We start from the raw sequence: 143,506 nt of genomic DNA on the forward strand, positions 1-143,506 counted from the left end.
GACGGCCTACCAAAAGGCAAAAGGCCTCCTGCGGGGATGGGGTCTGGGATTAAAATAAATAAATAAACTTAAAACATAGGACAAAACACACATCACGACAAGTGAGACAACACAACACTTTAACCTCTTTCAGCTAGGGGGCACTATTTTTATGTTTGGAAAAAAGAACGTTCCCAAAGTAAACGGCCTATTTCTCAGGCCCATATGCTAGAATATGCATATAATTGACAGATTAGGATAGAAAACACTCTAAAGTTTCCAAAACTGTCAAAATATTGTCTGTGAGTATAACAGAACTGATATTGCAAGCGAAAACCTGAGGAAAATAAAACCAGGAAGAGGCCTCTATTTGAAAGCTATATGTTCCATAGCCTGCCTTCGCTCCATTTAAAGGGATATCAACCAGATTCCCTTTCCTATCGCTTCCTCAAGGTGTCAACAGTCTTTAGACATAGTTTCAGGCTTTTATTTTGAAAAATGAGCGAGCAAGATAACATTGCGTAGTGGATAGCTGGGTGTTCGCATGAGTTTTGCTTGCGCAACAGAGTGGTGCAGCCATTGACTCTCCCTCTCCTACTGAAAAAGAGACAGTGCCGGTTGATATATTATCGATTATATACTTTAAAATCAACCTGAGGATTGATTATAAAAAACGTTTGACATGTTTCTGTGGACATTACGGATACTATTTGGAATTTGTCTGCGTTGTTGTGACCGCTCGAGCCTGTGGATTTCTGAACACAACGCGCCAAACAAACTGAGGTATTTTGGATATAAAAATAATCTTTATGGAACAAAAGGAACATTTATTGTGTAACTGGGAGTCTCGTGAGTGAAAACATCCGAAGATCAAAGGTAAGCAATTAATTTTATTGCTTTTCTCATTTTCGTGACCAAGCTACTTTTGATGCTAGGTGTCCATAATGTTTTGTCTAGTGATCGATAAACTTACACAACGCTTGGATTGCTTTCGCTGTAAAGCATATTTTCAAAATCTGACACAACAGACGGATTAACAAAAAGCTAAGCTGTGTTTTGCTATATTGTGATTTCATGAATATAAATATTTATAGTAATATTATTTGAATGTGGCGCTCTGCAATTCAGCGGTTGTTGATGAAAATTATCCTAACGTTAACGGAATGGGTAGCGTCAATTAGTTTTTAACAAGGTAGGCCAGTTGAGAACAAGTTCTCACTTACAACTGCAACCTGACCAAGATAAAACAAATCAGTGCGACAAAAACAACACAGCACATGGGTTAAACAAACGTACAGTTAATAGCATAATAGTAAAAATCTATGTTCAGAGTGTGCAAACGTATAATATTAATGAGGTAAGGCAAAAAAATAGGTCATAGAGGCGAAATAACTACAAATTATCATTAATACTGGAGTGATAGATGTGCAGAGTATCATGTGCAAGTAGAGATACTGGGGTACAAAAGAGAAAAATAAATAAATAACCGATTTATGATTTTTCAGCACCAATACCGATACCAATTATTGGAGGACCAAAAAGCCGATTCCGATTAATCGGCCAATTTTTTATTTATTTTTTGAAATAATGACAATTACAACAATACTGAATGAACACTTATTTAACTTAATATAATACATCAATAAAATCAATTTAGCCTCAAGTAAATAATGAAACATGTTCAATTTGGTGTAAATAATGCAAAAAACAAAGTGTTGGCGAAGAAAGTAAAAGTGCAATATGTGCTATGTAAGAAAGCTAAAGTTTCAGTTCCTTGCTCAGAACATATGAAAGCTGGTGGGTTCCTTTTAACACGAGTCTTCAATATTCCCAGGTAAGACGTTTTAGGATGTAGTTATTATAGGAATTATAGACTATTTCCCTCTATACCATTTGTATTTCATTAACCTTTGACTATTGGATTACATGATTCCACATGTGTTATTTCATAGTGTGATGTCTTCCCTATTCTGCCCTCCCAAGCAAAAAGGCAGTAACTGCTCATTTGGTCAAAAATTAGTTCATGTCATTTTTGTTAGATTAAATGCATGCTTAATCATGTGGACAAGTATCCTGCCTCTATTGTATTGTGTTTTGGAGAAAATGGGGTTTACCTTTGTATCATATCATTTTATTCTGTGATGCAATCGAACCTGTATGACACTGACTGACACCTACACACACATACCTTGCTAATCTAGGGATACAACTCCATGGAACAGCATTCCCGGGGGTTAAATGATGGTTGAACTTGCTCTGAAACGCCGACATCCAGACAGACACTGGTAAGAACTAGCCAGCTAAGTAGATCTGACATCAAAATGAATTAGCTAGCTAGCAAGCTAAGCTAGCTAGCGAGCATAGACTAACAATGCTACCTGCTCTCATAAGATATCTGCAATTGGTACTAACGCAATCTATTAGCCATATAATTAATGAATTATATTCTGAAATTTCATCTGATGGTTTCTTTGAATCAGTACACCATACACACGATTTCTAGCCAGTGACAGCCACCTAGCTAAAACTGACGCGCCCCTACCAAAACGTCAAAACCGACGTAGCTAGCATTAGCATGAAGCAATAGATTTGTGCTACATTTTCCCATAAGAGACAATCAGCAGTTTATACTAGCTTTAATCTATTTGACCTAGAATTAATATAATCCCTATAGTTGTATTCTGACATTCAATGTGTTATTTGAACCCATAACGTTACACCACACACGATCTCTAGCCAGCTGACTAGAGACGTCAGTTGGACGTGCACCCCCATACTGAGCTGTCAAAAGCCACCCACACTCGTTTTCCGGATGAGCGCACACACACAGCATTGCTAGCTCATTAATAATATATATACTCACATGTTCAGGGTTTTCTGGTTTTCTTTTATATTCCAGTATTGCGTGGACTGTCCTGGTCAGGAAAGTTAAAATCTCAAATTGTATCCATCACCTTGTTGGTGGAATATGTAATTAGTACAACAAGCTTTGACATACCAAACGTGTGCTCAATGTGTCTGCTTCAGTGCCATCATTACATGAATGCGGAAAAAACTGTTTTGCATGACTTCCACCAATTCCCGTGGTCTACATGATTAGTATCTATGCGGAACAAAGTTGCCATGTGAGGGTGTATTAGGACAGTCCAACCACGTCAACACTAGATCTTATTCCTGTCAATGTCCAACCATGCAATTTTTTTGTATTTGTAAGGAAAAATGAAAATGTAAGAGCCTTTTTGGGAGCAGGTATGAAATTAATAGATGAACTGAGTTATGACAGTGAAAATGATTATGATAATGTTTGCACAAGATAAAATCAACATTGATTATATCCTATATTATAGAATAACTGAAAAGGATTATGATCATATGTTTGAAAATGTCAGTATTAATTATTATCATCCATGACAGAATAGAATCATTAGGATGCAGGTCCCTGATTATTTGCTCTGTTTATTTCAGTTGAGTTTGAGGCCACATTCCAACAAAGATTCCTGATCTACCCCCTTTAACTGAAGTCACAGTGTCAACACTACTTGAAGAAATAGAGAACCAGTGGGTGGTCTCTGACAGGTAATCATTTAATGTAATTCAAACAATTTCAGTGCTGCATTTCACATTTATTCCTATAACAGACATAGGCTATTTGTCAAACAGTATGTAATGTCTCTATGTAAATGCAACTGGTATCTTAGTGGAAGACACACAAAGGATGCAGTTTCAACTTTGTTACACTGTCAGTAATTACACTGCTCTTGAGTCTGATTGGTTAGATCAACTGGAAAGACATGGATAAGAAACATTTCAAACAAGTTTTTAAACAATGGGACCTGTTGGCAGGTCTAAAACTACTGTTCTATAGTCAGCTGATATTGATTTCCTTAATAATAAATTGAACTACAATGCAAGAATTCAGGGACACCTACTCTTCAATCAAATGTTTCAGGCCTAGATAATTACACACCCAGCACATCTTATTTCTCTACCAGCATGCGAACCGTGAAGATCCCTCAACTGCAACAGCTCTAGTTGTTTTAACCGATCAATGGATCAGGTCACTTGACCAAAATAAGCTGCTTCTTGATTTTAGTGCAACATTTGACCTTGTTGATCATATGGCTAATAGCTGAGGCCATTGAGGAGAGATGTTTTCTTAAACACTCACTGAGGTGTCACAGTCTACAGAATACCTGTTTTACTGTATGTAGTAAGGTAGCCTAAATATTTTATTAATGATGAAGATTTTGATGAGCAACACTGACATTAGCGGAAGGCTAAGGTCAAACAAATAACCTAAGTAAACCTGGATGCTAGTTGTGAAATCTAAAACATATTCAATTTGAAATAGGCAAAACACCTGTACTATGAATGGTCAACAATTTAATAAGAGGTAGAGCATTTTATTTTAATAAAACATTTGGTTACATGGATTCAATGTAAATATTACATATGACTGTGCTCAACAGGTTAAAAAAAAGGGAATTGTTCTAGCATTTGATTACACATGAGAGCTTCTGTGGGTAGTCATAGCAATGGGGCCTTCATTGTGACATCACAAGATTCTGATTCTGGAGGTTAGCTGTTGCACAGACAAACAGAACAGTGCAAAGAGACTGATTCAACTAACCACTGACAGATTATTCATGTCCTATTTCATTAGCAAGAGAACACGCTGCTTACTTGAGAGGTAGGTTGTAATATAACTTACTGTTTAACTATGTTTCTGAAGAATAACTACTTTTTAAATGACTTGTGTACTAACATGACCCTTTAAGTAGGCCTGACATGCAATCATGGTGACAAGTGAAACTATTGACGAGAGACAGTTTGCTTGAATCAGTTTTTTTTGTGAGAAAATTGTTCATCCTGACAACTGAGATGGCATGTTACAGTTGTTGTAGTCAGCCAGCCTAAAGGCAAATACATTCTATTGATGAAAGAAAACCGCATCTCTGTGTTAATCCCCAACATACATGTAATCAATTATCTCTATAAATATGTAACACAAGGGTAGGTTGTGTAAAAAACAAGTAGGCGAACTTGGCTAACTTGTAGTTGCTAATTTAAAAAAATATTCAGATTTTCTTGACTAAATGGTCATCCATTTCAAATGGTTGAATTGATAGACCTCATTAAATTGAGTTGCACTCAGAGGCACTCAAAGAGAAGACTGGAGTGATTCAAATAGATGAAACTGTACAACAAGTTTGGTCCATGATGGAAATAGTCACTTTCTTCCCCCAAAACCTTTTTGAATGATATTATATAAGTGATTAGTGTGGTTTGTGAGAACCAGGGCCAATATGGAGTGGCGTTACATGAGGGGGTTGAATAAGGCTCAATAGTAAGGTACAGAGAGAGCCTGAAGTTTGATTGTTAAAGTCTATGTTGTGCTTTCTCATCTCCAATGGCAACGCCTTGCATCACAATGAAGATGTCATGAAGGATATTGTGCACATAATGATAGGAACAGCCAAATTGATTCATTTGAACTTGGTCGCTTTTCCAGTAGCCAACTTTTTACTAATAATTCAGATAGGCCTATTGCGTAATCATCTCTGGAATGGGATTGTCACTTGCTTAATTGTAAGTAAAGGGGAAGAAATGTGAGCACATCGTAAAGAGATGTATTATTCTTTGGTTAGCAACACACCACTTACTACAACGTTATGTATTTTCCAGACTTATTGTTAGCTAGGAGGAAGACATGGAGGGTCAACGCTGACACAGAGGAGGGCTGAGTGTCAGTTGAAGGATAGGGAGATCCAGACAGACTACATGATGGAGCTGGGAGCCAGGTTGGTTCTGGTGAGACAGATCCAGAGGGAGCAGGAGAAGGAGATGAAGAGGATTTGGTTTGAGACGAGGAAAATGCCAAGCCTGATTGAGGAGGTAACAAGACCAACTTTGACAAAGTCGACTAGAGTTCTGTTGAACAAAATTGATTAAATCAAATATTTGTCAATATACTGGCAAAATGTGCGATATGCCATTGAACGTAAGCTAACAGTATTTTGTCTGATAACTTTTCTTGTGTTGTATTGTGTATGTCTCTGAGTATTGTTATGTACATAGTCCTCAGTTCTTATGGTTGCCTTGTCTTTAAAAAAAATTAAATAACAAGACCAAGCGATCTCTCATAGACCTTCAAATCAGGATAATGTAGTTGTCTGACCTAGCTACCTTAAGTTGAATGCACTAACGGTAAATTGTTCTGGACAAAAGCGTCTGCTAAATGTCTAAAATGTCAAATGTTGTGCTGGGTGTAGTGCATGTATTTTTACACTTAGTTGACCCGTTAGCTAGAAGACCCAGGGTTGGTACAGACTGGTGCAGAGCATCTGAGAGGACACTAGATATATACAGGGTCTTAGGAAAGTATTCAGACACCTTTACTTATTCCACTGTTGTTACTTTACATCCTCATTCTAAAATGGATTCAATAAAATAAAGATTCTCAGCAATCTACACATAATACCCCACAATTACAATGCGAAAAACTGTGTTACATTTGTATTGAAAATGTATTACATTTAAAAACAGAAATACTTTATTTACATAAGTATACAGACCCTTTGCTATGAGTCTCGAAATTGAGCTCAGGTGCATCCTGTTTCCATTGATCGTCCTTTCGATGTTTCTACAACTTGATTGGACTTGTTGTAAATGAAATTGATATGACATGATTTGGAAAGGCACACACCTGTCTATATAAGGTCCCACAGTGGACAGTGCATGCCAGATCAAATACCAAACCACGAGGTAGAAGGGATTGTCCGTAAAGCTCCGAGACAGGATTGTGTCGAGAAACAGATGTCCGCAGCATTGAAGGTCCCCAAGAACACAGTGACCTCCATCATTCTTAAATAGAAGAAGTTTGGAACCACCAAGACTCTTCCTAGAGCTGGACGCCCGGCAAGCTGAGCATTCGGAGGAGAAGGGTCTTAGTCGGGGAGGTGACCAAGAACCCGATAGTGACTGACAGAGCACAAGAGTTCCTCTGTGGAGATAGGAGAACCTTCCAGAAGGACAACCATCTCTGCAGCACTTCACCAATCAGGCCTTTACGGTAGATTTGCCAGATGGAAGCCACTCCTCAGTAAAAGGCACATGACAGCCCACTTGGAGTTTCCCAAAAGGCACCCATTGACTCTCAGACCATGAGAAACAAGATGCTCTGGTCTGATGAAACAAGATTGAAATCTTTGGCCTGATTGCAAGCGTCACGTCTGGAGGAAATCTGGCACCTACGGCACAGTCAAGCACGGTGGTGGCAGCATCATGCTGTGGGGATGTTTTTCAGCGGCGTGGACTAAGAGACTAGTCAGGATCGAGGCAAAGATGAACGGAGCACAGAGAGATCCTTGAAGAAAACCTGCTCCAGAGCGCTCAGGACCTCAGACTGGGGGCGATGGGTCACCTTACAACAGAACAACGACCCTAAGCACAAGCCAAGACAACGCAGGAGTGACTTTGGGACACGTCTCTGAATGTCCTTGAGTGGCCCAGCCAGAGCCCGGACTTGAACCGGATCGAACATCTATGGACAGACCTGAAAATAGCTGTGCCGCAACTCTCCCCATCCAACCTAACAGAGCTTGAGAGGATCTGCAGAGAAGAATGGGAGAAAGTCCCCAAACACAAGTATGCCGAGTGTGTAGCGTAATACCCAAGAAGATTCTATGCTGTAATCGCTGCCAACGGTGCTTCAACAAAGTACTGAATACGAAAGCATATTCCCATTATTTTATTTTAAATTAATTTGGAACGATTCTGTTCTTGCTTTGTCAATATGGGGTATTTTGTGTAGATTGATGACTGAAAAAATTATTTAATCAATTTTAGAATAAGGCTGAGGTAACAAAATGTGGAAGAAGTGAAAGGGTCTGAATACTTTCCGAAGGCACTGTATATGTGATGTAAAAGTAAATAGAGTTCACTCATAAAGAATGTATGTACTGAATGTGATCACTTTCATCATGTCTGTTTCTTTTCTCCTGCAGAATGTGAGAGATGTGACCAAACGTCCACTCACTGAGTTCATGGCTCCCTGTATTGACTCCCTCCCACCACTGGCTTTCACCAATCGGAGGCCAATACCAACCATGTTGCATCCCCCCTCTCCATTGGTCATACGCACTCAGGATGCACAGCGATTCATTGTATTTTCCTACTTTGTCCCTGCTGAGTGCCCAGTTTCCACAGAGGCCACAGCAGATGTATCTGCTGGTAGAAGAGAGGACTTGTCGACAGATACACATCTTTCCTCAATGCTGCATCGATACCTGCCACACTTCTTTAACAATGACTCCATTCCACCACAGCAGACAGTAGAGGGAACCACTGAGGACTCAGATTCTCCAGTGGCAATATCTAATATCAAGGAAGAGGACAGATTCTATCCTTTCTCCCTCCCACCACTGGCTCAGCGGTTCATTGGCAATTCATTCAAAGTCCCGGAAACCTCCCAGCCTGCTGTTTCAGCCACGGAGTGCCGAGTTGCCACAGTGGACACTGCAGATACAGCCACTGTCAAGAGAGAGAACCGATGGGCAGCTACAATTCTTCCTTCAGTGCTGCCTCCATGCCTGCCACCAGTCGTTGACGATGACTTAATGCCTCCAGAGCACACAGTAGAGGAATCCTATGTGGTCTCATTTGCTACAGAGGCCACTTCAGGCACAGCTACTGTTGATGGAATGGACAGATCAGCAGCTAAATGCCCTGTCCCAATGCTGCCTCCAAGTCTGCCACGTGTCTTTGACGACAAACTGCCAGGGGCGGCAGTAGAGGGAACCAACAAGTGTCCAGTTGCCAGTGAAACAACCAATGATGTGTCCACTCACCTCAAAGAGGACATGGGAGCTGATCAAAGCCCTCCTGACCCTGCAGCACTGCCTCCAAGCTCGCCATGTATCTGTGACTCTGACCACAAACTGACCAAGGAGGAAAAAGAGGATGTACCCGAGTCCTCCCTTGCCACAGAGATCGCTGTAGGCACATCCATTGTCCAGGGAGAGGACCTGGATAAAAGCCCTGCTCCAAGGCTGCCTCCAAGCTTGTCACACGTTTTGGACAATGACCATAAGCAGCCAGAGGAGACGATAGAGGAAGCCACTGAGTGCTCAGTCGCCGCAGAGGCATCAGTTGCTAATAGAGAGGATCCATCAGCAGCCACAGGTCTTCCCTTAGTGCTGCCTTCAAGCCTGCAACTTGTCTTTGACAATGACTACAAACTACCAGAGGAGGCAGTAGAGGGCACCAGCAAGTGTCCAGTTGCCCGTGAAGCAGTCGCTTCCGTGTCCACTGTCCTCCAAGAGGAGTTTTTGGCTGAAAAAAGTCCTCCTGCACCCACAGCACTGTCTCTAAGGCTGCCCTGCACCCACAACATTGACCACAAACAGCCAGAGGAGACCGTTGAGAACACCACAGAGTGCTCAGTTGACATAGAGGAAAGTGCAGTTGCATCCACTGTCAAGAGAGAGGAAATGATGGGTGATAAAAGCCCTGTCCATGCACTTCCTCCAAGCCTGGCATGCATCCATGACAAGGACCACAAGCAGCCAGATCAGAAAGGAAGGGGCACTACTGTGGAGGTGGATATCTGCCCTCACGCTCAACAGCTGGTCTCAGATGCTAACTTAACTCTGGCAACCCGCAATGATGAGCTGCCCAACCCTCTGATCTGCGTAGTCACTAAGATGCCTGTTAGAGTTGGAGCATCCATATGCAGGTCAGAGGATGAGGAACCCAGGCCCTGGACCCTGGAAGAGGCAAAGGTAGGTGTCGAATTTCACCTTACTACTTTACAGGGATGGTGGTCATTTCCATTTCAATTCAATGCGTTGAAGAGAATTGGAATCTTAGAGTCTTTTGATTGGAATTGAAATGGAATTGACCCCAACCCTGCTGCTCTTTGCTCATAGTATAAAACATCACCCCTCACTAGGGTTAGCATTTGTATTACTTTTAGTATGGACCCAGGAACATCTATAGATATTGTAAAATCTAATGGGGTGCCCCATGAGGCCATCATTGTATGTTGATCACTCAGTTGTGTATTGAATGTGCTACATTGGAACAATATTACATCTAGAGTCAATGTCTTCCTGTTAGGATCATTGGATAGGCATTGAAATTGAGAGTGAAGAGAGGAGCGTCACTGAGGAGGTGAGCCCGAGGGAGGGATTGAAGAGTGAGGCGGATTGTGCCCATTCCAAGTGCTCTATTGGGAAGGTTTCAACAGAGAGAGCAGAAACCATCCTGGGAAGAGTGGGCTTTCTGCTCATGAACCAAATGCAGAAAATCCCATTTTGAAGATGGAGGAAAAAGAGAAAAATAAGAAACTGAATAAGAAGTTGAAAGATGAAGAGAAAGAGAGAAAGGAGATAAAACACAAGGAGGAGGAGCAAAAAGAGGGAGAAGAAAGAGATGAAGAGAGAGAGAGAAAGAGCAGAAGAAAGTCATGAAGGCTGAGAAGAAGAGGGAGAAGTTAGAACAGAAAAAGAGAGAGAAGGAAAGAAAAGAGAAGGAAAAGGCAGAGAAAAAGAGGTTAGAGGGGCTGATGAAGATACATAATGACATGATGAAAGACAGAATTAAGAAAGAGAAGAAGTGTTCTGAGGAGCTGAAAAAGAGAGAGAAAGCTCAAGCTGCATTCTTGGAGATGGAGAGAAAGATTCAAGAAAAGGAGGAGAAGAAGAGAGAAAAGATGAGGAGAGAGGAGAGGAAGAGACTGGAGGAGAAGAAAAAGAGGGAACCAGCTGGAGGTGGAACTGAGACGGTGATAGAAGAGCAGGGAAGGGATGAAAGCTTGAAGATGGATGAGTAGACTGGGTAATAGAGAGTAGGGAGGGAGGGATATGGTATTTTGCATGCAATGAAAGAATGAAGCATTTAAAAATAAAATAAAAAATGTTTACTCTGTTTGATTTTTGTTAAGGCATACTGTACAACACTGTATAAACACAAAATGTTGACTTTTCACACATCTGGGGAGTGTTTAATGATGAGGAGTTGAGGAAGAACAGGGGGGGAGTTGGAGGGTGGAGAGGAATATGATACAGAGGAATTTGATAGAAGGAATATGATATTTTATTTTATTTCACTATTTCACTATTCACTCAGTTCAGAACAAATTCTTATTTACAATGACGGCCTACCAAAAGGCCTCCTGCGGGGATGGGGTCTGGGATTAAAAATAAATAAATAAACTTAAAACATAGGACAAAACACACATCACGACAAGTGAGACAACACAACACTTTAACCTCTTTCAGCTAGGGGCACTATTTTTATGTTTGGAAAAGAACGTTCCCAAAGTAAACGGCCTATTTCTCAGGCCCATATGCTAGAATATGTATATAATTGACAGATTAGGATAGAAAACACTCTAAAGTTTCCAAACTGTCAAAATATTGTCTGTGAGTATAACAGAACTGATATTGCAAGCGAAAACCTGAGGAAAATAAAACCAGGAAGAGGCCTCTATTTTGAAAGCTATATGTCCATAGCCTGCCTTCGCTCCATTAAAGGGATATCAACCAGATTCCCTTTCCTATCGCTTCCTCAAGGTGTCAACAGTCTTTAGACATAGTTTCAGGCTTTTATTTTGAAAAATGAGCGAGCAAGATAACATCGCGTAGTGGATAGCTGGGTGTTCGCATGAGTTTTGCTTGCGCAACAGAGTGGTGCAGCCATTGACTCTCCCTCTCCTACTGAAAAAGAGACGGTTGATATATTATCGATTATATACTTTAAAATCAACCTGAGGATTGATTATAAAAACGTTTGACATGTTTCTGTGGACATTACGGATACTATTTGGAATTTGTCTGCGTTGTTGTGACCGCTCGAGCCTGTGGATTTCTGAACACAACGCGCCAAACAAACTGAGGTATTTTGGATATAAAAATAATCTTTATGGAACAAAAGGAACATTTATTGTGTAACTGGGAGTCTCGTGAGTGAAAACATCCGAAGATCAAAGGTAAGCAATTAATTTTATTGCTTTTCTCATTTTCGTGACCAAGCTACTTTGATGCTAGGTGTCCATAATGTTTTGTCTAGTGATCGATAAACTTACACAAACGCTTGGATTGCTTTCGCTGTAAAGCATATTTTCAAAATCTGACACAACAGACGGATTAACAAAAAGCTAAGCTGTGTTTTGCTATATTAAGATTTCATGAATATAAATATTTATAGTAATATTATTTGAATGTGGCGCTCTGCAATTCAGCGGTTGTTGATGAAAATATCCTAACGTTAACGGAATGGGTAGCGTCAATTAGTTTTTAACAAGGTAGGCCAGTTGAGAACCAGTTCTCACTTACAACTGCAACCTGACCAAGATAAAACAAATCAGTGCGACAAAAACAACACAGAGTTGCACATGGGTTAAACAAACGTACAGTTAATAGCATAATAGTAAAAATCTATGTTCAGAGTGTGCAAACGTAATAATATTAATGAGGTAAGGCAAAAAAAATAGGCCATAGAGGCGAAATAACTACAAATTATCATTAATACTGGAGTGATAGATGTGCAGAGTATCATGTGCAAGTAGAGATACTGGGGTACAAAAGAGAAAAATAAATAAATAACCGATTATGATTTTTCAACACCAATACCGATACCAATTATTGGAGACAACAAAAAAGCCGATACCGATTAATCAGCCATTTTTTATTTATTTTTTGAAATAATGACAATTACAACATACTGAATGAACACTTATTTAACTTAATATAATACATCAATAAAATCTATTTAGCCTCAAGTAAATAATGAAACATGTTCAATTTGGTGTAAATAATGCAAAAACAAAGTGTTGGCGAAGAAAGTAAAGTGCAATATGTGCTATGTAAGAAAGCTAAAGTTTCAGTTCCTTGCTCAGAACATATGAAAGCTGGTGGGTTCCTTTTAACATGAGTCTTCAATATTCCCAGGTAAGACGTTTTAGGATGTAGTTATTATAGGAATTATAGGACTATTTCCCTCTATACCATTTGTATTTCATTAACCTTTGACTATTGGATGTTCTTATAGGCACTTTAGTATTGCCAGTGTAACAGTATAGCTTCCATCCCTCTCCTCGCTCCTCCCAGCAAACACGACAACAGCCACCATCAAAGCAGCGTTACCCATGCAGAGCAAGAGGAACAACTACTAGAAGGCTCAGAGCGAGTGACGTTTGAAACGCTATTACCGCGCGCTAACTAGCTAGCCATTTCACTTCGGTTACACCAGCCTCATCTCGGGAGTTGATAGGCTTGAAGTCATAAACAGCGCATGCTTGACGCACAACGAAGAGCTGCTGGCAAAACGCAAAGAAAGCCTGTTTGAATTAATGTTTACGCGCCTGCTTCTGCCTACCACCGCTCAGTCAGATACTTAGATACGTGTATGCTTGTATGCTCAGTCAGATTATATGCAACGCAGGAAACGCTAGATAATATTTAGTAATATCATCAACCATGTGTAGTTAACTAGTGATTATGATTGATTGTCTTTTATAAGATAAGTTTAATGCTAGCTAGCAACTTACCTTGGCTTACTGCATTCGCGTAACAGGCAGTCTCCTTGTGGAGTGCAACGAGAGAGAGGCAGGTCGTTATTGGGTTAACTGTAAGGTTGCAAGATTGAATCCCCCGAGCTGACAAGGTGAAAATCTGGAGTTCTGCCCCTGAACGAGGCAGTTAACCCACCGTTCCTAGCCGTCATTGAAAATAAGAATGTGTTCTTAACTGACTTGCCTAGTTAAATAAAGGTAAATATATATATATATATATTATTTTATAATCGGCGCCCAAAAATACTGATATACTATGATAAAAAAATTACAGACCTCTACATGCTTTGTAAGTAGGAAAACCTGCAAAATAGGCAGCTTATCAAATACTTGTTCTCCCACCTGTATATGAAATATGTACAAATAAACGAGGAAAGCAAATATTTTCACCGGACAAGACAAGAAAACACACCTCCGACTGCTACGCGATCTTGGGACAGTCTCTGCCCAACGAGAGAACTAAGACGACAACATAGCATGGCAGCAACACATGACAACACAGCATGGTAGCAACACAATATGACAATAACATGGTAGCAACACAACATGGCAGCAGCACAACATGGTAGCAGCACAAAAAGGGTACAAACATTGTTGGGCAGGGACAACAGCACAAAGGGCAAGAAGGAAGAGACAACAATACATCACGCAAAGCAGCCATAGAGGAAATATGATAGAAGAATATAATACACAGAATACGATAGAGGGGAATATGATATAGATTATTATAATACAGGGGAATATGATAGAGAGGGAAATGATGGAGAGGAAAAAGATAGCGGGGATATAATACACAGAATATGATAGAGAGGAATATGATGGAGGGGAATATGATAGCGGAGAAAATGATTGAGGGGAATATGATGGAGGGGAATATGATGGAATATGATGGAGCCTACATAAAGCTGTCCCAACAGCAGAGTCCCAACACTTACCACTGCTACACCTGGCTATCAGCTAGAGCCTTGTCTGGCAGCGAAATAGTTCCTTCATCCAGTGAGGAACATGGGCTACTAGCAGCTTACTACACAACATACACTAGTGTTCATTTCTTAGCTACAGTATACATTTCTCCCTGCCTAATTAAATCAATTATGAATCATACAAGACATTTTTGGACTCAACTTGTTGTGCTGTGCTCACTTGAAAGGAAGGTGGTGCAGCGGTCCTTCGTGGGCAAATTTTGTCATCAAACTTTGTAATCAAGGTCTGGCATTCTCTGGATTCATGGTACTTTTAAGACAACTGGGAACTCAACAAAAAAAGCTTGAATCATGATTATGTCAGTGATCTTCAGGTCGTAGCTCTTTAAAGAGCTCTTTTCCTAGCCACCGTGCTTCTACACCTGCATTGCTTGCTGTTTGGGGTTTTAGGCTGGTTTTCTGTACAGCACTTTGAGATATCAGCTGATGTACGAAGGGCTATATAAATACATTTGATTTGATTTGATTTAAAGAGGCCCGAGTTCCAAATTTACAATTCCGAGCTGGATGAAAAATGAAACGTATTTTCCAAGTCGTAGCTCCTTTTTCCCGAGTTACCAGTTGTCTTGAACTTACTAAACTTACTTGATGTCAGCTTTGCACACACTTGGCATTCTCTCAACCATCTTCACCTGGAATGCCTTTTCAACAGTCTTGAAGGAGTTCGCTCATATGCTGAGCACTTGTTGGGCTCTTTCCAAGCAATCTCACTTGGGATGAGGTCGGGTGATTGTGGAGGCTGGATCATCTGATGCAGAACTCCATCACTCTCCTTCTTGTTCAAATATCCCTTACACAGCCTGGAGGTGTGTTGGGTCATTGTCCTGTTGAAAACAAATGATTAGTTCCACTAAGCGCAAACCAGATGGGATGGCGGATCGCTGCAGAATGCTGTGTAGCCATGCTGGTTAAGTGTGCTTGAATTCTAAATAGATCACAGACAGTGTCACCAACAAAGCAACCCCACACCATCACACCTCATCCTCCATGATTCACGCTGTGAACTACATATGCGGAGATCATCCGTTCACCTACTCCGCGTCTCACAAAGATACGGAGGTTGGAACCAAAATCTCAAATTTGGACTGATCTGACCAAAGGACAGATTTCCACCAGTCTAATGTCTATTGCTTGTGTTTCTTGGCCCAAGCAAGTCTCTTTTTATTATTGGTGTCCTTTAGTAGTGATCTCTTTGCAGAATTTTGACCATGAAGGTCTGATTCACGCAGTCTCCTTTGAAAAGTTGATGTTGAGATGTGTCTGTTACTTGAACTTTGTGAAGCATTTATTTGGTCTGCAATTTATGAGGCTGGTAACTCTAATGAACTTTCCTGATTGACTGATCTTCATGTCTTAAGGTAATGATGGACTGTTGTTTCTCTTTGCTTATTGACCTGTTCTTGCCATAATATGGACTTGTTAATTTTCTCCAAATAGGGCAATCTTCTGTAAACAACCCCTACCTTGTCACAACACAATTGATTGATTCAAACGCATTAAGGAAAGAAATTCCACAAATTAACTTTAAACATGGCACACGTGTTAATTAAAATGCATTCCAGATGACTAGCTCATGAAGCTGGTTAAGAGAATGCCAAGAGTGTGCAAAGCTGTCATCCAGGCAAAGGTGGCTACTTTAAAGAATCTCAAATATAAAATGTATTTTGTAGCACTTCTTTGCTTACTACATGATTCCACATGTGTTATTTCATAGTGTTGATGTCTTCCCTATTCTGCCCTCCCAAGCAAAAAGGCAGTAACTGCTCATTTGGTCAAAAATTAGGTAATGTCTTTTTGTTAGATTAAATGCATGCTTAATCATGTGGACAAGTATCCTGCCTCTATTGTATTGTGTTTTGGAGAAAATGGGGTTTACCTTTGTATCATATCATTTTATTCTGTGATGCAATCGAACCTGTATGACACTGACTGACACCTACACACACATACCTTGCTAATCTAGGGATACAACTCCATGGAACAGCATTCCCGGGGGTTAAATGATGGTTGAACTTGCTCTGAAACGCGACATCCAGACAGACACTGGTAAGAACTAGCCAGCTAAGTAGATCTGACATCAAAATGAATTAGCTAGCTAGCAAGCTAAGCTAGCTAGCGAGCATAGACTAACAATGCTACCTGCTCTCATAAGATATCTGCAATTGGTACTAACGTCAATCTATTAGCCATAATGAATTATATTCTGAAAATTTCATCTGATGGTTTCTTTGAATCAGTACACCATACACACGATGTCTGCCAGTGACAGCCACCTAGCTAAAACTGACGCGCCCCTACCAAAACGTCAAAACCGACGTAGCTAGCATTAGCATGAAGCAATAGATTTGTGCTACATTTTCCCATAAGAGACAATCAGCAGTTTATACTAGCTTAATCTATTTGACCTAGAATTAATATAATCCCGATAGTTGTATTCTGACATTCAATGTGTTATTTGAACCCATAACGTTACACCACACACAATCTCTAGCCAGCTGACGGTCAGTTGGACGTGCACCCATACTGAGCTGTCAAAAGCCACCCACACTCGTTTCGGATGAGCGCACACACACAGCATTGCTAGCTCATTAATAATATATATACTCACATGTTCAGGGTTTCTGGTTTCTTTTATATTCCAGTATTGGCGTGACTGTCCTGGTCAGGAAAGTTAAAATCTCAAATTGTATCCATCACCCTTTGTTGGTGGAATATGTAATTAGTACAACAAGCTTTGACATACCAAACGTGTGCTCAATGTGTCTGCTTCAGTGCCATCATTCATGAATGTGCGAAAAAAACTGTTTGCATGATTACACAATTCCCGTGGTCTACATGATTAGTATCTATGCGGAACAAAGTTGCCATGTGAGGGTGTATTAGGACAGTCCAACCACGTCAACACTAGATCTTATTCCTGTCAATGTCCAACCATGCAATTTTTTTGTATTTGTAAGGAAAAATGAAAATGTAAGAGCCTTTTTGGGAGCAGGTATGAAATTAATAGATGAACTGAGTTATGACAGTGAAAATGATTATGATAATGTTTGCACAAGATAAAATCAACATTGATTATATCCTATATTATAGAATAACTGAAAGGATTATGATCATATGTTTGAAAATGTCAGTATTAATTATTATCATCCATGACAGAATAGAATCATTAGGATGCAGGTCCCTGATTATTTGCTCTGTTTATTTCAGTTGAGTTTGAGGGCCACATTCCAACAAAGATTCCTGATCTACCCCCTTTAACTGAAGTCACAGTGTCAACACTACTTGAAGAAATAGAGAACCAGTGGGTGGTCTCTGACAGGTAATCATTTAATGTAATTCAAACAATTTCAGTGCTGCATTTCACATTTATTCCTATAACAAGACATAGGCTATTTGTCAAACAGTATGTAATGTCTCTATGTAAATGCAACTGGTATCTTAGTGGAAGACACACAAAGGATGCAGTTTCAACTTTGTTACACTGTCAGTAATTACACTGCTCTTGAGTCTGATTGGTTAGATCAACTGGAAAGACATGGATAAGAAACATTTCAAACAAGTTTTTAAACAATGGGACCTGTTGGCAGGTCTAAAACTACTGTTCTATAGTCAGCTGATTTTGATTTCCTTAATAATAAATTGAACTACAATGCAAGAATTCAGGGACACCTACTCTTCAATCAAATGTTTCAGGCCTAGATAATTACACACCCAGCACATCTTATTTCTCTGCCAGCATGCGAACCGTGAAGATCCCTCACTGCAACAGCTCTAGTTGTTTTAACCGATCAATGGATCAGGTCACTTGACCAAAATAAGCTGCTTCTTGATTTTAGTGCAACATTTGACCTTGTTGATCATATGGCTAATAGCTGAGGCCATTGAGGAGAGATGTTTTCTTAAACACTCACTGAGGTGTCACAGTCTACAGAATACCTGTTTTACTGTATGTAGTAAGGTAGCCTAAATATTTTATTAATGATGAAGATTTTGATGAGCAACACTGACATTAGCGGAAGGCTAAGGTCAAACAAATAACCTAAGTAAACCTGGATGCTAGTTGTGAAATCTAAAACATATTCAATTTGAAATAGGCAAAACACCTGTACTATGAATGGTCAACAATTTAATAAGAGGTAGAGCATTTTATTTTAATAAAACATTTGGTTACATGGATTCAATGTAAATATTACATATGACTGTGCTCAACAGGTTAAAAAAAAGGGAATTGTTCTAGCATTTGATTACACATGAGAGCTTCTGTGGGTAGTCATAGCAATGGGGCCTTCATTGTGACATCACAAGATTCTGATTCTGGGAGGTTAGCTGTTGCACAGACAAACAGAACAGTGCAAAGAGACTGATTCAACTAACAACTGACAGATTATTCATGTCCTATTTCATTAGCAAGAGAACACGTTGCTTACTTGAGAGGTAGGTTGTAATATAACTTACTGTTTAACTATGTTTCTGAAGAATAACTACTTTTTAAATGACTTGTGTACTAACATGACCCTTTAAGTAGGCCTGACATGCAATCATGGTGACAAGTGAAACTATTGACGAGAGACAGTTTGCTTGAGTCATCCATTTCAAATGGTTGAATTGATAGACCTCATTAAATTGAGTTGCACTCAGAGGCACTCAAAGAGAAGACTGGAGTGATTCAAATAGATGAAACTGTACAACAAGTTTGGTCCATGATGGAAATAGTCACTTTCTTCCCCCAAAACCTTTTTGAATGATATTATATAAGTGATTAGTGTGGTTTGTGAGAACCAGGGCCAATATGGAGTGGCGTTACATGAGGGGTTGAATAAGGCTCAATAGTAAGGTACAGAGAGAGCCTGAAGTTTGATTGTTAAAGTCTATGTTGTGCTTTCTCATCTCCAATGGCAACGCCTTGCATCACAATGAAGATGTCATGAAGGATATTGTGCACATAATGATAGGAACAGCCAAAATTGATTCATTTGTAACTTGGTCGCTTTTCCAGTAGCCAACTTTTTACTAATAATTCAGATAGGCCTATTGCGTAATCATCTCTGGAATGGGATTGTCACTTGCTTAATTGTAAGTAAAGGGGAAGAAATGTGAGCACATCGTAAAGAGATGTATTATTCTTTGGTTAGCAACACACCACTTACTACAACGTTATGTATTTTCCAGACTTATTGTTAGCTAGGAGGAAGACATGGAGGATTCAACGCTGACACAGAGGAGGGCTGAGTGTCAGTTGAAGGATAGGGAGATCCAGACAGACTACATGATGGAGCTGGGAGCCAGGTTGGTTCTGGTGAGACAGATCCAGAGGGAGCAGGAGAAGGAGATGAAGAGGATTTGGTTTGAGACGAGGAAAATGCCAAGCCTGATTGAGGAGGTAACAAGACCAACTTTGACAAAGTCGACTAGAGTTCTGTTGAACAAAATTGATTAAATCAAATATTTGTCAATATACTGGCAAAATGTGCGATATGCCATTGAACGTAAGCTAACAGTATTTTGTCTGATAACTTTTCTTGTGTTGTATTGTGTATGTCTCTGAGTATTGTTATGTACAAAGTCCTCACGTTCTTATGGTTGCCTTGTCTTTAAAAAAAATTAAATAACAAGACCAAGCGATCTCTCATAGACCTTCAAATCAGGATAATGTAGTTGTCTGACCTAGCTACCTTAAGTTGAATGCACTAACGGTAAATTGTTCTGGACAAAAGCTTCTGCTAAATGTCTAAAATGTCAAATGTTGTGCTGGGTGTAGTGCATGTATTTTTACACTTAGTTGACCCGTTAGCTAGAAGACCCAGGGTTGGTACAGACTGGTGCAGAGCATCTGAGAGGACACTAGATATATACAGTGTCTTAGGAAAGTATTCAGACACCTTTACTTATTCCACCTGTTGTTACTTTACATCCTCATTCTAAAATGGATTAAATAAAATAAAGATTCTCAGCAATCTACACATAATACCCCACAATTACAATGCGAAAAAACTGTGTTACATTTGTATTGAAAATGTATTACATTTAAAAACAGAAATACTTTATTTACATAAGTATACAGACCCTTTGCTATGAGTCTCGAAATTGAGCTCAGGTGCATCCTGTTTCCATTGATCGTCCTTTCGATGTTTCTACAACTTGATTGGACTTGTTGTAAATGAAATTGATATGACATAATTTGGAAAGGCACACACCTGTCTATATAAGGTCCCACAGTGGACAGTGCATGCCAGATCAAATACCAAACCACGAGGTAGAAGGGATTGTCCGTAAAGCTCCGAGACAGGATTGTGTCGAGAAACAGATGTCCGCAGCATTGAAGGTCCCCAAGAACACAGTGACCTCCATCATTCTTAAATAGAAGAAGTTTGGAACCACCAAGACTCTTCCTAGAGCTGGACGCCCGGCAAGCTGAGCATTCGGAGGAGAAGGGTCTTAGTCGGGGAGGTGACCAAGAACCCGATAGTGACTGACAGAGCACAAGAGTTCCTCTGTGGAGATAGGAGAACCTTCCAGAAGGACAACCATCTCTGCAGCACTTCACCAATCAGGCCTTTACGGTAGATTTGCCAGATGGAAGCCACTCCTCAGTAAAAGGCACATGACAGCCCACTTGGAGTTTCCCAAAAGGCACCCATTGACTCTCAGACCATGAGAAACAAGATGCTCTGGTCTGATGAAACCAAGATTGAAATCTTTGGCCTGATTGCCAAGCGTCACGTCTGGAGGAAATCTGGCACCTACGGCACAGTCAAGCACGGTGGTGACAGCATCATGCTGTGGGGATGTTTTTCAGCGGCGTGGACTAAGAGGACTAGTCAGGATCGAGGCAAAGATGAACGGAGCACAGAGAGATCCTTGAAGAAAACCTGCTCCAGAGCGCTCAGGACCTCAGACTGGGGGCGATGGGTCACCTTACAACAGAACAACGACCCTAAGCACAAGCCAAGACAACGCAGGAGTGACTTTGGGACACGTCTCTGAATGTCCTTGAGTGGCCCAGCCAGAGCCCGGACTTGAACCGGATCGAACATCTATGGACAGACCTGAAAATAGCTGTGCCGCAACTCTCCCCATCCAACCTAACAGAGCTTGAGAGGATCTGCAGAGAAGAATGGGAGAAAGTCCCCAAACACAAGTATGCCGAGTGTGTAGCGTAATACCCAAGAAGATTCTATGCTGTAATCGCTGCCAACGGTGCTTCAACAAAGTACTGAATACGAAAGCATATTCCCATTATTTTTATTTTAGATTAATTTGGAACGATTCTGTTCTTGCTTTGTCAATATGGGGTATTTTGTGTAGATTGATGACTGAAAAAAATTATTTAATCAATTTTAGAATAAGGCTGAGGTAACAAAATGTGGAAGAAGTGAAAGGGTCTGAATACTTTCCGAAGGCACTGTATATGTGATGTAAAAGTAAATAGAGTTCACTCATAAAGAATGTATGTACTGAATGTGATCACTTTCATCATGTCTGTTTCTTTTCTCCTGCAGAATGTGAGAGATGTGACCAAACGTCCACTCACTGAGTTCATGGCTCCCTGTATTGACTCCCTCCCACCACTGGCTTTCACCAATCGGAGGCCAATACCAACCATGTTGCATCCCCCCTCTCCATTGGTCATACGCACTCAGGATGCACAGCGATTCATTGTATTTTCCTACTTTGTCCCTGCTGAGTGCCCAGTTTCCACAGAGGCCACAGCAGATGTATCTGCTGGTAGAAGAGAGGACTTGTCGACAGATACACATCTTTCCTCAATGCTGCATCGATACCTGCCACACTTCTTTAACAATGACTCCATTCCACCACAGCAGACAGTAGAGGGAACCACTGAGGACTCAGATTCTCCAGTGGCAATATCTAATATCAAGGAAGAGGACAGATTCTATCCTTTCTCCCTCCCACCACTGGCTCAGCGGTTCATTGGCAATTCATTCAAAGTCCCGGAAACCTCCCAGCCTGCTGTTTCAGCCACGGAGTGCCGAGTTGCCACAGTGGACACTGCAGATACAGCCACTGTCAAGAGAGAGAACCGATGGGCAGCTACAATTCTTCCTTCAGTGCTGCCTCCATGCCTGCCACCAGTCGTTGACGATGACTTCATGCCTCCAGAGCACACAGTAGAGGAATCCTATGTGGTCTCATTTGCTACAGAGGCCACTTCAGGCACAGCTACTGTTGATGGAGTGGACAGATCAGCAGCTAAATGCCCTGTCCCAATGCTGCCTCCAAGTCTGCCACGTGTCTTTGACGACAAACTGCCAGGGGCGGCAGTAGAGGGAACCAACAAGTGTCCAGTTGCCAGTGAAACAACCAATGATGTGTCCACTCACCTCAAAGAGGACATGGGAGCTGATCAAAGCCCTCCTGACCCTGCAGCACTGCCTCCAAGCTCGCCATGCATCTGTGACTCTGACCACAAACTGACCAAGGAGGAAAAAGAGGATGTACCCGAGTCCTCCCTTGCCACAGAGATCGCTGTAGGCACATCCATTGTCCAGGGAGAGGACCTGGATAAAAGCCCTGCTCCAAGGCTGCCTCCAAGCTTGTCACACGTTTTGGACAATGACCATAAGCAGCCAGAGGAGACGATAGAGGAAGCCACTGAGTGCTCAGTCGCCGCAGAGGCATCAGTTGCTAATAGAGAGGATCCATCAGCAGCCACAGGTCTTCCCTTAGTGCTGCCTTCAAGCCTGCAACTTGTCTTTGACAATGACTACAAACTACCAGAGGAGGCAGTAGAGGGCACCAGCAAGTGTCCAGTTGCCCGTGAAGCAGTCGCTTCCGTGTCCACTGTCCTCCAAGAGGAGTTTTTGGCTGAAAAAAGTCCTCCTGCACCCACAGCACTGTCTCTAAGGCTGCCCTGCACCCACAACATTGATCACAAACAGCCAGAGGAGACCGTTGAGAACACCACAGAGTGCTCAGTTGACATAGAGGAAAGTGCAGTTGCATCCACTGTCAAGAGAGAGGAAATGATGGGTGATAAAAGCCCTGTCCATGCACTTCCTCCAAGCCTGGCATGCATCCATGACAAGGACCCCAAGCAGCCAGATCAGAAAGGAAGGGGCACTACTGTGGAGGTGGATATCTGCCCTCACGCTCAACAGCTGGTCTCAGATGCTAACTTAACTCTGGCAACCCGCAATGATGAGCTGCCCAACCCTCTGATCTGCGTAGTCACTAAGATGCCTGTTAAAGTCGGAGCATCCATATGCAGGTCAGAGGATAAGGAACCCAGGCCCTGGACCCTGGAAGAGGCAAAGGTAGGTGTCGAATTTCACCTTACTACTTTACAGGGATGGTGGTCATTTCCATTTCAATTCAATGTGTTGAAGAGAATTGGAATCTTAGAGTCTTTTGATCGGAATTGAAATGGAATTGACCCCAACCCTGCTGCTCTTTGCTCATAGTATAAAACATCACCCCTCACTAGGGTTAGCATTTGTATTACTTTTAGTATGGACCCAGGAACATCTATAGGTATTGTAAAATCTAATGGGGTGCCCCATGAGGCCATCATTGTATGTTGATCACTCAGTTGTGTATTGAATGTTCTACATTGGAACAATATTACATCTAGAGTCAATGTCTTCCTGTTAGGATCATTGGATAGGCATTGAAATTGAGAGTGAAGAGAGGAGCGTCACTGAGGAGGTGAGCCCGAGGGAGGGATTGAAGAGTGAGGCGGATTGTGCCCATTCCAAGTGCTCTATTGGGAAGGTTTCAACAGAGAGAGCAGAAACCATCCTGGGAAGAGTGGGCTTTCTGCTCATGAACCAAATGCAGAAAATCCCATTTTTGAAGATGGAGGAAAAAGAGAAAAATAAGAAACTGAATAAGAAGTTGAAAGATGAAGAGAAAGAGAGAAAGGAGATAAAACACAAGGAGGAGGAGCAAAAAAAGAGGGAGAAGAAAGAGATGAAGGAGAGAGAGAAAGAGCAGAAGAAAGTCATGAAGGCTGAGAAGAAGAGGGAGAAGTTAGAACAGAAAAAGAGAGAGAAGGAAAGAAAAGAGAAGGAAAAGGCAGAGAAAAAGAGGTTAGAGGGGCTGATGAAGATACATAATGACATGATGAAAGACAGAATTAAGAAAGAGAAGAAGTGTTCTGAGGAGCTGAAAAAGAGAGAGAAAGCTCAAGCTGCATTCTTGGAGATGGAGAGAAAGATTCAAGAAAAGGAGGAGAAGAAGAGAGAAAAGATGAGGAGAGAGGAGAGGAAGAGACTGGAGGAGAAGAAAAAGAGGGAACCAGCTGGAGGTGGAACTGAGAGGGTGATAGAAGAGCAGGGAAGGGATGAAAGCTTGAAGATGGATGAGTAGACTGGGTAATAGAGAGTAGGGAGGGAGGGATATGGTATTTTTGCATGCGATGAAAGAACGAAGCATTTAAAAATAAAATAAAAAATGTTTACTCTGTTTGATTTTTGTTAAGGCATACTGTACAACACTGTATAAACACAAAATGTTGACTTTTCACACATCTGGGGAGTGTTTAATGATGAGGAGTTGAGGAAGAACAGGGGGGGAGTTGGAGGGTGGAGAGGAATATGATACAGAGGAATTTGATAGAAGGAATATGATATTTTATTTTATTTCACTCGGCATGTCAGTTCAGAACAAATTCTTATTTACAATGACGGCCTACCAAAAGGCAAAAGGCCTCCTGCGGGGATGGGGTCTGGGATTAAAAATAAATAAATAAACTTAAAACATAGGACAAAACACACATCACGACAAGTGAGACAACACAACACTTTAACCTCTTTCAGCTAGGGGGCACTATTTTTATGTTTGGAAAAAGAACGTTCCCAAAGTAAACGGCCTATTTCTCAGGCCCATATGCTAGAATATGCATATAATTGACAGATTAGGATAGAAAACACTCTAAAGTTTCCAAAACTGTCAAAATATGGTCTGTGAGTATAACAGAACTGATATTGCAAGCGAAAACCTGAGGAAAATAAAACCAGGAAGAGGCCTCTATTTTGAAAGCTATATGTTCCATAGCCTGCCTTCGCTCCATTTAAAGGGATATCAACCAGATTCCCTTTCCTATCGCTTCCTCAAGGTGTCAACAGTCTTTAGACATAGTTTCAGGCTTTTATTTTGAAAAATGAGCGAGCAAGATAACATCGCGTAGTGGATAGCTGGGTGTTCGCATGAGTTTTGCTTGCACAACAGAGTGGTGCAGCCATTGACTCTCCCTCTCCTACTGAAAAAGAGACAGTGCCGGTTGATATATTATCGATTATATACTTTAAAATCAACCTGAGGAATGATTATAAAAAACTTTTGACATGTTTCTGTGGACATTACGGATACTATTTGGAATTTGTCTGCGTTGTTGTGACTGCTCGAGCCTGTGGATTTCTGAACACAACGCGCCAAACAAACTGAGGTATTTTGGATATAAAAATAATCTTTATGGAACAAAAGGAACATTTATTGTGTAACTGGGAGTCTCGTGAGTGAAAACATCCGAAGATCAAAGGTAAGCAATTAATTGTATTGCTTTTCTCATTTTCGTGACCAAGCTACTTTGATGCTAGGTGTCCATAATGTTTTGTCTAGTGATCGATAAACTTACACAAACGCTTGGATTGCTTTCGCTGTAAAGCATATTTTCAAAATCTGACACAACAGACGGATTAACAAAAAGCTAAGCTGTGTTTTGCTATATTGTGATTTCATGAATATAAATATTTATAGTAATATTATTTGAATGTGGCGCTCTGCAATTCAGCGGTTGTTGATGAAAATTATCCTAACGTTAACGGAATGGGTAGCGTCAATTAGTTTTTAACAAGGTAGGCCAGTTGAGAACATGTTCTCACTTACAACTGCAACCTGACCAAGATAAAACAAATCAGTGCGACAAAAACAACACAGAGTTGCACATGGGTTAAACAAACGTACAGTTAATAGCATAATAGTAAAAATCTATGTTCAGAGTGTGCAAACGTAATAATATTAATGAGGTAAGGCAAAAAAATAGGCCATAGAGGCGAAATAACTACAAATTATCATTAATACTGGAGTGATAGATGTGCAGAGTATCATGTGCAAGTAGAGATACTGGGGTACAAAAGAGAAAAATAAATAAATAACCGATTATGATTTTTCAACACCAATACCGATACCAATTATTGGAGGACCAAAAAAGCCGATACCGATTAATCGGCCAATTTTTTATTTATTTTTTGAAATAATGACAATTACAACAATACTGAATGAACACTTATTTTAACTTAATATAATACATCAATAAAATCAATTTAGCCTCAAGTAAATAATGAAACATGTTCAATTTGGTGTAAATAATGCAAAAACAAAGTGTTGGCGAAGAAAGTAAAAGTGCAATATGTGCTATGTAAGAAAGCTAAAGTTTCAGTTCCTTGCTCAGAACATATGAAAGCTGGTGGGTTCCTTTTAACATGAGTCTTCAATATTCCCAGGTAAGACGTTTTAGGATGTAGTTATTATAGGAATTATAGGACTATTTCCCTCTATACCATTTGTATTTCATTAACCTTTGACTATTGGATGTTCTTATAGGCACTTTAGTGTTGCCAGTGTAACAGTATAGCTTCCATCCCTCTCCTCGCTCCTCCCAGCAACACAACGACAACAGCCACCATCAAAGCAGCGTTACCCATGCAGAGCAAGAGGAACAACTACTAGAAGGCTCAGAGCGAGTGACGTTTGAAACGCTATTACCGCGCGCTAACTAGCTAGCCATTTCACTTCGGTTACACCAGCCTCATCTCGGGAGTTGATAGGCTTGAAGTCATAAACAGCGCAATGCTTGACGCACAACGAAGAGCTGCTGGCAAAATGCAAAGAAAGCCTGTTTGAATTCATGTTTACGCGCCTGCTTCTGCCTACCACCGCTCAGTCAGATACTTAGATACGTGTATGCTTGTATGCTCAGTCAGATTATATGCAACGCAGGAAACGCTAGATAATATCTAGTAATATCATCAACCATGTGTAGTTAACTAGTGATTATGATTGATTGTCTTTTATAAGATAAGTTTAATGCTAGCTAGCAACTTACCTTGGCTTACTGCATTCGCGTAACAGGCAGTCTCCTTGTGGAGTGCAACGAGAGAGAGGCAGGTCGTTATTGGGTTAACTGTAAGGTTGCAAGATTGAATCCCCCGAGCTGACAAGGTGAAAATCTGGAGTTCTGCCCCTGAACAAGGCTGTTAACCCACCGTTCCTAGGCCGTCATTGAAAATAAGAATGTGTTCTTAACTGACTTGCCTAGTTAAATAAAGGTAAAAAAATATATATATATATTTATTTTTATAATCAGCGCCCAAAAATACTGATATACTATGATAAAAAAATGACAGACCTCTACATGCTTTGTAAGTAGGAAAACCTGCAAAACAGGCAGCTTATCAAATACTTGTTCTCCCCACTGTATATGAAATATGTACAAATAAACGAGGAAAGCGAATATTTTCACCGGACAAGACAAGAAAACACACCTCCGACTGCTACGCGATCTTGGGACAGTCTCTGCCCAACGAGAGAACTAAGACGACAACATAGCATGGCAGCAACACATGACAACACAGCATGGTAGCAACACAATATGACAATAACATGGTAGCAACACAACATGGCAGCAGCACAACATGGTAGCAGCACAAAACAGGGTACAAACATTGTTGGGCAGGGACAACAGCACAAAGGGCAAGAAGGAAGAGACAACAATACATCACGCAAAGCAGCCATAGAGGAAATATGATAGAGGAATATAATACACAGAATATGATAGAGGGGAATATGATATAGATTATTATAATACAGGGGAATATGATAGAGAGGGAAATGATGGAGAGGAAAAAGATAGCGGGGAATATAATACACAGAATATGATAGAGAGGAATATGATGGAGGGGAATATGATAGCGGAGAAAATGATTGAGGGGAATATGATGGAGGGGAATATGATAGCGGAGAAAATGATTGAGGGGAATATGATGGAGGGGAATGTGATATAGGGGAAGATAATACACAGAATATGATAGAGAGGAATATGATGGAGGGGAATATGATAGTGGAGAAAATGATTGAGGGGAATATGATGGAGGGGAATGTGATATAGGGGAATATAATACACAGAATATGATAGAGAGGAATATGATGGAGGGGAATATGATAGCTTAGAAAATGATTGAGGGGAATATGATGGAGGGGAATGTGATATAGGGGAATATAATACACAGAATATGATAGAGAGGAATATGATATATATTATTATAATACAGGGTAATATGTTAGAGAGAATATAATAGAGAGGAATATGATAGCGGAAATATTATAGAGGGAATATGATCAGTGGCGATTTGAGCTTGTAAATCTTGGCGGGGAAATAAAAAATTGTGTGGGATGAATGCCAACAAAGCCACTATACTACACAACAAAAGCATTTCGCTACACTCGCATTAACATCTGCTAACCATGTGTATGTGACAAATAAAATGTGTTTTGATTTGATAAACAATATATTAATTGCCCTATAACGTGACAAACAGTGCCCACAAACTGTTATAGCCTACATAAAGCTGTCCCAACAGCAGAGTCCCAACACCTTACCACTGCTACACCTGGCTATCAGCTAGAGCCTTGTCTGGCAGCGAAATAGTTCCTTCATCCAGTGAGGAACATGGGCTACTAGCAGCTTACTACACAACATACACTTAGTGTTCATTTCTTAGCTACAGTATACATTTCTCCCTGCCTAATTAAATCAATTATGAATCATACAAGACATTTTTGGACTCAACTTGTTGTGCTGTGCTCACTTGAACAGGAAGGTGGTGCAGCAGTCCTTCGTGGGAAAATTTTGTCATCAAACTTTGTAATCAAGGTCTGGCATTCTCTGGATTCATGGTACTTTTAAGACAACTGGGAACTCAACAACAAAAGCTTGAATGATGATTATGTCAGTGATCTTCAGGTCGTAGCTCTTTAAAGAGCTCTTTTTCCTAGCCACCGTGCTTCTACAACTGCATTGCTTGCTGTTTGGGGTTTTAGGCTGGGTTTCTGTACAGCACTTTGAGATATCAGCTGATGTACGAAGGGCTATATAAATACATTTGATTTGATTTGATTTAAAGAGGCCCGAGTTCCAAATTTACAATTCCGAGCTGGATGAAAAATGAAAACGTATTTTCCAAGTCGTAGCTCCTTTTTCCCGAGTTACCAGTTGTCTTGAACTTACTAAACTTACTTGATGTCAGCTTTGCACACACTTGGCATTCTCTCAACCATCTTCACCTGGAATGCCTTTTCAACAGTCTCAGGAGTTCGCTCATATGCTGAGCACTTGTTGGCTGCTTTTCCCAAGCAATCTCACTTGGGATGAGGTCGGGTGATCGTGGAGGCTGGATCATCTGATGCAGAACTCCATCACTCTCCTTCTTGTTCAAATATCCCTTACACAGCCTGGAGGTGTGTTGGGTCATTGTCCTGTTGAAAACAAATGATTAGTTCCACTAAGCGCAAACCAGATGGGATGGCGGATCGCTGCAGAATGCTGTGGTAGCCATGCTGGTTAAGTGTGCTTGAATTCTAAATAGATCACAGACAGTGTCACCAACAAAGCAACCCCACACCATCACACCTCATCCTCCATGATTCACGCTGTGAACTACATATGCGGAGATCATCCGTTCACCTACTCCGCGTCTCACAAAGTCACGGAGGTTGGAACCAAAATCTCAAATTTGGACTGATCTGACCAAAGGACAGATTTCCACCAGTCTAATGTCTATTGCTTGTGTTTCTTGGCCCAAGCAAGTCTCTTTTTATTATTGGTGTCCTTTAGTAGTGATCTCTTTGCAGAATTTTGACCATGAAGGTCTGATTCACGCAGTCTCCTTTGAAAAGTTGATGTTGAGATGTGTCTGTTACTTGAACTTTGTGAAGCATTTATTTGGTCTGCAATTTATGAGGCTGGTAACTCTAATGAACTTATCCTCTGCAGCAGAGGTAACTCTGGGTCTTTCTTTCCTGTGGTGGTCCTCATGAGAGCCAGTTTCATCATTTCGCTTTATGGTTCTTGCGACTGCACTTGAAGAAACTTTCAAAGTTCTTGAAACTTTCCTGATTGACTGATCTTCATGTCTTAAGGTAATGATGGACTGTTGTTTCTCTTTGCTTATTTGACCTATTTGACCTAATTCCACAAATTAACTTTTAACATGGCACACGTGTTAATTAAAATGCATTCCAGATGACTAGCTCATGAAGCTGGTTAAGAGAATGCCAAGAGTGTGCAAAGCTGTCATCCAGGCAAAGGGTGGCTACTTTAAAGAATCTCAAATATAAAATGTATTTTGTAGCACTTCTTTGCTTACTACATGATTCCACATGTGTTATTTCATAGTGTTGATGTCTTCCCTATTCTGCCCTCCCAAGCAAAAAGGCAGTAACTGCTCATTTGGTCAAAAATTAGTTCATGTCATTTTTGTTAGATTAAATGCATGCTTAATCATGTGGACAAGTATCCTGCCTCTATTGTATTGTGTTTTGGAGAAAATGGGGTTTACCTTTGTATCATATCATTTTATTCTGTGATGCAATCGAACCTGTATGACACTGACCTACACACACATACCTTGCTAATCTAGGGATACAACTCCATGGAACAGCATTCCCGGGGGTTAAATGATGGTTGAACTTGCTCTGAAACGCCGACATCCAGACAGACACTGGTAAGAACTAGCCAGCTAAGTAGATCTGACATCAAAATGAATTAGCTAGCTAGCAAGCTAAGCTAGCTAGCGAGCATAGACTAACAATGCTACCTGCTCTCATAAGATATCTGCAATTGGTACTAACGTCAATCTATTAGCCATATAATTAATGAATTATATTCTGAAATTTCATCTGATGGTTTCTTTGAATCAGTACACCATACACACGATGTCTAGCCAGTGACAGCCACCTAGCTAAAACTGACGCGCCCCTACCAAAACGTCAAAACCGACGTAGCTAGCATTAGCATGAAGCAATAGATTTGTGCTACATTTTCCCATAAGAGACAATCAGCAGTTTATACTAGCTTTAATCTATTTGACCTAGAATTAATATAATCCCTATAGTTGTATTCTGACATTCACTGTGTTATTTGAACCCATAACGTTACACCACACACGATCTCTAGCCAGCTGACGGTCAGTTGGACGTGCACCCCATACTGAGCTGTCAAAAGCCACCCACACTCGTTTTCCGGATGAGCGCACACACACAGCATTGCTAGCTCATTAATAATATATATACTCACATGTTCAGGGTTTCTGGTTTTCTTTTATATTCCAGTATTGCGTGACTGTCCTGGTCAGGAAAGTTAAAATCTCAAATTGTATCCATCACCTTTGTTGGTGGAATATGTAATTAGTACAACAAGCTTTGACATACCAAACGTGTGCTCAATGTGTCTGCTTCAGTGCCATCATTACATGAATGCGGAAAAAACTGTTTTGCATGACTTCCACCAATTCCCGTGGTCTACATGATTAGTATCTATGCGGAACAAAGTTGCCATGTGAGGGTGTATTAGGACAGTCCAACCACGTCAACACTAGATCTTATTCCTGTCAATGTCCAACCATGCAATTTTTTTGTATTTGTAAGGAAAAATGAAAATGTAAGAGCCTTTTTGGGAGCAGGTATGAAATTAATAGATTAACTGAGTTATGACAGTGAAAATGATTATGATAATGTTTGCACAAGATAAAATCAACATTGATTATATCCTATATTATAGAATAACTGAAAAGGATTATGATCATATGTTTGAAAATGTCAGTATTAATTATTATCATCCATGACAGAATAGAATCATTAGGATGCAGGTCCCTGATTATTTGCTCTGTTTATTTCAGTTGAGTTTGAGGGCCACATTCCAACAAAGATTCCTGATCTACCCCCTTTAACTGAAGTCACAGTGTCAACACTACTTGAAGAAATAGAGAACCAGTGGGTGGTCTCTGACAGGTAATCATTTAATGTAATTCAAACAATTTCAGTGCTGCATTTCACATTTATTCCTATAACAAGACATAGGCTATTTGTCAAACAGTATGTAATGTCTCTATGTAAATGCAACTGGTATCTTAGTGGAAGACACACAAAGGATGCAGTTTCAACTTTGTTACACTGTCAGTAATTACACTGCTCTTGAGTCTGATTGGTTAGATCAACTGGAAAGACATGGATAAGAAACATTTCAAACAAGTTTTTAAACAATGGGACCTGTTGGCAGGTCTAAAACTACTGTTCTATAGTCAGCTGATATTGATTTCCTTAATAATACATTGAACTACAATGCAAGAATTCAGGGACACCTACTCTTCAATCAAATGTTTCAGGCCTAGATAATTACACACCCAGCACATCTTATTTCTCTACCAGCATGCGAACCGTGAAGATCCCTCAACTGCAACAGCTCTAGTTGTTTTAACCGATCAATGGATCAGGTCACTTGACCAAAATAAGCTGCTTCTTGATTTTAGTGCAACATTTGACCTTGTTGATCATATGGCTAATAGCTGAGGCCATTGAGGAGAGATGTTTTCTTAAACACTCACTGAGGTGTCACAGTCTACAGAATACCTGTTTTACTGTATGTAGTAAGGTAGCCTAAATATTTTATTAATGATGAAGATTTTGATGAGCAACACTGACATTAGCGGAAGGCTAAGGTCAAACAAATAACCTAAGTAAACCTGGATGCTAGTTGTGAAATCTAAAACATATTCAATTTGAAATAGGCAAAACACCTGTACTATGAATGGTCAACAATTTAATAAGAGCTAGAGCATTTTATTTTAATAAAACATTTGGTTACATGGATTCAATGTAAATATTACATATGACTGTGCTCAACAGGTTAAAAAAAAGGGAATTGTTCTAGCATTTGATTACACATGAGAGCTTCTGTGGGTAGTCATAGCAATGGGGCCTTCATTGTGACATCACAAGATTCTGATTCTGGGAGGTTAGCTGTTGCACAGACAAACAGAACAGTGCAAAGAGACTGATTCAACTAACCACTGACAGATTATTCATGTCCTATTTCATTAGCAAGAGAACACGCTGCTTACTTGAGAGGTAGGTTGTAATATAACTTACTGTTTAACTATGTTTCTGAAGAATAACTACTTTTTAAATGACTTGTGTACTAACATGACCCTTTAAGTAGGCCTGACATGCAATCATGGTGACAAGTGAAACTATTGACGAGAGACAGTTTGCTTGAATCAGTTTTTTTGTGAGAAAATTGTTCATCCTGACAACTGAGATGGCATGTTACAGTTGTTGTAGTCAGCCAGCCTAATGGCAAATACATTCTATTGATGAAAGAAAACCGCATCTCTGTGTTAATCCCCAACATACATTGTAATCAATTATCTCTATAAATATGTAACACAAGGGTAGGTTGTGTAAAAAACAAGTAGGCGAACTTGGCTAACTTGTAGTTGCTAATTTAAAAAAATATTCAGATTTTCTTGACTAAATGGTCATCCATTTCAAATGGTTGAATTGATAGACCTCATTAAATTGAGTTGCACTCAGAGGCACTCAAAGAGAAGACTGGAGTGATTCAAATAGATGAAACTGTACAACAAGTTTGGTCCATGATGGAAATAGTCACTTTCTTCCCCCAAAACCTTTTTGAATGATATTATATAAGTGATTAGTGTGGTTTGTGAGAACCAGGGCCAATATGGAGTGGCGTTACATGAGGGGGTTGAATAAGGCTCAATAGTAAGGTACAGAGAGAGCCTGAAGTTTGATTGTTAAAGTCTATGTTGTGCTTTCTCATCTCCAATGGCAACGCCTTGCATCACAATGAAGATGTCATGAAGGATATTGTGCACATAATGATAGGAACAGCCAAAATTGATTCATTTGAACTTGGTCGCTTTTCCAGTAGCCAACTTTTTACTAATAATTCAGATAGGCCTATTGCGTAATCATCTCTGGATTGGGATTGTCACTTTCTTAATTGTAAGTAAAGGGGAAGAAATGTGAGCACATCGTAAAGAGATGTATTATTCTTTGGTTAGCAACACACCACTTACTACAACGTTATGTATTTTCCAGACTTATTGTTAGCTAGGAGGAAGACATGGAGGGTTCAACGCTGACACAGAGGAGGGCTGAGTGTCAGTTGAAGGATAGGGAGATCCAGACAGACTACATGATGGAGCTGGGAGCCAGGTTGGTTCTGGTGAGACAGATCCAGAGGGAGCAGGAGAAGGAGATGAAGAGGATTTGGTTTGAGACGAGGAAAATGCCAAGCCTGATTGAGGAGGTAACAAGACCAACTTTGACAAAGTCGACTAGAGTTCTGTTGAACAATATTGATTAAATCAAATATATGTCAATATACTGGCAAAATGTGCCATATGCCATTGAACGTAAGCTAACAGTATTTTGTCTGATAACTTTTCTTGTGTTGTATTGTGTATGTCTCTGAGTATTGTTATGTACATAGTCCTCAGTTCTTATGGTTGCCTTGTCTTTAAAAAAAATTAAATAACAAGACCAAGCGATCTCTCATAGACCTTCAAATCAGGATAATGTAGTTAGTTGTCTGACCTAGCTACCTTAAGTTGAATGCACTAACGGTAAATTGTTCTGGACAAAAGCGTCTGCTAAATGTCTAAAATGTCAAATGTTGTGCTGGGTGTAGTGCATGTATTTTTACACTTAGTTGACCCGTTAGCTAGAAGACCCAGGGTTGGTACAGACTGGTGCAGAGCATCTGAGAGGACACTAGATATATACAGTGTCTTAGGAAAGTATTCAGACACCTTTACTTATTCCACCTGTTGTTACTTTACATCCTCATTCTAAAATGGATTCAATAAAATAAAGATTCTCAGCAATCTACACATAATACCCCACAATTACAATGCGAAAAAACTGTGTTACATTTGTATTGAAAATGTATTACATTTAAAAACAGAAATACTTTATTTACATAAGTATACAGACCCTTTGCTATGAGTCTCGAAATTGAGCTCAGGTGCATCCTGTTTCCATTGATCGTCCTTTCGATGTTTCTACAACTTGATTGGACTTGTTGTAAATGAAATTGATATGACATGATTTGGAAAGGCACACACCTGTCTATATAAGGTCCCACAGTGGACAGTGCATGCCAGATCAAATACCAAACCATGAGGTAGAAGGGATTGTCCGTAGAGCTCCGAGACAGGATTGTGTCGAGAAACAGATGTCCGCAGCATTGAAGGTCCCCAAGAACACAGTGACCTCCATCATTCTTAAATAGAAGAAGTTTGGAACCACCAAGACTCTTCCTAGAGCTGGACGCCCGGCAAGCTGAGCATTCGGAGGAGAAGGGTCTTAGTCGGGGAGGTGACCAAGAACCCGATAGTGACTGACAGAGCACAAGAGTTCCTCTGTGGAGATAGGAGAACCTTCCAGAAGGACAACCATCTCTGCAGCACTTCACCAATCAGGCCTTTACGGTAGATTTGCCAGATGGAAGCCACTCCTCAGTAAAAGGCACATGACAGCCCACTTGGAGTTTCCCAAAAGGCACCCATTGACTCTCAGACCATGAGAAACAAGATGCTCTGGTCTGATGAAACCAAGATTGAAATCTTTGGCCTGATTGCCAAGCGTCACGTCTGGAGGAAATCTGGCACCTACGGCACAGTCAAGCACGGTGGTGGCAGCATCATGCTGTGGGGATGTTTTTCAGCGGCGTGGACTAAGAGACTAGTCAGGATCGAGGCAAAGATGAACGGAGCACAGAGAGATCCTTGAAGAAAACCTGCTCCAGAGCGCTCAGGACCTCAGACTGGGGGCGATGGGTCACCTTACAACAGAACAACGACCCTAAGCACAAGCCAAGACAACGCAGGAGTGACTTTGGGACACGTCTCTGAATGTCCTTGAGTGGCCCAGCCAGAGCCCGGACTTGAACCGGATCGAACATCTATGGACAGACCTGAAAATAGCTGTGCCGCAACTCTCCCCATCCAACCTAACAGAGCTTGAGAGGATCTGCAGAGAAGAATGGGAGAAAGTCCCCAAACACAAGTATGCCGAGTGTGTAGCGTAATACCCAAGAAGATTCTATGCTGTAATCGCTGCCAACGGTGCTTCAACAAAGTACTGAATACGAAAGCATATTCCCATTATTTTTATTTTAAATTAATTTGGAACGATTCTGTTCTTGCTTAGTCAATATGGGGTATTTTGTGTAGATTGATGACTGAAAAAAATTATTTAATCAATTTTAGAATAAGGCTGAGGTAACAAAATGTGGAAGAAGTGAAAGGGTCTGAATGCTTTCTGAAGGCACTGTATATGTGATGTAAAAGTAAATAGAGTTCACTCATAAAGAATGTATGTACTGAATGGGATCACTTTCATCATGTCTGTTTCTTTTCTCCTGCAGAATGTGAGAGATGTGACCAAACGTCCACTCACTGAGTTCATGGCTCCCTGTATTGACTCCCTCCCACCACTGGCTTTCACCAATCGGAGGCCAATACCAACCATGTTGCATCCCCCCTCTCCATTGGTCATACGCACTCAGGATGCACAGCGATTCATTGTATTTTCCTACTTTGTCCCTGCTGAGTGCCCAGTTTCCACAGAGGCCACAGCAGATGTATCTGCTGGTAGAAGAGAGGACTTGTCGACAGATACACATCTTTCCTCAATGCTGCATCGATACCTGCCACACTTCTTTAACGATGACTCCATTCCACCACAGCAGACAGTAGAGGGAACCACTGAGGACTCAGATTCTCCAGTGGCAATATCTAATATCAAGGAAGAGGACAGATTCTATCCTTTCTCCCTCCCACCACTGGCTCAGCGGTTCATTGGCAATTCATTCAAAGTCCCGGAAACCTCCCAGCCTGCTGTTTCAGCCACGGAGTGCCGAGTTGCCACAGTGGACACTGCAGATACAGCCACTGTCAAGAGAGAGAACCGATGGGCAGCTACAATTCTTCCTTCAGTGCTGCCTCCATGCCTGCCACCAGTCGTTGACGATGACTTCATGCCTCCAGAGCACACAGTAGAGGAATCCTATGTGGTCTCATTTGCTACAGAGGCCACTTCAGGCACAGCTACTGTTGATGGAGTGGACAGATCAGCAGCTAAATGCCCTGTCCCAATGCTGCCTCCAAGTCTGCCACGTGTCTTTGACGACAAACTGCCAGGGGCGGCAGTAGAGGGAACCAACAAGTGTCCAGTTGCCAGTGAAACAACCAATGATGTGTCCACTCACCTCAAAGAGGACATGGGAGCTGATCAAAGCCCTCCTGACCCTGCAGCACTGCCTCCAAGCTCGCCATGCATCTGTGACTCTGACCACAAACTGACCAAGGAGGAAAAAGAGGATGTACCCGAGTCCTCCCTTGCCACAGAGATCGCTGTAGGCACATCCATTGTCCAGGGAGAGGACCTGGATAAAAGCCCTGCTCCAAGGCTGCCTCCAAGCTTGTCACACGTTTTGGACAATGACCATAAGCAGCCAGAGGAGACGATAGAGGAAGCCACTGAGTGCTCAGTCGCCGCAGAGGCATCAGTTGCTAATAGAGAGGATCCATCAGCAGCCACAGGTCTTCCCTTAGTGCTGCCTTCAAGCCTGCAACTTGTCTTTGACAATGACTACAAACTACCAGAGGAGGCAGTAGAGGGCACCAGCAAGTGTCCAGTTGCCCGTGAAGCAGTCGCTTCCGTGTCCACTGTCCTCCAAGAGGAGTTTTTGGCTGAAAAAAGTCCTCCTGCACCCACAGCACTGTCTCTAAGGCTGCCCTGCACCCACAACATTGACCACAAACAGCCAGAGGAGACCGTTGAGAACACCACAGAGTGCTCAGTTGACATAGAGGAAAGTGCAGTTGCATCCACTGTCAAGAGAGAGGAAATGATGGGTGATAAAAGCCCTGTCCATGCACATCCTCCAAGCCTGGCATGCATCCATGACAAGGACCCCAAGCAGCCAGATCAGAAAGGAAGGGGCACTACTGTGGAGGTGGATATCTGCCCTCACGCTCAACAGCTGGTCTCAGATGCTAACTTAACTCTGGCAACCCGCAATGATGAGCTGCCCAACCCTCTGATCTGCGTAGTCACTAAGATGCCTGTTAGAGTTGGAGCATCCATATGCAGGACAGAGGATGAGGAACCCAGGCCCTGGACCCTGGAAGAGGTAAAGGTAGGTGTCGAATTTCACCTTACTACTTTACAGGGATGGTGGTCATTTCCATTTCAATTCAATGCTTTGAAGAGAATTGGAATCTTAGAGTCTTTTGATCGGAATTGAAATGGAATTGACCCCAACCCTGCTGCTCTTTGCTCATAGTATAAAACATCACCCCTCACTAGGGTTAGCATTTGTATTACTTTTAGTATGGACCCAGGAACATCTATAGGTATTGTAAAATCTAATGGGGTGCCCCATGAGGCCATCATTGTATGTTGATCACTCAGTTATGTATTGAATGTGCTACATTGGAACAATATTACATCTAGAGTCAATGTCTTCCTGTTAGGATCATTGGATAGGCATTGAAATTGAGAGTGAAGAGAGGAGCGTCACTGAGGAGGTGAGCCCGAGGGAGGGATTGAAGAGTGAGGCGGATTGTGCCCATTCCAAGTGCTCTATTGGGAAGGTTTCAACAGAGAGAGCAGAAACCATCCTGGGAAGAGTGGGCTTTCTGCTCATGAACCAAATGCAGAAAATCCCATTTTTGAAGATGGAGGAAAAAGAGAAAAATAAGAAACTGAATAAGAAGTTGAAAGATGAAGAGAAAGAGAGAAAGGAGATAAAACACAAGGAGGAGGAGCAAAAAAAGAGGGAGAAGAAAGAGATGAAGGAGAGAGAGAAAGAGCAGAAGAAAGTCATGAAGGCTGAGAAGAAGAGGGAGAAGTTAGAACAGAAAAAGAGAGAGAAGGAAAGAAAAGAGAAGGAAAAGGCAGAGAAAAAGAGGTTAGAGGGGCTGATGAAGATACATAATGACATGATGAAAGACAGAATTAAGAAAGAGAAGAAGTGTTCTGAGGAGCTGAAAAAGAGAGAGAAAGCTCAAGCTGCATTCTTGGAGATGGAGAGAAAGATTCAAGAAAAGGAGGAGAAGAAGAGAGAAAAGATGAGGAGAGAGGAGAGGAAGAGACTGGAGGAGAAGAAAAAGAGGGAGCCAGCTGGAGGTGGAACTGAGACGGTGATAGAAGAGCAGGGAAGGGATGAAAGCTTGAAGATGGATGAGTAGACTGGGTAATAGAGAGTAGGGAGGGAGGGATATGGTATTTTTGCATGCAATGAAAGAACTAAGCATTTAAAAATAAAATAAAAAATGTTTACTCTGTTTGATTTTTGTTAAGCCATACTGTACAACACTGTATAAACACAAAATGTTGACTTTTCACACATCTGGGGAGTGTTTAATGATGAGGAGTTGAGGAAGAACAGGGGGGGAGTTGGAGGGTGGAGAGGAATATGATACAGAGGAATTTGATAGAAGGAATATGATATTTTATTTTATTATAATTATAATTATATAATTGACAGATTAGGATAGAAAACACTCTAAAGTTTCCAAAACTGTCAAAATATTATCTGTGAGTATAACAGAACTGATATTGCAAGCGAAAACCTGAGGAAAATAAAACCAGGAAGAGGCCTCTATTTTGAAAGCTATATGTTCCATAGCCTGCCTTCGCTCCATTTAAAGGGATATCAACCAGATTCCCTTTCCTATCGCTTCCTCAAGGTGTCAACAGTCTTTAGACATAGTTTCAGGCTTTTATTTTGAAAAATGAGCGAGCAAGATAACATCGCGTAGTGGATAGCTGGGTGTTCGCATGAGTTTTGCTTGCGCAACAGAGTGGTGCAGCCATTGACTCTCCCTCTCCTACTGAAAAAGAGACAGTGCCGGTTGATATATTATCGATTATATACTTTAAAATCAACCTGAGGATTGATTATAAAAAACGTTTGACATGTTTCTGTGGACATTACGGATACTATTTGGAATTTGTCTGCGTTGTTGTGACCGCTCGAGCCTGTGGATTTCTGAACACAACGCGCCAAACAAACTGAGGTATTTTGGATATAAAAATAATCTTTATGGAACAAAAGGAACATTTATTGTGTAACTGGGAGTCTCGTGAGTGAAAACATCCGAAGATCAAAGGTAAGCAATTTACGTGACCAAGCTACTTTGATGCTAGGTGTCCATAATGTTTTGTCTAGTGATCGATAAACTTACACAAACGCTTGGATTGCTTTCGCTGTAAAGCATATTTTCAAAATCTGACACAACAGACGGATTAACAAAAAGCTAAGCTGTGTTTTGCTATATTGTGATTTCATGAATATAAATATTTATAGTAATATTATTTGAATGTGGCGCTCTGCAATTCAGCGGTTGTTGATGAAAATTATCCTAACGTTAACGGAATGGGTAGCGTCAATTAGTTTTTAACAAGGTAGGCCAGTTGAGAACAAGTTCTCACTTACAACTGCAACCTGACCAAGATAAAACAAATCAGTGCGACAAAAACAACACAGAGTTGCACATGGGTTAAACAAACGTACAGTTAATAGCATAATAGTAAAAATCTACGTTCAGAGTGTGCAAACGTAATAATATTAATGAGGTAAGGCAAAAAAAATAGGCCATAGAGGCGAAATAACTACAAATTATCATTAATACTGGAGTGATAGATGTGCAGAGTATCATGTGCAAGTAGAGATACTGGGGTACAAAAGAGAAAAATAAATAAATAACCGATTATGATTTTTCAACACCAATACCGATACCAATTATTGGAGGACCAAAAAAGCCGATACCGATTAATCGGCCAATTTTTTATTTATTTTTTGAAATAATGACAATTACAACAATACTGAATGAACACTTATTTTAACTTAATATAATACATCAATAAAATCAATTTAGCCTCAAGTAAATAATGAAACATGTTCAATTTGGTGTAAATAATGCAAAAACAAAGTGTTGGCGAAGAAAGTAAAAGTGCAATATGTGCTATGTAAGAAAGCTAAAGTTTCAGTTCCTTGCTCAGAACATATGAAAGCTGGTGGGTTCCTTTTAACATGAGTCTTCAATATTCCCAGGTAAGACGTTTTAGGATGTAGTTATTATAGGAATTATAGGACTATTTCCCTCTATACCATTTGTATTTCATTAACCTTTGACTATTGGATGTTCTTATAGGCACTTTAGTGTTGCCAGTGTAACAGTATAGCTTCCATCCCTCTCCTCGCTCCTCCCTGGGCTCGAACCAGCAACACAACGACAACAGCCACCATCAAAGCAGCGTTACCCATGCAGAGCAAGAGGAACAACTACTAGAAGGCTCAGAGCGAGTGACGTTTGAAACGCTATTACCGCGCGCTAACTAGCTAGCCATTTCACTTCGGTTACACCAGCCTCATCTCGGGAGTTGATAGGCTTGAAGTCATAAACAGCGCAATGCTTGACGCACAACGAAGAGATGCTGGCAAAACGCAAAGAAAGCCTGTTTGAATTAATGTTTACGCGCCTGCTTCTGCCTACCACCGCTCAGTCAGATACTTAGATACGTGTATGCTTGTATGCTCAGTCAGATTATATGCAACGCAGGAAACGCTAGATAATATCTAGTAATATCATCAACCATGTGTAGTTAACTAGTGATTATGATTGATTGTCTTTTATAAGATAAGTTTAATGCTAGCTAGCAACTTACCTTGGCTTACTGCATTCGCGTAACAGGCAGTCTCCTTGTGGAGTGCAACGAGAGAGAGGCAGGTCGTTATTGGGTTAACTGTAAGGTTGCAAGATTGAATCCCCCGAGCTGACAAGGTGAAAATCTGGAGTTCTGCCCCTGAACGAGGCAGTTAACCCACCGTTCCTAGGCCGTCATTGAAAATAAGAATGTGTACTTAACTGACTTGCCTAGTTAAATAAAGGTAAAAATATATATATATATATATTTATTTTTATAATCGGCGCCCAAAAATACTGATATACTATGATAAAAAAATTACAGACCTCTACATGCTTTGTAAGTAGGAAAACCTGCAAAATAGGCAGCTTATCATATACTTGTTCTCCCCACTGTATATGAAATATGTACAAATAAACGAGGAAAGCGAATATTTTCACCGGACAAGACAAGAAAACACACCTCCGACTGCTACGCGATCTTGGGACAGTCTCTGCCCAACGAGAGAACTAAGACGACAACATAGCATGGCAGCAACACATGACAACACAGCATGGTAGCAACACAATATGACAATAACATGGTAGCAACACAACATGGCAGCAGCACAACATGGTAGCAGCACAAAACAGGGTACAAACATTGTTGGGCAGGGACAACAGCACAAAGGGCAAGAAGGAAGAGACAACAATACATCACGCAAAGCAGCCATAGAGGAAATATGATAGAGGAATATAATACACAGAATATGATAGAGGGGAATATGATATAGATTATTATAATACAGGGGAATATGATAGAGAGGGAAATGATGGAGAGGAAAAAGATAGCGGGGAATATAATACACAGAATATGATAGAGAGGAATATGATGGAGGGGAATATGATAGCGGAGAAAATGATTGAGGGGAATATGATGGAGGGGAATGTGATATAGGGGAATATAATACACAGAATATGATAGAGGGGAATATGATATATATTATTATAATACAGGGTAATATGTTAGAGAGAATATAATAGAGAGGAATATGATAGCGGAAATATTATAGAGGGAATATGATCAGTGGCGATTTGAGCTTGTAAATCTTGGCGGGGAAATAAAAAATTGTGTGGGATGAATGCCAACAAAGCCACTATACTACACAACAAAAGCATTTCGCTACACTCGCATTAACATCTGCTAACCATGTGTATGTGACAAATAAAATGTGATTTGATTTGATAAACAATATATTAATTGCCCTATAACGTGACAAATAGTGCCCACAAACTGTTATAGCCTACATAAAGCTGTCCCAACAGCAGAGTCCCAACACCTTACCACTGCTACACCTGGCTATCAGCTAGAGCCTTGTCTGGCAGCGAAATAGTTCCTTCATCCAGTGAGGAACATGGGCTACTAGCAGCTTACTACACAACATACACTTAGTGTTCATTTCTTAGCTACAGTATACATTTCTCCCTGCCTAATTAAATCAATTATGAATCATACAAGACATTTTTGGACTCAACTTGTTGTGCTGTGCTCACTTGAACAGGAAGGTGGTGCAGCGGTCCTTCGTGGGCAAATTTTGTCATCAAACTTTGTAATCAAGGTCTGGCATTCTCTGGATTCATGGTACTTTTAAGACAACTGGGAACTCAACAAAAAAAGCTTGAATCATGATTATGTCAGTGATCTTCAGGTCGTAGCTCTTTAAAGAGCTCTTTTTCCTAGCCACCGTGCTTCTACACCTGCATTGCTTGCTGTTTGGGGTTTTAGGCTGGGTTTCTGTACAGCACTTTGAGATATCAGCTGATGTACGAAGGGCTATATAAATACATTTGATTTGATTTGATTTGATTTAAAGAGGCCCGAGTTCCAAATTTACAATTCCGAGCTGGATGAAAAATGAAAACGTATTTTCCAAGTCGTAGCTCCTTTTTCCCGAGTTACCAGTTGTCTTGAACTTACTAAACTTACTTGATGTCAGCTTTGCACACACTTGGCATTCTCTCAACCATCTTCACCTGGAATGCCTTTTCAACAGTCTTGAAGGAGTTCGCTCATATGCTGAGCACTTGTTGGCTGCTTTTCCCAAGCAATCTCACTTGGGATGAGGTCGGGTGATTGTGGAGGCTGGATCACTCTCCTTCTTGTTCAAATATCCCTTACACAGCCTGGAGGTGTGTTGGGTCATTGTCCTGTTGAAAACAAATGATTAGTTCCACTAAGCGCAAACCAGATGGGATGGCGGATCGCTGCAGAATGCTGTGGTAGCCATGCTGGCTAAGTGTGCTTGAATTCTAAATAGATCACAGACAGTGTCACCAACAAAGCAACCCCACACCATCACACCTCATCCTCCATGATTCACGCTGTGAACTACATATGCGGAGATCATCCGTTCACCTACTCCGCGTCTCACAAAGACACGGAGGTTGGAACCAAAATCTCAAATTTGGACTGATCTGACCAAAGGACAGATTTCCACCAGTCTAATGTCTATTGCTTGTGTTTCTTGGCCCAAGCAAGTCTCTTTTTATTATTGGTGTCCTTTAGTAGTGATCTCTTTGCAGAATTTTGACCATGAAGGTCTGATTCACGCAGTCTCCTTTGAAAAGTTGATGTTGAGATGTGTCTGTTACTTGAACTTTGTGAAGCATTTATTTGGTCTGCAATTTATGAGGCTGGTAACTCTAATGAACTTATCCTCTGCAGCAGAGGTAACTCTGGGTCTTTCTTTCCTGTGGTGGTCCTCATGAGAGCCAGTTTCATCATTTCGCTTTATGGTTCTTGCGACTGCACTTGAAGAAACTTTCAAAGTTCTTGAAACTTTCCTGATTGACTGATCTTCATGTCTTAAGGTAATGATGGACTGTTGTTTCTCTTTGCTTATTTGACCTGTTCTTGCCATAATATGGACTTGTTCATTTTCACCAAATAGGGCAATCTTCTGTAAACAACCCCTACCTTGTCACAACACAATTGATTGATTCAAACGCATTAAGGAAAGAAATTCCACAAATTAACTTTTAACATGGCACACGTGTTAATTAAAATGCATTCCAGATGACTAGCTCATGAAGCTGGTTAAGAGAATGCCAAGAGTGTGCAAAGCTGTCATCCAGGCAAAGGGTGGCTACTTTAAAGAATCTCAAATATAAAATGTATTTTGTAGCACTTCTTTGCTTACTACATGATTCCACATGTGTTATTTCATAGTGTTGATGTCTTCCCTATTCTGCCCTCCCAAGCAAAAAGGCAGTAACTGCTCATTTGGTCAAAAATTAGTTCATGTCATTTTTGTTAGATTAAATGCATGCTTAATCATGTGGACAAGTATCCTGCCTCTATTGTATTGTGTTTTGGAGAAAATGGGGTTTACCTTTGTATCATATCATTTTATTCTGTGATGCAATCGAACCTGTATGACACTGACCTACACACACATACCTTGCTAATCTAGGGATACAACTCCATGGAACAGCATTCCCGGGGGTTAAATGATGGTTGAACTTGCTCTGAAACGCCGACATCCAGACAGACACTGGTAAGAACTAGCCAGCTAAGTAGATCTGACATCAAAATGAATTAGCTAGCTAGCAAGCTAAGCTAGCTAGCGAGCATAGACTAACAATGCTACCTGCTCTCATAAGATATCTGCAATTGGTACTAACGTCAATCTATTAGCCATATAATTAATGAATTATATTCTGAAATTTCATCTGATGGTTTCTTTGAATCAGTACACCATACACACGATGTCTAGCCAGTGACAGCCACCTAGCTAAAACTGACGCGCCCCTACCAAAACGTCAAAACCGACGTAGCTAGCATTAGCATGAAGCAATAGATTTGTGCTACATTTTCCCATAAGAGACAATCAGCAGTTTATACTAGCTTTAATCTATTTGACCTAGAATTAATATAATCCCTATAGTTGTATTCTGACATTCACTGTGTTATTTGAACCCATAACGTTACACCACACACGATCTCTAGCCAGCTGACGGTCAGTTGGACGTGCACCCCATACTGAGCTGTCAAAAGCCACCCACACTCGTTTTCCGGATGAGCGCACACACACAGCATTGCTAGCTCATTAATAATATATATACTCACATGTTCAGGGTTTCTGGTTTTCTTTTATATTCCAGTATTGCGTGACTGTCCTGGTCAGGAAAGTTAAAATCTCAAATTGTATCCATCACCTTTGTTGGTGGAATATGTAATTAGTACAACAAGCTTTGACATACCAAACGTGTGCTCAATGTGTCTGCTTCAGTGCCATCATTACATGAATGCGGAAAAAACTGTTTTGCATGACTTCCACCAATTCCCGTGGTCTACATGATTAGTATCTATGCGGAACAAAGTTGCCATGTGAGGGTGTATTAGGACAGTCCAACCACGTCAACACTAGATCTTATTCCTGTCAATGTCCAACCATGCAATTTTTTTGTATTTGTAAGGAAAAATGAAAATGTAAGAGCCTTTTTGGGAGCAGGTATGAAATTAATAGATGAACTGAGTTATGACAGTGAAAATGATTATGATAATGTTTGCACAAGATAAAATCAACATTGATTATATCCTATATTATAGAATAACTGAAAAGGATTATGATCATATGTTTGAAAATGTCAGTATTAATTATTATCATCCATGACAGAATAGAATCATTAGGATGCAGGTCCCTGATTATTTGCTCTGTTTATTTCAGTTGAGTTTGAGGGCCACATTCCAACAAAGATTCCTGATCTACCCCCTTTAACTGAAGTCACAGTGTCAACACTACTTGAAGAAATAGAGAACCAGTGGGTGGTCTCTGACAGGTAATCATTTAATGTAATTCAAACAATTTCAGTGCTGCATTTCACATTTATTCCTATAACAAGACATAGGCTATTTGTCAAACAGTATGTAATGTCTCTATGTAAATGCAACTGGTATCTTAGTGGAAGACACACAAAGGATGCAGTTTCAACTTTGTTACACTGTCAGTAATTACACTGCTCTTGAGTCTGATTGGTTAGATCAACTGGAAAGACATGGATAAGAAACATTTCAAACAAGTTTTTAAACAATGGGACCTGTTGGCAGGTCTAAAACTACTGTTCTATAGTCAGCTGATATTGATTTCCTTAATAATACATTGAACTACAATGCAAGAATTCAGGGACACCTACTCTTCAATCAAATGTTTCAGGCCTAGATAATTACACACCCAGCACATCTTATTTCTCTACCAGCATGCGAACCGTGAAGATCCCTCAACTGCAACAGCTCTAGTTGTTTTAACCGATCAATGGATCAGGTCACTTGACCAAAATAAGCTGCTTCTTGATTTTAGTGCAACATTTGACCTTGTTGATCATATGGCTAATAGCTGAGGCCATTGAGGAGAGATGTTTTCTTAAACACTCACTGAGGTGTCACAGTCTACAGAATACCTGTTTTACTGTATGTAGTAAGGTAGCCTAAATATTTTATTAATGATGAAGATTTTGATGAGCAACACTGACATTAGCGGAAGGCTAAGGTCAAACAAATAACCTAAGTAAACCTGGATGCTAGTTGTGAAATCTAAAACATATTCAATTTGAAATAGGCAAAACACCTGTACTATGAATGGTCAACAATTTAATAAGAGCTAGAGCATTTTATTTTAATAAAACATTTGGTTACATGGATTCAATGTAAATATTACATATGACTGTGCTCAACAGGTTAAAAAAAAGGGAATTGTTCTAGCATTTGATTACACATGAGAGCTTCTGTGGGTAGTCATAGCAATGGGGCCTTCATTGTGACATCACAAGATTCTGATTCTGGGAGGTTAGCTGTTGCACAGACAAACAGAACAGTGCAAAGAGACTGATTCAACTAACCACTGACAGATTATTCATGTCCTATTTCATTAGCAAGAGAACACGCTGCTTACTTGAGAGGTAGGTTGTAATATAACTTACTGTTTAACTATGTTTCTGAAGAATAACTACTTTTTAAATGACTTGTGTACTAACATGACCCTTTAAGTAGGCCTGACATGCAATCATGGTGACAAGTGAAACTATTGACGAGAGACAGTTTGCTTGAATCAGTTTTTTTGTGAGAAAATTGTTCATCCTGACAACTGAGATGGCATGTTACAGTTGTTGTAGTCAGCCAGCCTAATGGCAAATACATTCTATTGATGAAAGAAAACCGCATCTCTGTGTTAATCCCCAACATACATTGTAATCAATTATCTCTATAAATATGTAACACAAGGGTAGGTTGTGTAAAAAACAAGTAGGCGAACTTGGCTAACTTGTAGTTGCTAATTTAAAAAAATATTCAGATTTTCTTGACTAAATGGTCATCCATTTCAAATGGTTGAATTGATAGACCTCATTAAATTGAGTTGCACTCAGAGGCACTCAAAGAGAAGACTGGAGTGATTCAAATAGATGAAACTGTACAACAAGTTTGGTCCATGATGGAAATAGTCACTTTCTTCCCCCAAAACCTTTTTGAATGATATTATATAAGTGATTAGTGTGGTTTGTGAGAACCAGGGCCAATATGGAGTGGCGTTACATGAGGGGGTTGAATAAGGCTCAATAGTAAGGTACAGAGAGAGCCTGAAGTTTGATTGTTAAAGTCTATGTTGTGCTTTCTCATCTCCAATGGCAACGCCTTGCATCACAATGAAGATGTCATGAAGGATATTGTGCACATAATGATAGGAACAGCCAAAATTGATTCATTTGAACTTGGTCGCTTTTCCAGTAGCCAACTTTTTACTAATAATTCAGATAGGCCTATTGCGTAATCATCTCTGGATTGGGATTGTCACTTTCTTAATTGTAAGTAAAGGGGAAGAAATGTGAGCACATCGTAAAGAGATGTATTATTCTTTGGTTAGCAACACACCACTTACTACAACGTTATGTATTTTCCAGACTTATTGTTAGCTAGGAGGAAGACATGGAGGGTTCAACGCTGACACAGAGGAGGGCTGAGTGTCAGTTGAAGGATAGGGAGATCCAGACAGACTACATGATGGAGCTGGGAGCCAGGTTGGTTCTGGTGAGACAGATCCAGAGGGAGCAGGAGAAGGAGATGAAGAGGATTTGGTTTGAGACGAGGAAAATGCCAAGCCTGATTGAGGAGGTAACAAGACCAACTTTGACAAAGTCGACTAGAGTTCTGTTGAACAATATTGATTAAATCAAATATATGTCAATATACTGGCAAAATGTGCCATATGCCATTGAACGTAAGCTAACAGTATTTTGTCTGATAACTTTTCTTGTGTTGTATTGTGTATGTCTCTGAGTATTGTTATGTACATAGTCCTCAGTTCTTATGGTTGCCTTGTCTTTAAAAAAAATTAAATAACAAGACCAAGCGATCTCTCATAGACCTTCAAATCAGGATAATGTAGTTAGTTGTCTGACCTAGCTACCTTAAGTTGAATGCACTAACGGTAAATTGTTCTGGACAAAAGCGTCTGCTAAATGTCTAAAATGTCAAATGTTGTGCTGGGTGTAGTGCATGTATTTTTACACTTAGTTGACCCGTTAGCTAGAAGACCCAGGGTTGGTACAGACTGGTGCAGAGCATCTGAGAGGACACTAGATATATACAGTGTCTTAGGAAAGTATTCAGACACCTTTACTTATTCCACCTGTTGTTACTTTACATCCTCATTCTAAAATGGATTCAATAAAATAAAGATTCTCAGCAATCTACACATAATACCCCACAATTACAATGCGAAAAAACTGTGTTACATTTGTATTGAAAATGTATTACATTTAAAAACAGAAATACTTTATTTACATAAGTATACAGACCCTTTGCTATGAGTCTCGAAATTGAGCTCAGGTGCATCCTGTTTCCATTGATCGTCCTTTCGATGTTTCTACAACTTGATTGGACTTGTTGTAAATGAAATTGATATGACATGATTTGGAAAGGCACACACCTGTCTATATAAGGTCCCACAGTGGACAGTGCATGCCAGATCAAATACCAAACCATGAGGTAGAAGGGATTGTCCGTAGAGCTCCGAGACAGGATTGTGTCGAGAAACAGATGTCCGCAGCATTGAAGGTCCCCAAGAACACAGTGACCTCCATCATTCTTAAATAGAAGAAGTTTGGAACCACCAAGACTCTTCCTAGAGCTGGACGCCCGGCAAGCTGAGCATTCGGAGGAGAAGGGTCTTAGTCGGGGAGGTGACCAAGAACCCGATAGTGACTGACAGAGCACAAGAGTTCCTCTGTGGAGATAAGAGAACCTTCCAGAAGGACAACCATCTCTGCAGCACTTCACCAATCAGGCCTTTACGGTAGATTTGCCAGATGGAAGCCACTCCTCAGTAAAAGGCACATGACAGCCCACTTGGAGTTTCCCAAAAGGCACCCATTGACTCTCAGACCATGAGAAACAAGATGCTCTGGTCTGATGAAACCAAGATTGAAATCTTTGGCCTGATTGCCAAGCGTCACGTCTGGAGGAAATCTGGCACCTACGGCACAGTCAAGCACGGTGGTGGCAGCATCATGCTGTGGGGATGTTTTTCAGCGGCGTGGACTAAGAGACTAGTCAGGATCGAGGCAAAGATGAACGGAGCACAGAGAGATCCTTGAAGAAAACCTGCTCCAGAGCGCTCAGGACCTCAGACTGGGGGCGATGGGTCACCTTACAACAGAACAACGACCCTAAGCACAAGCCAAGACAACGCAGGAGTGACTTTGGGACACGTCTCTGAATGTCCTTGAGTGGCCCAGCCAGAGCCCGGACTTGAACCGGATCGAACATCTATGGACAGACCTGAAAATAGCTGTGCCGCAACTCTCCCCATCCAACCTAACAGAGCTTGAGAGGATCTGCAGAGAAGAATGGGAGAAAGTCCCCAAACACAAGTATGCCGAGTGTGTAGCGTAATACCCAAGAAGATTCTATGCTGTAATCGCTGCCAACGGTGCTTCAACAAAGTACTGAATACGAAAGCATATTCCCATTATTTTTATTTTAAATTAATTTGGAACGATTCTGTTCTTGCTTTGTCAATATGGGGTATTTTGTGTAGATTGATGACTGAAAAAAATTATTTAATCAATTTTAGAATAAGGCTGAGGTAACAAAATGTGGAAGAAGTGAAAGGGTCTGAATACTTTCCGAAGGCACTGTATATGTGATGTAAAAGTAAATAGAGTTCACTCATAAAGAATGTATGTACTGAATGTGATCACTTTCATCATGTCTGTTTCTTTTCTCCTGCAGAATGTGAGAGATGTGACCAAACGTCCACTCACTGAGTTCATGGCTCCCTGTATTGACTCCCTCCCACCACTGGCTTTCACCAATCGGAGGCCAATACCAACCATGTTGCATCCCCCCTCTCCATTGGTCATACGCACTCAGGATGCACAGCGATTCATTGTATTTTCCTACTTTGTCCCTGCTGAGTGCCCAGTTTCCACAGAGGCCACAGCAGATGTATCTGCTGGTAGAAGAGAGGACTTGTCGACAGATACACATCTTTCCTCAATGCTGCATCGATACCTGCCACACTTCTTTAACAATGACTCCATTCCACCACAGCAGACAGTAGAGGGAACCACTGAGGACTCAGATTCTCCAGTGGCAATATCTAATATCAAGGAAGAGGACAGATTCTATCCTTTCTCCCTCCCACCACTGGCTCAGCGGTTCATTGGCAATTCATTCAAAGTCCCGGAAACCTCCCAGCCTGCTGTTTCAGCCACGGAGTGCCGAGTTGCCACAGTGGACACTGCAGATACAGCCACTGTCAAGAGAGAGAACCGATGGGCAGCTACAATTCTTCCTTCAGTGCTGCCTCCATGCCTGCCACCAGTCGTTGACGATGACTTAATGCCTCCAGAGCACACAGTAGAGGAATCCTATGTGGTCTCATTTGCTACAGAGGCCACTTCAGGCACAGCTACTGTTGATGGAATGGACAGATCAGCAGCTAAATGCCCTGTCCCAATGCTGCCTCCAAGTCTGCCACGTGTCTTTGACGACAAACTGCCAGGGGCGGCAGTAGAGGGAACCAACAAGTGTCCAGTTGCCAGTGAAACAACCAATGATGTGTCCACTCACCTCAAAGAGGACATGGGAGCTGATCAAAGCCCTCCTGACCCTGCAGCACTGCCTCCAAGCTCGCCATGTATCTGTGACTCTGACCACAAACTGACCAAGGAGGAAAAAGAGGATGTACCCGAGTCCTCCCTTGCCACAGAGATCGCTGTAGGCACATCCATTGTCCAGGGAGAGGACCTGGATAAAAGCCCTGCTCCAAGGCTGCCTCCAAGCTTGTCACACGTTTTGGACAATGACCATAAGCAGCCAGAGGAGACGATAGAGGAAGCCACTGAGTGCTCAGTCGCCGCAGAGGCATCAGTTGCTAATAGAGAGGATCCATCAGCAGCCACAGGTCTTCCCTTAGTGCTGCCTTCAAGCCTGCAACTTGTCTTTGACAATGACTACAAACTACCAGAGGAGGCAGTAGAGGGCACCAGCAAGTGTCCAGTTGCCCGTGAAGCAGTCGCTTCCGTGTCCACTGTCCTCCAAGAGGAGTTTTTGGCTGAAAAAAGTCCTCCTGCACCCACAGCACTGTCTCTAAGGCTGCCCTGCACCCACAACATTGACCACAAACAGCCAGAGGAGACCGTTGAGAACACCACAGAGTGCTCAGTTGACATAGAGGAAAGTGCAGTTGCATCCACTGTCAAGAGAGAGGAAATGATGGGTGATAAAAGCCCTGTCCATGCACTTCCTCCAAGCCTGGCATGCATCCATGACAAGGACCACAAGCAGCCAGATCAGAAAGGAAGGGGCACTACTGTGGAGGTGGATATCTGCCCTCACGCTCAACAGCTGGTCTCAGATGCTAACTTAACTCTGGCAACCCGCAATGATGAGCTGCCCAACCCTCTGATCTGCGTAGTCACTAAGATGCCTGTTAGAGTTGGAGCATCCATATGCAGGTCAGAGGATGAGGAACCCAGGCCCTGGACCCTGGAAGAGGCAAAGGTAGGTGTCGAATTTCACCTTACTACTTTACAGGGATGGTGGTCATTTCCATTTCAATTCAATGCGTTGAAGAGAATTGGAATCTTAGAGTCTTTTGATTGGAATTGAAATGGAATTGACCCCAACCCTGCTGCTCTTTGCTCATAGTATAAAACATCACCCCTCACTAGGGTTAGCATTTGTATTACTTTTAGTATGGACCCAGGAACATCTATAGATATTGTAAAATCTAATGGGGTGCCCCATGAGGCCATCATTGTATGTTGATCACTCAGTTGTGTATTGAATGTGCTACATTGGAACAATATTACATCTAGAGTCAATGTCTTCCTGTTAGGATCATTGGATAGGCATTGAAATTGAGAGTGAAGAGAGGAGCGTCACTGAGGAGGTGAGCCCGAGGGAGGGATTGAAGAGTGAGGCGGATTGTGCCCATTCCAAGTGCTCTATTGGGAAGGTTTCAACAGAGAGAGCAGAAACCATCCTGGGAAGAGTGGGCTTTCTGCTCATGAACCAAATGCAGAAAATCCCATTTTTGAAGATGGAGGAAAAAGAGAAAAATAAGAAACTGAATAAGAAGTTGAAAGATGAAGAGAAAGAGAGAAAGGAGATAAAACACAAGGAGGAGGAGCAAAAAAAGAGGGAGAAGAAAGAGATGAAGGAGAGAGAGAAAGAGCAGAAGAAAGTCATGAAGGCTGAGAAGAAGAGGGAGAAGTTAGAACAGAAAAAGAGAGAGAAGGAAAGAAAAGAGAAGGAAAAGGCAGAGAAAAATAGGTTAGAGGGGCTGATGAAGATACATAATGACATGATGAAAGACAGAATTAAGAAAGAGAAGAAGTGTTCTGAGGAGCTGAAAAAGAGAGAGAAAGCTCAAGCTGCATTCTTGGAGATGGAGAGAAAGATTCAAGAAAAGGAGGAGAAGAAGAGAGAAAAGATGAGGAGAGAGGAGAGGAAGAGAGGAGAGGAGAAGAAAAAGAGGGAACCAGCTGGAGGTGGAACTGAGAGGGTGATAGAAGAGCAGGGAAGGGATGAAAGCTTGAAGATGGATGAGTAGACTGGGTAATAGAGAGTAGGGAGGGAGGGATATGGTATTTTTGCATGCAATGAAAGAACGAAGCATTTAAAAATAAAATAAAAAATGTTTACTCTGTTTGATTTTTGTTAAGGCATACTGTACAACACTGTATAAACACAAAATGTTGACTTTTCACACATCTGGGGAGTGTTTAATGATGAGGAGTTGAGGAAGAACAGGGGGGGGAGTTGGAGGGTGAAGAGGAATATGATACAGAGGAATTTGATAGAAGGAATATGATATTTTATTTTATTTCACTCGGCATGTCAGTTCAGAACAAATTCTTATTTACAATGACGGCCTACCAAAAGGCAAAAGGCCTCCTGCGGGGAAGGGGTCTGGGATTAAAAATAAATAAATAAACTTAAAACATAGGACAAAACACACATCACGACAAGTGAGACAACACAACACTTTAACCTCTTTCAGCTAGGGGGCACTATTTTTATGTTTGGAAAAAGAACGTTCCCAAAGTAAACGGCCTATTTCTCAGGCCCATATGCTAGAATATGCATATAATTGACAGATTAGGATAGAAAACACTCTAAAGTTTCCAAAACTGTCAAAATATTGTCTGTGAGTATAACAGAACTGATATTGCAAGCGAAAACCTGAGGAAAATAAAACCAGGAAGAGGCCTCTATTTTGAAAGCTATATGTTCCATAGCCTGCCTTCGCTCCATTTAAAGGGATATCAACCAGATTCCCTTTCCTATCGCTTCCTCAAGGTGTCAACAGTCTTTAGACATAGTTTCAGGCTTTTATTTTGAAAAATGACCGAGCAAGATAACATCGCGTAGTGGATAGCTGGGTGTTCGCATGAGTTTTGCTTGCGCAACAGAGTGGTGCAGCCATTGACTCTCCCTCTCCTACTGAAAAAGAGACAGTGCCGGTTGATATATTATCGATTATATACTTTAAAATCAACCTAAGGATTGATTATAAAAAACGTTTGACATGTTTCTGTGGACATTACGGATACTATTTGGAATTTGTCTGCGTTGTTGTGACCGCTCGAGCCTGTGGATTTCTGAACACAACGCGCCAAACAAACTGAGGTATTTTGGATATAAAAATAATCTTTATGGAACAAAAGGAACATTTATTGTGTAACTGGGAGTCTCGTGAGTGAAAACATCCGAAGATCAAAGGTAAGCAATTAATTTTATTGCTTTTCTCATTTTCGTGACCAAGCTACTTTGATGCTAGGTGTCCATAATGTTTTGTCTAGTGATCGATAAACTTACACAAACGCTTGGATTGCTTTTGCTGTAAAGCATATTTTCAAAATCTGACACAACAGACGGATTAACAAAAAGCTAAGCTGTGTTTTGCTATATTGTGATTTCATGAATATAAATATTTATAGTAATATTATTTGAATGTGGCGCTCTGCAATTCAGCGGTTGTTGATGAAAATTATCCTAACGTTAACGGAATGGGTAGCGTCAATTAGTTTTTAACAAGGTAGGCCAGTTGAGAACAAGTTCTCACTTACAACTGCAACCTGACCAAGATAAAACAAATCAGTGCGACAAAAACAACACAGAGTTGCACATGGGTTAAACAAACGTACAGTTAATAGCATAATAGTAAAAATCTATGTTCAGAGTGTGCAAACGTAATAATATTAATGAGGTAAGGCAAAAAAATAGGCCATAGAGGCGAAATAACTACAAATTATCATTAATACTGGAGTGATAGATGTGCAGAGTATCATGTGCAAGTAGAGATACTGGGGTACAAAAGAGAAAAATAAATAAATAACCGATTATGATTTTTCAACACCAATACCGATACCAATTATTGGAGGACCAAAAAAGCCGATACCGATTAATCGGCCAATTTTTTATTTATTTTTTGAAATAATGACAATTACAACAATACTGAATGAACACTTATTTTAACTTAATATAATACATCAATAAAATCAATTTAGCCTCAAGTAAATAATGAAACATGTTCAATTTGGTGTAAATAATGCAAAAACAAAGTGTTGGCGAAGAAAGTAAAAGTGCAATATGTGCTATGTAAGAAAGCTAAAGTTTCAGTTCCTTGCTCAGAACATATGAAAGCTGGTGGGTTCCTTTTAACATGAGTCTTCAATATTCCCAGGTAAGACGTTTTAGGATGTAGTTATTATAGGAATTATAGGACTATTTCCCTCTATACCATTTGTATTTCATTAACCTTTGACTATTGGATGTTCTTATAGGCACTTTAGTATTGCCAGTGTAACAGTATAGCTTCCATCCCTCTCCTTGCTCCTCCCTGGGCTCGAACCAGCAACACAACGACAACAGCCACCATCAAAGCAGCGTTACCCATGCAGAGCAAGAGGAACAACTACTAGAAGGCTCAGAGCGAGTGACGTTTGAAACGCTATTACCGCGCGCTAACTAGCTAGCCATTTCACTTCGGTTACACCAGCCTCATCTCGGGAGTTGATAGGCTTGAAGTCATAAACAGCGCAATGCTTGACGCACAACGAAGAGCTGCTGGCAAAACGCAAAGAAAGCCTGTTTGAATTAATGTTTACGCGCCTGCTTCTGCCTACCACCGCTCAGTCAGATACTTAGATACGTGTATGCTTGTATGCTCAGTCAGATTATATGCAACACAGGAAACGCTAGATAATATCTAGTAATATCATCAACCATGTGTAGTTAACTAGTGATTATGATTGATTGTCTTTTATAAGATAAGTTTAATGCTAGCTAGCAACTTACCTTGGCTTACTGCATTCGCATAACAGGCAGTCTCCTTGTGGAGTGCAACGAGAGAGAGGCAGGTCGTTATTGGGTTAACTGTAAGGTTGCAAGATTGAATCCCCCGAGCTGACAAGGTGAAAAATCTGGAGTTCTATTATCGGCGCCCAAAAATACTGATATACTATGATAAAAAAATTACAGACCTCTACATGCTTTGTAAGTAGGAAAACCTGCAAAATAGGCAGCTTATCAAATACTTGTTCTCCCCACTGTATATGAAATATGTACAAATAAACGAGGAAAGCGAATATTTTCACCGGACAAGACAAGAAAACACACCTCCGACTGCTACGCGATCTTGGGACAGTCTCTGCCCAACGAGAGAACTAAGACGACAACATAGCATGGCAGCAACACATGACAACACAGCATGGTAGCAACACAATATGACAATAACATGGTAGCAACACAACATGGCAGCAGCACAACATGGTAGCAGCACAAAACAGGGTACAAACATTGTTGGGCAGGGACAACAGCACAAAGGGCAAGAAGGAAGAGACAACAATACATCACGCAAAGCAGCCATAGAGGAAATATGATAGAGGAATATAATACACAGAATATGATAGAGGGGAATATGATATAGATTATTATAATACAGGGGAATATGATAGAGAGGGAAATGATGGAGAGGAAAAAGATAGCGGGGAATATAATACACAGAATATGATAGAGAGGAATATGATGGAGGGGAATATGATAGCGGAGAAAATGATTGAGGGGAATATGATGGAGGGGAATGTGATATAGGGGAATATAATACACAGAATATGATAGAGAGGAATATGATATATATTATTATAATACAGGGTAATATGTTAGAGAGAATATAATAGAGAGGAATATGATAGCGGAAATATTATAGAGGGAATATGATCAGTGGCGATTTGAGCTTGTAAATCTTGGCGGGGAAATAAAAAATTGTGTGGGATGAATGCCAACAAAGCCACTATACTACACAACAAAAGCATTTCGCTACACTCGCATTAACATCTGCTAACCATGTGTATGTGACAAATAAAATGTGATTTGATTTGATAAACAATATATTAATTGCCCTATAACGTGACAAACAGTGCCCACAAACTGTTATAGCCTACATAAAGCTGTCCCAACAGCAGAGTCCCAACACCTTACCACTGCTACACCTGGCTATCAGCTAGAGCCTTGTCTGGCAGCGAAATAGTTCCTTCATCCAGTGAGGAACATGGGCTACTAGCAGCTTACTACACAACATACACTTAGTGTTCATTTCTTAGCTACAGTATACATTTCTCCCTGCCTAATTAAATCAATTATGAATCATACAAGACATTTTTGGACTCAACTTGTTGTGCTGTGCTCACTTGAACAGGAAGGTGGTGCAGCGGTCCTTCGTGGGCAAATTTTGTCATCAAACTTTGTAATCAAGGTCTGGCATTCTCTGGATTCATGGTACTTTTAAGACAACTGGGAACTCAACAAAAAAAGCTTGAATCATGATTATGTCAGTGATCTTCAGGTCGTAGCTCTTTAAAGAGCTCTTTTTCCTAGCCACCGTGCTTCTACACCTGCATTGCTTGCTGTTTGGGGTTTTAGGCTGGGTTTCTGTACAGCACTTTGAGATATCAGCTGATGTACGAAGGGCTATATAAATACATTTGATTTGATTTGATTTAAAGAGGCCCGAGTTCCAAATTTACAATTCCGAGCTGGATGAAAAATGAAAACGTATTTTCCAAGTCGTAGCTCCTTTTTCCCGAGTTACCAGTTGTCTTGAACTTACTAAACTTACTTGATGTCAGCTTTGCACACACTTGGCATTCTCTCAACCATCTTCACCTGGAATGCCTTTTCAACAGTCTTGAAGGAGTTCGCTCATATGCTGAGCACTTGTTGGCTGCTTTTCCCAAGCAATCTCACTTGGGATGAGGTCGGGTGATTGTGGAGGCTGGATCATCTGATGCAGAACTCCATCACTCTCCTTCTTGTTCAAATATCCCTTACACAGCCTGGAGGTGTGTTGGGTCATTGTCCTGTTGAAAACAAATGATTAGTTCCACTAAGCGCAAACCAGATGGGATGGCGGATCGCTGCAGAATGCTGTGGTAGCCATGCTGGTTAAGTGTGCTTGAATTCTAAATAGATCACAGACAGTGTCACCAACAAAGCAACCCCACACCATCACACCTCATCCTCCATGATTCACGCTGTGAACTACATATGCGGAGATCATCCGTTCACCTACTCCGCGTCTCACAAAGATACGGAGGTTGGAACCAAAATCTCAAATTTGGACTGATCTGACCAAAGGACAGATTTCCACCAGTCTAATGTCTATTGCTTGTGTTTCTTGGCCCAAGCAAGTCTCTTTTTATTATTGGTGTCCTTTAGTAGTGATCTCTTTGCAGAATTTTGACCATGAAGGTCTGATTCACGCAGTCTCCTTTGAAAAGTTGATGTTGAGATGTGTCTGTTACTTGAACTTTGTGAAGCATTTATTTGGTCTGCAATTTATGAGGCTGGTAACTCTAATGAACTTATCCTCTGCAGCAGAGGTAACTCTGGGTCTTTCTTTCCTGTGGTGGTCCTCATGAGAGCCAGTGTCATCATATCGCTTTATGGTTCTTGCGACTGCACTTGAAGAAACTTTCAAAGTTCTTGAAACTTTCCTGATTGACTGATCTTCATGTCTTAAGGTAATGATGGACTGTTGTTTCTCTTTGCTTATTTGACCTGTTCTTGCCATAATATGGACTTGTTAATTTTCTCCAAATAGGGCAATCTTCTGTAAACAACCCCTACCTTGTCACAACACAATTGATTGATTCAAACGCATTAAGGAAAGAAATTCCACAAATTAACTTTTAACATGGCACACGTGTTAATTAAAATGCATTCCAGATGACTAGCTCATGAAGCTGGTTAAGAGAATGCCAAGAGTGTGCAAAGCTGTCATCCAGGCAAAGGGTGGCTACTTTAAAGAATCTCAAATATAAAATGTATTTTGTAGCACTTCTTTGCTTACTACATGATTCCACATGTGTTATTTCATAGTGTTGATGTCTTCCCTATTCTGCCCTCCCAAGCAAAAAGGCAGTAACTGCTCATTTGGTCAAAAATTAGTTAATGTCATTTTTGTTAGATTAAATGCATGCTTAATCATGTGGACAAGTATCCTGCCTCTATTGTATTGTGTTTTGGAGAAAATGGGGTTTACCTTTGTATCATATCATTTTATTCTGTGATGCAATCGAACCTGTATGACACTGACTGACACCTACACACACATACCTTGCTAATCTAGGGATACAACTCCATGGAACAGCATTCCCGGGGGTTAAATGATGGTTGAACTTGCTCTGAAACGCCGACATCCAGACAGACACTGGTAAGAACTAGTCAGCTAAGTAGATCTGACATCAAAATGAATTAGCTAGCTAGCAAGCTAAGCTAGCTAGCGAGCATAGACTAACAATGCTACCTGCTCTCATAAGATATCTGCAATTGGTACTAACGTCAATCTATTAGCCATATAATGAATTATATTCTGAAATTTCATCTGATGGTTTCTTTGAATCAGTACACCATACACACGATGTCTTGCCAGTGACAGCCACCTAGCTAAAACTGACGCGCCCCTACCAAAACGTCAAAACCGACGTAGCTAGCATTAGCATGAAGCAATAGATTTGTGCTACATTTTCCCATAAGAGACAATCAGCAGTTTATACTAGCTTTAATCTATTTGACCTAGAATTAATATAATCCCGATAGTTGTATTCTGACATTCAATGTGTTATTTGAACCCATAACGTTACACCACACACAATCTCTAGCCAGCTGACGGTCAGTTGGACGTGCACCCCATACTGAGCTGTCAAAAGCCACCCACACTCGTTTTCCGGATGAGCGCACACACACAGCATTGCTAGCTCATTAATAATATATATACTCACATGTTCAGGGTTTCTGGTTTTCTTTTATATTCCAGTATTGCGTGACTGTCCTGGTCAGGAAAGTTAAAATCTCAAATTGTATCCATCACCTTTGTTGGTGGAATATGTAATTAGTACAACAAGCTTTGACATACCAAACGTGTGCTCAATGTGTCTGCTTCAGTGCCATCATTACATGAATGCGGAAAAAACTGTTTTGCATGACTTCCACCAATTCCCGTGGTCTACATGATTAGTATCTATGCGGAACAAAGTTGCCATGTGAGGGTGTATTAGGACAGTCCAACCACGTCAACACTAGATCTTATTCCTGTCAATGTCCAACCATGCAATTTTTTTGTATTTGTAAGGAAAAATGAAAATGTAAGAGCCTTTTTGGGAGCAGGTATGAAATTAATAGATGAACTGAGTTATGACAGTGAAAATGATTATGATAATGTTTGCACAAGATAAAATCAACATTGATTATATCCTATATTATAGAATAACTGAAAAGGATTATGATCATATGTTTGAAAATGTCAGTATTAATTATTATCATCCATGACAGAATAGAATCATTAGGATGCAGGTCCCTGATTATTTGCTCTGTTTATTTCAGTTGAGTTTGAGGGCCACATTCCAACAAAGATTCCTGATCTACCCCCTTTAACTGAAGTCACAGTGTCAACACTACTTGAAGAAATAGAGAACCAGTGGGTGGTCTCTGACAGGTAATCATTTAATGTAATTCAAACAATTTCAGTGCTGCATTTCACATTTATTCCTATAACAAGACATAGGCTATTTGTCAAACAGTATGTAATGTCTCTATGTAAATGCAACTGGTATCTTAGTGGAAGACACACAAAGGATGCAGTTTCAACTTTGTTACACTGTCAGTAATTACACTGCTCTTGAGTCTGATTGGTTAGATCAACTGGAAAGACATGGATAAGAAACATTTCAAACAAGTTTTTAAACAATGGGACCTGTTGGCAGGTCTAAAACTACTGTTCTATAGTCAGCTGATATTGATTTCCTTAATAATAAATTGAACTACAATGCAAGAATTCAGGGACACCTACTCTTCAATCAAATGTTTCAGGCCTAGATAATTACACACCCAGCACATCTTATTTCTCTACCAGCATGCGAACCGTGAAGATCCCTCAACTGCAACAGCTCTAGTTGTTTTAACCGATCAATGGATCAGGTCACTTGACCAAAATAAGCTGCTTCTTGATTTTAGTGCAACATTTGACCTTGTTGATCATATGGCTAATAGCTGAGGCCATTGAGGAGAGATGTTTTCTTAAACACTCACTGAGGTGTCACAGTCTACAGAATACCTGTTTTACTGTATGTAGTAAGGTAGCCTAAATATTTTATTAATGATGAAGATTTTGATGAGCAACACTGACATTAGCGGAAGGCTAAGGTCAAACAAATAACCTAAGTAAACCTGGATGCTAGTTGTGAAATCTAAAACATATTCAATTTGAAATAGGCAAAACACCTGTACTATGAATGGTCAACAATTTAATAAGAGGTAGAGCATTTTATTTTAATAAAACATTTGGTTACATGGATTCAATGTAAATATTACATATGACTGTGCTCAACAGGTTAAAAAAAAGGGAATTGTTCTAGCATTTGATTACACATGAGAGCTTCTGTGGGTAGTCATAGCAATGGGGCCTTCATTGTGACATCACAAGATTCTGATTCTGGGAGGTTAGCTGTTGCACAGACAAACAGAACAGTGCAAAGAGACTGATTCAACTAACCACTGACAGATTATTCATGTCCTATTTCATTAGCAAGAGAACACGCTGCTTACTTGAGAGGTAGGTTGTAATATAACTTACTGTTTAACTATGTTTCTGAAGAATAACTACTTTTTAAATGACTTGTGTACTAACATGACCCTTTAAGTAGGCCTGACATGCAATCATGGTGACAAGTGAAACTATTGACGAGAGACAGTTTGCTTGAATCAGTTTTTTTGTGAGAAAATTGTTCATCCTGACAACTGAGATGGCATGTTACAGTTGTTGTAGTCAGCCAGCCTAATGGCAAATACATTCTATTGATGAAAGAAAACCGCATCTCTGTGTTAATCCCCAACATACATTGTAATCAATTATCTCTATAAATATGTAACACAAGGGTAGGTTGTGTAAAAAACAAGTAGGCGAACTTGGCTAACTTGTAGTTGCTAATTTAAAAAAATATTCAGATTTTCTTGACTAAATGGTCATCCATTTCAAATGGTTGAATTGATAGACCTCATTAAATTGAGTTGCACTCAGAGGCACTCAAAGAGAAGACTGGAGTGATTCAAATAGATGAAACTGTACAACAAGTTTGGTCCATGATGGAAATAGTCACTTTCTTCCCCCAAAACCTTTTTGAATGATATTATATAAGTGATTAGTGTGGTTTGTGAGAACCAGGGCCAATATGGAGTGGCGTTACATGAGGGGGTTGAATAAGGCTCAATAGTAAGGTACAGAGAGAGCCTGAAGTTTGATTGTTAAAGTCTATGTTGTGCTTTCTCATCTCCAATGGCAACGCCTTGCATCACAATGAAGATGTCATGAAGGATATTGTGCACATAATGATAGGAACAGCCAAAATTGATTCATTTGAACTTGGTCGCTTTTCCAGTAGCCAACTTTTTACTAATAATTCAGATAGGCCTATTGCGTAATCATCTCTGGAATGGGATTGTCACTTGCTTAATTGTAAGTAAAGGGGAAGAAATGTGAGCACATCGTAAAGAGATGTATTATTCTTTGGTTAGCAACACACCACTTACTACAACGTTATGTATTTTCCAGACTTATTGTTAGCTAGGAGGAAGACATGGAGGATTCAACGCTGACACAGAGGAGGGCTGAGTGTCAGTTGAAGGATAGGGAGATCCAGACAGACTACATGATGGAGCTGGGAGCCAGGTTGGTTCTGGTGAGACAGATCCAGAGGGAGCAGGAGAAGGAGATGAAGAGGATTTGGTTTGAGACGAGGAAAATGCCAAGCCTGATTGAGGAGGTAACAAGACCAACTTTGACAAAGTCGACTAGAGTTCTGTTGAACAATATTGATTAAATCAAATATATGTCAATATACTGGCAAAATGTGCCATATGCCATTGAACGTAAGCTAACAGTATTTTGTCTGATAACTTTTCTTGTGTTGTATTGTGCATGTCTCTGAGTATTGTTATGTACATAGTCCTCAGTTCTTATGGTTGCCTTGTCTTTAAAAAAAATTAAATAACAAGACCAAGCGATCTCTCATAGACCTTCAAATCAGGATAATGTAGTTGTCTGACCTAGCTACCTTAAGTTGAATGCACTAACGGTAAATTGTTCTGGACAAAAGCGTCTGCTAAATGTCTAAAATGTCAAATGTTGTGCTGGGTGTAGTGCATGTATTTTTACACTTAGTTGACCCGTTAGCTAGAAGACCCAGGGTTGGTACAGACTGGTGCAGAGCATCTGAGAGGACACTAGATATATACAGTGTCTTAGGAAAGTATTCAGACACCTTTACTTATTCCACCTGTTGTTACTTTACATCCTCATTCTAAAATGGATTCAATAAAATAAAGATTCTCAGCAATCTACACATAATACCCCACAATTACAATGCGAAAAAACTGTGTTACATTTGTATTGAAAATGTATTACATTTAAAAACAGAAATACTTTATTTACATAAGTATACAGACCCTTTGCTATGAGTCTCGAAATTGAGCTCAGGTGCATCCTGTTTCCATTGATCGTCCTTTCGATGTTTCTACAACTTGATTGGACTTGTTGTAAATGAAATTGATATGACATGATTTGGAAAGGCACACACCTGTCTATATAAGGTCCCACAGTGGACAGTGCATGCCAGATCAAATACCAAACCATGAGGTAGAAGGGATTGTCCGTAAAGCTCCGAGACAGGATTGTGTCGAGAAACAGATGTCCGCAGCATTGAAGGTCCCCAAGAACACAGTGACCTCCATCATTCTTAAATAGAAGAAGTTTGGAACCACCAAGACTCTTCCTAGAGCTGGACGCCCGGCAAGCTGAGCATTCGGAGGAGAAGGGTCTTAGTCGGGGAGGTGACCAAGACCATGAGAAACAAGATGCTCTGGTCTGATGAAACCAAGATTGAAATCTTTGGCCTGATTGCCAAGCGTCACATCTGGAGGAAATCTGGCACCTACGGCACAGTCAAGCACGGTGGTGGCAGCATCATGCTGTGGGGATGTTTTTCAGCGGCGTGGACTAAGAGACTAGTCAGGATCGAGGCAAAGATGAACGGAGCACAGAGAGATCCTTGAAGAAAACCTGCTCCAGAGCGCTCAGGACCTCAGACTGGGGGCGATGGGTCACCTTACAACAGAACAACGACCCTAAGCACAAGCCAAGACAACGCAGGAGTGACTTTGGGACACGTCTCTGAATGTCCTTGAGTGGCCCAGCCAGAGTCCGGACTTGAACCGGATCGAACATCTATGGACAGACCTGAAAATAGCTGTGCCGCAACTCTCCCCATCCAACCTAACAGAGCTTGAGAGGATCTGCAGAGAAGAATGGGAGAAAGTCCCCAAACACAAGTATGCCGAGTGTGTAGCGTAATACCCAAGAAGATTCTATGCTGTAATCGCTGCCAACGGTGCTTCAACAAAGTACTGAATACGAAAGCATATTCCCATTATTTTAATTTTAAATTCATTTGGAACGATTCTGTTCTTGCTTTGTCAATATGTGGTATTTTGTGTAGATTGATGACTGAAATTATTTAATCAATTTTAGAATAAGGCTGAGGTAACAAAATGTGGAAGAAGTGAAAGGGTCTGAATACTTTCCGAAGGCACTGTATATGTGATGTAAAAGTAAATAGAGTTCACTCATAAAGATTGTATGTACTGAATGTGATCACTTTCATCAGGTCTGTTTCTTTTCTCCTGCAGAATGTGAGAGATGTGACCAAACGTCCACTCACTGAGTTCATGGCTCCCTGTATTGACTCCCTCCCACCACTGGCTTTCACCAATCGGAGGCCAATACCAACCATGTTGCATCCCCCCTCTCCATTGGTCATACGCACTCAGGATGCACAGCGGTTCATTGTATTCTCCTACTTTGTCAACGCTGAGTGCCCAGTTTCGACAGAGGCCACATCAGATGTATCTGCTGGTAGAAGAGAGGACTTGTCGACAGATACACATCTTTCCTCAATGCTGCATCGATACCTGCCACACTTCTTTAACGATGACTCCATTCCACCACAGCAGACAGTAGAGGGAACCACTGAGGACTCAGATTCTCCAGTGGCAATATCTAATATCAAGGAAGAGGACAGATTCTATCCTTTCTCCCTCCCACCACTGGCTCAGCGGTTCATTGGCAATTCATTCAATGTCCCGGAAACCTCCCAGCCTGCTGTTTCAGCCACAGAGTGCCGAGTTGCCACAGTGGACACTGCAGATACAGCCACTGTCAAGAGAGAGAACCGATGGGCAGCTACAATTCTTCCTTCAGTGCTGCCTCCATGCCTGCCACCAGTCGTTGACGATGACTTCATGCCTCCAGAGCACACAGTAGAGGAATCCTATGTGGTCTCATTTGCTACAGAGGCCACTTCAGGCACAGCTACTGTTGATGGAGTGGACAGATCAGCAGCTAAATGCCCTGTCCCAATGCTGCCTCCAAGTTTGCCACGTGTCTTTGACGACAAACTGCCAGGGGCGGCAGTAGAGGGAACCAACAAGTGTCCAGTTGCCAGTGAAACAACCAATGATGTGTCCACTCACCTCAAAGAGGACATGGGAGCTGATCAAAGCCCTCCTGACCCTGCAGCACTGCCTCCAAGCTCGCCATGTATCTGTGACTCTGACCACAAACTGACCAAGGAGGAAAAAGAGGATGTACCCGAGTCCTCCCTTGCCACAGAGATCGCTGTAGGCACATCCATTGTCCAGGGAGAGGACCTGGATAAAAGCCCTGCTCCAAGGCTGCCTCCAAGCTTGTCACACATTTTGGACAATGACCATAAGCAGCCAGAGGAGACGATAGAGGAAGCCACTGAGTGCTCAGTCGCCGCAGAGGCATCAGTTGCTAATAGAGAGGATCCATCAGCAGCCACAGGTCTTCCCTTAGTGCTGCCTTCAAGCCTGCAACTTGTCTTTGACAATGACTACAAACTACCAGAGGAGGCAGTAGAGGGCACCAGCAAGTGTCCAGTTGCCCGTGAAGCAGTCGCTTCAGTGTCCACTGTCCTCCAAGAGGAGTTTTTGGCTGAAAAAAGTCCTCCTGCACCCACAGCACTGTCTCTAAGGCTGCCCTGCACCCACAACATTGACCACAAACAGCCAGAGGAGACCGTTGAGAACACCACAGAGTGCTCAGTTGACATAGAGGAAAGTGCAGTTGCATCCACTGTCAAGAGAGAGGAAATGATAGGTGATAAAAGCCCTGTCCATGCACTTCCTCCAAGCCTGGCATGCATCCATGACAAGGACCACAAGCAGCCAGATCAGAAAGGAAGGGGCACTACTGTGGAGGTGGATATCTGCCCTCATGCTCAACAGCTGGTTTCAGATGCTAACTTAACTCTGGCAACCCGCAATGATGAGCTGCCCAACCCTCTGATCTGCGTAGTCACTAAGATGCCTGTTAGAGTTGGAGCATCCATATGCAGGACAGAGGATGAGGAACCCAGGCCCTGGACCCTGGAAGAGGTAAAGGTAGGTGTCGAATTTCACCTTACTACTTTACAGGGATGGTGGTCATTTCCATTTCAATTCAATGCGTTGAACAGAATTGGAATCTTAGAGTCTTTTGATCGGAATTGAAATGGAATTGACCCCAACCCTGCTGCTCTTTGCTCATAGTATAAAACATCACCCCTCACTAGGGTTAGCATTTGTATTACTTTTAGTATGGACCCAGGAACATCTATAGGTATTGTAAAATCTAATGGGGTGCCCCATGAGGCCATCATTGTATGTTGATCACTCAGTTGTGTATTGAATGTGCTACATTGGAACAATATTACATCTAGAGTCAATGTCTTCCTGTTAGGATCATTGGATAGGCATTGAAATTGAGAGTGAAGAGAGGAGCGTCACTGAGGAGGTGAGCCCGAGGGAGGGATTGAAGAGTGAGGCGGATTGTGCCCATTCCAAGTGCTCTATTGGGAAGGTTTCAACAGAGAGAGCAGAAACCATCCTGGGAAGAGTGGGCTTTCTGCTCATGAACCAAATGCAGAAAATCCCATTTTTGAAGATGGAGGAAAAAGAGAAAAATAAGAAACTGAATAAGAAGTTGAAAGATAAAGAGAGAAAGGAGATTAAACACAAGGAGGAAGAGCAAAAAAAGAGGGAGAAGAAAGAGATGAAGGAGAGAGAGAAAGAGCAGAAGAAAGTCATGAAGGCTGAGAAGAAGAGGGAGAAGTTAGAACAGAAAAAGAGAGAGAAGGAAAGAAAAGAGAAGGAAAAGGCAGAGAAAAAGAGGTTAGAGGGGCTGATGAAGATACATAATGACATGATGAAAGACAGGATTAAGAAAGAGAAGAAGTGTTCTGAGGAGCTGAAAAAGAGAGAGAAAGCTCAAGCTGCATTCTTGGAGATGGAGAGAAAGATTCAAGAAAAGGAGGAGAAGAAGAGAGAAAAGATGAGGAGAGAGGAGAGGAAGAGAGGAGAGGAGAAGAAAAAGAGGGAACCAGCTGGAGGTGGAACTGAGACGGTGATAGAAGAGCAGGGAAGGGATGAAAGCTTGAAGATGGATGAGTAGACTGGGTTATAGAGAGAGAAGGAAGGGATACTGTATTTTTGCATGCAATGAAAAAACAAAGAATAAAATAGAATACCATTTTTTTCACTCTGTTTGATTTTTGTCAAGTCATACTGCATAACACAGTATAAACACTAAGCACTCCTACATCTTGAAAGTATTGGATAGATGTACAGGGAGATATATAGGTGTAATATGTTGGCCTGGGGGGTAGGTTTATGACAGTCATAAATACCTCTTCCCCCCTTTTTCCTCTCTCTACCCTACTGAGGTTACATTTGCAAAACCCCTTGCTTAACATAGAGATTCTGGGAACATCAGAAGGTGGGGGGAAATCAACTATATTCTGGCAATCCGATCAATTGAGCTTATGCGGTGGTATTTAATGAATATGATGTCAGTTCGGTTGTCATCTGAGACATTCTCATCAGTGATAAGATGACATAAACTCTACAGTGGAAAGTCTACACAGAGTTATCGGATTCACATGGAATTGTTGTTCAGTTTAAATGTTTGAATATGAAATTATTCGTGATGGGATGAAATGTGATTTTAGCTTCTAAAATGTGAAGGGACATGGGCTATAAAACTTTTCAAACACGCCCTCCTCTCCCTTCCTATATAAGCCCTTGACGACAATATAACTATCTGTTCCGAGGACGTGAGGACGACGGTCCAATGTCAGAATGGTTCAGATAATAACTACAGAACGAAGCCAACATCAGCGTGAGCTTTGGTTGAGAATGGTATGAACTTTGAACTCTTATTCACTACAGAAGTGATACCTCCTAGCCGTTGAGTTAGCAACAGCCGCTGCAAACGAGGGTTAGGAAGGAACAGACAGAGTATCCTTCTATCACGCAACGACGTTACTACAACGTATCCAATTGACAACCAGAGACATTCTTCAAAGGACAAAGGACTCGGTTTGGCAGCACGGCCTTCCATCTACCACCAACCTACCGAAGCGCAGCTCAGAGTAAATATTTATTGCATTTTCCTTTTCCATATGGGCGGTAATTTAGAATGCACAAGATACTGTATTTACGATAGCACAGCTTCGCATTTGTTCCTCAGTCTTCCCGCTCCTTCACTCAAACCCAAGCTGTCACATCTGTTCCGCCCGCTAGGGACGTTTTCCTTTATGACGTAATTTGTAATCAAGTTATGATTTAATTATGTGTATGTGTAATTCTGTGTGATTAGTTAGGTATTTAGTAAATAAATAATTAAACCCAATTTTGTATTGCTGAAGAATTTACAACTTTCAGATGAGACTGAATTAAGATGACGATTGATATTGACTGCTATTGATGTAAAATATTACTAGGTCTTTAAGAGTTTATTCGGAAGGTAACAGTTCTATAAATATTATTTCGTGGTACCCGACTCTCTAGTTAATTACATTTACATGATTAGCTCAATCAGGTGATATTAATTACGGAGAAATTATTTTATAGAATAGCATGTCATATCACTTAATCCGGCATAGCCAAAGACACGACAATGGCAAACATAGCCTATCAGAGGGAATGCTAGAGCATTCAGTGCTTATACTTATACTTATATTACCTGTGCTTATACCGTTGCGATAGATAGAGAGAATTCTAAAACAAATCTCATGAGCTGTCATCCATCGTCACATGAACTTCTGTCGTCTGGGGTAATGCAGGTGTTGATGACCTCAAGAGACTACAGATAGCACAATAAAAGGCAGCAAGAATGGTTCTCCAATGTGGTTATGAGATGTCCTCCATAGAATTACATAATGCACTTAAATGGCCAACTTTCTAGGAAATGCTGAAGAAATATATATTAATTTTCATAAAATATACTGAAAGACCAACCGCTATATATGATGACAACTCGTAAAGGTCATAGGAATTTGGATCTGTGTATGTGTCCTTTTCTTTTTTCCTTGCTTTTGTTGTTTTCTTATTTTTTTTTAACGTTTTTTTTTAAATACATTTCGTAAAAATGTAATCATTACAAAAACATTTAATTTGAATTTCAATTTAGTAACATACTGTATCATTCATATAAATAGTATTATTTGTCTAATCATATTTTTTCCATTGAAGCTTAATATGTTGGAGTATGATGTGTGACTGACATGAGTGTAGTCAAAGGGAGAGAGATAAGGCTAACAATGAAGACTTATTCCAACACATTTGCTAAGTAATGAGTGAAAGTGTACAATGCCCTCCTGAATTATTGGCACCCTATGTAAGTAAGAACAAAAAAAATCTGTGAAAACATGTCGTTGTTGTCTATCAGCTTGATCTTACACTCAAAATATCATGAGTTAAAATTGTTGAAAGAAAAATATATTTCATTCAAAAACAGGCGTGTTACAATTATTGGCTCTCCTAGAAATTCTAATGAACAAAATATAACTGATGTATATTCTGATTAAGATTTTACTTTTTAAAATAGGTGGTCATCGAAGACTTCCTGTTTCACTGGGGTATAAATGAGGTGACACACAGGCTAAACTCCCTTAGTCATCCACCAACATAGAAAAGGTCAAAGAACGCACAAATGAAATGAGACAAAAGATTGTTGAACTTCAACAAAACAGGCAATGACTACAAAAAGATAACTACACTCCTGAAAATACCCATCTCCACTATTAGGGCAATAATTAAGAAATCTAAAACACCTGGAGCTGTGATGGACTTTCCTGGAAGAGGAAGTGTATTTTGCCCCCACGCACAGTGAGAAGGATGGTTTAAGTGGCAACAAAAAATCTCCAAGGATCACAGTTGGAGAATTGCAGAATTTGGTTACATCTTGGGGTCATCAAGTCTCCAGAACTACAATTAGATGCCACCTCCAATCCAACAAGTTATTTGGAAGGGTTGCCAGAAGAAAGCCTCTGCTGTCTCCAAACCACAAACGTAAGCAGCTGGAGTTTGCTAAATGTCATTGGAACTATGATTAGAATCAGGTTCTATGATCTGATGAGACTAAAATATTGATTTTTGGCAACAAACACCAGAGGTGGGTTTGGTGTAAAAAGTGCCATGGCCATGCAGAAAATAACCTAGTCCACACTCTTTTACTTCCAAATGCAATGGGAACCTTGTTAGGTTATATGGCATCATGGACCCCATCAAGTACCAGGAGATTTTAGGTCAAAACTTGTGCCAGGAGGCTAAAACTGGGTCATTGTTGAATCTTCCAGCTGGACAACGATCCAAAGAATAGCTCCAAATCCACACGAAAATGGTTCACTGACCATAGAATCAAGCTTTGCAGTGGCCATCCCAGTCCCCCGACATAAACTATAAACTCCATTGAAAACCTGTGGGGTGAGCTGAAGAGGAAAGTCCACAAGCAAGGATCAAGGACTCTGAAGGATCTGGAGAGGGTTTGTATAGAGGAATGGTCTCAAATCCCTTCCCTTCATATGTGTTCTCCCACCTCATCAAACATTATAGGAGATGACTCAGAGCTGTTATCTTGGCCAAGGGAGGGTGTGTTCTCCCACCTCATCAAATATTATAGGAGATGACTCAGAGCTGTTATCTTGGCCAAGGGAGGGTGTGTTCTCCCACCTCATCAAACATTATAGGAGATGACTCAGAGCTGTTATCTTGGCCAAGGGAGGGTGTGTTCTCCCACCTCATCAAACATTATAGGAGATGACTCAGAGCTGTTATCTTGGCCAAGGGAGGGTAGTGTCTCCCACCTCATCAAACATTATAGGAGATGACTCGGAGCTGTTATCTTGGCCAAGGGAGGGTGTGTTCTCCCACCTCATCAAACATTATAGGAGATGACTCAGAGCTGTTATCTTGGCCAAGGGAGGGTGTGTTCTCCCACCTCATCAAACATTATAGGAGATGACTCAGAGCTGTTATCTTGGCCAAGGGAGGGTGTGTTCTCCCACCTCATCAAACATTATAGGAGATGACTCGGAGCTGTTATCTTGGCCAAGGGAGGGTGTGTTCTCCCACCTCATCAAACATTATAGGAGATGACTCAGAGCTGTTATCTTGGCCAAGGGAGGGTGTGTTCTCCCACCTCATCAAACATTATAGGAGATGACTCGGAGCTGTTATCTTGGCCAAGGGAGGGTGTGTTCTCCCACCTCATCAAACATTATAGGAGATGACTCGGAGCTGTTATCTTGGCCAAGGGAGGGTGTGTTCTCCCACCTCATCAAACATTATAGGAGATGACTCGGAGCTGTTATCTTGGCCAAGGGAGGGTTTGTTCTCCCACCTCATCAAACATTATAGGAGATGACTCGGAGCTGTTATCTTGGCCAAGGGAGGGTGTGTTCTCCCACCTCATCAAACATTATAGGAGATGACTCGGAGCTGTTATCTTGGCCAAGGGAGGGTAGTGTCTCCCACCTCATCAAACATTATAGGAGATGACTCAGAGCTGTTATCTTGGCCAAGGGAGGGTGTGTTCTCCCACCTCATCAAACATTATAGGAGATGACTCGGAGCTGTTATCTTGGCCAAGGGAGGGTGTGTTCTCCCACCTCATCAAACATTATAGGAGATGACTCGGAGCTGTTATCTTGGCCAAGGGAGGGTGTGTTCTCCCACCTCATCAAACATTATAGGAGATGACTCGGAGCTGTTATCTTGGCCAAGGGAGGGTGCACAAAGTACTTAATGCAGGGGTGACAATTATTGTGAATAAAATAATTATTTCTTGATGCCGATAATTTTTTTCTTTGAACAATTTTAACTCAGGTTAGATTCATATGATATTTTGAGTGTAAAATCAAGCTGATAAAAAACAATGACATTTTTTTCTCAGACTTTTTTGTTCATATTAAAGACATATATACATAAGGTGCCGATAATTCAGGAGGGCACTGTATGAGTTCCTATTTCTACAGTTGATCATACTTTCTTAAAATGATGTATTAGTCTAGGAAATCCCAGACCTAGGGCAATGGAACATTGTTAACATTGTGGGAGGTAGGCAACCCAATCTTGTCTGCCTAGGGAGATTAATTTATTATCAAATTCAGAAGATGAACTGCTGATAAAATTTTTATCCATAAAGTTTTTATCCAATATAAGCTTTTATTGTGAAGGTTCAAAAGCGGAAATAATATTTTTGTGTTGCACCTCCTCAGAACTGTGTTTTCAGCAAAGGGGTCCTGACCTCCCACTAGTTCTTACTTACAAGGTTCCTAACTATCTGTCCTTGATGTAAACAATTGATTGACCAACAATCTTGACGTTGTCGCTTCATCTTCCCTTGCACTTTGTGACATATTTGCGACATTATACGACACGAATAGAGACACTTGCATCCAACCACGTTCCCAGATTGGTTGGTAGCAGACGTTATACAAAGTAATGTTAGCTAGCTATTGCCACATCTTGTATTTTTCAGTGGTTGACTTGTAACGTTAGTAGCTAACTGGTTAGCTAATAATAGCTCATGTCATAACAAGTCTGATCTAAAGTTGCAGTGCTGTTGTATTCAAGGAAAACGTCGGCCATCTAATGACAATGGTGCACATTCTTAGAAGCTAAGAAAAGCACAAACGCGACTGAACTACAGTGACAGGTACAGTATGTTAACGAAAGTAGGTTAACAAGGGGAAGCATTGCATTGTTGCATGGCACTAGCTAACTGGTGTGTTTTAACCATTAGATTGTGGTTAGATTTACACAATTCGATTGTGTATATGATTGGTGTTACTTCTGCAGGAATACTTTGTCAAACTTAAAGTCAGTGCATGTAAAACATCCAAATAATACACTTTGCAATTTAACTAAGTATCCCTCCCCATCCACTCTAGGCATCCGCTCTCTCCCCAGCCATGGCTGGTCTCCCCCACAGAAGGTTGCGTCTGAGGACTGCTCTCAGGTGGCTGAGTCCACTCAGCACTGCCTGACCTCCAGCCGTGGTCAGAACTTTACCCCCAGGCTTTAGCAGCGGCCTGCTCCAGACACCCAGGCCCGGGTCTTGTGGCGTCCGCTGTCGGGAGCTCCATGCTGGGGGAGAGAGACCCACCCCGTCCCCCGCAGCTGCCCCAGAGAGGAGGCCTTTCTCCAGGGTAACTCCAGAGGACCTGGCCTTCTTTAGCAAGATAATACCAGACAGGACCATCACTGACCCAGATATACTGGAGGCCAGTAATGTGGACTGGCTCAAGTCTGTGAGTGAGTGAGTGAGTGAGTGAGTGAGTGAGTGAGTGAGTGAGTGAGTGAGTGAGAGAGAGAAACAAATAGTACAAACAAATATGAAAATGTATGCTCTCATTACTGTAAGTCGCTGTGGATAAGAGTGTCTGCTAAATAACTCAAATGTAGAAAGATAGGTCAGAGGAGGGAGATTGTGCGGGAAAGAGCTTGCTATCTTTGTCTCCTCTGTAGGGTTGTTAGGAACTGTTTATGTACTTGTTATTGTTGTATTGAGTTGATGTGTTGATCTCCTCTCTCTGTCTGTGCAGGTTTCAGTGAGGTTCTGCTGAGGCCCCAGACTACAGAGGAAGTTTCTCAGATCCTTGGGTATTATTCTCCAGTCTTCTAGTGTATGAAGCCAGGTTTCCTCTACTGTTGCAGTGTTACATGACTGGTAGCAGGCAGTGTACCTGTGTTATAATGTTGTGTTGTGTTTCTCCTGTAGGTACTGTAACAGTCGTAACCTGGCAGTGAGTCCTCAGGGTGGTAACACAGGGCTGGTGGGAGGCAGTGTTCCTGTCTATGATGAGATCATCCTCTCTACCGCTCTCATGAACAACGTCCTCAACTTCGACTCTGTCTCCGGTCAGTATCGTCTGTAACTCTAGGGTAACTGTCAGTATTCTTTGGTCAGTTACGCATCAAATTTCCTGTTCAATTCTCAAAGTTTTGCCCTAGTGTTTTACAGTCCAGCTATGCCTGTTGAAATTCAACTAACTATAAAGGACAGCACCAATACTCTGTGTGTGTATTTGTGTGAAGGTGCTAGCAGACGGAAGGGTCCTGGACTGCCTAGCCACCCTGAGGAAGGACAACACAGGATATGACCTCAAACAGCTGTTCATCGGGTCAGAGGGCACGCTGGGGGTCATCACCGCGGTAACCATCCTGTGTCCACGGAAACCTAAAGCCATCAACGTGGGCTTCCTGGGTAGGTGTGACCTGATCTCATGACCCCTCCTGACCTTGTAACTGGTGATCATCTGATGTCACATATGCATCCTCCTTTTGACTTATGTTTTTACACACTCTTACGCAGTCCAATATATGATGCATGTGATGTGTTTCTTCTGTGAGATGATCGTCATGACAATTTATTGTGGATGATATGATCGTGTGTGTGTCCAGGCTGTGAGAGTTTTGAGAAGCTGCTGCAGACCTTCCAGCGGTGTTGAGGCATGCTGGGAGAGATCCTCTCAGCCTTTGAGTTCCTGGACAGAGAGTGTATGAGACCTCTGAACACACACCTCAAACTGGCTAACCCCATCACAGGTACACGCACACACACACACACAGATTTTCTAATGCTTTTGAACTGAACTTTCTAGTAATTGTTAGTTTGACTAAATCTAACTCTGATTGGTTCAAAGCCACTTATCTATTTCCTGCTTCGTTCTGCAGATTGTCCGTTCTACGTCGTCATAGAAACGTCCGGCTCTAACCCCACCCACGATGAGGAGAAGTTGCACCAGTTTCTGGAGGAGGCCATGACATCATCCCAAGTTATCGACGGGACCGTAGCAACGGAGGCCAAAATCAAGGTGACTTTAATTTATGAATATGTTGATATAAAACTGACAAATAGAAGAGAATCATTAAAAATAATGATAAAACATTGGAGGATGCAAGACATGTTGCCTCATTCTGTTTTCTGTGTGTTTTCTGTGTGTATGTGTTCCTGTATGTGTTTCTGTGTGTGTTTAGGCTCTCTGGTCATTGCGCGAGCGGGTAACAGAGGCTTTAACTCATGATGGTTTCACATATAAATACGACATCTCACTTCCTGTAGAACGGATCTACCAGCTGGTCACAGATATGAGAGAACACCTGGGAGACAGGGCCAAGAGTGTGGTGGGATACGGACACGTTGGTAAGACTATCTCTCTCTGTGTGTGTGTGTGTGTGTGTGTGTTTCTTTTTGTTTGTCTAATTTATTTGGAATACTACAATATCTCACATAAGTGTGTGTGACTGTGTGTGTGTGTGTATGCGTGTCTGACTCTGTGTATGTCCTCTCCTCCCACCAGGTGATGGTAACCTCCACCTGAACATCACCTCTCCTACCAAAGACCCCGACCTCCTGGCCTCCATCGAACCCTTTGTCTATGAGTGGACGGCCCGTTTCCAGGGCAGCATCAGCGCAGAGCACTGCCTGGGCCTGAAGAAGAGGAACTATATTTACTACAGTAAAGCCAGCCTGGCTGTCGCTCTGATGGGGAACATTAAAACCATGTTAGACCCCAAAGGCATTCTCAACCCTTATAAGACCCTGCCTGATGACCTGCAATGACCATATTGCTCCTTACATGATTAACTTAATTCACCCTAACACCTGACCTGACCTCAAATCTCATAAGAAACTACCAGATGACCTTTCACCCTTCACGACCATACCCAATGCACTCAACTAACCCTGACCCAAACCCCCCTCCAGACTACAGACTCCTGACCACCTCCACTGCTGACTCCAGGGTTAACAAGAAATGTCTTACTTTTTTTTGCATAAGAAGTGTTTTGTGAATCTGGGCCCAGGTCTCTGGTGGAGTGTTATTGTTGTGTAAAGGTACTGTAAGGCTTGTCTAGGCTAGGATTCAATCTGATCTCACTTTGTCGGCAGTGCACGTTTTAAAGTCAATATTTACGAGTTCACAGAGATCACGTTCACAGTATACCCTGCATAGGTCTGCTCAATCGGAAATGACCTTTAGGTGGTGCATTGTCCAAATCTGCGATCGGATTGAATCCCGGCCCTAGTGAACTACCTCTGATACTCAACTCCAACCTGCACTGATGAGGTCACAGTAGACCTGTCTGATTAGGGAGCTAACCGTGGCCATAGTTCTCTCATTGTACAAGTGTCTGATCAACTTCTAATGTAAGCATAATCTGTATAATCTGTGTAAATTCATTGTAAATAGAGCTGATTATATTTTTTTACGTAATCAGTTTGTTATTTACCACCAGAATTGAAGACAGCAGATGGTGTTTGGTAAGTGCAGATAGTTTTATTACATGTAATAAAAAATGTACAGCAACAAAATAAACTCATTTTGTGAATGAATACGGATTCTCTAAAACTAGATGTACGGTTGGTTCTTTTTCTGTAAATAATTGTGCATGCTCACTTTCCAAAAGGGACTCATAGATGCCCAATTACAAACTGACCCCTAACCCCTACACTATATACTTGTGTAGGTCTGAAAGGATTGGAGTGGTATAAACAATATGGTGGTAGCTCCACCTTGCCCTCTGATGTTTAAAGCTCAGTGGAGTTTTTCTTTTTCGATGTTGTTCTGAGGGGAGAGTAAATGTGATTGGTTGGATGTTGGCAGAGTTTGCAGCTACAGGGGAATGTCAAATAAAGAAAGGCTTGTTTGGTGGTAAAATATGTTTTATTCCACCTTTATTTAAAAGGGCGGCAGGTAGCTTAGTGGTTAGTGTTGGATTAGTAACATATTTTTAAAAATCAGTTAAGAACAAATTCTTGACAATGACGGCCCACACCGGCCAAACCCGGTCTGTTGTGACACATCTAGCACTGAGATGCCGTGCCTTAGACCACTGCGGTAGAGGGTGTGCAAAATTAGTTTCGACACACAAGGTCACTGGTTCGAATCCCAGTGTGGTTTCAGTTCACTAACCCAACATACTTACCCAATCACCATCCCCAAATCTATTGTCATTCTGACGCTGACTGAACAGCTTTATATATATATATATATGTGCGGTAAAAAGACTGGTGCCTCCCCCTAGTGGCGCAATGGACAAGGTACAGGGACCAGAAGGTCGCCTTCTGATCTTGTTGATGCCCTGATGTTCACATCTCAGTGTGGATGTTTTCTAATCCCATTCATATTTCTTGCTTTAACGTAACCAATCACATTTGTTAGCTGCCCTCCGAATAAGGGCTATATTAATTCCCTATTGTGGTAGATCTAAGTTAAATGTAAAGGTAATTTCCGATTGAGCCGAAATATGCAGCATTGCCTTACTTCGGATATGGGAGACGATTCGGCATGCACTGATATTGGTTGAGGGACGAGTGTCGCCGAGGAGTGATGCCATCTGACGTGAGACAATGGCGTTTACCGTGAATACAATCTCCGAGAACTCAGGGACGTTGCCTTTAAATTTCAATCGAGCTAAAACGTGGATCTTCCGCGATACGGATCTAATCCAGCCCCTAGAAATACACCAATCTACCCTTAAAACAAATGTTCTCTCCTGACCTCCTTGAGTAGGTAGAAGTTGTCTGATACAGGGTCTGATATGTCATCCCCGTAGTGGTTAAGGTTAGGATGTGGGTAGTATGGTAATCTGATAATAGATATGTCGTTAGGGGAAACTTCTACCTGGAACCTTAATTGAGCGACACCTGGGCAGCATCAGTACCAGTGTGAAAACAGATCACCTTACAGTTATCGGGGGCTCAACTTTAAAAACCTTGTAACTAGTACAACCCTATGACAAAGACATGTATTTTCCAGACAGCTCCTTACAAATTTAAGGTCAGGATTCAATCTAATCAAAGCAGTTACACATCCGATCCCCATAACGAGCAATGTGTTTTTCAGCTAACCAGGCTACTGCAGATCGGATTTAATCCTGGCCTTGTCCTGTAAAACATTCTCTCAAAAGGAACGAGTCTGTTTCCTATGCATTGGCGATCCTGTCCACTAATCCTGATCAGGTAAGGTCCTGGGGTGAGCAGAATCATAAACTTGCCTGACACTCCTGCAATTCCATTTCCAGGCATAAGTGGTCATTTAGGGCCTATGGATCCCCCCAGAAAAGGAACTCAGCCGGGTCTTGACTTATTATTGAGAGTAAGAATAGAAGAATATACCAGCTGCAATTTAAAAATGTGGTTGTGCAACAGCAGTTTCTCTTATGTCAGTCACTCAATTAACTATGTCAGCTAACAGTGTTTAGATTGGTAGCTAGTCTAGCCAGCTATCTAAACTTGGCCAAATACCGAGGGCACATGCCCAGGGTCCCTGACCTCCAAGGGGGCCCCATTGATTTTGTTAAGTCATTCTCACTCATATCACATTAACATGACATGTCATTTCAATGTGTAGAATTACAGGAAATTAGCTTTAGAACTGCAAAAATATCTCCACCCCATGGCAAAATGTGTCAAATGTGTTAATGTTTTTTCTCTGCCCCAAAACTTCTGAGGTTCAATGCAGCCATTTTTATGTCAATATCAAATACTTTCTGGGTAACATTTAAGGCATACTATGGGATTTTTGCAATGAGACCCCTTTTGTGTGTCATTTAGCAGACACTTATCCAGAGCGACTTACAGTAGTGAGTGCATACAATTTCATACCTTTTCTACTTCCCCATAGTCAGGTGAACTCGTGGATACTAGCACATGCTAGTAGATACAACTGACTTCATACGGGATGCAGAGACATACAAATGGTATCCAGTTCATCTAACTCTGGGGAAAGAGATAAAGGGCTTCATTGCTAAAATACGGAAGTAGACCTTTAAGTACCTGTGATTATTTTAGACAATTTTAATTGAAAACAAACAAAAATAGTTTCCTAGTAATTTCCAAGGCAAAAAACTTTACTAGCACTGTCTGGGAGTGGACAACTAAAAATGTTATTGGCAGAGAGGTTTGGAACTCTTTCTTATTGGTCTATTAACTAATTTACCACCTGGTGATGTCACCATGGAAGGACGAAACTTCCTTCCATCAAAACAGGGCAAAATTCCAAACAGCTACTACACTAAAAGGGCATTATCATCATGTTCACAGTATTATTCCAACCTCATACTGTGGAAATATATAGAACACAGGAAAATCACGTAAAAAAAAAAACTCTCTGCCGTAAAGAGGGGGCCCACTAAAATGTTTTGTCGCGAGGTGGGGGGCCCCACAACCAAATCTGGCTTAGGGCCTCAAAGGCTAGAGCCGGCCCTGCACTCTGGGTAGGCAGAGTTTATAGCTCTTGAAACCAGTCAATTGGCCCCAAGTTGAAAACTCTGCCAACATGGCGCGGGTGTGAGCTAAATCAAGAGCACGGTGGAATTCTACAAAGCATACAACAGTGAATCAGTATGTGGTTCCTATATTTATAACTGTAATGCATTCACAGCTCACAATTCAAAGCATGTGGAGGCATGTCTCCTGACTTCCTTTGTAAATACACAATGTCTTACTAGCCAAAAAAACTGCATTTACATGGGTACATAAAGTTTCCTTGTAATGTAATCAGTTTTCCTTTACCAAGACCAACTCCCGAACTCCTAGTCATAACATTACAAATCATCATAGTCCCACCCTACACATAAAGCACACTACATAAATATTTTACTATAGAGTTCACAACCACAGCATTCATTTGATCCTATTGGCTCTGTTCCTGTGTAACTGAACTCAATATTGTGTGTGTGTTCGTTCATGCGTGTACCTACATTGGAATACACATCTGATTGTCTGAGTAGAGCAACATAATATGATTGGCTGAACATTGAAACGACAAATGGGCAGAAGTGCGTGTGTGTGTAGAGGGTCTGAGCCCCAGCCTTGACCCCTGCAGCGTGCACAGGCCTTTAAAGCAGGGTAAGGCTACGGTAACACCATCTCACACTGAGTGACCAGCTAGTTCAGTTCAGCATTCAGCCAATAAGGAAAACAACATTCATGTTCAGTAGCAGCAGCTGTGTCCATCTGATCTGGCATCTCTACTTCCCTGCCTTCTTTCTATCGCTCCTCTGGCAGTCGTCCTCCTTTCCTCTCCTCACGACTTCTTTCCTTTCTCCAGGGAGCTATGGATCTTGTTCAGGGTCTTTTTGATGCGCAGGGCTGTGAGGCGAGCCGAGGGGTTCTGGTACCAACACTCCTTCATCAGTTTCACCAGGGCAGACAGGGTCTAGAGAGAGAGAGAGGGTGGGAGATAGAGAGAGAGAGAGAGAGGAACAGAGAAAGAGGAGAGGGGGAGAGATGGAGAGAGTCATTGTAAGTTGATATACAAGAAGACAGGGTTTGAAACACAGAAACCTGAGAACAGATTACCTTAATTTAGTGTTACCGTTAAGGTCATGGTACCAGTGTGTGTGGTCATTTAACGGTCATGTAGTGGTCATACTCACAGGGTCGGAAAACCAGCGGTTGGGGATGAACGGTCGTTGTTGTTCCACACACACGACCTTCCTCATGTCCTCAAAGCTGGGGTCGTTAGGCACCTGGTCATAGAACGGAGGCTTGTACTCCTCCACAATACCTGATCACAGGGGTAAGAGGAAATCTAGTGTTAGGGTCAAGGGTTGCATGGGCTAGGTGAAGGAAAGGGGACAAGGAGAGGAAGCCACTTGACGCCAGAGGTTCCTGAACTATTTAGGGTAATAAAAACATTATTAGTCGTCACCGTTGCTGTAGGTTCTACTAGCGATCTCCCACAGCACCAGACCGAAGGCCCAGATGTCCACTCTCTTATAGGCATCAAAACAGTCTGTCTGGATGGACTCATCCAACACCTCAGGAGCCATGTAGCGCTTGGTGCCCACCTTGGGGTTGTTTCCTACATCCAGCTGGTTGTCTGACTGGGAGTGGGTTACTGCCAGGCCTGTAGGGAATAGGGAGAGAGGAGAGAAACTGGTCAGTACTGGCACAAAATGGCTACTCTGTGTGACTGAGTGCCCTGTTTGTTTTCTTATATGGCTCTGCATCTATCAATCTCTGACATTTCTTTCACACTGGATTTAAGTACCGAAGCTAATTAGGATCATGTAAAGACAGACAGACAGACACACACACAGTACTGACCCAGATCAGCTATGCAACAGCGTAGCTCCTTGGTCACCAGTATATTCTTGCTCTTCAGGTCTCGGTGAGCGATGGCCGGCTTCCCCTCAGTGCCGAAGATCTCCGTGTGCAGGTGCACCAAACCGCACGCCACCGACGTCGCCATCGCTAGGCCCTCCCCCGTCTCCACGGGAACCCTCTGGAGGTAGTCGTAGAGCGAGCCGTTGTCATGGTAATGTGTGATAAGCCAGAGCTGGGTGCTGGAGTTCCGAGACGTCATATCTGATGCCATGAAGCCTGGAAGGAAACGGAGAGGTCAAATATCTTAACTAATAACTATTATTTTAATATTACCATCAGGGTGCTGCTAAGTACGGCGGGAGATTTTTTGAACACCTGTAATGGTCTTCCAGGGCATTTGGAAAGTATTCAGAACCATTGACCTTTTCCACATTTTGTTACGTTACAGCCTGATTCTAAATTGGATGAAACTATTTTTCCCCCCTCAATCTGCCCACAACAACCTGTTTTCGCTTTGTCATTATGGGGTAAGACATTTGTACAAATGTATTAATAAAGATAATTATATACAGACGTATTCAGACCCTTTGCTATGAGACTCGAAATGGAGTTGAAGTACATCCTGTTTCCATTGATCATCCTTGAGATGTTTCTACAACTTTATTGGAGTCCACCTGTGGTAAATTCAATTGACTGGACATTATTTGGAAAGGCACACACATGTCTGTCTATATAAGGTCCCATAGTTGACAGTGCATGTCAGAGCAAAAACTAAGCCATGAGGTTGAAGGAATTGTCTGTAGAGCTCTGAGACAGGATTGTGTCGAGGCACAGAAAGAAAAAAAAAAATCTCTGCAGTGGCTTCCATCATTCTTAAATGGAATAAGTTTGTAACCACCAAGACTGAAGGGCCTTGGTCAGGGAGGTGACCAAGAACCCGATGGTCACCCAGACAGAGCTCCAGAGTTCCTCTGTGGAAATGGGAGAATCTTCCAGAAGGTCAACCATTTCTGCAGCACTTCACCAATCAGGCCTTTTATGGTAGAGTGGCCAGATGGAAGCCACTCCTCAGTGAAAGGCACATGACAGCCCACTTGGAGTTTGCCAAAAGGCACCTAAAGGACTCTGACCATGAGAAACAAGATAATATGGTCTGATGAAACCAAGATTGAACTCTTTGACCTGAATGCCAAGCGTCACGTCTGGAGGAAACCTGGCACCATCCTTACGGTGAAGCATGGTGGTGGCAGCATCATGCTGTGGGGATGTTTTTCAGTGGCGGAGACTAGTCAGGATTGAGGGAAAGATGAACGGAGCAAAGTACAGTGATCCTTGATGAAAACCTGCTCAGGACCTTAGACTGGGGGGGCGAAGGTTCACCTTCCAACAGGACAACGACCCCAAGCAGACAGCCAAGACGACACAGGAATGGCTTCGGAAAACAAGTCTCTGAATGTCCTTGAATGGCCCAGCCAGAGCCCAGACTTGAACCTGATCTAACATCTCTGGAGAGACCTGAAAATAGCTGTGCAGCGACGCTCCCCATCCAACCTAACAGAGCTTGAGAGGATCTGCAGAGAAGAATGTGAGAAACTCCCTAAATACAGGTGTGCCAAGCTTGTAGAATCATACCCAAGAAGACTCGAGGCTGTAATCGCTGCCAAAGGTGCACCAACAAAATACTGAGTAAAGGGCCTGAAAACTTATATAAACGTGATATTTCATTTTTTTTTTGCGCAAACATTTCAACAAACCCGTTTTTGCTTCGTCATTATGGGGTATTGTGTGTAGATTGAGGGGGAAACAACGATTTGATCCATTTTAGAATTAGGCTGTAAAGTAACAATGTTGAAAAGGTCAAGGGGTCTGAATACTTTCCGAAGGCACTGTATATGATAACACCACCGCTCTTACATTATTTGAGGAGAACCTTGACCATTATTAAACATTATTTGAACATTACCATTTCATATCATAACATTGTTCAATATGCTGTTGTGTGCTTGTGTCCAATATAGCGTGTGGGAGCTGGATGGACTCCTACTCACCCAGTATGTTCTCGTGTCTCAGTAGCACTGTGTTGTAGATCTCAGTCTCTCTGAACCACGACTTCTCGTCTCGGGAAGAGAAGATTTTCACAGCCACGTTCTCCCCCTGCCACTGACCCCTCCAGACCTCTCCATAACGCCCCTTACCTAAAGACATGGGGAGAGAGACCTCATTTGTTACAACACCCCTGTTTACATTTCTATTATATGTGTTCGTCTGTTATATGTGTTGTGATTCTACGTATCTACACACTCTAGCAGGCTGATCTAACTGTTGCCTTTCTACGTACCTACACACTCCTTCAGGCTGAACTAATTGTTGCGTTTCTACGTACCTACACACTCCAGCAGGCTGATCAAACTGTTGCCTTTCTACGTACCTACACACTCCTTCAGGCTGAACTAATTGTTGCGTTTCTACGTACCTACACACTCCAGCAGGCTGATCTGTCTGGCCACAGTTCTCTGGACCAGGAAGGGCAGGCCTGAACCACTGCCTGACGTACAGGAGTGGTCCAACAGCTCCTATAGAGAGAAGTGGGGGAGACAGAGGTCATCAGGGTTCTCTCTATAAAATACACGCAAACAAACTCATACAGGTCTTTTCTTCTTACAGCCAGAGTGCTGTCCCCAACATTAGAGGTGATGAGTCCGTCAATCGCATCCTGTTCTGGGTCAAACTCCTGTAGTCGCTGTAGCCTGCCGTGGTGCAGCCTCCTGCAGCCCAACACAGATAGGACTGACAGGAGGGTTAGGATCACTACTGGACCCAATACAAACAGGGCCAGAGTCTCCACACGATACCTCACAGGCTCTTCTTCGGGAGCTGGAGGGAGAGAAAGGTGGAAGAGAGAGAGAGAAAACGTTACATCACTATAACTGGACCCAGCATGCCATGAAATAAGCCAAAGTCTTTGCTTTTCTTAAAGTAGTTCAAGGGGTGCATTCCCCACCTGTAGTGAGGAGGGGCAGTAGTGAGCTGGCGGTAGTATTGCGGTTGCACATGAAGCTGGAGCAGCAGAGCAGGGCATGGCTGAGGGAGGAGGCCGTAGAACAGATCAAACGGGTCTTCTCTGATCCCTGCAGGCAGCCCCGTGTTACTACGGCCCCATGGCTACTGACCGCCACCGACGAGTAGCACTGAGAGCCCTCGCACTGGGGGGAGTTGAGGCAGCCGCTGCCCTCACACACGCACAGCAACTGGCCATCTAATAGAGAGAGAGAAGAAGGGGAGACAGTTAACACACATGCAAAACAAATGGCCATATGAGAGAGAGCGGTAGATATACTTTACGTCTACCTTCAGCCAATGTCTGCAGGGTCTGTAGCAGCAGGAACAGAAAGACACAACGACCCATTTGGTTCACTGCACTGTAGGGGAGAGGGAGACGGTCAGCTCTCAGAACAGGGCTGGTCAGTCATTTTATTTCCTCTCTTTAAGGGACACAATGTCTTTTGTCTCAATTGATCGATCCTCTGCAGCGTGTGTGAGTGAATTAAACTGGGCTGCAACTCGCAATGGTGACAGGGAAAAATACACAGCCACACTATGTTGTTGTCTTAGGTCTCTTTTGGTAGTGTTGTGGTGTCTCTCTTGTCGTGATGTATGTTTGGCCCTATATTTTTATTCCCAGCCCCCGTCCCCGCAGGAGGCCTTTTGTCTTTTGTTAGGCCGTCATTGTAAATAAGAATTTGTTCTTTAACTGACTTGCCTAGTTAAATAAAACATTTTAAAAAATGTACAAATAGCAGAATATAAAGGGCAGAATGTAAGACCAACATCAGAGCATGGACTGGGTCAATTTAATTTCTATTTAGAGAGGAATTGAAATTGCTACTCACTCTCTGAATAGACTGAATTGCATTAGAACTGACCCAAACCCTGGTCAGATATGGGCTTACTAATAGCAGATCTTACTTGTAGCGGTCCAGTTGGGATGCTAGTCTGGCCTCTACAAATCTCCGGAAGGGACAGGAGAGAAGTGCAAACAGTAGCAGGATTCAGTTAGAAACATTCTCATATCAGGTAGCCATCATACATGCATTACTGCTTATTTTATAGCCGAGTTTCTCAACTGCACAATGTACAGTCGTGGCCAAAAGTTGAGAATGACACAAATATTACATTTTCAAAGTCTGCTGCCTCAGCTTGTATGATGGCAATTTGCATATACTCCAGAATGTTATGAAGAGTGATCAGATGAATTGCAAAGTACCTTTTTGCCATGCGAATGAACTGAATCCCCCAAAAAACCAGCTGACATGTCAGTGATTCTCTCGTTAACACAGGTGTCAGTGTTGATGAGGACAAGGTTGAGGATCATTCTGTCATGCTGATTGAGTTCGAATAACAGACTGGAAGCTTCAAAAGGACGGTGGTGCTTGGAATCATTGTTCTTCTTCTGTCATCCCATAGTTACCTGCAAGGAAACACGTGCCGTCATCATTGCTTTGCACAAAAAGGGCTTCACAGGCAAGGATATTGCTGCCAGTAAGATTCCACCTAAATCAACCATTTATCGGATCATCAAGAACTTCAAGGAGAGCGGTTCAATTGTTGTGAAGAAGGCTTCAGGGCACCCAAGAAAATCCAGCAAGCGCCAGGACCATCTCCTAAAGTTTATTCAGCTGCGGGATCGTGGCACCACCAGTACAGATCTTGCTCAGGAATGGCAACAGGCAGGTGTGAGTGCATCTGCACGCACAGTGAGGCGAAGACTTTTGGAGGATGGTCTGGTGTCAAGAAGGGCCACTTCTCTCCAGGAAAACCATCAGGGACAGACTGATATTCTGCAAAGGGTACATGGATTAGACTGCTGAGGACTGATGAATACCCTTTCCAATTGTTTGGGGCATTCGGGAAAAAAGCTTGTCCGGAGAAGACAAGGTGAGCGCTAGCATCAGTCCTGTGTCATGCCAACAGTAAAGCATCCTGAGACCATTCATGTGTGGGGTTGCTTCTCAGCCAAGGGAGTGGGCTCACTCACAATTTTGCCTAAGTACACAGCCATGAATAAAAAATGGTACTAATACATGCTCAGAAAGCAACTTCCCCCAACCATCCAGGAACAGCTTGATGACGAACAATGCATTTTCCAGCACAATGGGGCACCTTACCATTAGGCAAAAGTGATAACTAAGTGGCTCGGGGAACAAAACATTGATATTTTTGGTCCATGGCCAGGAAACTCCCCAGACCTTAATCCCATTGAGAACTTGTGGTCAATCCTCAAGAGGCGGATGGACAAACAAAACCCCACAAATTCTGACAAACTCCAAGCATTGATTATGCAAGAATGGGCTGCCATCAGTCAGGATGTGGCCCAGAAGTTAATTGATATGCCAGGGCATGCCAGGGCGGATTGCAGAGGTCTTGAAAAAGAAGGGTCAACACTGCAAATATTGACTCTTTGCATCATCTTCATGTAATTGTCAATAAAAGCCTTTGACACTTATGAAATGCTTGTAATTATACTTCAGTATTCCATAGTAACATCTGACAAAAATATCTAAAGACACTGAAGCAGCAACCTTTGTGGAAATTAAAAATTAATATTTGTGTCATTCTCAACACTTTTGGCCATGACTGTACAACACATTCATGATGTGATGTATATCAGTCTAGGAAGTACAAAACCAACACTGTAGTAAAGTTACTGGTTTGACTCTTTCAGTCGACCATAAAACACATATAGCTAGTTAGACAATAACGTTAGCAACATAGTGAAAATGTTCTAGATAGCTAGTTGGCTAGACATGATTTGTGTCATGCCCTGGAAGGTTTAGCGAAAGCTAACTGGCTAGCAATCAGTCTCCACACGTCTGTTCTCCTCAGCCATCTAGCTAGCTACTGTTCGCTAACGCAGGCAGACAACTTGGCTAGCCAACTGGCTATACCATGGCATTGTTGAATACTCCTTTCTGATTGGCTTGAAGGGCATTCTAGTGCGTGCATTATGTAAGGGATAATCAACGAGTTCTATGGAAAATATTGAACGGTGAAGGTGTGTTCCACAACGCGCTAGAGGAGTGAACTGACCTTCCACAGAGTTGCATTCTTTTTTAGAGAATGTATAGAGCCCCGAGTTCATTATCTCTTTCATAACATGGCTATAATTTAACACATTTGCTGCTATAAATGTGTTCGACATCCAGTAGCTAGCTAGTTTACTAGCTAGTTTACTAGATAGCTACAGTAGTTGACTTGGTAACCAGACTTGCTAGTTTAGCTAACCAAACCATTAGTCCTGGCTTGCTATTTTGAAAATCTAATTCAGCAATGACAATAATGTTTTCAATTAAACTTTTGCTTTCAAAAGCAGCTCGAACATCTAAGAATAAACTAAAAGCCATCGAATTCTACCATGCTGCTTTACTGTGCGTTATTTAAAGCAATAAGGTCTGAGGGGTTGTGGTATATGTCCAATATACCACGGCCAAGGGCTGTTCTTACGCACGACACAACGCAGAGTGCCTGGATACAGCCCTTAGCCGCTGTATATTGAGTATATACAACAAACCCCCAAGGTGTCTTATTGCTATAATAAACTGGTTAACGCAATTAGAGCAGTAAAAATAATTTGTCATACCCGTGGTATACGGTCTGATATACCACGGCTGTCAGCCAATCAGTGTTCAGAGCTCAAACCACCCAGTTTATAAAGGGCATTATAACCTGGGTGGTTTGAGCCCTGAATGCTGATTGGCTGACAGTCTGATATACCACGGCTATGTACCACGGGTATGACCAAATATTTATTTTTACTGCTCTAATTACGTTGTTAACCAGTTTATAATAGCATGAAGGCGGAGGTTTATGGCCAATATTCCACGGCTAAGAACAGCCCTTAGCAGTGGTATATTGGCCATATACCACACACCCTCAAGCCATATTGCTAAATTTTACCATGGCATTGTTGAATACTCTTGAAGCTCATTCTAGAGCGTGCATTATTTCAACTGGATGTTTAACACATTCCTTGCGGCAAACTTGTTCAATTATAACCATGGTATGAAAGGGATAATCAACTCGGGGCTCAATGAGTTCTCTGGAAAATAATGCAACTCCATGGAAGGTTAGTTCCACACCTCCCACGTCGTTCATTATTGAAATTGAGCCCAGGTGCATCCTGTTTCCATTGATCATTCTTCTTCGAGATGCTTCTACAACTTAATTGGAGTTAAATTAAACTGATTGGACAGGAGTTGGAAAGGCACACCAGTCTATATAAGGTCCCACAGTTGACAGAGCAAAAACCAAGCCATGAGAAGGAATTGTCTGTAGAGTTCCAAGACACAGATCTGGGGAAGGGTATCAAAACATTTCTGCAGCATTGAAGGTCCCAAGAACACAGTGGCCACCATCATTCTTAAATGGAAGAAGTTTGGAACCACCAATACTCTTCATAGAGCTGGCCATACTGAGCAATCGGGGTAGAAGGGCCTTGGTCAGGGAGGTGACCAAGAACCCGATGGTCACTCTGACAGAGCTCCAGAGTTCCTCTGTGGAGATAGGAGAACATTCCAGAAGGTCAACCATCTCTGCAGCACTTCACCAATCAGGCCTTTATGGTAGAGATGGAAGCCACTCCTCAGTAAAAAGGCACATGACAGCCCGCTTGGAGTTTGCCAAAAGGCACCTAATGGGAAATAAGATTATCTTGTCTGATGAAACCATAATGTAACTCTTTGGCCTGAATGCCAAGCATCACAGCTGGAGGAAATCTGGCACCATCCCTACGGTGAAGAATGGTGGTGGCGCTTGGTAGTGGCAGCATCATACTGTGGGGATGTTTTTCAGCAGATCGAGGGAAAGCTGAACATAGCAAAGTACAGAGATACTTAATGAAAACTTGCTCAGAACCTCAGACTGGGGAAACGGTTCACCAAGACAACGCAGGAGTGGCTTCGGGACAAGTCTCTGAATATCCTTGAGCGGCCAAGCCAGAGCCTGGACTTGAACCCTATCTAACATCTCTGGAGAGACCTGAAAATAGCTGTGAGGCGACCCTCCCCATCCAACCTGACAGAGCTTGAGAGGATCAGCAGAGAAGAATGTGAGAAACTCCCGAAATACAGGTGTGCCAGGCTTGTAGCGTCATACCTAAGACTCGAGTCTGTAATCACTGCCAAAGGTGCTTCTACAAAGTACTGAGTAAAGGGTCTGAATACTTATGTAAATGTGATAGTTCAGTATGTATTATCTATACATTTGCAAAAATCTAAAATCCAGTTTTTCCTTTGGCTTCGTCATTATTGAGTATTGTGTGTAGATTGAGGGGGAGGTACAATTTAATCAATTTTGAATGAGGTTGTAACGTAACAAAATGTGGAAAAAGTATACTTTCTGAATGCACTGTATTATTGTATTAACTTCTAGTTAGCCAACGTTTATTAGTTTGCAATTCACTAAAAGCTGTTGTAAATTTTAGCTACGCTAACATTGAACCAGTTTACTTGTTCTAGCTCAGCTTCGTTAGCATGCCCTTAGCTGGCTAGTAGCAGCTAGCTCCCCAAAAGCTTGCGAAATGGTGCTTACCTGGGCTTAATTAACTGATTAAGGTAGTGCTACTCCAAATTAGCGTGCTAGTTAATTCAGTTGCTTTTACTGTAAAAAGGCTGAACGAATCGACCACCACCCACAGGCTTCTTGTTGGGTCGTGCAGTCCTAGCGCAACAACATGACGTCACAACGTTCCCATTATAATGCATTGTGGGTACCCCAGTCCGCCAAACCATTTTGGGGTTCTCCCCGGTACAAAGTTATTTTTGCTTAGGTGATTTTGTACCCAAATCTCATTGAAGCATTTACAATGAGTCTGTCTGATGTAGCACAAGTCTACAGGAGGCAGACAGCCAGGTAGCTAGACAGGTGAAGGCAGGTTCACTTATGTGATCTTTTTTTTTTCATTGCCTTGAACTCATTCTTTCTCAGCTTTCGTGGTCCCTTGACCTCGTCCTTCCCCTTCTGTGTTTACAGAAGGCAGATATGAAACACTCTGGATCAGTGGAGAAGCAGTATTGCGTAACCTTCCCTTTTGCCTGGAATGCTTGAACCTTCGCCATAATGCTTAGATCCAGCCTACATGGATGAGATCTGACAATGGTCAATCACACCTATCATAAACTCTGGGATGAAGTTCCCCCTAGGTACAGATCTAGGATCAGCGTTCCCTCCCCGATCATAATCGTTAGTTGGAATAATGCAAAACTCACCCAAGAACATATTTTAAGGGCAACACCCTACTCCCATATCACAAGTCTAGGGGTGTTAACCTCTGTCCAACGGCTAAACTCCAAACCTGACCTCCCCTCATCGCCTACGACTGCAATGTACTACCCTCCCTTCCCAAAATATGCACCCATTCACTCCCTGTCTGCTCTACACTACAGCTGCAGCAATTGTTCTAGAAGTGCTCTGATAGATTCTGATTATATTACAAGTGTGTGTTTTTTTACCACATAGTTCTGTACCTATTGACAAACAAACTGTACTGAGACATGAGATCACTGCAGTTGCAGACTTCTCACAGTCTCCTGCAACATCGATTGAACTGAACTGCTACATGTTGAATCTTATCTGATCAAATGTTTGTTTTTTTATCGGAACGTCCTTATGGCTTTAGTAATTTTCCATTGAGTATGACGTGTCTCTTGTACACGTACTGCTTAACTGAGCTGTGTGTATATAAGTCTGAGCCTCATAAAGTGCATCATATATGAAGAGGTATCGTTTCAGAAGGAGGGGTGCTGTAGGTCTGCTTGTGTTGCTGTTCTGTCTGTCTGGGACATGGACTCAGGAGGAGAGTGGAGGGGTCAGAGAGAGTGACATCACTCAAAAGGGTCACAGTGCAGGGAGAGAGGGCCAAAGGACTTGCGCTTCAGAGACAACCAACGAACAGATGACCACCTCACCTGACATATGGATGGAGCTGAGAGACAGTGCACAACCTGGGAACCATTGTAGTGGAGCAGAGCGAGAAGCTGAGGAACATGGAGGTTAGAGCGACAGCCAGTGAGCCAAAGGAGCAGAGAAACAGTGACCGATCTTAGGGTGGAGCTGATGCTCACCAAGAATAAAGTGGAGAAAGAGAATGCAGGTCATTTAAGCTTATTATTTCTTGCTTTACAGTCAAGCGTCAACTAAAGTTACATTTGATTGTCAGTGAGAGTGGAAATAATGAACATTTAACATTCTGGCTGGACATTTATTTCAGTTTAGATTGTAAGGCACTTATGTACTTAGGCCTTATTACGCCAAGAGGCACATAAGGCCTCAACGATGTCCCACCATATTTCCTGTCCCGGGATTTTTCAGACCCCTCTTTCCACAAGCAAAGTCAACATGAACTGTTTCATATTTCTATCATTCTAGATCTGACAGCTGGATTGAGTGGCAGTAAGATATCACCCATTGGGGACAGAGAGACAGCCAGTGAGGCTGAGAATGCAGGTAATAAGTGAGAGTGATTTACTGGTTGTTTAAAAAGGGACAGTTCACCTAAATGACAGAAATACTTGAAATGTACTTGTAATAATTCTATGGAATATGTGGTGTCTTGCAGGTATGTTTACATAATGTATATTATACATGCTACTGTACTTAACCTTACTGTTCATAGGAAGTGCATTATACATAAGAGTAGTCATGACTTTTTAATGATTGTTCAGCCCTGGAGACCAGACTGAGTGCTAGTGAGAGCCAGGTGGAGGAGCTAAAGAGAACAACTGCAGGTAAAACAGATGATTGCCTTGATAGGATTACTATTGCAACAACACATCATCAGTAGGGTAAAACTAACCTGTCCCACGACGGTCTAAACCCAGCTCACGTTCCCTATTAGTGGGTGAACAATCCAACGCTTGGTGAATTCTGCTTCACAATGATAGGAAGAGCCGACATCGAAGGATCTCAAACATACCCACGTCTAGCAAAACATTAGCTTGTCACTCTGAGAGCCACAGTTGCGTCTTCGATCTTAGGGTGACGTCACAGTTCAGTTTAAACTCTACAACACACACACACAATTGAAAATGTAACAGTTGATTCGCCTGCTTCGTTCAGTTTTGAATCTATCCAAACGCCACAAAGCTTCTCCACTCTCGCCCAGTTTGGCTGTATTCAGCTCCCCCCTACTCCCAGATAGTTCACATCTGCCACAGTAGAAGAGTTCTGTCATGTGGTGACATCCCTGAGATCTCACTCAAAGCTCCAACCATTATCATTATGCTGTTTCACTCCTAACACTGATTCATACATAGACGCTTATTAACGTTTAATCTTTTACCAGAGGGCGTAACGCAGCTTTCACTGCGGACTTGAGAATACTAGAAGTACAGTATGTTATCTTTCCTGTGTTCGCAGACAGGCCAAAGGTGGCCTTCTATGCTGGATTAACTGATTCAGGAACTGTTGGACCCTTTGTTGCTGAAACCAGACTGGTATACACTAAAATCTTCGCAAGGTCTTCAACCCAGCTACAGGTAGTCTACTTTCACTGATCTCTGGCCTGATTTCAAACCAACACTGTCCCTTTTTGAACGCCCCTTGAAAATGTGATGTGTATTTGTCGCTCTTTAGTCTTGCGTGGTCATCCTTCCAAATCCTCCTTCATAGGCCTGGGCATCTGAGGCCAGTCGCTCTTATGGCCGTTAGTCTAGGAGGTTAAGTAACCTGGTACTTACTGTCGCTACAAAGTTATAACTTTTCTTGTTTAGCTAACGGGCGTCAATGGCATTCTGTTGATTTGTGTGATTTTGTTTTTTGTTGCATGCCAAAAGAGAACATGCGAAACAGAAAGTGTTGATTCCTCTTTACTCTCCTCTGATACAGGTGTCTTCACAGGACCAGTGAGAGGACTCTACTACATTAGCTTCACTGCCATGAGTGTCCAGACCTCGTTTTACTTTTATGCATGCATGTATAAGAATGGACAGAAAATCATGTATAGTCAGGGATATAATGCTGTCTGGGGAATGGATTCAGGAGGAGAGTGGAGGGTGTTCTGTCTGTCTGGGGAATGGACTCATGAGGAGAGTGGAGGGTGTTCTGTCTGGGGAATTGACTCAAGAGGAGAGTGGAGGGTGTTCTGTCTGTCTGGGGAATGGACTCATGAGGAGAGTGGAGGGTGTTCTGTCTGTCTGGGGAATGGACTCAGGAGGAGAGTGGAGGGTGTTCTGTCTGTCTGGGGAATGGACTCAGGAGGAGAGTGGAGGGTGTTCTGTCTGTCTGGGGAATGGACTCAGAAGGAGAGTGGAGGGTGTTCTGTCTGTCTGGGGAATGGACTCAAGAGGAGAGTGGAGGGTGTTCTGTCTGTCTGGGGAATGGACTCAAGAGGAGAGTGGAGGGTGTTCTGTCTGTCTGGGGAATGGACTCATGAGGAGAGTGGAGGGGGCAGAGAGAATGACATCACTCAACGGACAGGGGAACAGAATATGGTGAGTGAATTTCAGATAGAGACCCAAAGAACTGAAGCTACAGGCACGACAGGCAAACGCACGACCACACCACCTGATGTCTGGGCTGAGCTGAGAGCGCTGAGAGACATGGTGGTTGAACAGAGAGTGGAGCTGTGGAATTTGGGGGCCAGACTGCAAGCCAGTGAAAGTGAGAATGCAGGTTGTGCAGAAAAGCTTATTCTTGAATTAGCGGGAGAATCAGTATGATTATTAAAGTTGCATTGGATTGACTGCCAGTGAGAGTGAACATGCTAATATGATCATGTGTATCAGTTCACGTTCTACAGTGGATTGGTCATTTAATGTGTCTCTCAGTTTTAACTGTGAGGTAAGCAGTGTTTCTGCTGATATCATTCTAGTGCCAGTGAGAGGGAGGTGGAGGAGCTAAATACCAAGAATACTGGCAATGTATTTTATTTAATATGACAGAACATGCCTTTATAGAAAGCAATGAAATACACGTTGAGTACAAATGTAAAGAAAGATGCTGTATGCAGATTTTAGTTTAAATAAAAATCGGTATTTTTTTGGCCCCCACAAATTGGAATAGTGTATATTGTTCCTCGTTGTATCATAGAATGAAAAGGAAGGGCAAGGAGGAGGAGGTAAAGAGAGGTGAAACCTTGTCTGAAAACTTCACTTGTTCCCATGTTGTTCAATTATGGTATTGGAGAATTTCTCTTCACTCTCAAAAAACACCTCATTAGAAACTAAGTAGGTTAATAAGTAAAGATCTTTTCTAAATCGGAATTTCTACGTGTTTTCAGTGAATTGTCCCAAATAAGTATACTTTCTCTCCTGTGTTCACAAGACGGACCGAAGGTGGCCTTCTATGCGGCTTTGACTGATTCAGGAGCAGTAGGACCCTTCAGTTCTGAAACCAATCTGATCTACATCAAAGTCTTCACCAATATAGGCAATGCCTTACCGCCAACATACAGGTAGCCAACTGTTACTAAACATACTGCCCAATATCAAACCGATCCCTGGCCTCAACCACTAGGCCCTTTATAGAGGCTTTGACATTAGACTGTTGATCAATATGGACTGTCTATTTTCCTTGTATATGTCCATGTTTGCATTAGGGCCGCTTCCCTCCATTAAGCTCAACTGCAGCTTTGACTGACATTTTCCTCATCTTAGCTCATCCCCACTAGCTATAACCAAAAGATCTTGTGGCCACAATTTAAAAGGTTGTTCCCTTCTTGCCCTGTGCTTCAGGTGCCTTCACAGCACCGGGGAGAGGAGTCTACTACTTCAGCTACACTGCCTCTGATCATCGAAATAACTTTTTTTAATTACATTTTTTCAGTCGGATAAACACTCCAAACAGCCTACCCGACCGCTCTGAGGCGCCCGCATGGTCCTAAAGCACACCGTTGCCTCGTTTTGTATCACATTCCAATGATAAAACTTGGGGGGACAAAAATGCAATTTCAGACTGTGCCGTCCCCAGTGAAAGTTGCACCCCTGAATGCAATAGTTAAAGCGGTTTGGGTAGCAAACACATCATTTTATGGTACTGTTGTTTCTACTGGCCTATTCCAAGATTTTAAATCTCTTAAATCAAGGTAGAGCTAGACATTATGTACGTGTGTCTGTGCCTGTATGTGTACCTGCCTGCTTGTGAGCTGAGACCCAGAGAGAGCGGTAGAGGTATCAGATAGCCAATACGTTTTCCTTGACTGGCTACTGTACACCTGAACAATACACAGCCTGTTATGGCGGCTAGGCTACATCTTTAATCTCAGCCCAGGCAGAGCGGGACCCAGGGAGTATCCACTCTCCCTGGCAAAGCCTCCCACCAGACTTCCACACAGAGACACTCTGTCTGCATCACTCTTTTAATTAGAGAGATTGCTGGGCTATGCCAGGTGTACTGGAGTGGGTACGCCAAGCTAAGTAGCCAACCTGCCTACCCTTCCCCCCCTATCCCCATCCTCTACTACTCTCCCTTTCCTCTCCCTCCTCTCTCTCTTTTCCCTCGCCCTCTCCATCAACTCCCATTCCTTCCTCTACCTCTCCTCCATCTCTTCACCTTCTCTTCTCCCTGCCCTCTCTCTCTCTCTCTCTCTCTCTCCATCAACTCCCCTCCTCTACATCTCTCTATCCTCTCTTTCCCTTCCTCTCCCCTCCCCATCTCTTCCCCCATCTCCTTCCATCTCTCTCTCCCCTCCTCTCACTTTCTAAAGCTAACGGGATAGCTGTCTAACGTTTCTCTTTCAATTATCAGGAGATTATCTACCAGGGGTTAGAATTTTTGGAATGGAGGAGAATAATGAAATGTTTTCTTCTTACCTGACCCCCTCCCCCCTTCCCCCACCCCTCTCTCCGCTTGAGGGTTCCTCAGGACAAGGGTATAAGAGGGGGTCGATGTGAAAGCATTTTTTTCCCATAAAACCTCAGGTTACTGGTTTCTCCACTGTAGCATTCAGTTGGAGTGTGTCTCGTGTGAGAGGGGAGATTTTGTCTTCACAGTGTGTGTTTGAGAGAGAGGAGATTTCGTCTTCACAGTGTGTGTTTGAGAGGAGATTTCGTCTTCACAGTGTGCGTTTGAGAGAGAGGAGATTTCGTCTTCACAGTGTGTGTTTGAGAGAGAGGAGATTTCGTCTTCACAGTGTGTGTTTGAGAGGAGATTTCGTCTTCACAGTGTGTGTTTGAGAGAGAGAAGATTTCTCCGATTTTGTCAGTCAACATGGATCGTCTGGATAGAAGGCTGGCCATGACTCTTCTCCTCTTCTCATTCATCTCGTTCTCCACTCAGAAAACCTCAAGTAAGTCTGGGACTCTTTAGGTCAGATGTATTCTGTGTTTTCACCTTGGTTACGGTGAACCTCATCATAATGTGAAAGCTATTGAGAATTTCTGTAGCATTTGCAACAGGTGCATAGGTGCAATGCTTGTACCTGTTTTCCTCCAGTGGGAATACAGTTGAAAACAGTTCAACATTCCTTGTCTTTCCCAGTCTCCTGGTGTGTAGTGTCGGAGGCAGAGGAGCAGAAGTGTCTGGATCTGGCTGGGAGTGCTACAGCCCGGAATATCAGAGGAACGCTGCTGTGCGTCCGTGGCCAGAGTCCCACAGACTGCATGGAGAAGATCAAGGTGTGTGGCAAAATAGCCTTACGGCTTCAGAAATCCTGGTTGGATGATTCCACGGAATTACAAGAGAATAAGCAGGAAATCTGGGAACCCTCCAACCAGGATTTCTGGAAAGTTACCCGAGTTGTGCAACCTTAAAACAACCTGTAGAGAAAGGGTAGTTGAATTGTGCAACAATGATTTTATTGCTTCTTTAAATCAGTAATATGACCTATGTCTGTTCAGAATGGTACAGCGGATGCAGCAGCCATGTTTGCTGATGATATCTACACAGCTGGCTGGTGCTTTGGACTAGAACTGGCTGCTGGAGAGTCTTACAATGGAGTGGGTGAGTGAGGAGGGGGGAGATGGGGAGAAGGAAACCGTGTGTAAAAGTTGAACCTGTCTTACCTTATCCTGTCTGCTCTCTCAGATGGTATCAGCTACTATGTTGTAGCTCTGGCTCGTCGCTCCTCCAGTGACCTGTCCCTGTTGGAGATGCATGAACGCAGGTGAGAACAGATAGACAAATTGATTGATTGTTTGTTCCATTTTTAAAAAATGTATTTATTAGGATCCGTATTTAGCTGCTGCCAAGGCAGTGGCTGCTCTTCCTGGGGTCCAAACAGGAAACGCAACACAACAAATAAAATACATAGTATACATAACACTACAATACTTAATACAATACTTAATACAATATACAATGCATGAAACAATACTTAATACAACACATAATACATTATAAAATACGTAATTCAACACTTAACACAACACTTAATGCAATACATAATGCAATACTTAATGCAATGCATATTACAAGACATAATACAATACGGAGCGGGAGGTAGCCTAGTGGTTAGAGCGTAACTGTAAGGTTGCAAGATCGAATCCCCGAGCTGACAAGGTAAAAATATGTTGTTCTGCCCCTGAACAAGGTAGTAGGACCCACTGTTCCTAGGCCGTCATTGGAAATAAGAATTTGTTCTTAACTGACTTGCCTAGTTAAATAAAGGAAAAAATAAATAAAATATACAATACTTAATACAACACATAATATAATACTTAATACAATATACTATATAATAGAATACTTAATACAACACATAATATAATACTTAATACAATATACTATATAATAGAATACTTAATACAACACATAATATAATACTTAATACAATATACTATATAATAGAATACTTAATACAACACAATATAATACTTAATACAATATACTATATAATAGAATACTTAATACAACACATAAGAAATAATACAATTTGCCATATATAATACAATACATAATACAAGATGTAATATATAAACATTTCTGTGTCTCTTCACAGTCCCTTCGTATTCGTAAGGTGTCTTATTTTTTAAACTGGTCTTATTTCTAGCTTGAGTTACCTGGGGTGGCAGAGAGTTCCAAGTAATCATGGCTCTATTTAATACTGTGTGTTTCCCAGCCTCGGTTCTGGAGCTGGGGACTGTGAAGAGAGCTCTGGCCTTCTAAGCAGAGTTCCTGTCTATTGTATTTTCTTTTTATTGGCCAGTCTGAGATACAGCTTTTTCTTTGCCACTCTGCCTAAGGCCAGCATCCCGGAGTCGCCTCTTCTGTTGACGTTGGCGTAAATAAGAATTTGTTCTTAACTGACTTGCCTAGTTAAATAAAATCAAAATATATATTTTTAAATATTCCATTAAAAATCAGCCGTTTCCAGCTACAATAGTCATTTATAGCATTAACAATGTCTACAGTGATCAATTTTATGTTATTTTAATGGACAAAAAAAATGATTTTCTTGCAACAACAAGGACATTTCTAAGTGATCCCAAACTTTTGAACGGTAGTTTTCTGTAAAATAACATTGTATTTGGTCAAACACGATAATTTCATAAAGTTTGCTAAGCACCGGTAACAGAAACACGATAATTTCATAGAGTTTGCTAAGCACCGGTAACAGGCTGATTGGTCGGCTGTTTGAACCATTAAAGGGTGGTTTGCTATTCTTGGATAGCGGAATGACCCTTTCCTTCCTCCAGGCCTGAGGGCACATACTGTCTTCTAGGCTTAAATTGAAGCTGTGGCAAAGGGGAGTCCAGCTTCAGCAATTTACCATCCAGGTTGTCGGTACCATGTGGCTTGTTCTTATAGACAGAGAAAAAAAACCTTGCCTCTTCCACACCAACTTTGCGATTTGAATGATTGACTCATTGATTGATTGATTGGATATTGTAGCTCCTGTCACCCAGGGATCCGTACCACGGTGGGCTGGACTGTTCCTATTGGCTTCCTGGTCAACACCTCACAGATCAGTGTCGATGAACAATGCAACTTTCCTAAAGGTAAGACCTGTGTGTGTGTGTCTGACCCTGACTCGGTGTGTGTGGTGTGTATGTGGCCCTGACTCTGTGTGTATTGTTGGTGTTATTGTGTGTCCTTCCAGCGGTGGGGGACTTCTTTGGCTACAGCTGTGTACCAGGAGTAAAGGACAGAGAACACGACCCCAGAGGAAGCAACCCTAAGAACCTGTGTGAAGCCTGCATAGGAGACGACAACGAGAGACATATATGTGTTAACAATCACCGAGAGAGACACTATGGAGAGGCTGGGGCACTGAGGTAGGGAGGAGAGGAGCTGTTTCTCCTACTTGAAAGTTTCTCAAACCAATCCATGGGGACCCTTAACCATCCCACATGTTTGATATATTCCAACACCAGTCTACAAATGTAACTAGTCAACGAATCACCAAGGCCTTGATTAGTTGAATCGGGTAGAATTGCTGTGGATCCCAGAGGACTGGTTTGAGAAACAGCGTCTTATTTAACTAGCTGTGTTTGACTTGAGTCTTTCTTCCAGGTGTGTGGCTGAGAATTTGGGCGATGTGGCATTTGTCAAACACACCACCATTTTTGACAACATGGATGGTGAGAGTCTGATCTAAATCTAACCAAAGACCAACATTCAGAATGTCTCCTCTCTTAGCAAACTTCCGCATTTCTCGCTCGAGACACTAGGTGTCAGTATTCCATAGTTTCTCTGATCAGCCTCCTCCACATCACTTCACCAATTCTTCTACTCTACCCTAGGCAACAATATGGAATCATGGGCCATGGACCTGGAACTGGAGGACCTGAAGCTGCTGTGCCCGGATGGCAGCGAGGCCGGGCCGTTTGACCATGAGACGTGTCACCTGGCTGTGGTACCAGCTAACGCTGTGGTGGTACGCCCAGAGGACAAGTGTAGAGTCTGGAAATACCTGGAACGCTTACAGGTAGGGGTGTGTGTGTGTGTGTGTGTGTGTGCCTGCGTATGTATGTGAGCATTTAAAATGTTTGACATCTCACCCCCTCTCTTCTCTCTCTATAGAATGCGTTTGGGAACACCACCATGTTCAGCTCAGTGGGCTACACCCAATCAGATCTCCTGTTTTCTGACTCCACCCACCACCTGCTCAGGGTTGTGGGTAGTTACACTTCCTGGTTGGGTCCCTCATACACCACGGTCCTGCAGGCCTTCGAGTGTGAAAGTAAGAGAGTGGAGAGAGAGTGGAGAGAGAGAGAGACAGTATGGTTTCATTCTCTCATGTCTTGTGTTTCTTCCCACAGGTTTGTGCTGATCCTTCTAGAAAGAAATCAACCAGCATCCTCTCCATCTCTACCCTCACTATCTCTCCACCTCTTTCTTTCCCTACCTCCATATCGTATCCTCCCTCCCGCCATACCCACCTCCCTTCCTTCCTCCATCCTCCCCTCCCTCCCTATATCCTCCCTCCCTCCCTCCCTCCCTCCCTCCCTCCCTCCCTCCCTCCCTCCCTCCCTCCCTCCCGTGTGATGATATGGTAGATATTCAGAGTGTTTCTTTGCTCCCACACAGTTCCAGTAGTCCCTTATCCTCCTATAAAAAATATCAATGTCATTAACTCACTGAATCACAATCTCTCTCTGTGTGTGTGTGTGTGTGTGTGTGTGTGTGTGTGTGTGTGTGTGTGTGTGTGTGTGTGTGTGTGTGTGTGTGCACCCATGGTTCACTGCGTTCCCACGGTTGGTATAGCAGACCACCATGCTAGTCACTCTACACCTGACAGAGAGGGGATTACAGCTATAAATCGCCACCAGACACTGATCTAAGGTCAGGTTAATGTTTTGGTGGTTAATGTTCCATTTTGGGAAGGTAAGCTGATCCTAGATCTGTGCTAAAATAGGAACTTCTACCCAGAGCAGTAATCCATGACACTCTATACACAGCAATTCAAAACAAATGCCGACTCACACTGCATTAAACCATGTATTCAGAGCGTTTTGATTGACCTTGAAGGTGCTGAAATATTGGTGATAATACGTGTGATAAGATGTTTGAAGCCACTGAAATTATGTTTGTACTGTAAATCACTGCCACCATTGAATGAACAGGAATCACCATTTTTTTCTATCATTTCTTCTGGAGAATGTTCTCTCTATCAAAACAATTCCTTATGACCTCTATATTTTGTTAATGTTGTACCTGTAGAGTAACTCACTCTACGGAGGTATATTGGTGCTGTGACACTACAGTATTTTCTGTCTGTCTTCAGGATTTAAATTGTTCTAAAGAGACCTGTGTGTAAATACTCTTCACCTGCTGGTATTTGTAGTTCTGCAACCTCTTTAAATATATTAAAGAAATGATGACAAAATGTTGGCAAAGGCGTCTTTGCTTTGGAAGAAGTGGATTCTAGGCGCCGTTATAGGGGGGTAACACACACACACACACACACACACACACACACACACACACCTAAGCCTTTAGCCTACTTACACTGCTGACGGCTGAAATTAGAGCTGATTTGACTTGAAGCTGTGGATGGAGGGATTGAAAGAAAGGAGAGGTTGACAAGGACGGAGGGATGGAGGACGGAGTAGTGACAGGTGATCCATCAGGATCTGTACTGTCATTATTCAATTACCACCCATCCTTTACACTACTGATAACATGCGCACACACACACGCACGTACGCACACAAACACACACACAGACACATGCTCGCGCGCACACATTTCGGTAAGTGGTTGGCTGTATTGAAGGGTCAGTTCTGCTTAGTCAAGGGAAGTGTGTACACTGTGTGTGGATAATGAGTTTGGCACCGTGTTTCCATATGCTTTTAGTGCAGTAGACCCTAAAATCTCTCTCCCTCCTTCTTCCCACTGTTCCCTTTTTCATAACCTCTCTCTCCCTCCCCACCCTTCCCTTTATCATAACCCCACCTCTCTTCCCCTTCCCTGTTCATTTACCCCTAAGTCACATTCTCTCTCTCCCTCCCCACCCTTCCCTTTATCATAACCCCACCTCTCTTCCCCTTCCCTGTTCATTTACCCCTAAGTCACATTCTCTCTCCCCCCCCACCCTTCCCTTTATCATACCCCCACCTCTCTTCCCCTTCCCTGTTCATTTACCCCTAAGTCACATTCTCTCCCTCCCCACCCTTCCCTTTATCATACCCCCACCTCTCTTCCCCTTCCCTGTTCATTTACCCCTAAGTCACATTCTCTTTCTCTCTCTCTCTCCCTCCCCACCCTTCCCTTTATCATACCCCCACCTCTCTTCCCCTTCCCTGTTCATTTACCCCAAAGTCACATTCTCTTTCTCTCTCTGTATATCTCCTTCCCCCTCTCCTCCACAGCTCACAGTGAGAATATGAGTCAGATTAGACATGAGATGTATTTTCCCCCGTCACACACACACAGTTTAGACACTAGATGGCACCCTAGGGCCATTACTAAACGTGTGTGTGTGTGTGTGTGTGGCATGCGCATGTGGGGGCACATGCGTGTGTGTGTGTACGCATGATTGTATGTGTTAAGTTAAGCACCGTTGCAGGAGTTAGAGCCGGAAATTACCTGGGTATGATGAGTTTGGGAATGATAACAGAATACACACACACACACACACAACCTGGGAATGATAACAGAATACACACACACACACAACCTGGGAATGATAGTGTCGTTACATTTCCCACCAAGAAATCACACTGACGCTACATTAACTGGAACCCGGGGACTCTGTGTGTGTGTGTGTGTGTGTGTGTGTGCCAAGAGATAGTTGTATCCTGCTGTCAAACTACACTGTTTGGTAACCTAGGTTACGTCACGAAGTGGTAAGACCACTATCAAGACTGGATGGAGGGAATAAGGAACATTTATGACATAAATCCTTCTTAACCTTTATCTGTCATTCCTTCCATTGCTCCTTTTCTCTTTTCCTGCCTTCTTTTAATCTCTCCATTCCTGTCACCCCCCGTCTCTTGTTTTCTACCTATTTCTAATTACCTTTCTATTTATCCCTCTATTCTCCCGTTCCTTAACCACTTTCGCCCTTCTTTTCCTCTCCCTCTTAACCTTTCTGTCTTTCCCTTTGTCTCTCTCTTTCCCTGTGTAAGTGTGTGTGCATTTGTGTGTGGTGCACATGCGTGTGTGTGTGTTCATGTGTGCGGTTTGGAGATTGAGCTTTTCATTATTAATTAAACATATTCACTGGAAATGTAGAGAAAATCAGAGCTGTTAATGGAGAGCGTCTCATCGGCCTGACAACACACACAGCCATTACACACACACACACACACACACACACACACACACACACACACACACACACACACACACCCTACAGTACTTCCCTCTCCCTTCCCCTCCCCTCTGTCAACCCTCGTCCTTCTCTTTTAGTCTCTTTGTTAAACCCTCCTTCAATATCTCTTCTCTAAAACATGGCAGAGAGAGAGAGAGAGATTTTTGAGGTGTTTCATCATCATTTCTAAAGACACATTCCTTCATACTGACAGGACATCTCAGCTGACTGGCTTTATGGCTGCTTAGATCTGTACCATCTCTCCTCTCATCTCTTCTCTTTGTCTCTTTTTTTTCTTTCTGTCTTTCTTTCACAGTCTCCGTCTGTGATTAAAAAGAGATGAATACTGTCTAGTGTGATGCAACTCCCGACACCAGTTAACTGGACTGGAGATCACAACAGCGTGCAAAGTGTGTGTGTGTGTGAGTGTGCCTCTGTGTGTGTGTGTGTGTGTCTGCCTCTGTGTGTCTTACTCTACAGGGGTGTGATGGTGAGACTAGAGTGTGTAAGGTCGTAGCTGGGTGAAACCAGTTATCAGTCAGGTCAGACAGAGTTCACTGACTGAGACTACTACTGAAAAGCATCATGTGCACTCTGCCGTGGTGTGTGTGTGTGTGTGTGTGTGTAACCTACTGAAGGAGATCAGATGGAAGACATCAGAAGGTATTGGTAGAGAGGTGCTGCGGTTTTGACAAACAGGAAGCAGACCACTGTGGTTCATTAATTCACGCTATATACTGTATCAAACCAGATAATCAACAGGAAGTTTCCTTATAAATACTATGATAGTATTGTCTACTTATCAAATATATTAAACTCGTTTAAAAAAAAAAAAAATTCAACTCTGTATTGTATTTAAGTTGGATTTGAATTCAAATGATTTTTTTTGTTCCAAATTAGTTTAGGGACAATCTGTCGACATGTTGCATGTTTTATTTTATTTATTTAACCTTTTTTTAACTAGGCAAGTTAATTAAAAACAAATTATTATTTACAATGACGGCCTACCATGGCCAAACCCTAACCAGGACGATGCTGGGCCAATTGTGCTCTGCTCTATGGGACTCCCAATCACGGCCAGTTGTGATACAGCCTGGAATCAACCCAGAGAGTGTATGATCAACACGGTGACAAAGGAGAGATGACAATGGAAAAGAGGGGGGAAAGATAGAGGGACAAGGAGGAAGAGAGAGAGAGAGAGAGAGAGAGAGAGAGAGAGATAGAGGGGTAATTAGAAGAGAGTGTGACACGGGGAAGACATGGATGTGATTAAATATTCTGGTGAAATATTAATCTAGATGGTTTAACTGGAGGTTGACCTCACTATGAACCAACCCCTCCGGGACAGGGTACACACACAACAGTTGCACAACTGAATACATTTGCATCCCGCAAAGGCGGAGGTGTTGCTAACATTTACGATAGCAAATTTCAATTTACAAAAAAAAAAAAGATGTTTTCGTCTTTTGAGCTTCTAGTCATGAACTCTATGCAGCCTACTAAATCACTTTTTATAGCTACTGTTTACAGGCCTCTTGGGCCATATACAGCGTTCCTCATTGAGCTCCCTGAATTCCTATCGGACCTTGTAGTCATAGCAGATAATATTCTCATTTTTGGGGACTTTAATATTCACATGGAAAAGTCCACAGACCCACTCCAAAAGGCTTTCGGAGCCATCATCGACTCAGTGGGTTTTGTCCAACATGTTTCTGGACCTACTCACTGTCACAGTCATACTCTGGACCTAGTTTTGTCCCATGGAATAAATGTTGTGGATCTTAATGTTTTTCCTCATAATCCCGGACTATCTGCCCACCATTTTATCACGTTTGCAATTGCAACAAATAATCTGCTGAGACCCCAACCAAGGAGCATCAAAAGTCATGCTATGAATTCACAGACAACACAAAGATTCCTTGATGCCCTTCCAGACTCCCTCTGCCTACCCAAGGACATCAGAAGGCAAAAATCAGTTAACCACCTAACTGAGGAACTCAATGTAACCTTGCGCAATACCCTAGATGCAGTTGCACCCCTAAAAACTAAAAACATTTCTCATAAGAAACTAGCTCCCTGGTATACAGAAAATACCCAAGCTCTGAAGCAAGCTTCCAGAAAATTGGAACGGAAATGGCGCCACACCAAACTGGAAGTCTTCCGACTAGCTTGGAAAGACAGTACCGTGCAGTACCGAAGAGCCCTTACTGCTGCTCGATCATCCTATTTTTCTAACTTAGTTGAGGAAAATAAAAACAATCCGAAATTCCTTTTTGATACTGTCGCAAAGCTAACTAAAAAGCAGCATTCCCCAAGTGAGGATGGCTTTCACTTCAGCAGTAATTAATTCATGAACTTCTTTGAGGAAAAGATCATGATTATTAGAAAGCAAATTACGGACTCCTCTTTAAATCTGCGTATTCCTTCAAAGCTCAGTTGTCCTGAGTCTGCACAACTCTGCCAGGACCTAGGATCAAGAGAGACACTCAAGTGTTCTAGTACTATATCTCTTATGATGAAAATAATCATAGCCTCTAAACCTTCAGCTGTAAACTGGACCCTATTCCAACTAAACTAGTGAAAGAGCTGCTTCCTGTGCTTGTGCCTCCTATGTTGAACATAATAAACGTCTCTCTACCGAACTCACTAAAAGTGGCAGTAATAAAGCCTCTCTTGAAAAAGCCAAACCTTGACCCAGAAAATATAAAAAAATATCGGCCTATATCGAATCTTCCATTCCTCCAAATTTAGAAAAGGGGGCCTCCCGGGTGGCGCAGTGGTTAAGGGCGCTGTACTGCAGTTGGCTGGCTGGAGGCTCTGGCAGCTCCTGGCTGGCTGACGGCTCTGGCAGCTCCTGGCTGGCTGACTGCTCTGGCAGGTCCTGGCTGACTGACGGCTAAAGCACTAAATAAAGCACTAAATAAACTTTAGTTAGTGCTAAACACGGCTACTAGAATCCTGACTAGAACCAAAACAATGTGATCATATTATTCCAGTGCTAGCCTCCCTACACTGGCTTTCTGTTAAGGCTAGGGCTGATTTAAAGGTTTTACTGCTAACCTACAAAGCATTACATGGGCTTGCTCCTACCTATCTCTCTGATTTGGTCCTGCCGTACATACCTACACGTATGCTACGGTCACAAGACGCAGGCCTCCTAATTGTCCCTAGAATTTCTAAGCAAACAGCTGGAGGCATGGCTTTCTCCTATAGAGCTCCATTTTTATGGAATGGTCTGCCTACCCACGTGAGAGACGCAAACTTGGTCTCAACCTTTACATCTTTACTGAAGACTCATCTCTTCAGTGGGTCATATGATTGAGTGTAGTCTGGCCCAGGAGTGTGAAGGTGAACGCAAAGGCTCTGGAGCAACGAACCGCCCTTGCTGTCTCTGCCTGGCCGGTTCCCCTCTTTCCACTGGGATTCTCTGCCTCTAACCCTATTACAGGTGCTGAGTCACTGGCTTACTGGTGCTCTTTCATGCCGTCCTTAGGAGGGGTGCGTCACTTGAGTGGGTTGAGTCACTGATGTGATCTTCCTGTCTGTGTTGGCGCCCCCCCTTGGGTTGTGCCATGGCGGAGAACTTTGTGGGCTATACTCGGCCTTGTCTCAGGATTGTAAGTTGGTGGTTGAAGATATCCCTCTAGTGGTGTGGGGGCTGTGCTTTGGCAAAGTGGGTGGGGTTATATCCTTCCTGTTTGGCCCTGTCCGGGGGTATCATCGGATGGGGCCACAGTGTCTCCTGACCCCTCCTGTCTCAGCCTCCAGTATTTATGCTGCAGTAGTTTATGTGTCGGGGGGCTAGGGTCAGTCTGTTATATCTGGAGTACTTCTGCTGTCTTATCCGGTGTCCTGTGTGAACATTAAGTATGCTCTCTCTAATTTTCTCTTTCTCGGAGGACCTGAGCCCTAGGACCATGGTCATGCCTCAGGACTACCTGGCATGATGACTCCTTGCTGTCCCCAGTCCACCTGGCCGTGCTGCTGCTCCAGTTTTAACTGTTCTGCCTGCAGCTATGGAATCCTGACCTGTTTACCGGACATGCTACCTGTCCCAGACCTGCTGTTTTCAACTCTTTAGAGACAGCAGGAGCGGTAGAGATACTTTTAATGATCGGCTATGAAAATCCAACTGACATTTACTCCTGAGGTGCTGACTTGTTACACCCTCGACAACTACTGTGATTATTATTATTTGACCATGCTGGTCATTTATGAACATTTGAACATCTTGGCCATGTTCTGTTATAATCTCCGCCCGGCACAGCCAGAAGAGGACTGGTTAGGTTTCTTCCTAGGTTTTGGCCTTTCTAGGGAGTTTTTCCTAGCCAACGTGCTTCAACACCTGCATTGCTTGCTGTTTGGGGTTTTAGGCTGGATTTCTGTACAGCACTTTGAGATATCAGCTGATGTACGAAGGGCTATATAAATACATTTCATTTTATTTTGATTTGATTCAACTGAAATGTTTCTTCCGCATTTTACCCAACACCTCTGAATCAGGAGAGGAGAACTGAATACATATACAGGGAGGAGGAGGAGAGGAGAGGGGCGAAGAGGAGGAGGGTGGGTAGGCTGGGGAGGAGGAGAGGAGAGGGGCGAAGAGGAGGAGGGTGGGTAGGCTGGGCGAAGAGGAGGAGGGTGGGTAGGCTGGGGGAAGAGGAGAGGAGAGGGGCGAAGAGGAGGAGGGTGGGTAGGCTGGGCGAAGAGGAGGAGGGTGGGTAGGCTGGGGGAGGAGGAGAGGAGAGGGGCGAAGAGGAGGAGGGTGGGTAGGCTGGGGAGGAGGAGAGGAGAGGGGTGAAGAGGAGGAGGGTGGGTAGGCTGGGGAGGAGGAGAGGAGAGGGGCGAAGAGGAGGAGGGTGGGTAGGCTGGGGGAGGAGGAGAGGAGAGGGGTGAAGAGGAGGAGGGTGGGTAGGCTGGGGAGGAGGAGAGGAGAGGGGTGAAGAGGAGGAGGGTGGGTAGGCTGGGGAGGAGGAGAGGAGAGGGGCGAAGAGGAGGAGGGTGGGTAGGCTGGGGGAAGAGAATAGGAGAGGGGTGAAGAGAGTGAGGGTGGGTAGGCTGGGGGAGGAGGAGAGGAGAGGGGTGAAGAGAAGGAGGGTGGGTAGGCTGGGGAGGAGAAGAGGAGAGGGGCGAAGAGGAGGAGGGTGGGTAGGCTGGGGGAGGAGGAGAGGAGAGGGGTGAAGAGGAGGAGGGTGGGTAGGCTGGGGGAGGAGAAGAGGAGAGGGGCAAAGAGGAGGAGGGTGGGTAGGCTGGGGGAAGAGGAGAGGGGTGAAGTGAGGGAGGGTGGGTAGGCTGGGGGAGGAGAAGAGGAGAGGGGCGAAGAGGAGGAGGGTGGGTAGGATGGGGAGGAGAAGAGGAGAGGGGTGAAGAGGAGGAGGGTGGGTAGGCTGGGGAGGAGGAGAGGAGGGGGCGAAGAGGAGGAGGGTGGGGGAGGAGAAGAGGAGAGGGGCGAAGAGGAGGAGGGTGGGTAGGCTGGGGGAGGAGAAGAGGAGAGGGGCGAAGAGAAGGAGGGTGAAGTGGAGGAGGGTGGGTAGGCTGGGGAGGAGGAGAGGAGAGGGGTGAAGAGGAGGAGGGTGGGTAGGATGGGGAGGAGAAGAGGAGAGGGGTGAAGAGGAGGAGGGTGGGTAGGCTGGGGAGGAGAAGAGGAGAGGGGCGAAGAGGAGGAGGGTGGGTAGGCTGGAGGAGGAGAAGAGGAGAGGGGCGAAGAGGAGGAGGGTGGGTAGGCTGGGGGAGGAGAAGAGGAGAGGGGCGAAGAGGAAAAGGGCGAAGAGGAGGAGGGTGGGTAGGCTGGGGAGGAGAAGAGGAGAGGGGCGAAGAGGAGGAGGGTGGGTAGGCTGGGGGAGGAGAAGAGGAGAGGGGCGAAGAGGAAAAGGGCGAAGAGGAGGAGGGTGGGTAGGCTGCGGAGGAGAAGAGGAGAGGAGTGAAGAGGAGGAGGGTTTAGGAGAAGAGGAGAGGGGTGAAGAGAAGAGGAGAGGGGTGAGGAGGAGGAGGGGTGACGAGAAGAGGAGAGGGGTGAAGAGAAGAGGAGAGGGGTGAAGAGGAGGAGGGGTGGGTAGACAGCGGGGAGGAGAAGAGGAGACGGGGGGGAGAGGAGAGGGGTGAAGAGAAGAGGAGAGGGGAGGGGTGAAGGGGAGGAGAAGAGGAGAGGGGTGAAGAGAAGAGGAGGGGTGGGAGAAGAGGAGCAGGGGTGAGGAGAAGAGTAGAGGGGCAAAGAGAAGAGGAGAGGAGGGAAGAGGAGAGGGGTGAAGAGGAGGAGGGGTGAAGAGAAGAGGAGAGGGGTGAAGAGGAGGAGGGGTGGATAGACAGCGGGGAGAAGAAGAGGAGAGGGGTGAAGAGAAGAGGAGGGGTGAGGAGAAGAGGAGAGGGGTGAAGAGAAGAGGAGGGGGGAGAAGAGGAGGAGGGGTGTAGGGGGAGTACACACCCATGGAGGGGGAGAGAGGGGAGGAGGAATGTTAAGGGGTGGCAAGGAGGGGGAGTACACATACAGGGAGGGGGAGGTGGAGAAGGGGTGAGGAGGCTCCCTGCCACTGAGTTTTTAGGTGTGAGAAAAAGGAGAGAGATGGAGTGAGGAGAGCTGTGTGGAGTGTGTGAGTATGTTTAGTTTAGTCAATATTCACAGGATAAACTATCATCATTATCATAGTGTTCATCAGCTATGTGTCTGTGTGTGTTTTACCAGCCGGGTACCTCATCAATAACCTTCAGCTGTTGTATAGGGCCCCCATACTATCACAGTGTTGCTTTGGTTTCATTACCATAGTGTTTGTGAGTGTGTGTGTGTGCCCGGTCACAGTGATTGCTGGGAGTTGGCAGGTTAATAAATCTACAGCTTATTCACGGAGCTACTATAACCTTTACAGAAAGAGAGAGAGAGAGGTGCAGAGAGAGAGAGGAGGGGTAAGGTGAAAGAGGGGAGGAGGTGAGAGGAGGGCCCTTGTTGTGTCCAAGTGCTCATGCTCGTATGCTGGTACAGTATGTGTGTGTGTGTGCGTCTGTGTTTGCCGTGTGTGCGTGTCTGTGTGTCTGTTTGTCTATGTCTGCGTCTCTGTGTCTCTGTGTGTGTGTGTGTGTGTGTGTGTGTGTGTGTGTGTGTGTGTGTGTGTGTGTGGACTGCTTTAGGCCTATAAACCTCTACTTGCCCCTCAGGACTCTCCCAGGCTGCTGGCTATAAATGTTTTAATATACCTGGTGGCTCTACGGACAAGGTCACTGATAAAACACAGATGGGTGGAAAAAGATAGAAAGAAAAGAGAAAATAGAGAGAGAAAGGAAGAAAAGCAGGACAGTGTGTTATCTGTTATCATTTGAACCCTTGAACACTGAATTAATTCCTCTGAACAAAGGCGTTGTGTCAGTGTGTGTGTGTGTGTGTGTGTCTGTCAAGGTTATTATAGTCAACTAAAACTGAAACAAAAACCTAATCATAAAAAAATATGTTGTAAAACAAAATAAAATAATTAACAAACCCGTTTGAAAAACTAAAACTATACTGAAAATATTATCTGTGACTCTCAAATAAAAACCATCATGAATTATGTTCTGCCAGCTAAATGCTACGCTAGTCTCAGGTAACTCAGAACTACAGCCTTGTGTAACTGGTCAGCTGCTCAATTAAGTCCTGGGTCCATACATATTAAGAGAAGCGATGAAGAGATGCTAGAACGAGGAGTGGAACTGGAACGAGGACCTCCACCCTCCATCTCTGCACGTTACGGGCATGTCTATAGGCGGAATGTCCCCTCCCCTTCTGAAATTCTAAAGATGCTAACACCTGCCAATTCCTTATCTGTCCAAATAATCAGTGACTGCTGAAGTTAAAAAGCATTGGATAGAGTTTCCCTCCACCATATTTTTGCACCTGTCACAGCGTTTTTCCTTTTAAATCCAAGTCACACAAAGATTGACTTTAAAATTGAAATCTGACCTAACCAATAACCTGATTCATCACCTTATCTATTACTTCCCCCAGTGGCAGGAAGTGGCATGACAAAAAAGACGATACAACACAAATGTCTCCTAGCCTCCCACTGTCTAAAAATTGAACTATAATAACGTAATATAAATCTAAATATACATATTTTCACAAAGTTAAACTAAAACAAACTAACAAATCAGGTCAAAGAAATTGTATCTGACTTCACTGCCTCAGCGCCCCTCATTATTGCGCCCTGTCCCCTTCCCGCCCTCTTCCTCCATCTCTACCTCCCTTCCTCACTCCTTTTCACTCCTAAAGCATGTATCCCACCTAGCAATTTGTTGTCCTTTGGTCTCACTATTTCCTCATCTATTTATCTTTGTTCTATACAGTGGCAACCTGTCATTCAGGGAAGTTGGGGAAAATAGAGAGCCTGTTTTGCTTTTTATTTAGGCATTAATACCTGTCACATATCAGTTTGCAAACAATGTTTAAAAAAATCACTGACTTAATAAAGCCGCATACAAACATGGTCTCTTTTTTGTTTTCTTGAGTAAGGCAGCTCCAAAATGCAGACGTTTCAGCCTAGCTCAGTGCTTTCTGTGGTGGTGGGGCTAGCCAGCAGAAAATACAGAGCATTGCGCCTGATTGGCTCAGTGTTTTGTCACTCATGGGACAGTACGTCATCCCCAATTCTAAGGTTAGAGCTCGAAAATTTTAGCCCCTTGGGTTCTGCCATAGAGTTATATTTGAAGTGCCCATCCAAGAAGGCTCAAGGTCATTGGCAACAGATAGAATGACATCAAATCACGTTATATCTACAGTAGCTTTGATTGGACTGTCAACAACTTCCTTTCAAAGTCTTAGCTAGCAGTCATCATCACTTGTCGACAATCTACTGGCAAATCCTTTTTAATCCTTGTCATATGAAGAAGAAAAATAATGAAGAGAAATTATAAATCAAATCAAATCAAATTGTATTTGTCACATACACATGGTTAGCAGATGTTAATGCGAGTGTAGCGAAATTCTTGTGCTTCTAGTTCCGATAATGCAGTAATAACCAACGAGTAATCTAACCTATCAAATCCACAACTACTACCTTATACACACAAGTGTAAAGGGATAAAGAATGTACATAAAGATATATGAATGAGTGATGGTACAGAACGGCATAGGCAAGATGCAGTAGATGGTATCGAGTACAGTATATACATATGAGATGAGTAATGTAGGGTATGTAAACAAAGTGGCATAGTTTAAAGTGGCTAGTGATACATGTATTACATAAAGATGCAGTAGATGATATAGAGTACAGTATATCCATATGCCTACAGTGGGGCAAAAAAGTATTTAGTCAGCCACCAATTGTGCAAGTTCTCCCACTTAAAAAGATGAGAGAGGCCTGTAATTTTCATCATAGGTACACTTCAACTATGATAGACAAAATGAGAAAAAAAATCCAGAAAATCACATTGTAGGATTTTTAATGAATTCATTTGCAAATTATGGTGGAAAATAAGTATTTGGTCAATAACAAAAGTTTATCTCAATACTTTGTTATATACCCTTCGTTGGCAATGACAGAGGTCAAACGTTTTCTGTAAGTCTTCACAAGGTTTTCACACACTGTTGCTGGTATTTTGGCCCATTCCTCCATGCATATCTCCTCTAGAGCAGTGATGTTTTGGGGCTGTTGCTGGGCAACACGGACTTTCAACTCCCTCCAAAGATTTTCTATGGGGTTGAGATCTGGAGACTGGCTAGGCCACTCCAGGACCTTGAAATGCTTCTTACGAAGCCACTCCTTCATTGCCCGGGCAGTGTGTTTGGGATCATTGTCATGCTGAAAGACCCAGCCACGTTTCATCTTCAATGCCCTTGCTGATGGAAGGAGGTTTTCACTCAAAATCTCACGATACATGGCCCCATTCATTCTTTCCTTTACACGGATCAGTCGTCCTGGTCCCTTTGCAGAAAAACAGCCCCAAAGCATGATGTTTCCACCCCCATGCTTCACAGTAGGTATGGTGTTCTTTCCATGCAACTCAGCATTCTTTGTCCTCCAAACACGACGAGTTGAGTTTTTACCAAAAAGTTATATTTTGGTTTCATCTGACCATATGACATTCTACCAATCTTCTTCTGGATCATCCAAATGCTCTCTAGCAAACTTCAGACGGGCCTGGACGGGGCTGGTTTTCTTTTTGTAATCGGTGATTGAGTGTAGACCCTGCACATACCTCTTGTGTCTGAGCCGTTGAATTGCAACTCTACTTTGTCTCTATACTGACGCTTAGCTCGTCCGGATCCACAAGAGTCTCCCTCCAGTCCAGATCCGCCAGAGTCTCCCTCCAGTCCGGATCCGCCAGAGTCCCCCTGTCTAGGGGTTTTGTATGTCTATGGGTGTTTACTAGTCTAGGTGTAATGTATGTCTATGGTTGCCTAGATTGGTTCTCAATTAGAGGCAGCTGTTTATCGTTGTCTCTGATTGGGAACCATATTTAGGCAGCCATATTCCTTGGGTATTTCGTGGGTTATTGTCTGTGGTTAGTTGCCTGTGTCTGCACTTGTTTATATATAGCGTCACGTTCGTTTAGTTGTTTTGTATAGTTTGTTTAGTATTTCTTCGTTAATAGAAGAATGTATTCACATCACGCTGCGCCTTGGTCTCATCCATACAACGAACGTGACAAACGTTAGTAGTTGTGGTGCTTGGCTTGCACGTGTAAATTCAGCAGACTCAACATTCTATAATAGAATTGTGTTATTTGACATGTCACATTAAACGCTTATTTAACGAGTCAAATAGTGTTTTATGACGTGTATCTTTTTGACACGCAAAGACCCAAACGGCGTTCAATGTGTCTCACCCTAATAATTTGGTCTATTTTCACCTCCTAATTTCGCCTACTGTTCGAACTTAGTGGTGCAAAAATAGCCTATAACCTGTTTAAGAGAAATGTAATCATTGAATATTCTAAGAGCTTTCATTGTCTGTTTATATAGCCCCATTTATTTATCCTACGGTTCTGACTTGGTGTACAGGGAGAACACTGTAAGAAAGGTCCATGTCCTGAATTCCGTTGCTGTACATTTCAAAAGTGCTGAACAAATAGTTATATTGACTACATCCATCCTAGCTCGCTCATTAATGTCTTAATCGAAATTACGGATTGCCTCTTAGCCGCTTGTTGTCACCTTATGCCATAATTTGTACATCTCAATTGTCAACAGAAACAACAAGTATCAGCTATGTTTTTTTAAAGGCAGTAAATGAGGCTGAATTAACTGTTTGGCTGCCAGACAAGGCTCCGCTGATTGCCAGATTTAGCAATGGTAAGGTGTTGGACTCTACTGTTAGGACTCTGCTGTTGGGACAGATTTACAGTGCCTTGCGAAAGTATTCGGCCCCCTTGAACTTTGCGACCTTTTGCCACATTTCAGGCTTCAAACATAAAGATATAAAACTGTATTTTTTTGTGAAGAATCAACAACAAGTGGGACACAATCATGAAGTGGAACGACATTTATTGGATATTTCAAACTTTTTTAACAAATCAAAAACTGAAAAATTGGGCGTGCAAAATTATTCAGCCCCCTTAAGTTAATACTTTGTAGCGCCACCTTTTGCTGCGATTACAGCTGTAAGTCACTTGGGGTATGTCTCTATCAGTTTTGCACATCGAGAGACTGATTTTTTTTCCCATTCCTCCTTGCAAAACAGCTCGAGCTCAGTGAGGTTGGATGGAGAGCATTTGTGAACAGCAGTTTTCAGTTCTTTCCACAGATTCTCGATTGGATTCAGGTCTGGACTTTGACTTGGCCATTCTCACACCTGGATATGTTTATTTTTGAACCATTCCATTGTAGATTTTGCTTTATGTTTTGGATCATTGTCTTGTTGGAAGACAAATCTCCGTCCCAGTCTCAGGTCTTTTGCAGACTCCATCAGGTTTTCTTCCAGAATGGTCCTGTATTTGGCTCCATCCATCTTCCCATCAATTTTAACCATCTTCCCTGTCCCTGCTGAAGAAAATCAGGCCCAAACCATGATGCTGCCACCACCATGTTTGACAGTGGGGATGGTGTGTTCAGGGTGATGAGCTGTGTTGCTTTTATGCCAAACATAACGTCTTGCATTGTTGCCAAAAAGTTCAATTTTGGTTTCATCTGACCAGAGCACCTTCTTCCACATGTTTGGTGTGTCTCCCAGGTGGCTTGTGGCAAACTTTAAACGACACTTTTTATGGATATCTCTAAGAAATGGCTTTATTCTTGCCACTCTTCCATAAAGGCCAGATTTGTGCAATATACGACTGATTGTTGTCCTATGGACAGTCTCCCACCTCAGCTGTAGATCTCTGCAGTTCATCCAGAGTGATCATGGGCCTCTTGGCTGCATCTCTGATCAGTCTTCTCCTTGTATGAGCTGAAAGTTTAGAGGGACGGCCAGGTCTTGGTAGATTTGCAGTGGTCTGATACTCCTTCCATTTCAATGTTATCGCTTGTACAGTGCTCCTTGGGATGTTTAAAGCTTGGGAAATCTTTTTGTATCCAAATCCGGCTTTAAACTTCTTCACAACAGTATCTCGGACCTGCCTGGTGTGTTCCTTGTTCTTCATGATGCTCTCTGCGCTTTTAACGGACCTCTGAGACTATCACAGTGCAGGTGCATTTATACAGAGGCTTGATTACACACAGGTGGATTGTATTTATCATCATTAGTCATTTAGGTCAACATTGGATCATTCAGAGATCCTCACTGAACTTCTGGAGAGAGTTTGCTGCACTGAAAGTAAAGGGGCTGAATAATTTTGCACGCCCAATTTTTCAGTTTTTGATTTGTTAAAAAAGTTTGAAATATCCAATAAATGTCGTTCCACTTCATGATTGTGTCCCACTTGTTGTTGATTCTTCACAAAATAATACAGTTTTATATCTTTATGTTTGAAGCCTGAAATGTGGCAAAAGGTCGCAAAGTTCAAGGGGGCCGAATACTTTCGCAAGGCACTGTATGTAGGCCCTAACAGTTTGTGGGCACTATTTTTCACCGTTATAGTGCAATTAAAGTATTGTTTAGTGTTGTGTTGTGTAGTGGCTTTGCTGGCATGCATCCCACAATTATTTGTTTTGCCCCACCAAGATTTAGATGCTAAAATGGCCACTGGTTCTATATAGAATATATACATTATAATGCTACCATCCGATTCGCTGGTAGTGGAACTGCACACAGGAGAAATTACATATAATTTCTATATTCAAGTCTTAGAATAAATGTTTCTGAAATTAATGACAATACAAGTATCCTTAGCAGAAACCATCTAGACCAGGTACCCTCAGGGTGCAATGCCTTCGGGGGTACGCCAAATAAAAATGTGATTCACATTTTCAAACAGTACATTTATATTTTCCAACTGGGCTATACATTTGGGTGAGGATTTTTCTCACCTGAGTAGCCTCGTCTCACTGCCAAAAATAAAGTTAAACCATCTAGTGTTCAGCGAAATAACAACACAATGTCAAATACAGGTAACCTATTCAAATAATTGACATCCAATCACATTAAGCGCTACTCTCTCACGGGAAACCTTCACTCTTGCGCAGACATTTAGAAATGAAACATGACCATTGGAAAAATAAGCCACTTGTCTGACCACCTGCATGATGATACTCACACTATTTTTTCTCGCTTGAATGATCTGAATCTAGGATTACAGGGACTACAGTGCCTTGCGAAAGTATTCGGCCCCCTTGAACTTTGCGACCTTTTGCCACATTTCAGGCTTCAAGCTCGAGCTGTTTTGCAAGGAGGGATGGGAAAAAATGTCAGTCTCTCGATGTGCAAAACTGATAGAGACATACCCCAAGCGACTTACAGCTGTAATCACAGCAAAAGGTGGCGCTACAAAGTATTAACTTAAGGGGGCTGAATAATTTTGCACGCCCAATTTTTCAGTTTTTGATTTGTTAAAAAGTTTGAAATATCCAATAAATGTCGTTCCACTTCATGATTGTGTCCCACTTGTTGTTGATTCTTCACAAAAAAATACAGTTTTATATCTTTATGTTTGAAGCCTGAAATGTGGCAAAAGGTCGCCAAGTTCAAGGGGGCCGAATACTTTCGCAAGGCACTGTATATTCAATGTGCGGGACAAAATTTAGGCTATGATTAAGAAGATGGAGCTCTTTTCTGTCTGCATTAACAAGGACAACAAACAGGTATTTCCATCATTGTATGATTTTTTTGTGTGCAAATGAACTCAAGCTTACGGACAATGTCAAATGTGATATAGCGAAGCCCCTGAGTGAGCTGGGTGCACAATTACGCAGGTACTTTTCCGAAACGGACGACACAAACAACTGGATTCGTTATCCCTTTTGTGCCCTGCCTCCAGTCCACTTACTGATATCTCAATAAGAGAGCCTCATCGAAATTGCAAAAAGTGGTTCTGTGAAAATTGAATTTAATCAGAAGTCACTGGCAGATTTCTGGATAGGGTTGTGTTTAATAAATGTATCGTATAGTGTGTGTGTGGCAGGCTTACAATGATGGCAAAAAATAACATTTGAGAGTGGGCTGACCCTGGTACGCAGCTGGAGCTTGAATGTTTGAAGGGGTACGAGACTAAAAGTTTGGGAACCACTGATCTAGACCATAATTGTACACCATATTGTATTTAAATGGTGAATGGAAATACTACTGTAATGTCTCTCTCTCTCTCTGTTTCTGTCTCTCTCTATATACAGCTGAAGTCGGAAATGTACATACATTTAGGTTGGAGTCATTAAAACTAGTTTTTCAACCATTCCACAAATTTCTTGTTAACAAACTATAGTTTTGGCAAGTCGGTTAGGACATCTACTTAGTGCATGACACAAGTCATTTTTCCAACAATTGTTTACAGACAGATTATTTTACTTATAATTCACTGTATCACAATTCCAGTGGGTCAGAAGTTTATATACACTAAGTTGACTGTGCCTTTAAACAGCTTAGAAAATTCCAGAAAATAACGTACTGGCTTTAGAAGCTTCTGATAGGCTAATTGAAATAATTTGAGTCAATTGGAGGTGTACCTCTGGATGTATTTCAAGGCCTACCTTCAAACTCAGTGCTTCTTTGCTTGACATGGGAAAATCAAAGAAATCAGCCAAGACCTCAGAAAAAAAATTATAGACCTCCACAAGTCTGGTTCATCCTTGGGAGCAATTTCCAAATGCCTGAAGGTACCGCGTTCATCTGTACAAACAATAGTACGCAAGTATAAACACCATGTGACCACGCAGCCATCATACCGCTGAGAAAGGAGACGCATTCTGTCTCCTAGAGATGAACGTACTTTGGTGTGAAAAGTGCAAATCAATCCCAGAACAACAGCAAAGGATCTTGTGAAGGTGCTGGAGGAAACAGGTACAAAAGTATCTATATCCACAGTCAAACGAGTCCTATTTTGACATAACCTGAATGGCTCAGCAAGGAAGAAGCCACTGCTCCAAAACCGCCATAAAAAAGCCTGACTACGGTTTGCAACTGCACATGGGGACAAATATCGTACTTTTTGGAGAAATGTCCTATTTTCTGATGAAAAAAAAATAGAACTGTTTGGCCACAATGACCATCGTTATGTTTGGAGGAGAAAGGGGAGGCTTGCAAGCCGAAGAACACCATCCCAACCGTGAAGCACGGGGGTGGCAGCATCATGTTGTGGGTTCTTTGCTGCAGGAGGGACTGTGCACTTCACAAAATAGATGGCATCATGAGGTAGGGAAATTATGTGGATATATTGAAGCAACATCTCAAGACATCAGTCAGGAAGTTAAAGCTTGGTCGCAAATGGGTCTTCCAAATGGACAATGACCCCAAGCATACTTCCAAAGTTGTGGCAAAATGGCTCAAAGACAACAAAGTCAAAGTATTGGAGTGGCCATCACAAAGCCCTGACCTCAATCCCATAGAACATTTGTGGGCAGAACTAAAAAAGCATGTGTGAGTAAGGAGGTCTACAAACCTGACTCAGTTACACCAGCTCTGTCAGGAGGAATGGGCCAAAATTCACCCAACTTATTGTGGGAAGCTTGTGGAAGGCTACCTGAAACGTTTGACCCAAGTTAAACAATTTAAAGGCAATGCTACCAAATACTAATTGAGTGTATGTAAACTTCTGACCCACTGGGAATGTGATGAAAGAAATAAAAGCTGAAATAAATCATTCTCTCTACTATTATTCTGACATTTCACATTCTTAAAATAAAGTGGTGATCCTAACTGACATAAGACACCGAATTTTGACTTTGATTAAACGTCAGGAATTGTGAAAAATTGAGTTTAAATGTATTTGGCTAAGGTGTATGTAAACTTCCGACTTCAACTGTATATCTCTATCTCTCTGTCTCTCTTTCTGTCTCTCTCTCTTTGTCTCTCTCTCTTCTTTCTTCCTCCCTCTCCACAATGACCACAGTAGGTCCACACTATAAAGTAGAAATGATTGAGTTATTATTTATAAAGACTACCTTTCATTTACATGGACAGGAACCAGAATGTCTTATTATGTAGAACATGAAGGTTATAGATCAGGAAACCAACGTTACACAATTATCTATTTTTCTGGTGACTGAAGCTATGGGGATTCAATCCAATTGTTAATTTGGACAACGCATCATTCACTGCTTCTCAGTGCTAGAGGCATCACTACATACACCCTGGTTCGAATCCAGGCTGTATCACAACTGGCCGTGATTGGGAGTCCCATAGGGAGGCACACAACTGACCCAGCGTCGTCCGGGTTTGGCCGGTGTAGGCCGTCACTGTAAATAAGAATTTGTTCATAACTGATTTGCCTAGTTAAAAAAAGGTCAACTAAAATATGTAATAAACCAACGTATTCCTACTCAACCCCATAGGAATAGATTACAATAAGAGTAGTCCTGTGTGAATACAGTAACTCTCCCAGGTCAGGTAGAAGACCTATTTCAGAGGGGGCTATTTTTCAAGCACTGCTCTGGTGCGTTACAACAAACAGCGGATCACAGTTTGGGTCACAGAGAACAAGGTGTTCATTTGTCACGGAGACAGGGGTCCTATACAAATCGTTCATTATAATAAAGAAAAAGAAAGATGCATGAGAGGTAGTCTGGCCTACACGTGGCTCACACACACACACACACACACACACACACACACACACACACACACACACACACACACACACACACAGACACACACACACACACACACACAGACACACACACACACACACACACACACACACACACACACACACACACACACACACACAGACACACACACACACACACACACACACACACACACACACACACACACACACACACACACACACACATATATATGAAGTGGGTGGTTAATAATAAGACCATACTAAAGATGCATGGGACCAAACTGTGTGCTGATTAAAACAAGGGTCTATGTGTGACCCTACATGGAGGGAGTGTGTGTGCTGATTAAAACAAGGGTCTATGTGTGACCCTACATGGAGGGAGTGTGTGTGCTGATTAAAACAAGGGTCTATGTGTGACCCTACATGGAGGGAGTGTGTGTGCTGATTAAAACAAGGGTCTATGTGTGACCCTACAAGGAGGGAGTGTGTGTGCTGATTAAAACAAGGGTCTATGTGTGACCCTACATGGAGGGAGTGTGTGTGCTGATTAAAACAAGTGTCTATGTGTGACCCTACATGGAGGGAGTGTGTGTGCTGATTAAAACAAGGGTCTATGTGTGATCCTACTTGGAGGGAGTGTGTGTGCTAATTAAAACAAGGGTCTATGTGTGATCCTACATGGAGGGAGTGTGTGTGCCTGTCGCTTGCATTTCAGGCCTTTATCACAACTGTTTTCATACATGATAAAATGTTCAACCATTACACCACCTCACTTGTTCTTTTCAATCAGACTGAGCCCCTGAGCCCCTGGTGGTGAGATGGGAGCAGTTTGGCTGGATTCATGTAGGCGTCATCATCCTCTGTGATGTTGTCACTTCGCAGGGCTGCACTTCTGTTTTTCACACACACACACACACACACACACACACACACACACACACACACACACACACACACACACACACACACACACACACACACACACACACACACACACACACACTCTGTCACTTTGCAGGGCTTAGCTTCTGTTTGTGCCTTCTGTCGTGCAGGCTGTCCTGGAATTCCGCTGTTGCCATGGCAAACCTACTCTGATAGTACGGCCATTCCACTGTTCTGTGGAACATCCTCACATACTGCATCTTATGGCCACTGTAGAGCGCAGGTTCAGTACACACACACAAACATGATCAGACACAGAGAATGCATGGAGAAATGGAGCACGAGAGAGGGATTGGGGAGAGAAAGTGATGGGAAGGGAGAGAGATGGATGGGGTGAGAGCGAAAGAGGGAGGGGGGGATGGAGAGAGGTGGAGAAGGGGGAGTGGTGATGGAGGAGGGAGGACAAAAGGAGAGGGATTAGGAAGAGATCTTGGTGATTTGCAGTGTTTCTGCTGCCCGCGTGGGGAGGAGAGTTGACTGAGAGAGAGAGAGGAGAAAGAGAGGAGAAAAGGTAGAGGAGAGGTAGAGAAGAAAGGACGTGAGCAGAAAACAGGAGAGGATAAGAAGATTAATGGGGAGGCGAGAAAGAGAAAGAGAGACAGAGGATAGGAAGGAGAGATATATGTTGGAGGAAGATGAAGGAGAGAGAGAGGTCGAGGAAGATGAAGGAGAGAGAGAGGTCGAGGAAAGAGGGGAAATAGAGGAGAAATAGTTTGTGGTGACGCATGCATGCAAGAATGCTTTAGATAAAGACCGAAACATCAAACTGTCCTCCTTTATATTTACAATTGTATTCTGTCAATTCAACTTTATTTATTGTTTTGTTTAATGTTTCATTCCCTTCTCCAACGAACAGCCAACTCTTTCTAAATCACATCTACAGTCGTTCAGCCAGGGTTAAAGAGATGCAAGGCTCTTTTGGTCCATTTTCATCATTAAAACCAGTGTTTTGGGAACTGCTCCAAAACAGATTTTTTTCCCCCCTTTGTCACAGACTCCAAATACCACGTTTGAAACAGAAAACAGCTTCAGAAATCAGCACACAATGACTTCCTTTTGACAAGACCAGCACATGACAGCACAGATTACGGGATGAACGCATGAGACTGAAGAGAGAGGGAAAGAAAGACAGAAAGAGAGGAATTGACTGAAGATTTCTGTATAGACTAGAATGGTGGCGAGAAGTACAACAGATAGCAGGATAGCAACAGCAAAACCAGACAAGAGTGACAAGTTAATAACCAAACTGCTCTCTTCTCATCTTCAAACACCCCAGTGCTCCAGATGAAGTTCTGCAGCGCTGCAGTTCTTGACACAAACCGCTGCGCCTGGCACCTACTACCGTACCCCGTTCAAAGGCACTTCAATCTTTTGTTTAGCCCATTCACCCTCTGAATGGCACACATACAATCCATGTCTCAATCCATCTTTAACCTGTCTCCTCCCCTTCCTCTACACTGATTGCAGTGGATTTAACACGTGACATCAATAAGGGATCATAGCTTTCACCTGGTCAGTCTAGGTCATGGAAAGAGCAGGTGTTCTCAATATTTTGTACACGCAGTGTTTGTCCCAATCATCTGATTAGAATGTATTTTAATGAAACCTCTGAATACCTCGTTTCTCTGCCTCACAGACCAGGGTTTCTTAATCCTTCTTCCTTTCAATCTTTCATTCCCACACTCAGTCCTACATATTTCTCTTATAACCCAGTCTTATCACTTCTCTGTGGTCTCCATGCAGTCTCTCAGCCCTTAAAGCACTAGCCTGTTCTCCTCCATAGAGAGGGGGGGGGGGGTTCCCAGGCCTTCCATGCCCGGCTGGGCTCACTGCCCTGGGGGCAAAAAACTGCCACTTGACCCGTAGACCTCCAGGCTCCGAGGTCCAGACCTCATTGCAGCGACGTCAAAGAACCAACCCCACAACGGACCTCTTTATGGAACTTTTGGGCCTGTCATCAAAGAGAAACAAACTCACTCACTCACACACACACACACACATCAAAGAGAAACTGTATCAAACAACATTATTATCAAGTGACATCAGAAAGAGAGAGAAACAAAGGAAGGGGGAGGGGCACCATCCCTCAGACATAGTGATCTTCAACGAGATGAGTGGGGAATACGTGGCTGTATGAAGATAAGGGTGAAATTAAGCCGATTGGTCGATTGTGTGATGAGGGGTCCATTTGAGGGGTCCATTTGAGGGGTCTTAAGATTTGCCTGAGCAGAAAAAGTCACAGAAAGTCTAATTATTCTAAAACTCTCCAGAGCTCTCAGGACTTCAGACACATTGGGAAGAAGAAATAGCCTTCATTAAAAAGTCTCTCAAGTGTGCTTCGTTTCCCCAGTCAAACTTTGACACAGACTTTATTATGGTGTGGCGGTTGAACTTTCTATGACTTTCCAGTCAGTGTGCAGAATGCACTATGAATGGTTGCATGCAATGCATAAGGAGCTATAAACTGCTATGAACATTTATAACACATCTAATAATGCACAAAACACAGAGAGAGAGAGAGAGAGAGAGAGAGACAGAAAGAGAGAGAGGCAGAGACAGAGAGAGCGAGAGGAGACTGATAATAGTTTATCTGTTAGGTTCCATTACACCATGTTATATAGACTGGATAGTGTCTGAAGTAAAAAGGGTCTGAAATCTAGACTGTTCTTACTCTACTTCCCATATGCTGTGGAAATGTTTCTATATCAGATACCTTAACGGTAACTCACACACATATGCACGCACACACAAACACACGTGCATACACACAACGGCGTACACAGAGACTCAGACCAGAGCTGAGCAGCCTTGGTTTTCATGGTCAAACCACACTCACCTCTGGGCTCAACCACAGCAGTGGTATCTGCTGAAGAGCTCAGTAGATGTTCATCACACACATACACACACACACGGTTAAAAACGTTAAACCACTGTGGCGGGGAATCAGGTTACCTTACAAACCATCCCCCGGATCAATGCTGAAGGATTAATTACGGGAGATGAGCAGAGACAATACTAGGGCCAGCGTGTGTGTGTGTGCGCGCGTGTGTGTAATCTGATGAGGAATTAGATGTTTGACTTCACCCTTGTGAGGCAGGGGACGAGGAAGAGGCAATCTAGTCCCACTAAAGCTTTCAGACGTGAAACATTACACCCCCCCCCCCCCCCCCCCCCCCCCCCCCATACACACACACACACACACACACACACACTACTCCTTCGCAAAGAGACGGTGAAAGACGGCCTCTAAAACGTCCTTACATTGACTCCTTTGTCTTTCTACAAGGATGAAATAAACCTCCCTCCCTCCCTCCCTCTCTTCTTGCTCTCCTTGCTCTCCTGTCTCTTGTTTTCTGCCCTACTAGGCACATAGATTAGTCTTTGATGAGTGATGAAGAGTAGTCATATCTCTGGTTATTTTGACCATATAAAATGTCAGTTATTTACCTTACGGATAACCTTCAACTTATTCAATTATACAACTTACACTCTCTTTCCTTCAATCTCTCCCTTCCCACCATCTCTTCCGTAAAAATACTAAGCGTATTGCTCTTGACCTGCACGGTGTGACGCTGGCTACTCAACCTGCGCATAAATTACAAGGTATAATCTATTATTAATACAATTAGCATATAATTAGCATATACCCACAGCTCATAATCGAGGTCAGTAATTGGTGCTTAAATCAACACATTGTACCTTAATCATATTTAATTGAACAACGCCACTTAATATGCAATTAAGGCCAATTTTTGCCTTAAAGCATTTCCAAGTAGATATTTCCCCTGGTGTTCATGACTAACTGAGTAAGGAGCATGCTGTGAAACAATGATTGGATATTGTATTGTTAAGCAGAGGATAAATATTTGAGGGCCACCATGTGTAAAGTCAGGGACCACTGGACATTCCTAGGACCTAGTGACTCCAACTCTATGACCATGTGATGTTGGCCTCTTAGTTAGTCCAGTGTTTTCCAACAATAGTCCTCTAGTACCCCCAACAGTATACATTTGTTTTGTAACCCTAGATGAGCACACCTGATTCAACTTGTCAACTAATCATCAAGACCTCGATGGGTTGAATGAGGGGTGTTTGTCCAGCGCTACAACAAAAATGTATACTGTTGGGGGTTCTGAAGGACTGGAGTTGGAAAACACTGAGTTAGTCCATGGGCCAGCATTCAGTAGTCCTACCTCTCCTGGACAGCATTCAGTAGTCCTACCCCTCCTGGACAGCATTCAGTAGGCCTACCTCTCCTGGCCAACATTTAGTAGTCCTACCCCTCCTGGACAGCATTCAGTAGGCCTACCCCTCCTGGACAGCATTCAGGAGTCCTACCCCTCCTGGACAGCATTCAGTAGTCCTACCCCTCCTGGACAGCATTCAGTAGTCCTACCCCTCCCGGCCAGCATTCAGTAGTCCTACCCCTCCTGGCCAGCATTCAGTAGTCCTACCCCTCCTGGACAGCATTCAGTAGTCCTACCCCTCCTGGACAGCATTCAGTAGTCCTACCCCTCCTGGACAGCATTCAGTAGGCCTACCCCTCCTCACCAGCATTCAGTAGTCCTACCCCTCCTGGACAGCATTCAGTAGTCCTACCCCTCCTGGACAGCATTCAGTAGGCCTACCCCTCCTCACCAGCATTCAGTAGGCCTACCCCTCCTGGACAGCATTCAGTAGGCCTACCCCTCCTCACCAGCATTCAGTAGGCCTACCCCTCCTCACCAGCATTCAGTAGTCCTACCCCTCCTGGACAGCATTCAGTAGTCCTACCCCTCCTGGACAGCATTCAGTAGGCCTACCCCTCCTGGACAGCATTCAGTAGGCCTACCCCTCCTGGACAGCATTCAGTAGGCCTACCCCTCCTCACCAGCATTCAGTAGGCCTACCCCTCCTGGACAGCATTCAGTAGACCTACCCCTCCTGGCCAGCAGGAGATGCTGTTTTAGTGTCTCACCTAGATAAGGTTCCACCTTGTCCTCTAAGACAAGGTTCTCCAACCATGTTCCTGGAGAACTACCCTTGTGGGTTTTCGCTCCAACCCCAGTTGTAACTAACCTGATTCAGCTTATCAACCAGCTAATTATTCGAATCAGGTGTGCTAGATTAGGGTTGGAGTGAAAACCTACAGGATGGTTGCTCTACAGGAACAGGGTTGGAGAGCCCTGCTCTAAGGGGAATCTTTGCTTACACCTATCTAATCATATCAGAGGGAGTAGTAGGGGCTAGGGGTTAGGGACAAGGGGTTGGTTTGGGATTGGATACGCCTCTCTCTCCTGCCCTCTGTTATTCCCTCCAACACTAATGATAACAAACCCTGGGTCTGCACAGACTGGAGGGTATGTTGGTTTGGAAAATCTGCTTTGTTAGCAATGTGTGTATGTGTGTTTGTGTGTGTGATCCGTTGTGTAAACAGGACTATTGGCTGGGTGGGGGTGTGCGGGTCAACAATGTGCTGAGTGCATGAGAACGGCAAGATAAGGACAGTGTGTTTGTGGAATAGACAATAGCTGTGTGGAACCAGACAAGCATAGGGTGGAAATGATTGGATGTGTGTGTGTGTGTGTGTGTGTGTGTGTGTGTGTGTGTGTGTGTGTGTGTGTGTGTGTGTGTGTGTGTGTGTGTGTACAAGCGTAGGGCTAATAGGTGTAGACAGGGGAAGTTACAGATATAAAAACAACCAGATGATGTATCTCTTACCAGCTCTCCTCCTCTCTCCCTTGCTTTCTCTCTTTCCCCATTTTCCTTCTCTCTCTCCAGTCCACTGGAGAAGTAGACAACGTGTGAAGTATAACAAGTCCATTTCCAAACTGCACAGTTAATTAAGGGTAGTTGAAATCACAGTGTCAAAAAATGAGGGTTACATTGACTCTACTGGGAGTTAACCCTCAGGAAAGTGATACGCTCCCTGGAGTTAGTGTTGCTAACTGGAGTTCATTAGGACGGAGTACTTTTAACTCCATTAAGAGTAACCAGCGACAGGGAGTTAAATCTACTGTGTGTAGTTATGCACAGATGTGGGATGGGCCTCATTCTCATATTTTCCAGGATGCTCTGCAACAGGTAGATTTTTCAGTGTTTTTGCTTGTACATTGATTGTTTTTGATCTTATGCTAAACAAAGATAAGGAACATTTTTATGAACATATCCAATCTGTATGTGGTTGGATTTATAGCAACAGTTAGTGAGATAGTTGTTCCAGTTTACATGGTATTCTGACAGGTATTTTAAATGCAAGTTGTGAGTGATGTAAAAGCGCAGGATATCCTCCTGCATGCTGGCTTCCAACAGAGATTGGATATCACATTGCAAATTACCATAATGTGACACGTTAAGAAATATTCAAGTAATGCTTTACACCCTTAAAATACAAAGGAAGTAAACGGAAAGAGAAATGTAATTCAAAACAACACAGAAAGATGTAAAATGGCAAGCACGTTGATTAAAAACAACAACAACAATGACAATTGAAGTTAAACTCTGAGAGGATATTTACTCCATTTAGTGTCATTTTAATTCCAAAAATAACACCATGACCAGAGTAGTTTTAACCCCAAATTAGTGTTACAATTAGTTACCATTTCTGCTCCTCTCACCATAGAAATCCTTTATTTTCTATGGTAGAGTAGGTCAGGGCGTGACTAGGGTTTAGTCTAGTTTATTATTTCTATGTGGGGTTTGTCACGCCCTGACCATAGAGAGCTTTTTATTCTCTATGTTGTTTAGGCCGGGGTGTGACTAGGGCGGGTTATCTAGGTGATTTATACATCTATGTTGGCCTGGTATGGTTCCCAATCAGAGGCAGCTGTTTATCGTTGTCTCTGATTGGGGATAACATTTAGGCAGCCATTTCCCCTTTGTGCTTTGTGGGATCTTGTCTATGGATGGTTGCCTGTTAGCACTATTGTTAGCTTCATGTTTCGTTTTGAGATGTATTGTTTTTGGATTTGCTGCGAGTTTCACTTAGAAATAAAAAGATGTGGAACCAAGATCACGCTGCGCTTTGGTCCACTTATTATAACGAACGTGACAGAGTTCTAGGTTTGATTTTCTATGTTTGTGATTGTGTATGATTCCCAATTAGAGGCAGCTGGTAATCGTTGTCTCTAATTGGGGATCATACTTAAGTAGCATTTTTTTTCCACCTGTGGGTTATGGGTTATTGTTTTTGTTTAGTTGCCTGTTCGCACTGCAGTGTCGTCTCGGTTTGTTTATTCTTTATTTGTTTTGTATTTGCTTAAGTTTCACTTCATTCATTAAAAGTATGTGGAACTCAAAGCACGCTGCGCCTTGGTCCGACCATCATTATTACCAACATCGTGACAGAATATCCCATCACACCAGGACCAAGCAGCGTGCTACAATGGGGAAAATAAGTTGGACCTGGGAGGAAATAATGGAAGGACAGGAGATCCTTCCTTGGCAGGAGTCACAGCAGACGGAAGGAGATAATGGAGAACAGCGCCGACGCCAGGGTTCGTGGCCACGACGCAAGCCCAAGAAGCAGCCTCAAAAAAAAATTGGAGGGGGCACACGGAGTGGTCGGCGACGCTAAGGGGTGAGTCAGAGACCGAGGAGGAATATTGGGACAGATTGAGCGAGGAGTGGGCGGCGAAAGTTGAGGGGAATGAACCAGAGACTGTCAGTGAGTTGAGGGAGAATGTGGAGGAGAGAAAAATGAGAGAGTTATTGAATTGGTAGAGGATGCACAACATTTGTCCTAAGGAGCGTGTTATCGATTTAAAGCCACCTGAGTCAGATCTCCGTACTCATCCTGAGAAGTGTGTTAAAGTTCCGGTACAAGTGATGCCGGCTATACGCACCCGGTCTCCAGTACGCCTTCCCAGCCCAGTACGTCCTGTGCCAACTCCCCGTACTCAACGTGGGGAGCGTGTGACCGGTCAGACACCATGTTTTGCACTGTGTCTCCAGTGCGCATCCACAGCCCAGTACGTCCTGTGCCAGCTCCCCGCACTTGCCGTGCGAAAGTGGGCATCCGTCCAGGACGGGTCAGCATGCCTGGTCTCCAGTGCGCCTCGTCAGTCCAGGATATCCTGCGCCGGCTCTACGCACTATGTCCCCAAGGCACCTTCACAGTCCAGAGCTTCAGGAGATGGTTCCCAGTCCAGAGCTTCAGGAGATGGTTCCCAGTCCAGAGCTTCAGGTGATGGTTCCCAGTCCAGAGCTTCAGGCGATGGTTCCCAGTCTAGAGCTTCCGGCGACAGTTCCCAGTTCAGAGCTTCCGGCAACGTTTCACAGTCCAGAACTCTCAACGACGGTCCACAGTCTGGAACCTCCAACAACGGTCCACAGTCTGAAACATCCAACGACGTTCCACGGTCCGGAACCTCCTGAGATGGTCTACGGTCCAGAACCTCCTGAGACGGTTCACGGTCCGGAACCTCCTGAGACGGTTCACGGTCCGGAACCTCCTGAGACGGCCCACGGTCCGGAACCTCCTGAGATGGTCCATCTCTCTCTCCCTCACTCCATCTCTCTCCCCCTCCATCTCTCTCACACTCCATCTCTCTTTCCCTCACTCCATCTCTCTCTCCCTCACTCCATCTCTCTCTCCCTCACTCCAACTCTCTCTCCCTCACTCCAACTCTATCTCCTTCACTCCATCTCTCTCCCTCACTCCATCTCTCTCTCCCTCACTCCATCTCTCTCCCTCACTCAATCTCTCTCTCCCTCACTCAATCTCTCTCTCCCTCACTCCATCTCTCTCTCCTTCACTCCATCGCTCTCCCTCACTCCATCTCTCTCCCTCACTCCATCTCTCTCTCCCTCACTCCATCTCTCTCCCTCACTCCATCTCTCTCTCCTTCACTCCATCTCTCTCTCCCTCACTCCATCTCTCTCTCCCTCACTCCATCTCTCTCCCCCTCCATCTCTCTCTCACACTCCATCTCTCTTTCCCTCACTCCATCTCTCTCCCTCACTCCATCTCTCTCTCCCTCACTCCAACTCTCTCTCCCTCACTCCAACTCTCTCTCCTTCACTCCATCTCTCTCCCTCACTCCATCTCTCTCTCCCTCACTCCATCTCTCTCCCTCACTCAATCTCTCTCTCCCTCACTCAATCTCTCTCTCCCTCACTCTATCTCTCTCTCCTTCACTCCATCGCTCTCCCTCACTCCATCTCTCTCCCTCACTCCATCTCTCTCTCCCTCACTCCATCTCTCTCCCTCACTCCATCTCTCTCTCCCTCACTCCATCTCTCTCTCCCTCACTCCAACTCTCTCTCCTTCACTCCATCTCTCTCCCTCACTCCATCTCTCTCTCCTTCACTCCATCTCTCTCCCCCTCACTCCATCTCTCTCCCTAACTCCATCTCTCTCTCCCACACTCCATCTCTCTCTCCCACACTCCATCTCTCTCTCCCTCACTCCATCTCTCTCTCCCTCACTCCATCTCTCTCCCTCACTCCAACTCTCTCCCTCACTCCATCTCTCTCTCCCTCACTCCATCTCGCTCTGAGTTTATTTGTTTGTTACTGATTTTCTATGGAACGAGAGAGGAGAGTTTTGGAGATACCGCACACACACACACATGTACACACACGTATACACACACACATGCGTATACGCACACACACATACACACACACGCACACGCACACACACTGGTCTCAGTTATTACCAGATATAAGAGCTCCATCACATTCTCATAAAAACAATACTCTACGCATAAATTATCTAACAATATTACAGAAGTGTAATATTTCCACTAGTGCCAAAATACATTAACTGAAGGGTTAGTTTCCCCGCAAGGCTTAAACACACACACACACACACACACACACACACACACACACACACACACACACACACACACACACACACACACACACACACACACACACACACACACACACACACAGGGCTATAGCCTTATTTGAGGAGCAGAACTATAATGTAATCATACACAGAGTAGATGGTTTTATCTCCAGCCTGCTCCTCACAAGCAGATCATTGCTAATATCTTCACAGCGAGTGAGAATGTATTCCCCTGAGAGAGAGATAGAGAGAGGGCGCTCTATGTATATATACAAATAGATGGGAAAGCTTAACCATGGTAACTAGTAAGTTACAACCTGGTGAGGACACTGACAGAGAAAGGCAGAGAACAAAATAGAAGGCACAGAAAGGAACAGAGTGAAAGAAAGTAAGAGGATAGTTGATGTGTGTGTGTGTGTGTGTGTGTGTGTGTGTGTGTGTGTGTGTGTGTGTGTGTGTGTGTGTGTGTGTGTGTGTGTGTGTGTGTGTGTGTGTGTGTGTGTGTGTGTGTGTGTGTGTGTGTGTGTGTTAACCATCGCTCCAGGCGATCCTTTATGAAGACTTCTTGTTCAAAGAAACGTGGGTCTTGAGTCAACGCTTTTACTCTTTCTCACACACACAAACACGAGTCAACTAGCTCAAGGGTGAAATTACCATTCTCAGAGGCTCTGCTCTTATGTTGATAAACACTGATTCTGCCATTGTGCTTGGTCTTTAGGATCACACACCCTTACTTACCAATATAAACACACACATACTGGTCTCCATGTTGTGTATTTCTGTGTGTTGCAGATCCCTATCTGCACCATTGTGTGTTTTGTTCATTGTTCCATGGTGTGTATTTCTGCGTTTCAACTAATCAAGGTGTGTATTATTGTTCCATACAGGTGTGTGTTTTGTGTGGTAGTTTTATAAGTGTGTATTTTTCCGTGCAGGTGTGTGTGAGTGGTATTTTTGGAGGAGTGTATTATTTCCATAGAGTTACCCTGAATCGAGTCCTTTAGCAGAACAACTACCTCATCATGGGGGTACGTGGGTAAACAGGAGGGCAAAATGAGAGATCTAACAAGAGACTGGAGAGATAAAAAGAGACAAAAGCCAGTCAAAGAACAGTGGTGTATTTATCACACACACACACACACACACACAGGCTTGTACGCTTGCACGCACACACACACACATACTGATTGCCCTCCTGTGGAAGGTAAGTCATACTCTGCTCCGAGGCTGTATGATATTAGACAGAGTGACAGAATGACAGACCGGTTTGATAGGAAGAGGGCAGGAACAAGGGATGATGGATGAGGGAGGGATAGAGATGAAGGGATGAGTGGGAGTGAAAGTGAAAGGCCCCCCTTTGTTCCACAAAGCCTCCTCGCTCTCTCCTTCTCTAATGTTGTTTTCTGATCTGTTCCTCTTCAAAGTGTAAAGTCTGTTTTATCAACTTCAAAACTCCTCTCTGTTGCCTTATCTAACATCTCATTTACTCACTGGGTAATATGACATGGAGAGAGAGCCTGTTAGCTCCCTATTTCTCTCTCCCGATCTCTCTCTCCTTCCCTCCCCCCCCTATCTCACTCTCCCTCTCTCCCCCCTCACTCTCCCTCAAACCCCCTTCCTCTCACCCCCCTCTTTCTCTTGCTCTCTTTCTCCCTCCCCTTCTCTCTCTCCCTCCCTGCCCCCTCTCTCTCTCCCTCCCCCTCGCTCGCTCTCCCTCCCCCTCGCTCGCTCTCCCTCCCCTCTCTCTCCCCCTTTTTATCTCACTCTCTCGCCCCCTCACCTCTGCACTTTAGACAGCAGAGAGAGATTGAGCACCTGTTAGTTTCATGTTTGGTCAAATCAGTATCATTTTCCTTTGATTGGTGGTGAAGATGGAGAGAAGAGGTAGTGGAAGTGAGAGGGAAAAAGAAAAAGAGTGAGAGGGAGAAAAAAAGAGATGGAGATTCACAGGGCACAGATCTGTGTTTGATGTCCGCCAACTAGCATATCTTTGTATTTAAGACTGCGCTGGTAGTATACCCAGGAACCACAACACAGCCTCCCCTCTTGCATGCAAAGCAACATCGTTGTGTTATCTATGTGAGAAAGGGGCATGCTAATTTCACTGGCTGTCACATACATTGCACCCACACACATACACATTTCTAACACACACACACACACACACACACACACACACACACACACACACACACACACACACACACACACACACACACACACACACACACAGCAGTCACACTCTCCACTAATCAGTAGGAATGTTTTCTCAGACAGAGACATTTTTCCACCCAGCACATTACAATGCTGTGTGTGGGTGGGTGGGTATGTGTAAAAATAATGGTTTACATTGAAAGATCACATGGTGTTACATACGTACGCACAGTAAGAAAGAAAGGAAGAAAGAGAGAAAGAGAGACATGGCAACACAATGACATTGACATTTATGGCAATGTTCATTTGCAACTCTTCAGACACACACACACAGATACACACACACACACAGACAGACACACACACACACACACACACACACAGACAGACAGACACACACAGGCATACACACAAACAGACATACACACAGACAGACAGACAGACAGACAGACAGACAGACACACACAGGCATACACACAAACAGACAGACACACACAGACAGACACACAGACACATTACAGTTTTTTTCGATTGCTAAACGACAGTGGACACAACTGGAGTCACATGTGCAAAACTCTAACTACAGTCTGCACAGCAGCAGTTCATGTGGACCAAACTCTAGTTCGTTTTTCATTGCTTGAACACAGTTTTCAAAACTCTACACACTTATCCCATGACTTTAACCACAACCTGCACAACACTGTGGATTTACAGCACTTTGTTCAAATGCTAACACACTGCTGTCAAAACTGTGAACCACACATTCAAAACGGAATAGATTTCAGCCTTGTGCCTTTCAAACACTGCTGATTGCAATTTCAGCTGAAAGGCTAAGCAGGTGTCTTGTTTTAGACTTGTTAGTGAACACACACACATATTACAGTATATATAGGTAGAGCTCAGAAAGACTCATTTTGGAAATGGAACAAGGAAGATGGGTTCATGGAGGGAGAAGGGTGGCAGGGAGAGGGCAGATGTGTGGAGGAAGACAAAGAAGACAAAGAGCTGTTATTTCAGATGAAATAAGGGCTACACTTATAGACCATGTCGTGAACCATGGTCTCTCATTGAGAGAGGCAGGGTTGAGGGTGCGACCCAATCTGCAAAGATCCACAGTGGCATCTGTAATGCGAATTTTCCATCATGCAAACAGGTGAGAGTTACATCCTTACAGTAAATGAAAACATTACAGGAATCTATTTTGCATTGCAATTATAGAATATTTACACAGATATATATTACAGTAAGTTTGACTGTAAAATATATTTTTACAACAGGACCCAAAGGCTGCCCCCAACAGGGGGAAGAGGAAAAATATTTTCAGATGCGCAGGAAAATGCTATTGTTGACATGGTTGTTGTCAACAATGCAAAACAACTGCGGGAGATTCAAGATAGAGTGCTGGCTGATAATGATATATTTGAAAATGTTAATTCTGTCAGCACAACAACTATTGCTCAAGTCCTAAAGAAACACCAAGTTACAATGAAACAGTTATACACTGTACCGTTCGAGAGAAACAGTGAACGGGTAAAAGAGCAAAGATACCAATATGTCCAGGTAAGACGTCTGAGGTTACGTACACAGCTATACAAAATATTTACAGTAAAAAAAACACTAGCATTTCTACAGTAAAACTGTGCACTTACTGTTTTTCAGAGAGTAATGGAGGTGGAAGCACTGGAAAGACCACATTCATTTGTATTTATCGATGAAGCTGGATTTAACCTTGCCAAAACACGGCACAGAGGAAGGAATGTTATAGGTCAAAGGGCCACTGTGGAGGTTCCAGGCCAAAGGGGGGGAAATATCACCATGTGTGCTGCAATGGCCAATGATGGTTTGCTTCTCAACACACCACTCATTGGCCCATACAACACAGAAAGGCTTATAGCTTTCCTAGAACAGCTCTATGCTCAGCTAGTGCCAGCAGAACAGGGGGAGCCAGTAAGAAACCCCCAAGATTTGTCATAGTTTGCGATAACGTTGCTTTTCACCACTCTGCAGCTGTCACAGATTGGTTTGCAGCACATCACAGATTTATGGTTTTGTACCTGCCTGCATATTCACCCTTCCTCAACCCAATAGAGGAGTTTTTATCTGCCTGGAGGTGGAAAGTGTTTGGTCACCACCCACATGACCAAATGTCTCTTTTGGAAGCCATGCGTGCCGGATGTGAGGACACGAGTCCTGTAGGACTGCCAGGGATGGATAAGGCACTCCAGAAGGTTCTTCCCCAGGTGCATGGCAAGAGAAAACATTAGATGTGATGTTGAAGAAAACCTGTGGCCTGATGCTAGAGAGAGGCAGAATTAGCCCCTCAATTATTTGTTCGAATTACAGTATGTACTTTTAGTTTCTACCTTTTTTTCTCATTACTGTAATTCCATAAATTACTACAGACTATTGAAGCAAACTGCTAATTTTCATTTACCTTAAAGAATTGTTATGTTCTAAAAATTTTAATAAATCATGTGAAAGAATGTCACTCTTTTCTTTGAAGAAAATATTACTTTGTATGAAGTCACTGAAATTGTTCAAACTGTAAAGATGAAAAGTTTGTATTTTCTGTATTGGTGTTTGATGCTAGTGTTTTTACTCTCAGTGTGTTCTGAGTGACAGTGTGTGTTATCTCAGTGAGGGTTGTGCATAGTGTTTGGCTGCACTGAGCGTGTTTTGAGCCATGTGTTAAGATTTGTGTTGCTTGGAATGAGTTTTGCAGGTGATGTGAACTGTTTAGCTCAGGTGACTGTTGGTAGTGCAGACTGTAGTTAGAGTTTTGCACATGTGACTCCAGTTGTGCCCACTGTCGTTTAGCAATCGAAAAAAACTGTAATCAGAAACATAAGTAGAGGACAAACACATCAATATGTAGACAGGATTTTAAAAAGTATGTAACCTTTATTTAACTAGGCAAGTCAGTTAAGAACAAATTCTTCTTAAGAATCATGGCCTATCCTGGCCAAACCTGGACAGCGCTGGGCCAATTGTGCACCGCCCTATGGGACTCCCAGTCACGGCTGGATGTGATACAGCCTGGATCACAGGAGGAGGGAGGGAAGCTCATCTTTCAGGTTTTCTGGAAAAGCACTGAAATAGATTGGATCAGCACTGAATGTTGATGAGTGTGGTGTGTTTGTGCATGTGTCCATGTGTCATTAATGATGATCAGCAACCTTGTTAATTGAGGAAGCCACACTGCTTAGATGAGGTTCTGCTTAGTGACGCACAGACACACACACACATTTCTGTCTTGTCTTTGTGCAAGTGTGGATGTGTGTGAAGGTGTTAAATCTCGTAGGATCCAAGCAACAGAAACTAATTTTGGCTGGTACATCAGTGAAAGCCTAAGGCTCTCATTCATCCAGCCTAGGGGGGGGGGTAGAGCTTCCATTTCTCCCCGCTTATCATCTCTCTTCTCTGGACTTGGCCTGGCAGGAGGCCTGGGCACCACACTATACCTCCAGGCACGGCAGATAGGAACCAATCACTCACACCAAAAGAGCTGCCCAGGGGCTCCCAATGCAGATAGGTACTAGCAAATCAACATAACCAGGTGTGTGTGTGTGTGTGTGTGTGTGTGTGTGTGTGTGTGTGTGGGGCTGGGATTATCTAAATGAACTGATATTGCTTTGCTGCAGCAATATTGATTGTAAGACCAACAACCTCGACGTCATTCCTCAGATTCAGAATGTTGCTTATGACTTGCAATGTTTTGGTTCACAACTGAAAGTTCTGAAGTAAAAAACATCCAACACAGTGCAGGGGACAGATAATGCTTTAAATAAAGACATGAGAATATTCATTATATACAGTATACTAATATGTACTGTCATACACACACACATACAGTGCCTTCAGAAAGTATTCATACCCCCAAATTAATTAGAAATGAAAAGCCAAAATGTCTTGAGTCAATAAGTGTTTAAACCTTTTGTTATGCCAGGCCTAAATAAGTTCCGGAGTAGAAATGTGCTTAACAAGTTGCATAATAAGTTGCATGGACTCACTCTCCATGCAAATATAGTGTTTATCGTGATTTTGGAATGACTACCTCATCTCTGCACGCCACACATACAATTATCTGTAAGGTCCCTCAGTCGAGCAGTGAATTCTAAACACAAATTCAACCACAAAGACCAGGGAAGTGTTCCAATGCCTCGAAAAGAAGGGCACCTATTAGTAGATGGGTAAAAAAACTAAACAGACATTGAATATGCCTTTGAGGATGGTGAAGTTATTAATTACACTTTGAATGGAAACCTCGAAGGGATTTCACAATGAGGCCAATGGTGACTTTAAAACAGTTACAGAGTTTAATGGCTGTGATAGGAGAAAACTGGGGATGGATCAACAACATTGTAGTTACTCCACAATACTAACCTAAATGACAGAGGGAAAAGAAGGAAGCCTGTACAGAATACAAATATTCCAAAACATGCATCCTGTTTGCAACACGGCAGTAAAGTAATGCCGCAAAAAAATGTGTCAGAGCAATTCACTTTTTGTCCTGAATACAAAGTGTTATGTTTGGGGCAAATCCCGAGTGGCTCCCGTGTGGAGCGGCAATCTAAGGCACTGCATCTCAGTGCAAGAGGTGTCACTACAGTAACTGGTTCAAATCCAGGCTGTATCACATCCGGTCGTGATTGGGAACCCCATAGGGCGGCGCACAATTGGCCCAGCGTCGTCTGGGTTTGGCTGGAGTAGACCCGTGATTCTAAATAAGAATTTGTTCTTAACTGGCTTGCCTAGTTTAAAAAAAGATATATGTAATCCAAGACCACACATTACTGAATACCACTCTTCATATTTTCAAGCATAGTGGTGGCTGCATCATGTTATGGGAATGCTTGTAATCGTTAAGGATTGGAGAGTTTTTCAGCATAAAAAAATACATGGAATGGAGGTAAGCACAGTCAAAACCCTAGAGTAAAACCTGGTTCAGTCTGCTTTCCACCAGTCACTGAGATATGAATGTCATGTATTGTCATGTTGTGTCTTTCTGTCCTTTCCTTTCACCCTGTCTCCCTCTGCTGGTCGTACTAGGTTACCGTTTCTGTCCCTCTTTTCCCCAGCTGTTCCTTGTCTTCTCTGACTACCTCATTCACCCCTTTTCCCACCTGTTCCCTTTTTCCCTCTGATTAGGTCCCTATATCTCTCTCTGTTTCTGCTCCTGTCTTTGTCGGATTCTTGTTTGTGTGTCTCATGCCTGAACCAGACTATCATTGTGTTTGCTGCAACCTTGTCCTGTCCTGTCGGAATCTACCTGTCCATCTGAGCCCACGTGTGTTCATCATTAAAGAAACTCTGTTTGTTAATTCGCTTTTGGGTCCTCATTCACGCACCTGACAGAAGAATCCGACCAAGAATGGACCCAGCGACTTCGGATCCTCTCCACTCAGCCGTCGAGATCCAGGGAGCGATGCTAGGCAGACACGAGCAGGAATTGTCTGCTGCTCGACATGCCGTTGAGACCCTGGCCACCCAAGTCTCCAACCTCACAGAACAGGTTCACCATCTCCGCCTCGATCCACCGGCCACTTCCAGGGCTTTCGAATCTCCGGAGCCCAGAATCAATAACCCGCCGTGTTACTCTGGGGAGCCCACTGAATGCCGCTCGTTCCTCACCCAGTGTGATATTGTGTTTTCTCTCCAGCCCAACACTTACGCCAGGAGCACTGCTCGTGTCGCCTACGTCATATCTCTCCTTACTGGACGGGCTCGTGAGTGGGGCACGGCAATCTGGGAGGCAAGGGCTGAGTGTACTAACCAGTATCAGGACTTTAAGGAGGAGATGATACGGGTTTTTGATCGATCTGTTTTTGGGGAGGAGGCTTCCAGGGCCCTGTCTTCCCTATGTCAAGGCAATCGATCCATAACAGACTACTCTATTGAGTTTCGCACTCTTGCTGCCTCCAGTGGCTGGAACGAGCGGGCTTTGCTCGCTCGTCTTCTGGAGGGTCTCCGCGCAGAGGTAAAGGATGAGATTCTCTCCCGGGAGGTTCCTTCCAGCGTGGATTCCTTGATTGAACTCGCTATTCGCATTGAGCGCCGGGTTGATCTTCGTCACCGAGCTCGTGGAAAGGAGCTCGCGTTCTCCGTTGCCCCCCTCTCCGCATCACTACCATCTTCCTCTGCCGGCTCGGGAGCTGAGCCTATGCAGCTGGGAGGTATCCGCATCTCGACTAAGGAGAGGGAACGGAGAATCACCAACCGCCTCTGTCTCTATTGCGGTCCTGCTGGTCATTTTGTCACTTCATGTCCAGTAAAAGCCAGAGCTCATCAGTAAGCGGAGGGCTACTGGTGAGCGCTACTACTCCTGTCTCTCCTTCAAGATCCTGCACTACCTTGTCGGTCCATCTACGCTGGACCGGTTCGTCAGCTTCCTGCAGTGCCTTAATAGACTCTGGGGCGGAGGGCTGTTTTATGGACGAGACCTGGGCTCGGGAACATGACATTCCTCTCAGACAGTTAAGGGAGTCCACGGCCTTGTTCGCCCTGGATGGTAGTCCTCTCCCCAGGATTCAGCGTGAGACGCTACCTTTAACCCTCACTGTTTCTGGTAATCATAGCGAAACCATTTCTTTTTTAATTTTTCGTTCACCTTTTACACCTGTTGTTTTGGGCCATCCCTGGCTAGTTTGTCATAATCCTTCCATTAATTGGTCTAGTAATTCTATCCTCTCCTGGAACGTCTCTTGTCATGTGAAATGTTTAATGTCTGCTATCCCTCCTGTTTCCTCTGTCTCTTCTTCACAGGAGGAGCCTGGTGATTTGACAGGGGTGCCGGAGGAATATCACGATCTGCGCACGGTGTTCAGTCGGTCCAGGGCCACCTCTCTTCCTCCACACCGGTCGTATGATTGTAGTATTGATCTCCTTCCGGGAACCACTCCCCCCCGGGGTAGACTATACTCTCTGTCGGCTCCCGAACGTAAGGCTCTCGAGGATTATTTGTCTGTAGCTCTTGACGCCGGTACCATAGTCCCCTCCTCCTCTCCCGCCGGAGCGGGGGTTTTTTTTGTCAAGAAGAAGGACGGGTCTCTGCGCCCCTGCATAGATTATCGAGGGCTGAATGACATAACAGTGAAGAATCGTTATCCGCTTCCTCTTATGTCTTCAGCCTTCGAGATCCTGCAGGGAGCCAGGTTTTTCACTAAGTTGGACCTTCGTAACGCTTACCATCTCGTGCGCATCAGGGAGGGGGACGAGTGGAAGACGGCGTTTAACACTCCGTTAGGGCACTTTGAATACCGGGTTCTTCCTTTCGGCCTCGCTAACGCTCCAGCTGTCTTTCAGGCATTAGTCAATGATGTCCTGAGAGACATGCTGAACATCTTTGTTTTCGTTTACCTTGACGATATCCTGATTTTTTCACCGTCACTCCAGATTCATGTTCAGCACGTTCGACGTGTCCTCCAGCGCCTTTTAGAGAATTGTCTTTTTGTGAAGGCTGAGAAGTGCACTTTTCATGCCTCCTCCGTCACATTTCTCGGTTCTGTTATTTCCGCTGAAGGCATTAAGATGGATCCCGCTAAGGTCCAAGCTGTCATTGATTGGCCCGCCCCTAAGTCACGCGTCGAGCTGCAGCGCTTTCTCGGCTTCGCGAACTTCTATCGTCGTTTCATCCGTAATTTTGGTCAGGTGGCAGCTCCTCTCACAGCCCTTACTTCTGTCAAGACGTGCTTTAAGTGGTCCGTTTCCGCCCAGGGAGCTTTTGATCTCCTCAAGAATCGTTTTACATCCGCTCCTATCCTTGTTACACCTGACGTCTCTAGACAGTTCGTTGTCGAGGTTGACGCGTCAGAGGTGGGCGTGGGAGCCATTCTTTCTCAGCGCTCCCTCTCTGACGACAAGGTCCACCCATGCGCGTATTTTTCTCATCGCCTGTCGCCGTCGGAACGTAACTATGATGTGGGAAACCGCGAACTGCTCGCCATCCGGTTAGCCCTAGGCGAATGGCGACAGTGGTTGGAGGGGGCGACCGTTCCTTTTGTCGTTTGGACTGACCATAGGAACCTTGAGTACATCCGTTCTGCCAAACGACTTAATGCGCGTCAGGCGCGTTGGGCGCTGTTTTTCGCTCGTTTCGAGTTCGTGATTTCTTATCGTCCGGGCTCTAAGAACACCAAGCCTGATGCTTTATCTCGTCTCTTCAGTTCTTCAGTAGCCTCCACTGACCCCGAGGGGATTCTCCCTGAGGGGCGTGTTGTCGGGTTGACTGTCTGGGGAATTGAGAGGCAGGTAAAGCAAGCGCTCACTCACACTCCGTCGCCGCGCGCTTGTCCTAGGAACCTTCTTTTCGTTCCCGTTCCTACTCGTCTGGCCGTTCTTCAGTGGGCTCACTCTGCCAAGTTAGCCGGCCACCCTGGCGTTCGGGGTACGCTTGCTTCCATTCGCCAGCGTTTTTGGTGGCCCACCCGGGAGCATGACACGCGTCGTTTCGTGGCTGCTTGTTCGGTCTGCGCGCAGACTAAGTCCGGTAACTCCCCTCCTGCCGGCCGTCTCAGGCCGCTTCCCATTCCCT

General features: G+C 42.9%; 7 protein-coding genes, 2 long non-coding RNA genes and 1 pseudogene across 18 annotated transcripts; 9 read left to right on the plus strand and 1 right to left on the minus strand.

Moving 5' to 3' along the window:
* Positions 1-4,555: 4,555 nt before the first annotated feature.
* LOC118941065 lies at positions 4,556-10,299 on the plus strand. The gene is made up of 4 exons (XM_036951418.1): positions 4,556-4,669; positions 5,665-5,874; positions 7,986-9,761; positions 10,099-10,299. The coding sequence occupies exons 2-4, from the start codon at positions 5,761-5,763 to the stop codon at positions 10,297-10,299; spliced, it is 2,091 nt and encodes a 696-aa protein (XP_036807313.1). The 5' UTR covers positions 4,556-4,669; positions 5,665-5,760.
* A 9,246-nt stretch (positions 10,300-19,545) lies between these two features.
* On the plus strand, positions 19,546-25,210 carry LOC118941066 (inner centromere protein-like). The gene is made up of 3 exons (XM_036951420.1): positions 19,546-19,918; positions 22,038-23,813; positions 24,151-25,210. Exons 1-3 carry the CDS (start codon positions 19,733-19,735, stop codon positions 24,865-24,867), a joined length of 2,679 nt encoding a protein of 892 aa, XP_036807315.1. The 5' UTR covers positions 19,546-19,732; the 3' UTR covers positions 24,868-25,210.
* Positions 25,211-30,935: 5,725 nt separating this feature from the next.
* LOC118941114 (inner centromere protein-like) lies at positions 30,936-40,104 on the plus strand. 2 transcript variants are annotated; one of them, XM_036952175.1, is made up of 5 exons: positions 30,936-31,280; positions 32,454-32,565; positions 34,678-34,888; positions 37,010-38,785; positions 39,123-40,104. In XM_036952175.1, exons 3-5 carry the CDS (start codon positions 34,703-34,705, stop codon positions 39,837-39,839), a joined length of 2,679 nt encoding a protein of 892 aa, XP_036808070.1. In that variant the 5' UTR covers positions 30,936-31,280; positions 32,454-32,565; positions 34,678-34,702; the 3' UTR covers positions 39,840-40,104. The 2 variants fall into 2 exon arrangements, with proteins under 2 accessions (XP_036808070.1, XP_036808069.1); XM_036952174.1 differs by lacking the exons at positions 30,936-31,280; positions 32,454-32,565 and adding an exon at positions 33,392-33,681.
* A 5,386-nt stretch (positions 40,105-45,490) lies between these two features.
* Positions 45,491-54,608, plus strand: LOC118941115 (microtubule-associated protein 9-like). Of its 3 annotated transcripts, XM_036952177.1 has the most exons (5): positions 45,491-45,835; positions 47,009-47,120; positions 49,233-49,443; positions 51,565-53,340; positions 53,678-54,608. In XM_036952177.1, the coding sequence occupies exons 3-5, from the start codon at positions 49,258-49,260 to the stop codon at positions 54,392-54,394; spliced, it is 2,679 nt and encodes an 892-aa protein (XP_036808072.1). In that variant the 5' UTR covers positions 45,491-45,835; positions 47,009-47,120; positions 49,233-49,257; the 3' UTR covers positions 54,395-54,608. The 3 variants fall into 3 exon arrangements, with proteins under 3 accessions (XP_036808072.1, XP_036808073.1, XP_036808071.1); XM_036952178.1 differs by lacking the exon at positions 45,491-45,835 and having other exon boundaries at positions 46,243-47,120; XM_036952176.1 differs by lacking the exons at positions 45,491-45,835; positions 47,009-47,120 and adding an exon at positions 47,947-48,236.
* Positions 54,609-60,219: 5,611 nt separating this feature from the next.
* On the plus strand, positions 60,220-69,356 carry LOC118941116 (microtubule-associated protein 9-like). Of its 3 annotated transcripts, XM_036952179.1 has the most exons (5): positions 60,220-60,559; positions 61,729-61,840; positions 63,953-64,163; positions 66,085-67,860; positions 68,198-69,356. In XM_036952179.1, the coding sequence occupies exons 3-5, from the start codon at positions 63,978-63,980 to the stop codon at positions 68,906-68,908; spliced, it is 2,673 nt and encodes an 890-aa protein (XP_036808074.1). In that variant the 5' UTR covers positions 60,220-60,559; positions 61,729-61,840; positions 63,953-63,977; the 3' UTR covers positions 68,909-69,356. The 3 variants fall into 3 exon arrangements, with proteins under 3 accessions (XP_036808074.1, XP_036808075.1, XP_036808076.1); XM_036952180.1 differs by lacking the exon at positions 60,220-60,559 and having other exon boundaries at positions 60,986-61,840; XM_036952181.1 differs by lacking the exons at positions 60,220-60,559; positions 61,729-61,840 and adding an exon at positions 62,617-62,956.
* A 4,598-nt stretch (positions 69,357-73,954) lies between these two features.
* Positions 73,955-75,793, plus strand: LOC118936408. Its single transcript, XR_005037404.1, has 4 exons — positions 73,955-74,455; positions 74,691-74,948; positions 75,345-75,402; positions 75,521-75,793. It is a non-coding gene; the product is annotated as an uncharacterized LOC118936408 (long non-coding RNA).
* A 38-nt stretch (positions 75,794-75,831) lies between these two features.
* LOC110497082 lies at positions 75,832-77,731 on the plus strand (annotated as a pseudogene).
* A 1,212-nt stretch (positions 77,732-78,943) lies between these two features.
* Positions 78,944-91,596, minus strand: acvr1l (activin A receptor, type 1 like). Of its 4 annotated transcripts, none has more exons than XM_021571150.2 (11): positions 91,445-91,596; positions 86,825-86,866; positions 86,207-86,277; positions 85,860-86,114; positions 85,521-85,732; positions 85,332-85,431; positions 84,907-85,053; positions 82,859-83,134; positions 82,461-82,658; positions 82,186-82,316; positions 78,944-81,965 (listed from the first exon to the last, which is right to left on the minus strand). In XM_021571150.2, exons 3-11 carry the CDS (start codon positions 86,262-86,264, stop codon positions 81,834-81,836), a joined length of 1,509 nt encoding a protein of 502 aa, XP_021426825.2. In that variant the 5' UTR covers positions 86,265-86,277; positions 86,825-86,866; positions 91,445-91,596; the 3' UTR covers positions 78,944-81,833. The 4 variants fall into 4 exon arrangements, with proteins under 4 accessions (XP_021426825.2, XP_021426823.2, XP_036808077.1 ...); XM_021571148.2 differs by having other exon boundaries at positions 86,825-86,858; positions 91,445-91,595; XM_036952182.1 differs by lacking the exon at positions 91,445-91,596 and adding an exon at positions 87,123-87,170.
* Positions 91,597-95,072: 3,476 nt separating this feature from the next.
* On the plus strand, positions 95,073-96,732 carry LOC118941045. Its single transcript, XR_005037327.1, has 3 exons — positions 95,073-95,343; positions 96,176-96,305; positions 96,586-96,732. It is a non-coding gene; the product is annotated as an uncharacterized LOC118941045 (long non-coding RNA).
* Positions 96,733-97,700: 968 nt separating this feature from the next.
* On the plus strand, positions 97,701-103,111 carry otomp (otolith matrix protein). Of its 2 annotated transcripts, NM_001124192.1 has the most exon segments (11): positions 97,779-97,931; positions 98,000-98,138; positions 98,330-98,466; positions 98,689-98,791; positions 98,876-98,954; positions 100,682-100,788; positions 100,890-101,064; positions 101,303-101,370; positions 101,533-101,717; positions 101,813-101,972; positions 102,052-102,205. In NM_001124192.1, coding segments are annotated over 10 exon segments (1,104 nt in total). In that variant the 5' UTR covers positions 97,779-97,931; positions 98,000-98,059; the 3' UTR covers positions 102,063-102,205.
* The last annotated feature ends 40,395 nt before the right edge of the window (positions 103,112-143,506 follow it).

This window comes from Oncorhynchus mykiss, chromosome 18, assembly GCF_013265735.2.
Source record: "Oncorhynchus mykiss isolate Arlee chromosome 18, USDA_OmykA_1.1, whole genome shotgun sequence".
In the NCBI taxonomy this organism is placed as follows: domain Eukaryota; kingdom Metazoa; phylum Chordata; class Actinopteri; order Salmoniformes; family Salmonidae; genus Oncorhynchus; species Oncorhynchus mykiss.

Coding starts and splice junctions, on each gene's coding strand:
- LOC118941065 (XM_036951418.1), top strand. CDS start 5,761: ATGATGGAGCTGGGAGCCAGGTTGGTTCTGGTGAGACAGATCCAGAGG. Junction 5,875..7,985: donor TGCCAAGCCTGATTGAGGAG/GTAACAAGACCA, acceptor TTTCTCCTGCAG/AATGTGAGAGATGTGACCAA. Junction 9,762..10,098: donor GGACCCTGGAAGAGGCAAAG/GTAGGTGTCGAA, acceptor TCTTCCTGTTAG/GATCATTGGATAGGCATTGA.
- LOC118941066 (XM_036951420.1), top strand. CDS start 19,733: ATGGAGGATTCAACGCTGACACAGAGGAGGGCTGAGTGTCAGTTGAAG. Junction 19,919..22,037: donor TGCCAAGCCTGATTGAGGAG/GTAACAAGACCA, acceptor TTTCTCCTGCAG/AATGTGAGAGATGTGACCAA. Junction 23,814..24,150: donor GGACCCTGGAAGAGGCAAAG/GTAGGTGTCGAA, acceptor TCTTCCTGTTAG/GATCATTGGATAGGCATTGA.
- LOC118941114 (XM_036952175.1), top strand. CDS start 34,703: ATGGAGGGTTCAACGCTGACACAGAGGAGGGCTGAGTGTCAGTTGAAG. Junction 34,889..37,009: donor TGCCAAGCCTGATTGAGGAG/GTAACAAGACCA, acceptor TTTCTCCTGCAG/AATGTGAGAGATGTGACCAA. Junction 38,786..39,122: donor GGACCCTGGAAGAGGTAAAG/GTAGGTGTCGAA, acceptor TCTTCCTGTTAG/GATCATTGGATAGGCATTGA.
- LOC118941115 (XM_036952177.1), top strand. CDS start 49,258: ATGGAGGGTTCAACGCTGACACAGAGGAGGGCTGAGTGTCAGTTGAAG. Junction 49,444..51,564: donor TGCCAAGCCTGATTGAGGAG/GTAACAAGACCA, acceptor TTTCTCCTGCAG/AATGTGAGAGATGTGACCAA. Junction 53,341..53,677: donor GGACCCTGGAAGAGGCAAAG/GTAGGTGTCGAA, acceptor TCTTCCTGTTAG/GATCATTGGATAGGCATTGA.
- LOC118941116 (XM_036952179.1), top strand. CDS start 63,978: ATGGAGGATTCAACGCTGACACAGAGGAGGGCTGAGTGTCAGTTGAAG. Junction 64,164..66,084: donor TGCCAAGCCTGATTGAGGAG/GTAACAAGACCA, acceptor TTTCTCCTGCAG/AATGTGAGAGATGTGACCAA. Junction 67,861..68,197: donor GGACCCTGGAAGAGGTAAAG/GTAGGTGTCGAA, acceptor TCTTCCTGTTAG/GATCATTGGATAGGCATTGA.
- acvr1l (XM_036952182.1), bottom strand. Junction 86,278..86,824: donor TCCCAACTGGACCGCTACAA/GTAAGATCTGCT, acceptor TCTCCCCTACAG/TGCAGTGAACCAAATGGGTC. Junction 86,115..86,206: donor CCTGCAGACATTGGCTGAAG/GTAGACGTAAAG, acceptor TCTCTCTATTAG/ATGGCCAGTTGCTGTGCGTG.
- otomp (XM_021570527.2), top strand. CDS start 98,060: ATGGATCGTCTGGATAGAAGGCTGGCCATGACTCTTCTCCTCTTCTCA. Junction 98,139..98,329: donor CTCCACTCAGAAAACCTCAA/GTAAGTCTGGGA, acceptor TGTCTTTCCCAG/TCTCCTGGTGTGTAGTGTCG. Junction 100,789..100,889: donor ACAATGCAACTTTCCTAAAG/GTAAGACCTGTG, acceptor GTGTCCTTCCAG/CGGTGGGGGACTTCTTTGGC.